We start from the raw sequence: 144,179 nt of genomic DNA, 5'->3' as shown, positions 1-144,179 counted from the left end.
CTGACGCACAGTTACTTACTGCGTCGGGAGGAGCCTCCTCTATGTCGCTGCGGGGCGGCTTTGACAGTGGCCCACATTTTGTTGGCCTGCCCCCTTTTAGCTGTGGTCAGGCAGGCATTTGCGGTGCCTGATACGCTCCCTGCCCTTTTAACCGATGACTCTGCCATGGCATGCTTAGTTTTACGTTTTATTCGGGCAGGGGGATTTTATCATTTAATTTGAGTGTTTGTTATGTCTTTTTTGTGTTGATTCGGGCCTTTGGCCTACGATTTTTAACTGAGTTTTTAATGTGTCTCTCGGTGGTTCGCTTCTCGTTTTTTTTTTGTTCCTATGGTCGGCCAACCACCGTCACACTCTGTGTGATTTTATTTCGTTTTGTCTGGTCTTTGTCTACGTTTCTGTTGTTCTGTGTCGTCTGTCTACTATTCTGTTGAACTTTTTTTTTGTTCTCTGTGGGCATTTTTAGTATTTGGAAAAAGGGACCGATGACCGTCGCAGTCTGCTCCCTCGAATCCCCGAAAACCAACCAACCGACCAAACAGCGAGGTCATCGGTCTCATCAGATTAGGGAAGGATGGGGAAGGAAGTCGGCCGTGCCTTTTCAAAGGAACCATCCCGGTATTTGCCTGAAGCGATTTAGGGAAATCACGGAAAACCTAAATCAGGATGGCCGGACGCGGATTTGAACCGTCGTCCTCCGGAATTCGAGTCCAGGGTGCTAACTACTGCGTCATCCTCGCTCGGTATGCAGTATTGTTAACGTGTGTGAGACCCATGCGAAACAGGGTTACCAAGAGATACGGAACGTGTAAAAAGATTACCTGACTCAACTCCTATGCCCCTAACGGCCCACCCATATATCTCTTTTGGCGTTTCCCTCAGTTCCGATCAGGACAAGCCAACTATCCTTGCTTCCTCTTCCACGTCTTCCTCCACGCACCTCTGGGCCTTTGCCTTTTTCCCTGAGGATTCCATTCAAATGCCTTCTCCCCGACTGATCCTTCTGAGTTTCTCAATGTGTGCCTCCAATCATCCTCACTTCCTCTCACGTACCTGGTCTTCCAAACGTATCTGTTTTTGTTTTACTTCAAAGTTTCTCATAAGTTATCTTTCCCTGGCCTTAAGATATTATTACCTTCGGTACACACACCATCAGATTATTTGACTTGTCGCTCTAACGAAGTAGGAGAGTGTCAGCAATATGTCTCGTGGTGTTATCGTGGCGTCTTTATCTTCTGCCGTTAGGTCAGACGATAGAAATGCCACTTGCAAGCTTAGAGTAGCAGATTGACGGTGACCAACTTTAAACAGAACTTTATTAATTTTCACACACATTTATTACAATAACAAGCATAAAAATAACTTAACTTGGTTCTGGATGCTATTTACAATTGACAATCTGAAGTTCCTTTGGTTTTTGTACGTTAATCTTATTCTCACATATCTCTGATACTTGAGAAAGTGTCTATTCATTTATCTTCATGGCTATGTACAGGAATATGGTAATCTTATTAGGCGCAGACTGAAACTTCACTATAAACTGGTACAGACAAATGCAGACTGGTGCAGACTAACTAATCGGAGGTCTGTACTGTAGTGGGTTGGCAGGAGAGACAACACCGGGTTACTAAAGGAAGCCGAAATGCACGCGTTTTAGCTCACGCAGGCTGGCGTGAGGTCTGGAACAGGACAAGGAAATTAGACTTTAGAAAAAACGGACGTAGCTGGTGGAATACTTAACTTTAATCCATTAATGGTGAACGTCGCTCTTGACGTGTTTTACAGTATCAAAAGTAACTGGTAATGGCGCCTTGCTAGGTCGTAGCAAATGACGTAGCTGAAGGCTATGCTAACTATCGTCTCGGCAACTGAGAGCGTATTTTGTCAGTGAACCATCGCTAGTAAAGTCGGTTGTCCCACTGGGGCGAGTGCTAGCAAGTCTCTCTACTAGACCTGCCGTGTGGCGGCGCTCGGTCTGCAATCACTGACAGTGGCGACACGCGGGTCCGTCGTATACTAACGGACCGCGGCCGATTGAAAGGCTACCACCTAGCAAGTGTGGTGTCTGGCGGTGACACCACATTCCTCCCCCGTAAATCGGCGCACGGTTGTGGCATAAGGCTTCCGCCCGACGTGGGGAGGACCCCATGTTGACGATGCGACGAGGTGGGGAGCCTAACAAGAGGCGAGGCTGTGCCACCTGCACCCTGCCATTCGGACCGCGGGTAGCTAGGAAACTCCTGAAAACCTGCTCCAGGGTGCACGCCAACATTTGGTGTTTGCGCTCGCAGAGAGACAGGAGGGGCCGAAGGGTCGACCTTAATCGGGCCGGGGCACCCGACGGGCGAAGATGACATATGGTCCGGAGGTGGCAAGAGTTCCATGTCAGAGGACAACTGGTCACGGGAAGCGATCGGCGGCGCGTGACCCAGGGAGGCGCCCGGCGGTTGCAGCGACGCGTCCACTGCGGGCGTCGCCGGCGGGAGAACAGGCGGCGGCGGCGGCGGCGGCGGCGGCGGCGGCGCGTCGCCATGGGGCAAAATGGAAGGCAGCGTCCAGCGGCACCGTCTGACTGTGCCGAAAACGGCGCGGGCGTCAGATGTTGAATACCATTGGCCTTGCAGAATGACTGAAATTCTGCGGACATGAATTGTGGGCCACTGTCGGAAACAATAGTGTGTGGAAGACCTTTAATGCAAAAGATAGCAGATAACGCTTGGATGGTGGCAGATGACGTCATAGAAGACATCCGGACAGCAAAAGGAAAATTACTGAATGAATCTACCACAACCAACCATCGAGCATTCCAGAATGGACCAGCAAAATCGATGTGTAAGCGTTGCCAAGGGGAAGTGGCTTTTGGCCATGCAAAGAATTTCCGCGGTGGTGCTGATTGTTGTTCGGCACACACCATGCAAGAAGAGCACATATTCGTAATCGCGGCATCGATTCCGCACCAAGTACAGTGCTGACGAGCAAGTTGTTTCGTTCTCACTATACCCCAATGTCCTTGGTGGAGAAGCCGTAAGACAAAGGTCTGTAACGAACGTGGGACCACGACCCTGGACTGATCATTATCAGAACGCAACAGCAAAACACCACGTCGTACAAAAAGTCTCACGTTGTGATCAAAAAATCGGCGAACCAACGAATCCCCGATCCGTGACTTTGACAAGGGCCATTGCGTAGCAACAAAACGCAGAACGGTAGCAAGGACAGCTGTGGCTGTAGCTACTCGACGAAAATCAATCGGAAACGATTCGACCACGTCATCGGTTTCCGAATCAATGAACGTGCAAGCAAGTTCGGAGGAATCGAATGCTCTATCCTCAGCAACAGGCAAACGGGACAACGCATGGGCGTTTCCGTGATTAGCAGTGGACCGATGCAAGATATCGTAGCGGTACTGCGAGAGGAAAATAGACCAGCGAATGAATTTCTGCGCTGTACGTGGAGGTACAGGCTTGGTCGGATGAAAAAGCGATGTTAAAGGTTTGTGGTCTGTGATGATGGTAAAGTGATGACCATACAAGAAAACATGAAACTTTGTAACACCAAATACGAGAGCCAATGCTTCTTTCTCGATCTGTGAATAATTTCGTTGCGCAGACGAGAGCAATTTGGACGCAAAGGCAATAGTGCGATCGTGCGAACCATCTTTGTGCGCAAGCACAGCACCGATCCCGAAATCCGATGCATCCACCATCAACAAAAGGGGCTTCCAGGGATCGAATGGCGTAAGGCAAGTATTGGAAAGCAACGCCGATTTCAACTGGAGAAAGGCGCGGTCGCATTCCGTCGTCCAGACGAACGGAACACCTTTACGGCGTAAGCGATGAAGCGGAGCTGAAATGGAAGAGGCGTGTGGGATATATTTATTATAGTAATTTACTTTTTCCCAGCACACGCTGTAGCTGCTTCAAATTCTGCGGCGAAGGCAAGTCTTGTATGGCACGGAGGTGCTCTGGACTGGGATGTACGCCTTGGGCATAGAGTACGTGTCCCAGATAGGGTAAGTCACGAGCAAAAAACACACATTTGTCCTTCCTCAAGCGAAGACCATTTTGTCGCAAAACCTGAAATAATGTTCTGAGATTGGCTAAATGTTCTTCTTCCGTCTGTCCGGAGATCACAATATCGTCCAGATAGTTTGCTGCAGTAGGGACCGACGCACAAACAGTTTGTAGATATTGCTGAAACAATGCAGGGGCGGATGCACACCCGAATGGCAGTCGTTTGAATCGATACAAACCAAGATGCGTGTTAACCACCAAAACGCGCTGGGATTCTGCGTCCACCGGTATTTGCAAGTACGCATCTGCTAGGTCCAACTTCGAAAAATATTTACCCGGGCACAGTTTGTCAAAACGATCTGCCGGGTGGGGTAAAGGAAAAGTTGCAGTCACTAGTTGTGGATTCACTGTTGCCTTGAAGTCCACACAAAGTCTCAATTTTCCGGAAGGTTTTGGCAAAATTACTAAGGGTGATTCCCAGAGAGAAGCCTGCACACGTTCAGTTACACCTTGTGATTCCAAATCGTGTAATGTTTTTGCGACCTCATCACGCAATGCGTGGGGAACATTGCGCGCTCTGAAAAATTTCGGTTGTGCGTTTACTTCCAGTTCCAATTGTGCTTTATAGTTCTTAGGGCAACAGAGGCCCGGTGCAAAAATGTCTGCAAATTCTTCACAGAGACGAGAATCGCTGTCTGAAGGCACAGTCTGGTTCACTGATAGGACCTGATTGACTATAGACAAGTTAAACAACTGAAATAAATCGAAACCAAACAAGTTCACTGCAGAAGAAGAACGTAGGACGTAAAATGACACAAGTTTTGTTTGTCCCTTGTATGTTGCAAGAGGCTGCACTGTCCTAACACAGGGAGCTCGTGACCTGAATAGGTAGTTAACTTAACAGTTGCGGCATGCAACGGAGGTGTGCCGAGCACTTTGTAAGTGCCTTGATTGATCAGTGAAACTGCAACCCCGGTATCGAGCTGGAGTGCTATCACTTTGCCGTTAATGTCCAAGTCCACAAAAAGTTTATTGTCCTGCTGACGACAAGAGCGACTGTCTCGTGCAACGTGATCTAACACTGGTACAAAATCACTTGCGATTTGACAGGAGTTCCTGCGATGTCGACGCACACTGTGTTTGGGACGAACACAGTCACTGTTAGAGAGAGTGGCACTGGGCGGAGTGGCATGAACTATATGAATTGCCATGAGCGAAGTGTTGTGAGCCTGAGTATCCTTGGTTTGATTCCGATTCCGGCGCGAAGCAAAGGGCCTGGAATGGTTTTGAGCTTCCGTTCTGAGCTTTTTATGGTAAACACTTTGAACATGTCCTTTTTTATTACAATAAAAGCAAATAGCTTGGCGTGACGGGCAATTCTCATGCGAATGTCTAGTAGCACACCGCGGGCATGATTTTAGCACTGCATTTGCTTGCCAGCGCGGTACATGTGGCTGAGAGCCTGGCGGCAGGGGCACGGTCGGGCGTGAGGACTGTTTACTGTTCCGTGCAGCTCGCCCGGCAGGCCGGTTAACCTGACATATGGGTGGCGAAGTTTCAAATGATTCCTGAGCAAAGTCAAGTGTGTCCTGCCGATCCAATATGTACATCACTTGTTGAAGGGAGGGATTGACTAGTTTCAAAATCTGTTCCCTTATACGAAAATCAGAAACGTTCTGTGCAATTGCATCACGTACCGTAGTATTTGAATAAGGGAGTCCACATTGACACTGAAAAGCACAATCCCTAGTAAGGTCTTGCATGCTTGCAACCCACTCCCGATTAGTCTGACCTGCCGTACGGTTTGTACGAAAGAAGGTATACCGTTTGGCAACGACATTGACTGATTCTTTGAAATATGCATCTAATGCAGACAAAATTTCGTCGTAGGACAGAGTTGCTACGTCGCGTCAGGGAAATAATTTGACTATCACACGGTTCGTGTGCACCCCGACGGAGGACAATAAAAAAGGCTGCTGCTCGTTACCTTGAATTCTGTAGGCGGCGAGATGGAATCCAAATTGGCGTGACCACTCCGTCCAGCTTTCCAGTGCAGCATCAAAAGGACAAAAAGTTGGTGCAACTGCATGTTGTGGCTGCGATAGCGGTGGAGCGACGGCTGCCGCATCGTTTTGCATTGCACGTTGGCCCTGGACAAGCTGACCAAGTGCATCCAGTAAGGCCTGCGTCTGCTGATTCTGTAAGTGATAAAATTCGGACAGTACATCTGGAGATGGTGGCGAAGCCATTACACAAGTAAATCAGGGCAGTATAGTTACGAACGTGGTGTTGCTTCGTCGCCAATGTTGTGGGTTGGCAGGAGAGCCAACACCGGGTTACTAGGGGAAGCTGAAAGGCACGCATTCTAGCTCACGCATGCTGGCGTGAGGTCTGCAACAGGACAAGGAAATTAGACTTTAGAAAAAACGGATGTAGCTGGTGGAATACTGAACTTTAATCCATTAATGGTGAATGTCGCTGTTGACGGTACATGTTTTACAGTATCAAAAGTAACTGGTAATGGCGCCATGCTAGGTCGTAGCAAATGACGTAGCTGAAGGCTATGCTAACTATCGTCTCGGCAACTGAGAGCGTATTTTGTCAGTGAACCATCGCTAGCAAAGTCGGTTGTACAACTGGGGCGAGTGCTAGGAAGTCTCTCTAGACCTGCCGTGTGGCGGCGCTCGGTCTGCAATCACTGATAGTGGCGACACGCGGGTCCGACGTATGCTAACGGACCGCGGCCGATTTAAAGGCTACCACCTAGCAAGTGTGGTGTCTGGCGGTGACTTGTTATAATACCTCGAGGTTCAGGTATCACTGCGCAAGTGTGATCGGCGAGGAGAAAAGGTTCTACGTTAGCAGCAATCTCATTGGCTGCGCTACATATTAATACGCGGATCGGCGGAAGCAAAATTTGGCCCGTCTCTAAGACAGCGCCATCTCGTAGTGCGGAGACGGACGAGCGGTGCGCCTGCGCTATTGTGCTTAGCGGGGCGCGCTCTATTGGGAAAGTTGTGTACGCGCTGACTACGCGGAACTATGTACACAACAGGAACATAACATTTGTAGCCATCACACAGATCTTTGATGATATTCAGGATTTTCTGCGGCATACCACACTTCCAAAACAACGCTTGATGTTTCAGAGAATCGATCGCATTTTCAAAATCAATAGAGTTAGTTTTTGTGCGCTCTCATTGATTTTGAACGAATACAGAGAAAAGCGTCGCAGAAGCTGACTGGTTTGCTGAAACAAACGTGAGAGCGTCACAGAGATGCTGAAAACCGGGACTGGCATATGCTCGAAGACAGACACCTATTATCCCACGAAAGGTGTTCTTCAGCCTCGGAGTATCTCTCCCTTAGTGAACGCGAAGACAAGGTTAGAGAACGCATTTTTCTCGCGCCCCATATGAGATTGGAACGGAGGAAACGCCTTAACGTGTGGTACAACGCCATGTACCCTCTGATACGCACTTCACGGTCTGTATGTTGACCCCACTCCTCCCAAGATACTTCTCTGCTTCCGAATCCTTGAACGCCAAGCGCTATATCTGGCATATCATATCTGCCTATCGCTTTTTACCTGTATCATGTACACTCTATTGAAGTTTCCACACCAATTCAATCTTAAAGCACACCTTCGCTTATGTTAAATCTCCCGCGACTCCCAATGTTACATTTATATATCTACATCATAGCCTGCAAGCCACGAAACGGTGTGTGGTGGAGGGCATTTCTCGTTCTGGAAACTGAACCGCACTTACCTGTTTCACCTGCTCAATCTTGAAACAAAATCGAGTCCCAACATTAGGTTTGCACATCTACATCATACTCTGCATGCCAATTTACAGTTTGTAGCGGAGGGAACTTCTGGTACCACTAACTGATCCAAACTTATGCGAACAGCGCCTGGGATGAATGATTGTCGGTAAGCTCTAAATTCACAAATCTTCTCGTCGTGGTCTTTTCACGAGTTGTTTCTGGGAGGAAGTAATATACTGTCCGAATTTTCCTGGAAAGAGATCTTCTGAAATTTCATTAGTAGGCCGCTCTCTTGTAACGTCTGCCAATGGTGTTTCTTGAGCATCTCTTGCCGACTAAACGATACGGTGACGAAAGATAGTGGTCTTCGTTGGAGCTTGTCTATCTCTTCTATCAGTACTACCTGGTCAGGATCCCATACTGATGAACAATACTCATTAATCGGTGAAACAAGCATCTTGTAAGCCACTTCCTTCGTGGATGTTACATTTCCTTAAGAATCTTCCTCTGAATCTCTGTGTAACATCTGCTTTTCCTACTGTTCGTTCTATGTTATCATTGCACTTCAGATCAGTCTATATGATTAATCCCACATATTTTACGGTAGATTTTGATTCCAGCAGTTTTTCATCAATAGTATATATGACTGATAGTGTGCTGCTTGACACAGGCAGCTAGATTAAATATCTAGGCGTAACGCTGCGAAGGGATACAAAATGAGACGATCGGGTAAGGCCTGTAGTAGTGAAGTCGAATGGTCGACTTTGGTTTACTCGGGGAATTTTAAGAAAGTGTAGCTCACCTCCACGAGGAGGTGGAAATCTCTTCTGAACAGCATGTTGCAAGGCATCCCTAATACTCTCAACAATGTTCATGTCTGGGGAGTTTGGAGGCCAGCGGAAGTGTTTAAGGTTACAAGAGAGTTGCTGGAGCCACTCTGTAGCAATTCTGGACGTGCATGGCGTCGTATTGTCCTGCTGGAATTGCCCAAGTCCTCTTTGAATCCATAATGGGCGTGAATGGATGCAGGTGATCGGGCAGGATGCTTACGTACGTGTCACCCACTAGAGTCGTATCTAGACATATCAGGGGGTCCCATTTCACTCCAATTGCACACTCCCCACACCAGTCCAGAGCCTTCACCAGCTTGAACAGTCCCATGCTGACATGCGGGGTCCATACCTTCCTGAGTTTATCTCTATGTCCGTACACGTCCATCCGCTTAATACAATTTGAAGAGTCTCGTCCGACCAGCCAACATGTTTCCAGTCATCACCAGTCCAATGTCAGTGATGACGGGCCCATGCGAGGCGTAAAGCCTTGTGTCGTGCAGTCATCAAGTGTACACGAATGGGTCTTCCGTTCCGAAAGGCCATTTCGATGTTTCGTTGAATGGTTCGCACGCTGACTCTTGTTGATGACCAAGCAGTGAAATCTGCAGCAATTTGTGGAAGGTTTGCACTTCTGTCACGTTGACCAATTCACTTCAGTCGTCGTTTGTCCCGTTCTTGCAGGATCTTTTTCCGGCTGCAGCGATGTCGGAGATTTGATGTTTTACCGGATTCCTGATATTCGGGGTACACTCGTGAAATGTTCGTACAGGTAAATCCTCACTTCATCGCTACCTCGGAGATGCTTTGTTCCATCGCTCATGCGCCGACTATAACACCACGTTATTGATAACGTGCCATTGTAGCAGCAGTAACCGACCTATCAACTGCGCCAGGCACTTGGTGTCTTATACAGGTGTTGCCGAACGCATTGCCGTATTCTGCCTGTTTACATATCTCTGTTTTTGACTACGGATGCCTACACCAGTTTATTCGCTGCTTCAGTGCCACATCGTATTAAACGAGTGATCGTTTGTGAACTACGTATTATATTTGCGAAGACGTGAAACATCAGATTACAAGCGGTCCGTGAATTGTTCTGAAGAGACGCGGATTTGCACCCAATAAGATGTGAATGAATGCTGCAAAAGTCTCGCTGTGCCAAAGGTGTTGCAGTAAAAAACTGTTGTAAGGAAGGGTTCAACTGCCTCTACGTTCAACGCTCTACGGCGCTATGTTCTGTATGTCAGAATACCAACGTTTTCCGTACTCCTATCTCTCTGTTCCATTCTGCTACTCTGGAAGACAGTTCCAAGTACGTCGTCTCATAATAAAGGTGCACAGATCACTTATTATCACTACATTTAACTACCCAATCTATTTGTTTTCACCTCATTATTATAATGAATAAATCAAGAGTTGTTTGGTTCTGCAGTCTTTAATTCAAACAATAAATAGCAATCGTCAGCAAGAATTTAATTGAAAGAGATAAAAGTTACGATTTTCGACTGAACTCTCACGTTGCGTGGAATCAATGCATGGCGGAAGATGATTCTGGTACGGTCGCAGGTTCGAATCCTGCCTCGGGCATGGATGTGTGTGATGTCCTGAGGTTGGTTAGGTTTAAGTAGTTCTAAGTCTAACCGACTGATGACCTCAGATGTTAAGTCCCATAGTGCTCAGAGCCATTTGAACCATTTGAAAATGCTTCGTGTAGCAGTGCCATGCCTCCCACATTATTATCCTGTTAGTGGAAGGATGACTGTCCATTAGCTCGAATTTAATTTCTCTGATTTTACTGTCGTTTCATTAGGAAGAGTAATCAGAGGGGGAAGCAGTATGATGCTAGACACTCTTGGGAAAGCGTCTTATGACTTTTAACGGTAATACTCTTTCCGATGGATGATACTTCTTATTTCTACCACTGGAGTCTTTATCATCACTTCACCTATCAAAATATTTGTTATCCTCTTAAAAGAGCACACTAGTTGCATTCCAGAGTTGTAGATGATACAGAAGTGGTAAAAGGTTGTCATTGGTCATTGCCCTCTTCCCCCCTCCCTCCGCCATCTCTGACAAGTCATGGTAGTGAATGTGTGTGTGTGTGTGTGTGTGTGTGTGTGTGTGTATTAGTTGTATGGAATCAGAGCAGTGATGTGCGTCAACGTAGAGACGTGACGGAATGGAAGAGAGCAGCTGTCGGATTTGCACTTGAGAATGACGACACAGTGAATGAAGTTGTCCAGTTCTCGTGTATCAATGCAGACAGCCCAATGTATCGAAAACGACGTGACAAGGCGTAAGAAGAGTTGCAGTAAAAACTTCCCATTCGCTAGTATTTGCTGCTGTTGTCGAATGCAGATCCATCGTAAATAGTCCCCCAGCATACACTGCAAAGGGAGCTGCCTGCAGTAGGCATTTATAGTCGGGTTACCGTGAACGTGAACTAGGATTTTTGTGTCAGCATCCTCGGTGACCAAGGGCTGCCCTTTCTTCTACATCTTCATGAAGAATATACTGAGGACACTCTAACAATGATATCATGGGCCTGCACACACATACACACACGTTCTTGGTTTGACGGATTATATCGCATCTGCACTGGCCACTAAATCACCTGGTATTAGACCCATAGAACATGTCAGAGACTGGTTGGGGCAGACAGGAGATCATAACAGTGAACATCCGCGCACTTCGGTAGTTCTATGGGATATAGTGATTAAGAAGTGGCTGGGCTGAAGAAGTGTCATAACCGAGGAAATTTGAGAACTCTTCCTCGCTGAACTGAGGCCGTTGTCAAGGTTAGAACATGGACAGTGTGAAAACTGGAATAAAAGAGAATGCTAGCATTTGAGATGTGATGCTACGGAAGAATGTTGAAAATTCGATGAACTGATGAGGTAAGGAATGGGGAGGTTCTCCGCAGTATCGGCGAGGAAAGGAATACGCGGAACACACTGACAAGAGGAAGGGACAGAGTGACTGGACGTCTTTTAAGACATCAGGGAATACGTAACTTCCATGGTACTAGAGGAAGCTCTTGGTTGGTTGGTTTGGGGGATGGGACCAAACAGCGAGGTCATCGGTAGCATCGTATTAGGGAAGTAGGAAATCGGGAGTGCCCTTTCCAAGGAATCGTCCTGGCATTTGCCTGAAGCGATTTAGGGTCATCACGGAAAACCTAAATCAGGATAGCCGGACGCGGGTTTGAACCGTCGTCTTCCCGGATGCGAGTCCAGTGTGCTAACCACAGCGCCAACTCCTTCGATGAGGGAGCTGTAGGGGCAAAAACCGCAGAGGAACGCAGGAACTGGAATATATCCAGCATATAATGGAAGATTGTTGCCAGCATCATATTTAAAGTACCAGGGAAGCAGGTTGCTAGCCTTACTTGCCCCTTCTGCAAGAAGGAAGTCAGTACCAAGACTAAGTTATCTGTGCACCGTTCAATCTTTCGACCAACTTTGTTGTATGGGAGCGAAAGCTGGGTGGATTCAGGTTACCTCATCAACAAGGTTGAGGTTACGGATATGAAAGTAGCTAGGATGATTGCAGGTACTAGTAGATGGGAACAATGGCAGGAGGGTGTCCACAATGAGGAAATCAAAGAAAAACTGGGAATGAACTCTATAGATGTAGCAGTCAGGGTGAACAGGCTTAGATGGTGGGGTCATGTTACATGCATGGGAGAAGCAAGGTTACCCAAGAGACTCATGGATTCAGCAGAAGAGGGTAGGAGGAGTCGGGGCGGACCGAGGAGAAGGTACCTGGATTCGGTTAAGAATGATTTTGAAGTTATAGGTTTAACATCAGAAGAGGCACCAATGTTAGCACTGAATAGGGGATCATGGAGGAACTGTATAAGGGAGGTTATGCTCCAGACTGAACGCTGAAAGGTATAATCAGTCTTAAATGATGATGATGATGATGATGATGATGATATAATGGAAGGCGTAGATTGTAAGTACTACTCTGAGATGAAAAAGTTAGCAGATGAGAGGATGTCGTGGCGGGTAACACCAAACCAGTCAGTTGGCTGAAGGGTAGTGATGATTCGCGGTATTAGCGAGTTATCTCCTGGGGATGACTTTTGTTTGTGTGCTTACCTCGGTAGTCTCTGTTCTACTGTAATCTCCAATTTCGTCCTCTGTTAATCCACATTGTCAGTCGCGGAAAGGTATCTTTGATACAGATTGCTCAGATAACCTGCGGTTAATTTTCCTACTTGTTTTTAAATTTATTCCCCCTACCAGAAACAAAGTGACAGTGTCTACCGACACAACAGCCGTCGTAATTTAGCGATTTGCACGACGCAGAACTGAAAGATTAGAGGAAAGAGTTCGTACAAAAGACTGAAGTTAAGTTACAAGGGAGTTCGCTAATGTATTTGCGTGTAAACAGACGTATAATTAATTTCATACCTTCACAAGATAAATTTGCAGAGGAGCGCGAGAGCTTCCTGTAAGCTATATGCAGGCAGAGAGGGAACAGATATGAAAGCACCTCCTTTTAATATCCGGAAGTTGATGGAATTCTTTCACGTTCAAATTAATGAACTGCTACAGCTTTGCACGCTACAGCTATACACTCGGTATTAAGTTTCACTCGCGACCGGAGAGCTGATCGGCTTTCCATATCGCCGGTCAGATGGGATGGCACGCGGATTTTCATTACGCGTTCGGTGTTTTATTGGAGGATCGCAGACTGCCGCCATTGGCTGGCTCGTCCACCCCGGCCGGCAAGTCAGAGCGGATCCGTATTAATCCGTCTCGCCCGGCCCGGCCCGGCCGCCGTCAACTGTTTACGGCCGCGGCAGTCAGCTGCGGCGGTCGCGCAGTCGGAAAAAAAAAAGAACGCTCGCTTAACCCACCTGCCCAGCACTCGCACATGATCCTGGCTAATTCAAGAGCTATCGGAAACAACAAATCGTTTACGTATTTACATCGAAGTTTGCGGTCTGTACGCTTTTGTACGACGTAGTAATTCAGCATATGCAAATTATTCTGCAAGTTAAGGTACTAGGCACTGCTAATACGCTGGGGCAAACACTGACATGTGATACTCAAATGTTTGACTGTTGGTAAGTTCAGACTCGAATGTGGTAACAGACATCAGTGATGTTCCAAAGCCGAACTAACGCAAGAGACTTCTCACCGCTTCATCGTACGTGATATGTAGAGAATGATACTTGTTTTTGAAAAATCTATGTAGTAAAAATGACTGTAGTAACATTAGAGAAAATAGTTCATGTGTTATCCACATCAGCAATACGAAGACGTGCTGGAAAGTAATGGCTCCGAGATTATTATTCTGCTCTCAGTACAGACTGAGGTGTTACACGTTGACTCTCCCACTTTGCTGACGTATGTTGCAAACCTCAGCGCTAGAGGGCTCCGAATTGTGGAGTGTAATATGGCGCTGTTAACGTAACTATGTTGCTGCGTTAGAAACAGCATGTTGTAATCAAGTTTCTAACCGTATAAAATTGAAAGCTCCATCTCGAAGAGTTCGCTACACATGGAGCATCCTGTCTTCCAGCACAAGAACGCCAGACCACATGTGAGCGCTGTGCACCTGCAACAATCCGACGCCTTTGGTTTAGTGTCGTCGATCATTCTCCACACAGTCCCGACTCGGCCCCATTCGGTTTTCATCTGCTTTCAGAACTTAAAGAACACCTTCGAGAACTTCAGTTTGATAGTGATGAAACAGTCCGAGCGTAGGCGACGTTGTGGCTCCGTCGACAAAGTCAAACCTGTCACAGTGAAGGTATCTACAAACTGGTCTCTCGTTGGACGAAATGTGTTGTGACTATGTTGCGAAATAAATACTTAGATATGAAGAACAAAGATGTAGAATGTTAATAAGGCGCGTTTTATTGAAAAAGCTTCAAGAGCTTTTATATAAAGATTTCGGAGGCATTACTTTTCCGCAGCCACTCGTGTTACTTACACGAGTGAGGCGTGTGGAGTGGAGATGTCCGACTGCCACCACGTATGGACTACTTACTCTGATATTGTTATAAAGATTTTTACTGCACAGATTTGTTAAAAACAAGTACAGTTGTGTAGTGAGTCTCATAATTCATCTACAAATCACGTACAATGAAACAGCGAGATGATTCTTACGTCATTATTTCAGCTCCTTTTTGAACACCACTGAAATTAACTACCAAATTAGAGTCAGAATTTACCAATGGCCAAGCGCTTGAGATTCACCCGGCATAGTATCAATGCCTAGCACCTGAACTTGCTGAATTATTGACATGCGATGAAAGCGTACAAAGACGAGTCCGGGATATATAAGTGTGATTGGTAGATAACCTACAATTTGCACGGAAACACGACGATAGATAAGAGTCCGAGGATATGAAGGGGAGGCAGTAACTGATAACGAAATGAGACAGGGTTGTAACCTAACCGTCATATTATTCAGCTAGTCTATTGAGCAAGCAGTTTATGAATCTAAGAAGGAATTTGGAAAATTGAAATTTTGTGGTAAGGATTATGGGACCGAACTGCTGAGGTCATCGGTCCCTAGGCTCACACACTAATTAAACTAACTTAAACTAAGGACAAAACACACACCCATGCCGGAGGGAGGACTCGAACCTCCAACGGGGGCACCCGCACGAAACGTGACATGTCGCCTAGACCGCACGGCTACCCTGCGCGGCAAGAAATTTGGAAGGGGGTTAAAGCTGGCGAAGAAGAAATAAAACCCGTTCAGTTTACCTGCTGCATTGTAATTCTGTCGTCGATTACCAAAGATCAGTTGAACGAAATGCACAGTGTCTTGAAAAGACGTTATAGGGCCAATATAAAGTAACGTTAAACAACGTTGCCCGAGGGTAATCGAAATAGGTCTAGTAATGATGGGGGAATCGGATTAGTAAATAATACAGTAGCAGAAGAATTTTGCAATTTGGGCTATAAAGTAGCTAACAGTAGGAGAAGAAATGGGGTATAAATTCTAATAATAATAATAATAATAGTCGTAAAGCCCTGCGCAAGCCTAATTGAAAGACATCGCGTAGGTGACTTGGAGAGTCTTTAACGTAGCCCAGTAGGCAAAGGGGAGCTACTGTGTATCGTTGAATCCGAACTACACGTGCTTCCTGACGAATCTCCACGTCACTGAGAGCTGAAGGCTAGGTTAAAGCCAGGCAGAGATACTCATTCGGTGGTGCGCTCGGGTTTCTGCACTAGGTCTGACGTATAAAAAATATGGCCTAGTAAGGAAAACTTTTCTGAAATAATGTTCACATCTAATATAAACGTAAGTGTTAGGTACTCAATTCTGAAACTAACGGGAATGTAGTTAAGTATGGGAGTGAAACTTGGAGGGTAAACAGTAATGAGAAGAAGGGAATATAGTATTTCCGAAACGCTGTGCTACAGAAGAATGGTGAAAATAAGAGTGGCAAGTGGGGTAAGCGTGAAATTACTTAACATTACTTCCTCTGTAATTGTAGGCGACCACCCAGGTAATGACAACCTGTCTGGGGAGTGCCCTCAGATCTCGGTGGTAAGTCTGACATAGCTTTTTGTAGGGAAGGCCGTTTGGGGTGACAATGGAAAACAGTGACTACCTTGTTTCCTTTCTGGGGTTGAGTTTTTACGCAAGCCCCGGCAGGGTGGCTCAGCCGTTTTTTGTCGGTATCCCGCGGCAGTCAACATGCAGCATCGCCGTGTCCATCGCAGAGGACTTCGTGGACAACCGCCAACCACCGTCAGCCTAACACGGCGAGACGTTACGGCCATCCGGGTAGGTAATACGCTATTATGCCCCACTTGTTGCTACACGTAGCTGGCATTTCTCTCTCTCGCTCGTCTCAACCTTATAGGGGCTTCATCGATTACGTTTTTGTGAGTTTTGTTTAATTGATGCTTAACGTGATACGAACTTGATACTGAAGACTTGTGTGCTCTTTCCTCAGCGATCTCAAATATTCAATGCTGCTGGTTTATAAATCTTCAATGTAGGATCTATCGCAATTAAGTAGTCGAACTCGGACTCTTCCCCAATATTATGACTGTGGTACTGCCCTTCCTGTTCACCTACATCCGCATGACTAACTTCGATTATTCCATGTTCAAAGTGAGTGCTCGATTCGCACATGCAAGCAGTGGTCCAAAACAAGCTAAGCAATTAGGGCTTAACGTCCAGTCGACAAAGATGTTATTACAGAGGGAGCGCAAGCTTCGTTTAATCAAGGGTGGGGAAGAAAATCGGCCGTGTTGTAAGGAAACGTCCTAGAATTTGCGTGGAACGATTTGGGTAAATCACAGAAAGCACAAATATGGATGGTCGGACAGGAATTTGAACCGTCGTCATCCCGAATGGGATCCCTGTGTGGTAAGCACGGCACACCTCGCTTGATAAGCAGTGGCCAGGCCAGGATAAGGACCACAGTGCGTTTTTTGATGAATACCCAGACAGAGTAGCACACTTCAACTGCGCCACTGAATCACCTAATTTTAATACTGCAGTAAACGTCTGAGACTATTTGGAACAGCAATATGGTAGCTCCACGTAATGTGATCGTCACTGAGTTACTTCAGTAGGGCATGACATGCACGACCAAGTTTGTGTACTCTCTTTCTCAGTAAATGGAGGCCTTTGTGATGGCTAGAGGCAGCATTACACTGTGCCAGTATAATGTTTCCAGGGTGGGGTTATGTCTTTGCTGGTTTACGCTGGATTCATGCTTGGGTGTAGTTGGGTTCAAAATGTCACCGACCATCCTCAGGTAAATGTTCGGGTATTGTCGTATCACTACTATTACACGTTGGGTTGGTTCTTCATGAGGCCACAGCCTTCCTTGCTTGCGCTGTTGTCTGTCACGATTCCGAAATCAGTGGAATGTAAACGGATAAAGCAAATTCCACGCTATTCATTTTCAAATATGCACAACGTGGAATGACTTGTTTCTTTAGTACGCAAAAACGAGTGAGGTGTTGCTCAGGACTCGCATTCGGGAGTGGTGTGGGTCAAGTCCCAGTACGGCTATCCATATTTGGGGTGTACATGATAACCTTGAATCGATTAAAGTTAATATCTGAATGGTTTCTTTGAAATGGTAGTCCGATTTCCTTCCTCATGCTTGTGCTTCGTATCTAATGATGTTGTCGTCGACGAGACTGTAATTCGTAATTTCCTAAACTGCATGAGCAAAATACTGTACATCCTCCCTGTTAACAATTACGCTCTAGAACCATACTTACCTTGTATTCAGGCAAACTATTTGCAAAAACAAGCTTATCGGGTTGCATGTAATTTATAGAACAATCAAACTCAAATTAAATACAGTAAAAAAGAACACAAATCATTTGTAAGACACTATCTCTTACGATAGTGCTATATGTAAGTTATAAATTGTGCAAATTACATCAGCCTTTGAACACAAGATTTTTTAAAATGTCCTTTTGGTTAGTAGTTTCGACAATTATGATTATTTTCAGTCGTTCTGCGTTAATAAATCGTTAGAAAAAAAACATTTTAGCCAAGAATTGCTGCACAGCTAGCCATTATCATCATCACCATTATCACCATCAGCTAATTCGATCACTTAGTGATGCAGCCTCTTTGAGTCGGCGTGCAACATGGGCTGCCTGCAGGCTCTTCCAATTTGGCCGATCTTGAGCTTCCAGTTGCCAGTTCGTTCTGGATGTCTTTTTTAAGTCTCTGTCCCATCTGTCCGGTGGTCTTTCCCTTGGTCTTTTTTGGTAAATTGGGCTCCGATATATTACTTATTTTGATCACGTGCCATCTTTTGTTCTAGCGACATGACTAGACCAGTGCCATTTTAAGGTATTTACCACTGTATCACCGACCTTTGTTGTCTGCCTGACATCAGCTGGTTTCTTTCTCTCTGTCTTTCTTTGTGTAGCCCAACATTGATCTTTCCATTCCTCTTTTGGCTGCTGTTAGTTTTTTGACAATGAACTCATTTAACGTCCATGTCACACGGCCAAGCTATTACTGGCAGTATACATTTGTAAAAACTGTTTCCTTCAGCGTGGCCGACATCTTGGACTTCAAAGCTTAGGAGTATGTTCCTTGAGCCTGCCATTCTAATTTAAAACGTCGAAATATTTCTGGTTTTAGGTTTCCTTTCATATTTAGCAAATGACCCTGGTAGATATATACACAAAAAAAGTTTTGCATCACCCCGGTTCCCAGAAATCCTGAAGATAGATGTTGACTGTCGATATTGTATCACAGACACAGTCCCTTTGACTGTTCAGAGATGTCAGTAAACCCGCCCAAAGATGTAAACAACCATGCATGAGCAGCGTCTATAAGACGGAGGGGGTCCGACAGTCGATCAGTTCCAGTCGTTCCACCAGGAAGGAGGTACACGGCTCATGTTGTAAGTAGTTCAACCATGCCTAGACGGTCAATACTGCGGTTCGTTCGCATTCGCATTGTTACTTTGTGTCAGGAAGGGCTCTCAACAGGGGAAGTGTACAGGCGTCTCGGAGTGAACCAAAGCGATGTGGAGAAGATACAGAGAAACAGGAACTGTCGACGACATGCCTCTCTCAAGCCGCCCAAGGACTATTACTGCAGTGGGTGACCGCTACCTACGGATTATGGTTCGGAGGAACCCTGACAGCAACGCCACCATGTTGAATAATGCTTTTCGTGCAGCCACAGGACGTCGTGTTACGACTCAAACCGCGCGCGATAGGCCGCGTGATGTGCAACTTCACTCCCGACGTCCATGGCGAGGTCCATGTTTGCAACCACGACACCATGCAGCACGGTACAGATGGGCCCAACAACATGTCGAATGGACCGCTCAGAATTGGCATCACGTTTTCTTCACCGATGAGTGTCGCATATGCCTTCAAACAGATAATCGTCGGAGACGTGTTTGGAGGCAAGCCGGTCAGGCTGAACTCCTTGGACACACTGTCCAGCAAGGTGGAGGTTCCCTGCTGTTTTGGGGTGGCATTATGTGGGGCCGACGTACGCCGCTGGTGGTCGTGGAAGGCGCCGTAAAGCCTGTACGATACGTGAATGCCATCCTCCAACCGATAGCACAACCATATCGGCAGCATACTGGCGAGGCATTCGTCTTCATGGACGACAATTCGCCATCGTGCACATCTTGTGGATGACTTCCTTCAGGATTACGACATCGCTCGACTAGAGTGGCCAGCATGTTTTCCAGACATGAACCCTATCCAACGTGCCTGCGATGAAAAGGGCTGTTTATGGACGACGCGACCCAGCAACCACTCTGAGGGATCTACGCCGAATCGCCTTTGAGGAGTGGGACTATTTGGACCAACAGTGCCTTAATGAACAGTGGAAAGTACGCCACGATGAATACAGGCATGCATCAATGCAGGAGGACGTGGTACTGAGTATTAGAGGTACCGGTATGTACAACAGTGTGGATCACCACCTCTCGAGGTCTCGCTGTATGGTGGCATAACATGCAATGTGTGGTTTTCATGACCAGTAGAAAGGGCGGAAATTATGTTTCTGTTGGTCTCTATTCCAATTTTCGGTACAGGTTCCGGAACTCTCGGAACCGAGGTGATGCAAAACTTTTTGGTGTGTGTGTCTGTGACCCTTTGAAGTTTTCTATTCCAACAGATATATTTGCCTCTGGTGTTTATTCATTCATTATGACCTTGGTTTTATCATCGTTCGTTTTTTCGCCAACTTCAGAGCAGACTGACTCAAGTTGAAGTTCTTCTATACTGTTTTCACATAGCACAGAGTCATCAGCGAACCTGTGGTTATTTAATCCCTTTCCCAGAATTCCCTTTGTTCTCCAATATAATTTAGACATCACTTTTTCGAGGACTGATGACAATAGTTTTGGAGATATACAGTCAGTCACCTTGTTTTACACCCTTTTCGACCGGTTTCTTCAGCTGTCTTCACAGACACTGTGGAGGTTTTGTGTATGTTGTATGAAACTTTAATGTAGGCCTGTTCAGTTGCTTGTTCTATTAGATCCTGAAGCACAGCTGGGTGACTGATCGAATGGAATGCCGTTTGAAGGCAAGGCAAAGAGGTAAATAATACTCGTTTGTTTCACTAATTGTTTCGCATAGAGAGCGAATATGATCAATAGTACTAATGTGTCCGCGGAATCCTGCTTGCTGAATAGGATAGGCAAGGTTAAGTACAGAGCGCAGTGTGGTAGTCAAAACTCTAGTAAAAGCTTTGTGCAATCTGGATAGGAGGGGATTGGGATATAGTTCTTTACAACCTTTCTTATGTTTTATAATTATTTTTGACTTTATCCGAATCTCTTCTTCATTTGCAATGCGCAAAAAATTCGAAAACATTTTAGCAAAATGCTTTTTAGATTCGTCATCCATCAACCTAAAAATGTAGACTGAGGGGTCATCACTACCTGGATCGGTTGCTTTTTTCATCTTGTCTATAGAATGTTTGACTTCTGAGGGAAGTGTTTCTGGGATTTGGGAAACAAAGGCATCCAATTGTTGTAGGATTAAGACATCAACATTGCTTTTACAGGAGAGGTTACTACATATATTCTCAATATATTCGAGTATTTCTTTCTTATTTGTAATTGAGCATTCTTCTGTGTCTAATGCTATTAACTGATTCTTTCCAATCATAGGCTTAAGCATGGCTATCTTTAAACTAGATTTATTTCCAAGACTGGCTTTCAGAGTATCTTCTTCATACTTCTTGATTTCATCTTTGATGCTCTTTCTCACAGCCTTGCACAGTTCTGCATATTTTATCTAATCTTGTCTGTTTCCACTTTCATTTTTCTTCTCTTGTTTATCGAACTTAAAGTTTAATTTGTCAAATTCTTTGGTTGGTTTTGAGATTTGCACAAACCATCTCCTTCGTCAGCAGTTGTGATCCGTATCTTTGGTATTGCTTCTGCTTCACATTCTTTTAATTTTCTGTTAATTCTTTCTTGAAATTCCTATTACCGTTCTTCGAGATTTTTGATATTTAAAGTCTTCCTTTTCCTTTAATTACTTTCAGTCTTTCACCTCCTGTATTCAGTTGAAATCTTGCTCCTATTAATCGATGATCGCTATTTGTATTGAACCTGTTCAGCGCAGACACATCTCCAACGCTTTGGGAACTGTTTGTAAGATTGAAGTCCATTTCATTTTTCATTTTAAAGTTAGAATGCCTCTAAGTCCATTTGTGATAGGATGCTTATTTGACAACGTATTCATAATAGGTGTTTTCACGCATTCCGCATTCTGCAAACTGAACCAGACTCTCACCTCTTTCATTTCTTTCATCTATTTCGTATTTACCATAAACGGAATAGTCTCCCTTGTACGTTCCAAATTTCGCATGAAAGTCGCCAATTATAAATTTAAAAATGCAATTGCTCCATTTTTCACAAATTTCTTTCAGGCACTTATAGGAGGTTCCTGTCTCCTCATCCGAGTGATTAGAAGTAGGTGCAATTGCTTGAACTGTTCGGATTTTATACCTTTTTGCTATTGTGGATATCAAACATGCAATTCTGCTTGAATTTGTTTCTAGTATTGCTTACGTAGCTAGTAATCAAATAAAATACACGACACGATTGCGATCAAATGGAAATAGAAATTATGCGACTTCAAACAGTGGATAGCTGAACCATTCGCTGTGACGACGCCACACTTCTTCACGAGTTTTGATTATGAACAGAACTTTTTCAAAACGCGCTCTTTTTAGTACTATCAAGGAATGGAACGGAAAACTGTCACTTGCAGATAAGTGTTAGGAAGGAGTTGGTGCAGGTAGATGGAAACACGAAAGATGCAAGAAACCCGAACAGTCAGCTGATACAGACAGACAGTCAATGTATTCTAAAAAAGTGATTCGAAACAAAAATAAATCATTTTATAGCAGGCAGAAGGTGAAGGTTGTGTGTGTGTGTTCCTAAGGGAGCAAACTGCTGAGGTCATTGGTCCCTAGACTCACATTCTGCTTAAACTACCTTATGCTAAAAACAACACACACACTGATGCCTCCGGCGGGACAGGCCGCGCCGTCCGTTTCATGGCGCCTCAAACCACGCGGCCACTCAGCGTGGCGGTGAAGGTTGTAACAGGCAAAAGGTTTTGCTAATCATAGAAGGCAATAAGGAGACCAGTTACAAATAAGGGTACTTAATAAGAAGACAGTTGCAAGTATTCTGATAAAAATTTTTCGACTTTCAAGCGAAATAATGGCAAGAAGACTCGCCAAGCAATAAGAGTAAGTGACGTGCGTGACTTTTCTCATAATTTTTCGCCAGGCAATCTTTGAACGTCATGTATTTTATAATGTGTTAACGCACATGTTAGGTGGCGGGTACAATTATTTGTTGTGATTATATTGGCCGTCTTTCTCATGCGAGCCTGGCAACTATTTTTGTGGTTGCCAGAAAGCGATGGAGAACATACTGACCATAGTTTTCAGTCTGCAAGTCCACATTCTGGTCCATCCCACTGAAAGAAATGTTTCTATTCTCTTTCTACTTATCGGGATCAGGACTATGGTTATAAATGCAGGTATAAACTTCTAGTTCACCCATTTATTGTGTGAAGTATCTCACGCACAACAATTTGAAAGCCACTCTGTTCAATTGACAGTAACTCTTTCTGTCCTAAACAGCACTAATATCAGTTCAGAGGCAACCTCTATAGGACGTCCCTACCAAATTGTCTTTCGCCCTGAATACTAATACTTACATAAATGTTCGAAATAAATGCTCGCCACAAAAGTGAAAATAATAGTCACCACTTTCCACGCCGATTTGAAGAATTCACGGACAGCACACAGATACTTTAGCACAAATCTAAGCGTTCCATGACGGTGTACAGTCCTCGGGAGTTCACTGTTTTCTAAACACGCGTTTCGTCACAGTCCATCTCTGATGCCATCCGAGGCAGAGCGCAATCCGGCGTTTGACAGAAGCGCATCTTACAGTGACCGAGTGCCAAGTGAACCTTTTTCCTGCCTCTCAGGCTGTATTTATATATGTGCCGCAGCGGACGGCCAAGGGAACACCAGCTGTCATCTGCCTTACGCACATGGCAACAGTCCCTGAACGGCCGCTTTCTCCGACACATGATCTTCAATTACAAAGTTATGAATTAATTTAGAATATTCTTAATTTTTACCTGCATTCAGGTAAGTTGGTTGAAATCACAGAAAAAGTTTCAGCTCTCTTGAATAAAAGATTTGCCTTCTAGAATTTGTTGAGTGGAACTGACGGTAGATCGTTACTTCTGAAGTATAAATTTAAAATACGTTGTATTGGTTGTTATCAATGTTACGGTTCTAAAATGAGTTACAGCTCTATTATTTGGTAGGTTTTATCATGTGCTGTAACCAAAATTTTGTAGCATTAAAATTGCTGGTACTTAATCATCTACAAATGGGTATGTTTTAGTTACAAATTTGGTTCTCATTGAATTACTAAAAAACTATTAGAGGTAGCTTAATGTGGTCTCTTAGTTACTGTTTTTAGGTTGAATTGAAGCATCATACAAATTTTTACATTTCTAAGTAAAATATTTAGTGCCTTCAATTTTTCTTAAAAACGTTGATTTTGACTATAATTTTTATTCTATTATGTTGAAACTTGCACCGTATACTTTTGACATACATTGGCACATGACCAAATTCTGACTTTCTATCTTTATTACTTAGCTCCTCTTATGTTTTCTTAAAACGATATTTTTATTAAAACTATTAAGGTATATGTTGACAAAGTTTGAAAAAGAAATTTTGACTTTTAATTTTATACTTAATTATGGTGGAATACTTGTGCTCTACGCGCAGACACATTAAGGTGACGTGGCGCTACTAGTAGTGAACTGGTTTAAGTCCCGGCACACTTGCTCTTCTCTGTATCTCACAAACGATACTGCGCTTGTTTCGCTTCAGCACGCTGCCACGCACAAATAGCAGACAGCCAGTCCGTGAAACGCGCACAACTAGCTGCCTGTTGCTCGCAGATGGACCAGCCTGCACGCAGCACATCCGAGCAGTATCCCACATATTGCCTGCCGACTCGGCGTCCATTATGCCGAATCAATTCGGCTTTCGCGACAATTGCCTCGCTGTTCACATATTGACTTCGTAGAGCTCGGTATCAAAAAAGAGATACGATAGATATCACCCATTCGTTCAGGCTGGCGAATATGATCGCTGTCTCCTAAACATTGATGTGTATTTCTCTTGTCTGATGCCATTCGTGCAAATTAGCAGCATTCCACTACGTACTAGTAATTTCCGAGAATGTACATTTGGAGCATAGCGATGTACAGATGTAAATCGTGGACTGTGGAAAAACCGGAAAGGAAGAGAATCGAAGCGTTTGAGATGGGGTGTCGCAGAAGAATGTCGGTTGACCGACCAGTTAAGAAATGAAGTGGTCCTCCGCAGAAAACACTGACAAGAAGACGGCACAGGATGATAGGATGTGTGTCAAAGGAGCAAGGAATAGCTTCCATGATACTGCATGCATGCATGAGTGCATGTCCACAGGTACACTGCACTGTAACTCTGAATAACACAGGTACTGCAACATCGTATTTATCCGCTGACACCGGGCAAGTGACTTTAAAGTGAAATGTCTCTCCTGTACGGGAATACACGGAATGGATGAAGGAGTACGGGCTGTAGACGCATGTTTGACGACATGTGGAAGTCTGAGTCTCGCCGTAAGTCGTGCACGATAAGGCAACCGCTTGCCATAAGCTGGAAATCCTGGTTCGAATCCCGGTGTGGCAAAAATCTGTACTGTCGTCATTCCAGTCTACAGCTGATGGATGTCCATATTCGCAGTGGCCTATACATTTAATGTATTTCGTAACTGTTGTAGTCGTCGCAGTGCCTGTTCCTTTGTACATGCAAGCATCGCAATTCTGAAAAACACAGGCACTGCATGTTGTACCGTATGCGTGAAGATAGTTTCTCCTCTGTCTCAACCTCCTCCAACAACTCTGTGGTCATCGATTCAGCGCCTACCCCCCTCGCTGTTCTCTTCCTAAAGCCACCTCCGTTTTTTCCTTTCAGGGAACTGCATAGTTCATTCGCACTACAGTTCTCCAACAATGCAGCCGGCCGAGGTGGCCGAGCGGCTCTAGGCGCTACAGTCTGGAACCTCGCGACCGCTACGGTCGCAGGTTCGAATCCTGCCTCGGGCATGGGTGTGTGTGATGTCATTAGGTTAGTTAGGTTTAAGTAGTTCTAAGTTCTAGGGGACTGATGACCTCAGAAGTTAAGTCTCATAGTGCTCAGAGCCATTTTGAACCACCAATGGATTTAATCTGAGACTTAACCTTTGCTCACACAAACTGTTCACATTATTTCTTTCTGTAGATGTATTCTATATTTTGGATCCTCTCTGTTTCAACTTTCAACATCCTCCTCCTTTAGTCCTATTTTATCTTGGTCTTAAACGGGAAAGCTATTTTTCAAATGACTAATATCATTTCATTTTCTATTTCAATCATCCTCTCTCTTCGCAGTATTACACAGACTGTAACTGATTTTTTTCTTATTTTGGCCCATACTACCTCCTCCCAAGATATGGAAAGCAGAGAGCTTACAGTAGAAGTGCTCGACTGTTAGAGGTATCAGAATGATATCCGCTTATAACTTTTCTCTCACCTGAAATTGAGACATTTACCCTTCTGCATGACTCCGGAAGTCTGTAAAATCATCAGGAAATCTCCCTGTATGTAATATGAGAAATGTCTGTCTCTCAAATATGTCATTTCAGTACGTTGCATCTTGATTAGATTTTATCCTCGTCAAGCATTGATTTAACTTCACAGAATCTCGTCCACCAACACCGTACCTCCGATGTTTCACGTAACCTATCGGGGAATCTCTCGCACCATCGAGAGAAGTAGATACACAATAGACTCCCATATAGGAGGGCGGCGGGTCAAAACCCTTTTCAGCATCTATTTGTAGGTTTTCTTTCTATTCCTGCATATTTTTTACAACAGTTTCTGACTGTTTTAGATGCGGACCGCCACGAATTCCTCCGATGTGCCAGCCTCTTCATCTCAGAGTAGGACTGCACGTAACTTCCTCCATTATTTCTTGGATGTATTCCAATCTCCATGTTCCCCTAAAATTACAACTCTCTCAAGTACAGTGGAAGTTATTTCCTGATGTTTTAACACATGTTATATCATGTATCTTTCCCATACGTTCCTCTCCTCGCCGATTCTGGGGGGAAACTCATTTTTTTTTAGCTCACAAGATATTCAAAATCCTTCTGTAGCACATCTCAGACATTTCATTTCTCTTCTTTTCTTTGTTTTTCCCACAACCCATGACTCACTTCTATACAATGCTGTGTTCCAAACACACATCCTGGGAAATTTCTATCTTAGATTAAGGCCGATGTCTGATTCGAGTAGACTTCTTTTCACCAGTGATCTCTCTGCGTGAGCTAGTCGGATTTTCATGTCCTCCTTGCTTCGTACGTCATGTATTAATTTGCTTCCAAGGTAGCAGAACTCCTTCACTTCATGTTGTGCATGGTTTCCAATTTTGATGTCAAGTTTATCGCTAATCTCATTTCTGCTACTTCTCAATTTTTCCTCATTCCTCTTTCTTTGGTTTATCGCCAGTCCATAGTGTTTGCTCATTAGACAAGTTCATTCCTTTTAACACGCCCTTCAATATCCTCACTTCCATTAAGGAAAGCAGTGTCTCCAGTGAATCTTTTCATCAATCTCCTTTGCTTCTGAATTTTAATTCCACTGTGACTCTTTCTTTCATTTTCGTTGTTACTTCTTCGGTGTAAAGGCTGAACAATAGGGATGAAAGACTACATTTATGTCTTACATCATTTCTATTTTCCCCTCTCGGTTCTTTTACATATTGTACGTTAACCGCCTTTCCCTATAACTTACATATATTTTCCACAGCAATACGAACATCTCGCACCATTTTCCATTGGAGAGAGCTTTTTCTAGGTCGACCGTGTCTTGATTTTTCTACAGTTTTGCTTCGACTATAGAGCGCAACGCCACAAATGTCTCTCTGGCGCCTTTATCTTCCGCAAAGCCAAACTGATAGGTATCCAATAGATCTAATTGATTCCTCAAATAGGATTAGGCGAATACTGGGAGATCTCTTTTAAAGAGGACATGACCGTTTTCTTTCCCCATATTTCGCCATTCGGAACTTGAGTTCTGCATTGTCATCAACGGGATGTTAAAACTTAATCTGTCACCCATACTTGTAGTAGTAGTGTTAGGAAATTGTAGATAGAAAGGTCAGTAACTATGAAGATTTGACATAAATCTGAATGTGTGCACAGGTAACCCAGTGGGTGGGTAAGACTACTGTTCGCGAAAATCAGGAAAAATCGGTTTCGAGGACCGTCTGCCACAAATTTTCTATAGAGTGGAGGTTCAGTACTTCTAACCGGGTTTCGCTGATATCATTTTGTCTGAGTGCGTCTTCATGGATTGTATATCCATCATCTATTGATTTCTGCGACCCATATTCAGTCGCTAGTCTCCGATGTGAAACTGATCTATCCGGTTTTCTCTTTGTTGCGACAATTTTCAGAAACTTTAATGTACCTGGAGAGAAGCACAACATTAAACACCTTTATTTTCTGAAATATACTGACACATCAAAACTGTATCTCAAAACGAAACTCAAACCTGGGAACTTTGTCTTTCGCGTGCAAATGTTCTTCCAATTTAGCTACGTAAGAACGACATAATCTTCTGTCAGGAAGTTTCAGTACAGCGCACACTCTGATGCAGAGAGAAAATTCATTTTGTAAACTTCTGCTTTGTGTCTAACAGAGCGTCAAGCCCGCAGGAACATAATCATAAAATTTTGAAATGTATTGATGTTATTCGACAATCAAGAGAAATGCAGAAACAACTTTAAATTTCTCAGTTATCTGATACTTCGGCGTTGCAAATAGTTTGACACGGGCCAAACATAATTAACAATTTCTTTAGGAGTAGTTTCACACGGATGGTTGACGATGAACGTATCAGGTCGGAGTGGTGTCCAGCAGCGGTTTACCTTCCATTTTACGTTTGATTTCTGGTATACCAGTTGTATTTGTGCAAAAAGAGACAGTGTTAAATAAATCACATCTCAGTACAGTTGCCTTCTTGGGTGAGTTCACTGACACCGTAAGGATTTAACTTCACAAAACAGTATTTGAATTGGTACAAATCTACTGTATCCTCTGCGAGATGTCAAAAAGAAAAAAAAAACCGCTACGAGACTGTTATCCTTGTCGCTTAAGCGGGAGAAGCTCATTCTTTTGGTCTGCACTTGGCGGAAATTTCCGTAGCGTCATTCTATTGTTACAAGTTCTTTCAGAGGTCAGTGTTCGGGTGCTGCTACATCGATTGCTAGTGTCTTCAGATTTTCGAGACGTCGTTACCGGAAAAAACTGTGCACTCAGAGGCACTGATTGTAATTCTTATGGCCTTCCTGTATGTTGCAATCATTTCTGTTGCTTAAAGAGCTGACATAGTTATGGAGAAATGTGATCTGTAATAGTTAACTATAATTTTATTTGTCTTCATCACAATGCAAAGACGTAGTTAGGCAACCGGTTTCAGATGTTGGACAACCATCTTCAGTTCGTTCCTCCGAATACAACTGGTATCATAAAGCATATTGTGAGACGTAATCAATAGAGGTGGATTTCAGACAGCAAACTGTCGAGGCGTTAAAATTTTCGAGATGTACTCTCGGCATTACAGATAGCCACGACGAGACTTTTAATGACACAGATAAAATAACAGTAACGGATGCATAGGATGATAGTATACGTGTGTTGATAGATCAGACGCCATTCAACAACTTTTAATATTATTTTTATGGTTAATATGGTAGCCAGTACCACACGTCCACAGTGCTTGTTTTATGTGTTGGCTAACGGTTTCCTTTTGTACGTAACGATTTCACGTCTTTTTTTAATTAATTATAGTTCTTGTAAAGAGATGAATACACTAAGCAGGTTCAGAAGGATGTAGGTTGCAGTAGGTACTCGGAGATGAAGAAGCTTGCACAGGATAGAGTAGCATGGAGAGCTGCATCAAACCAGTCTCAGGTCTGAAGACCACAACAATAACAACAACAACAACAGTTCTTGTAAGTCGTTATGGCAGTCTAATGTAAATAATGTGTGGAAATACAACAGCGCAGTTGTATTTCCGGATTTATCTGTAAGGCTTCTATGAAGGGCTAGGATACAAAGAAGTGTAAAAGTTTCAGTTAATTGTAGATGTTCTTAGGCAGCTACGGATATCTTTCAAAATGACATTCGAAAATACCTGTACATCTTGGAGCGTTGCATACGTCTTGAAAATACTTTATGTTGTTTATAAACACTAAATGTTTAATTTATACCTAAAAATATATTCCATTCCAACAACTACTCGGCAGTTCGTAAAAACTTAATTACTAATTAAATTAGTTTTCTTGTTGTTACTCCTCAGGAGTAGATCCGATGAAATAAATGGTTTTTCAATACTTTACGTAAAATGTAAGGGCCAGGGGGGTGGGCGGGGGGAGGTTCAGTATATAGTTATTACTCTTGTCAGGGCAGATCTGTGAGCGGTTAGGACGTTGCCCTGTCGTACTAACATTCATAGATTCAAACTCAGTCGAAGACGGTTTTACCTCCAAAGTCGAAAACCCACTGAAAGCAATGTTGCTTAGAGGTATAGCCTGTCAAAGAACGTTGGTGTCCATGTAATGTACTCCATAGAAATTTTGTTTGTGAGTGGGGATTCTTTTGTCTTTAATCTGTCAGAATGATGAAACTTCCTGGCAGATTGTGTGCCGGACCGAGTGAAAATCTCATTCTGGAAACATCCCCCAGGCTGTGGCTAAGCCATGTCTCCGCAGTATCTTTTCTTTCAGGAGTGCTAGTTCTGCAAGGTTCGCAGGAGAGCATCTGTAAAGTTTGGAAGGTAGGAGACGAGGTACCGGCAGAAGTAAAACTGTGAGGACGGGGCGCGAGTCGTGCTTGGGTAGCTCAGTTGGTAGAGCACTTACCCGCGAAAGGCAAAAGCCCCGAGTTCGAGTCTCGGTCCGGCACACAGTTTTAATCTGCCAGGAAGTTTCGTATCAGCGCACACCCCGCTTGAGAGTGAAAATCTCATTCTGGAAGTGTCAGAAAGATGTTTTTAGAACATTTCCTTCCGCTAATATGTGCGAGTGGATCAGCAGTATTACTCTTGGCGACCAGGCGACAGAATTTTCTTTTTTTTCAGAATCTCAACGTTATATTCAACAAGGTAAATTAGTTATTTTCTGTAACTTAAAACAGCTGGGACAACGGCCCGCAAGTCGTAGCTACCATGATCACCGTGTAGACGGTGAAGGTACGTCACTGTGACATGGCAGCAGGAAGTAGTTACGGGTGTTGCGTCCCCGTCTTTATTTTTTTTTTTTTTACCCAACCCCCCCCCCCCCCCCCCCCCTTTGCACGTGTCTTGTACGCTTAACGACGCAGAGAGCGGGGTTTTCCAGATCGCTATTAAGAAAGCGTTCAGGCAGGCGGCGCCTGCTTCCACCCAGAGGAGACAACCCTGACGTCATCAGCCTACGCCTGCTGCTCTCCTGTACGCAGAGACGCCCAGCGCTGCAAGGGCGCTGCGCACTGAGGCGCGCTGTCCCCAGCGTGCCGCCTGTAGTCCCCTGATCATTCCAATTGACATCACTCGGTCCCCGTTCTTTGCCACAAGACTGGTGGACATCATTAAAGTGTTATACACACTGTTTTGGATTTGGTACTGAATTTTCAGACCGCAGTTCTTGTGCAAATTCTGTCTGGTAGTTCCAGTGAGGACCTTGAGTACCACTACGGATGAGCAGCTCATCAGGGCAGCTACTACTGTCGTCACGAGCAGGAGGGCTTACGCTCGTCTCTACGCTCTAGAAATTTTAAAGCGTACTTCATCTGCCTGTGAAACTGAAACTTGTGGGCTCTCTCGTCCAAACTAACCTCCTCTATTGCGGGTAGTTTAACGCGGTACGAAGAAAGAAAATTCTGGACTGTGAACTCTTGTGATTCGTCGGCGTGGTATATTAATGGTGCGCCTTCGGGTATTCAGGTCGAAATGTTGATTCCGTCTTTCTGCTGTTTATATTTCGGTGACTGACCCAGACGTCTTCTTAATGCACTTAGAGCTATTTTTTGTTGGGGCGGGGGGGGGGGGGGGTGTACTCACTGCCTGCACTCCAACCAGGCTGTGAAATACCATTGCAGTCGCGTCGATATTTGTAGCCGAGTTCGTATCCCGGCACCCGCGACGCACTAAGCTGCTCATTATATTTTCTGGAACCATCAATGTTATTCAGTGAAACATACTTTCTCTCGGCGTTTTTCAGCTTTGATGAATGAAGTGGCCAGCTTAAATAGAAGCCTTCGTCTCGATTTATGTGTTTCGACATCTTTATTTCAGCAGATTATTTAGTTTCGCCACCCAAGAAACTTGGTGTTTGTACCAAGATTGTGGTCTCGTCGTATTTCATATGATTACACTTGAAGCAGTGAACACGACAGGTGATCTACTCGATTGTTTCAGTCAGATGTGTCGCTGGTGGTCTTCGAAAACGTCCCCGGGTATCCTAATAGTCTGTCCAACATACGCCATGCCACGTTCTCATGGAATGTGGAAGTAGCCGGCTTTCGTACCTCTACATCTTCATGAACATTACATAGAATTTTTTTTATCTTTGTTGACAATATACTGGATGCCGATTACTCAGTAGATACAGTTAGCGTAATGCAGATAAGATGTTAGCTTTTCTTTTCCTTTCTCAGTCTCATTCTCTTCGTTGAACGTCGTACATTTTGACTTCAATCTCTGTTCAGATAGTCGATCTAAGTTCTTTGTCCTTCGGAGCACTATTCTCAGGTGCTGTAGTTTTTCGTCACTCCTCTGAAAGCATTCTAGGCCTATGGACCACACAGTTCATCACATCTCTTTTTCTATATGCACTGGAGCTGGGCTCCATCTGTTGTAAGGCGTCGAGGAAAGGTAGCTGTCTTCCTCTCCTATCACGACTTTTATATTAGGATAGACAGAGTTTAAATATTCAAGGAAGTGTCCAGGTTTTCCACTCCATATGACCGGACGTGTCGTACATGTATTGACAGAAACAAGTCGGGGTGAACTTGAGGTAGGTCAGTGTGTTCGCTTCAAAGCACTCCATTTATAGATTGGTCATGACTGGCGATAACTGACCGTACATCGTCGCGGTTAAAACAATATATGATTGCTACTGTAAATTATGCCTGTTTTTCAGTCCCAGTACCTCATACGCCCTGCTAGGAAGTTACACCCAAGCAAGTTATATAAATAACGCAGACTGTGTTTACTTCACCGGTTTCTCAATCTGAACGCCTTCTTTTCTCCCTCCTCCACCTCCTCTTCTTCGCACCATAGATCGTATCAACAAACAAGATCCCATTTAGCTAGTATCCTCATAAAATCAGCTTATAAAGGAAAACCTTTCTCAGACCTCTTCGCCTCAGGGACAAGCTAATCAGCATCTTCCGCAGAAATGAAAACTCTCTTGTGCTTAAGAAAAAGTTCAAGCAGTTACATTTGATATTTTCATTTTCCCAGAAAATATCATGTATGTCAACTATTCTGTGTCAGTGTAATAAATGCTTACTCTTCTCCTAGTTAAGATTCTGTTTATATTGTTCAGGAAGTGTTTATAACCACCGTTGTATCGCCTTATTCGTTCACTGTCTGATGTCCAAATTCCCTGCACACTTTCGTTGCTGTCGATGTTGTGTTGTGTCCAACATCACTTTCGGATAGAAATAATAAATTTATTTAATTTTTTCGGTTGTGTGCACGCTATCATAAGCACTAAGCCGATATCGTCCTTAAAACGACTTCTTGTAAGCATTCCTCCTTAATATCGAAAAATGAAATACTTACCAAGTGTCGACATTTATTTATTGCAGCAGCTTATCGTACAGAATATAGCAAAAAACTGGTGGTAACTGCAACAACGATGTGATTAATTCATTTTGCCTAGTTAGTTTAATCTAGAAGTGAAATGGTGAGTTGGAAAAATAATAGTCAAGATGCATTGGACCAACTCTGATGTCTACTTCACTTTCTTGGAAATGTTAACCATTTACGAAATTTGAATGCGAATGAAATAATGGAACTTCACCTACACAGGTTTTTGCTGAGTTTGAAATGCTTCTCCTGTTTGGCGTTGTCTGGTCTTGTATGACCAATGATAATTATGTACTGGGTGGTCTCAAGCACACTTAGAACCCTCGCAACTATTCTGAACATATGTTGACGAACGCTCAAAGAAAAAAATGCTGTTTCACAAATGTTGTTAATTTCACATTTGGTTGGTTGTTTGACTGCCTGTGTTGGTAAAAGTCATTATTAGTTTTCAGACGACCTTCTGGAAATAAAATTCGGTTGCCTCATAAAAAGCAGACAGCTAAACAAGCCAGGAAGAGAGAGGGGGAGAGAGGGATAAGAATTGTAGAGCGGAGCCCCCTAGGGTTGAATACAACAAGCATTTTCAAATTGTATTGAATGGTAGTAGTCATCTACACCCATGCTCATAAATTAAGGATAATTGCTGAATGTGGTGCCACACAACGTGGCACTACACAAAACTGGCGCCAATAGCATAGGCACATAGGGAACACACACGACACAGATTTGTAAGTCCACGGTGTTGGTGATAAGTCGAGAAAACAATCCCGAAACATGTGCTACAAAACGCCACTGTTTCCTGTGCATGTACCCCGACATCAATATGGGATATGATCACCATGCACACGTAAACAGGTCGTACAACGGGTTGGCATACTCTGGATCAGGTGGTCGAGCAGCTGCCGGGGTATAGCCTCCCATTTTTGCACCAGTGCCTGTCGGAGCCCCTGAAGTGTCGTAGGGGTTTGAAGACGTGCAGCGCCGGCCGGGGTGGCCGAGCGGTTCTAGGCGCTACAGTCTGGAACCGCGCAATCGCTACGGTCGCAGGTTCGAATCCTGCCTCAGGCATGGATGTGTGTGATGTCCTTAGGTTAGTTAGGTTTAAGTAGTTCTAAGTTCTAGGGGACTGATGACCTCAGAAGTTAAGTCCCATAGTGCTCAGAGCCATTTGAACCATTTGTTTGAAGACGTGCAGCGATACGTCGACCGAGAGCATCCCAGACGTGCTCGGTGGGGTTTAGGTCTGGAGAACAGGCAGGCGACTCCATTCGCCTGATATCTTCGGTTTCAAGGTACTTCTCCACGATGGCAGCTCGGTGGGGCCGTGCGTTATCACCCATCAGGAGGAAGGTGGGACCCACTGCACCCCTGAAATGGCGGACATACTGGTGCAAAATGACGTCCCGATACACCTGACCTGTTACAGTTCCCCTGTCAAAGACATGCAGGGGTGTACGTGGACCAATCATAATCCCACCCTACTCTATCAAACCCTTTCAAGGACATAAGGGTTTGGTATCTGATTCCTGGTTCACCCGGGGAGAATCACTGTTCAGACTATACCTGGACTCGTCCGTGAACATAACATTCCAATGACCATGTACTGTGTTCTTGACACCAGGCTTTACGGGCTCTCCTGTGACCAGCGGTCAGTGGAATGCACCTTGTAGGTCTCCGGGCGAATAAAACATGTCTGTTCAGTCGTCTGTAGACTGTGTCTTTGGAGACAACTGTTCGAGTGGCAGCGGTAAGGTCCCGAACAAGGCAACCTGCAGTACACCGTGGCCGTCTGCGGGTACTGATGGTGAGATATCTGTCTTCTTGTGGTGTTGTACACTGTGGACGCGCCGTACTGTAGCGCCTGGACACGTTTCCTGTCTGCTGGAATCGTTGCCATAATCTTGAGATCACACTTTGTGGAACACGGAGGGCTCGTGCTACGACCTGCTGTGTTTGACCAGCCTCCAGTCGCCCTAGTGTTGTACTCCTCATAACGACATAAATATGTGTTCTTTGAGCCATTTTCAACACACAGTCACCTTTAGCACGTCTGAAAATGTCTGCACACTTACTCGCTGCACCGTACTCTGACATGCACCAACATACCTCTGCGTATGTGGGCTGCTGCCAGCGCCACCGTGTGACGACTGCAGGTCAAATGCACCGGATGGCCATACCCCGAGGTGATTTAAACCCACAAACCGCCCACCAGAGCGTGGTTTCACCATGTATCAGCATTATCGTTAATTTATGAGCATGAGTGTATACATGCAGACATTTGCACAGGATAGTCCATCGTATATAGCTGCACCGAAATGAAAGTCCTAGACTGTCTAACTACAATGACTGTGTTACACGGTAAAGCGCCACACCGATATATATTGAACTTTGTGTAGATGTTCATGACATAATGTATATTAAATGAGGAAACCTAATTTTTATTTTCAAATGATGTTCATCATAAACCTCAGTATGAGGAGAGGAAATGACCCTTACGGGCCCCAATACAAATTTGTATTCGTTGCGGCATAGACGCAAAAAGCTTCCGATAGTCATCTTGAGGAATTTCTTGCCATGCCTGAAGGACACACTCAGTTCACGAAGACCAATATGAAAGTATACCTTGTCCAGTCACATCCCAGACATGATCTGTGAAAGATAACTCGGGCGAAAGGACGGGGCAGTCAACGATACGTACATTCCTCAAGGAGATTGTGGTGTGAACTGCAGTGTGAACTCTTGCATTGTCCTGCTGAAATACGGCGTCTGGAACCCTCGGCCAACAGCAGGGTTTACCGTTGATGCCACATATTGGGGAAAATCCATAAATTAGTGCTTTTCCACAGTCAGTAGCTCCCCTACACCATGATCAGAAGTATGGATTTCGAGGATCGCTGCTTCCTGTGACCTTTCACCAGGTCGTCTACGGACACAATGGCGTCTTTGTGACTGCCAGAAACGGAAGCGAGGCTCATTACTGAACTACACATAATGCCAAAGTAAGCCTTAATATATACCATGCAAGCCGTTTTTGCCTGTGACATGTCAAAGATAAACGTCGCATATCAACCAGAGGTCTGAAACCGGCTTCCAGTAATCTGAGTCTGACAATTTGTAGTGAAGTCTGTCCGGATTCCACCTGTTGTCACTTGTCTATTAGTGAGGGCCAGTTAAAAATCCTCCGAACTTCTCGTGCTATAGTGTTTCTATAAGTATGAACCAGTATATACTATTTCTCCCTTTTCTTTCGTTAAATGCTGGTCTATTAATGGCCAGAACCCCCATGTGATATCTGAGCTGATCTGTTTTTCTGCTATACGAAATATTGTACAGCAAAAATTAAGGAGAGTATGGTCGGTTTCTGTTTCCGAACAATAACGCCCGGCAGCCGACTCACTGGTATAACAGAAAATGACTGAATAAACACGATGATGGACTCCACAAGGTAACCTGAGGTGTAAATACAGAAGCAAAGGACAGTTGTCGAGTGTTTATTACAGGAAATTATAAAAGATGCAGTCACATCGCGTACGTCACTGGATACAGGCAGGTTCAGAGTTTTGATACAGCTGCGGTGCTGTTCATTTGTAGCGACATGGCGACTAAACCACAGGAGAAATGCTTTTATTCGTTGGATTTCGAGCGAAATAAATCTGTTGTTCAAGTGTAACGTTCACTCCGCCGTCGATTCGGCAGAGAAGTCGCCTCTGCGCGAGCAGATTTATGACTGACACACAAAATTATTGGAGGTTGGTCGCACATGCAAAGGGAAAAGCACGTCTGGTTAGAATGTCGAGCCCATCCCAGATGCATTCACACGGAGTCCTCGGAAGTCCACAAGGCGGACACGCCAGGAACTTCAGCTTCATCAAACAACGGTGTGGCGTGTTCTGATACGACGCCTGACTACTAAGCATTAAAAGTTGCAGTTACTGCAGCAATTGCATCCCGGCGACCATAACAGAAGGCACGAATTTTGCATTAAGTCCTCCATAATATGGCGGACACTTTTTCCAAACGAATAATCTTCTCGGATGAATCGACATTTCATCTATCGGCTAAAGTAAACCGCCATAATGTAGGAATTTGAGGGTCACAAAATTCTGGTGTCGTCGTCGACCGTGAAAGAGACTCACCGAAACAGAATGGATTTTGTGCCGTTTCTGCTCACAAAGTTACGGACCTTTCTTTGTTGATGAGGACACCGTGATAAGAACGCCATACCTGGACATGCTCTAAATTAAGTTGTTTCCTCAACTTCACAAAGATCCCATTTGTTTAATTTTTGTACATGACGGCGGGCCGCCTCATATTCACCTTGAGGTGGGTCGTTATCTGTAAAACACTGTCCCACAACGCTGGTTTGGAAGAGGTGGACAACAAGATCTCGTTCATTGCTTTCGCGCTCCCAGGTCACCGAACCTCGCGATTTTTTTCTATGGGTGTCCGTAAGACGGACTGTTTGTCCCAGCTACACTTTAAGAGCTGAGACATCGGATTGTTGAAGCTGTCGATTCAGTAAACAACGGCCTCTCGATTCGTATACGGAGTGAAATGATCTGCGGTCTCGTTTTCTGGAGCAACGCACGATGCTCATTTTCAGTGTACTCTGTAGTGTCTGTGCGAACATTAAACTTTGAAACTTCCTCTATCCAGTGGCATGTGGAATGTATTTCTGTCTCTCATAGTTCGTCTGTAATAAATAACTGAAATCGGTTCTTCCGTTTTCAATTACCTCCTATTACAGAAACTTCAATATGGTGTAATGCAGCCTGGAATTTAAATATACAGTTGTCATATTCAAGTGGGTCGCCTTTATGTCGCGACTGTTACGCTATATAGAATTGCCATTTGCAGATAATTAAATTAAAGTCGCACCTTCGAGAAACACATTCTATTTATTATCTCGTGTCTGAGACAGGAGGTAACGCCACGAGGGCCCGTGCCTGCAGTCCTTGCCACACTGCTGCCCTCAGTTACCTCGCAGCAGTCAGTGCAGTGCAGCCAAGTTTGTGTGATCTGTCGGTATGGTGCTTACATGTTCCTAATGCCAATAATTGGACGTGTCTCAAAGTCCGAAAACTGATACTAAGCTGCACGTCCACGTCCTGAAGTCTTCGCCTGAGTAGATGTAGTAGCCACCAAGTACTCACATCACTGTTCATCTATAGGATCAATGTAACGAAAATAAAAATCGCATGAAGATGAAATTCTAAGCATCATCTCCCCCAGGTATGGAGACACTGGAGTATTACATCGGTCAGTTCGATATATGCAGGCTGAAGCGATGTCCGACAATTTGTGCCAAGCGGTGTCTCCCGCTGAGTAGGTGGAGGCCCTGACCGCTACGCTACTCCACGCTGGCACAGTGGCTCTGCAGAACTGCGTCGCCCACTCTAGCCCTCCTCCATCCTCAGTCCAAAATTCCCGTTCACGCTTCAGCCCAGTCGGTATTCTCCCTAAACAGTCGGAGTGTAGTGCCACTGTGCCAGGGTGGTGTAGTGGTTTATCTTATAGTGAAGTCGAAGTAGATGTTGTTGTTGTTGTTGTGGTCTTCAGTCCTGAGACTGGTTTGATGCAGCTCTCCATGCTACTCAATCCTGTGCAAGCTTCTTCATCTCCCAGTACCTACTGCGACCTACATCCTTCAGAATCTGCTTAGTGTATTCATCTCTTGGTCTCCCTCTACGATTTTTACCCTCCACGCTGCCCTCCAGTACCAAATTGGTGATCCCTTGATGCCTCAGAACATGTCCTACCAACCGATCCCTTCTTCTAGTCAAGTTGTGCCACAAACTTCTCTTCTCCCCAATCCTATTCAATACTTCCTCATTAGTTATGTGATCTACCCATCTAATCTTCAGCATTCTTCTGTAGCACCACATTTCGAAAGCTTCTATTCTCTTCTTGTCCAAACTATTTATCGTCCATGTTTCACTTCCATACATGGCTACACTCCATACAAATACTTTCAGAAATGACTTCCTGACACTTAAATCTATACTCGATGTTAACAAATTTCTCTTCTTCAGAAACGCTTTCCTTGCCATTGCCAGTCTACATTTTATATCTTCTCTACTTCGACCATCATCAGTTATTTTGCTCCCCAAATAGCAAAACTCCTTTACTACTTTAAGTGTCTCATTTCCTAATCTAATTCCCTCAGCATCACCCGACTTAATTCCACTACATTCCATTATCCTCGTTTTGCTTTTGTTGATGTTCATCTTATATCCTCCCTTCAAGACACTGTCCATTCCGTTCAACTGCTCTTCCAAGCCCTTTGCTGTCTCTGACAGAATTACAATGTCATCGGCAAACCTCAAAGTTTTTATTTCTTCTCCATGGATTTTAATACCAACTCCGAAATTTTCTTTTGTTTCCTTTACTGCTTGCTCAATATACAGATTGAATAACATCGGGGAGAGGCTACAACCCTGTCTTACTCCCTTCCCCACCGCTGCTTCCCTTTCATGTCCCTCGACTCTTATAACTGCCATCTGGTTTCTGTACGAATTGTAAATAGCCTTTCGCTCCCTGTATTTTACCCCTGCCACCTTTAGAACTTGAAGTAGATACTACGTGCGAATTGGTATGGGTGGAGGTTATACTTAACAGCCGAACTAAGTTCGTAATTGGCTCCTTCTACCGACCCCCAGACTCCAATGATATAGTTGCTGAACAGTTCAGAGAAAATTTGAGTCTCGTAACAAATAAATACCCCACTCATACGGTTATAGTTGGTGGGGACCACAACCTTCCCTCGATATGTTGGCAAATATACTTGTTCAAAACCGGTGGTAGGCAGAAAACATCTTCCGAGATTCTCCTAAATGCTTTCTCCGAAAATTATTTCGAGCAGTTAGTCCACGAACCCATGCGAATTGTAAATGGTTGCGAAAACACACTTGACCTCTTAGCCACAAACAATACAGAGCCAATAGAGAGCATCATGACGACCTACACTAGGTCGTTGTAGCTAGGCTCAATACCGTTTCTTCCAAATCCACCAGAAAATAACGCAAAATAATTTTATTTAAAAAGCGCATAAAGTGTCACTAGAAGCTTTCCTAAGAGAGAATCTCCATTCCTTCCGAACTGACTATGCAAATGTAGACGAGATTTGGTTCAAATTCAAAGATATAGTAGCAACAGCAATTGAGAGATTTATACCTCATAAATTGGCAAGAGATGGAACTGATCCCCCATGGTACACAAAACAGGTCCGAATGCTGTTGCAGAGGCAACAGAAAAAGCATGCGAAGTTCAGAAGAACGCGAAATCCCGAAGATTGGCTAAAATTTACAGACGCGCGAAATTTGCCACGGACTTAAATGCGAGATGCCTTTAATAGGTTCCACAACGAAACATTGTCTCGAAATTTGGTAGAAAATCCGAAGAAATTCTGGTCGTATGTAAAGTACACAAGCGGCAAGACGCAGTCAATACCTTCGCTGCGCAGTGCCGATGGTACTGTTACCGACGATTGTGCCGCTAAAGCGGAGTTATTGAACGCAGTTTTCCGAAATTCCTTCACCAGGGAAGACGAATGGAATATTCCAGAATTTGAAACACGAACAGCTTCTAGCATGAGTTTCTTACGGGTTGCGAAGCAACTCAAATCGCTTGATACGGGCAAGTCTTCAGGTCCAGATTGTATACCGACTAGGATCCTTTTAGATTACGCTGATACAATAGCTCCCTACTTAGCAATCATATGCAACCGCTCGCTCACCGATAGATCTGTACCTACAGATTGGAAAATTGCGCACGTCGCACCAGTGTTTAAGATGGGTAGTAGGAGTAATCCATCGAACTACAGACCTATATCATTGACGTCGGTTTGCAGTAGGGTTTTGGAGCATATACTGTATTCAAACATAGTGAATCACCTCGAGGGGAACGATCTATTGATACGTAATCAGCATGGTTTCAGGGAACATCGTTCTTCTGCAACGCAGCTAGCTCTTTATTCGCACGAAGTAATGGCCGCTATCGACAGGGGATCTCAAGTTGATTCCGTATTTCTAGATTTCCGGAAAGCTTTTGACACCGTTCCTCACAAGCGACTTCTAATCAAGCTCCGGGCCTGTGGGGTATCGTCTCAGTTGTGCTACTGGATTCGTGATTTCCTGTCAGGAAGATCGCAGTTCGTAGTAATAGACGGCAAATCATCGAGTAAAACTGAAGTGATATCAGGTGTTCCCTAGGGAAGCGTCCTGGGACCTCTGCTGTTCCTGATCTATACAAATGACCTGGGTGAAAATCTGAGCAGTTCTCTTAGGTTGTTCGCAGATGATGCTGTAATTTACCGTCTAGTTAAGTCATCCGAAGACCAGTATCAGCTGCAAAGCGATTTAGAAAAGATTGCTGTATGGTGTGGCAGGTGGCAGTTGTCGCTAAATAACGATAAGTGTGAGGTGATCCACATGAGTTCCAAAAGAAATCCGTTGGAATTCGATTACTCGATAAATAGTACAATTCTCATGGCTGTCAAATCAAGTAAGTACGAACAACTTCAGTTGGAAAGAGCACATAGATAATATTGTGGAGAGGCGAGCCGAAGGTTGCGTTTCATTAGCAGAACACTTAGAAGATGCAACAAGTCCACTAAAGAGACAGCTTACACTACACTCGTTCGTCCTCTGTTAGAATACTGCTGCGCGGTGCGGGATCCTTACCAGGTGGGATTGACCGAGGACATCGAAATGGTGCAAAAAAGGGCAACTCGTTTTGTATTATCGCGTAATAGGGGAGAGAGTGTGGCAGATATGTTACGCGAGTTGGGATGGAAGTCATTAAAGCAAAGACGTTCTTCGTCGCGGAGAGATCTATTTACGAAATTTCAGTCACCAACATTCTCTTCCGAATGCGAAAATATTTTGTTGGGTCCAACCTACATAGGTAGGAATGATCATCAAAATGCAATAAGAGAAATCAGAGCTCGAACAGAAAGGTTTAGGTGTTCGTTTTTCCCAAGCGCTGTTCGGGAGTGGAATGGTAGGGAGATAGTATGATTGTGGTTCGATGAACCCTCTGCCAAGCACTTAAATGTGAATTGCAGAGTAATCATGTAGATGTAGATGTAGATGTAGACGTCTACCTAGTGAGCAGGAGACCAAAGTTCGAATTCCCATCTTAGTACAAATTTTCATCCGTCGCTTCAGTCTGCATATGTACATACACTCCTGGAAATGGAAAAAAGAACACATTGACACCGGTGTGTCAGACCCACCATACTTGCTCCGGACACTGCGAGAGGGCTGTACAAGCAATGATCACACGCACGGCACAGCGGACACACCAGGAACCGCGGTGTTGGCCGTCGAATGGCGCTAGCTGCGCAGCATTTGTGCACCGCGCCGTCAGTGTCAGCCAGTTTGCCGTGGCATACGGAGCTCCATCGCAGTCTTTAACACTGGTAGCATGCCGCGACAGCGTGGACGTGAACCGTATGTGCAGTTGACGGACTTTGAGCGAGGGCGTATAGTGGGCATGCGGGAGGCCGGGTGGACGTACCGCCGAATTGCTCAACACGTGGGGCGTGAGGTCTCCACAGTACATCGATGTTGTCGCCAGTGGTTGGCGGAAGGTGCACGTGCCCGTCGACCTGGGACCGGACCGCAGCGACGCACGGATGCACGCCAAGACCGTAGGATCCTACGCAGTGCCGTAGGGGACCGCACCGCCACTTCCCAGCAAATTACTGTTGCTCCTGGGGTATCGGCGAGGACCATTCGCAACCGTCTCCATGAAGCTGGGCTACGGTCCCGCACACCGTTAGGCCGTCTTCCGCTCACGCCCCAACATCGTGCAGCCCGCCTCCAGTGGTGTCGCGACAGGCGTGAATGGAGGGACGAATGGAGACGTGTCGTCTTCAGCGATGAGAGTCGCTTCTGCCTTGGTGCCAATGATGGTCGTATGCGTGTTTGGCGCCGTGCAGGTGAGCGCCATAATCAGGACTGCATACGACCTAGGCACACAGGGCCAACACCCGGCATCATGGTGTGGGGAGCGATCTCCTACACTGGCCGTACACCACTGGTGATCGTCGAGGGGACACTGAATAGTGCACGGTACAACCAAACCGTCATCGACCCCATCGTTCTACCATTCCTAGACCGGCAAGGGAACTTGCTGTTCCAACAGGACAATGCACGTCCGCATGTATCCCGTGCCACCCAACGTGCTCTAGAAGGTGTAAGTCAACTACCCTGGCCAGCAAGATCTCCGGATCTGTCCCCCATTGAGCATGTTTGGGACTGGATGAAGCGTCGTCTCACGCGGTCTGCACGTCCAGCACGAACGCTGGTCCAACTGAGGCGCCAGGTGGAAATGGCATGGCAAGCCGTTCCACAGGACTACATCCAGCATCTCTACGATCGTCTCCATGGGAGAATAGCAGCCTGCATTGCTGCGAAAGGTTTATATACACTGTACTAGTGCCGACATTGTGCATTCTCTGTTGCCTGTGTCTAGTGCCTGTGGTTCTGTCAGTGTGATCATGTGATGTATCTGACCCCAGGAATGTGTCTATAAAGTTTCCCCTTCCTGGGACAATGAATTCACGGTGTTCTTATTTCAATTTCCAGGAGTGTATAACATATGTGTCAGACTTTAAAAGGTCTCTGGAACCATACAGTTTCATTCGGTCAATGTCTTTATTGTGTATCATTTTCCATTTCAGGCAGTGTTTTATAGACGGTGATATTTCCATACACTAGAGTTAATGAGGAGCTGGCGGCACATGTGAGGCCTGTCGCATCTGTGTGAACTGGAGTGGTAACTGGGAGAAAGAGAGGGGAAGTGGCGAGCACCGGGGTCACGGCTCCACCCTGACAGGCGTTTTGCTGCGCCGCTCCCCTCTTATTTACCGTCGCGTCAGGCCTGTCGGCAGATTATTTGCGGAAACGCTCAGCGCGCTGTCGGGAGGGTCTCGGAGCAGGGGTTGCTGAGGATTATCCCGTCTTACCGCCGCTAATGCTGTTACCGCCTGCCTTCCGGGGGTGCGCCGCTTTCTCAGCATTAGTCGTATTCTGCAAGAAAGCCTTCATTAAGGAAAGAATTCCGTGGGATAGCATAGAAGCATAGAAGCTTTCCGCAACAGAAACATCTTGTTGAAAACCCTGTGCTAGTCCGTCTGCCCTTGTCCTCATTAGGGTCGAAGTGCCCTGAATACAGGATGATGATACACAGTGAAGCGAAAATAGCGCAAGCTTTGGACGGCGCGAAACGGCAGAGAAGCGACGCAGAATGGGAGCGAATTTCCGGGAGTCTCCGCACAAAAACTCAGCAGCCCTAAAGAAACATGACTCTAACACAGTACTACACCACCTCTGACCTTGTTAATGAACTCAGTTTGGCGGAGAAGAGAGTCCACAAGCTTCTTCAGGCGTGCCAGTTAGTTAATTAGTTAATCGGTTAGTTACGTGTTGCATAAGTCGTATCCATGATAAACTTTGACGAAGTTCGTGTAACCATCACAATGTGCTTTTAGTGAACCTACGTCTACATTTAAAACCTCCATACGTACTCCTCATAACACCGTGACATCCGTTACGAGGGGGAGGGGAAGGGGCTGCCCAGTACCACCAACCAATGTTGTTTTCCTTTTTTGTTCCACTCGCCGATAGTGCGAGTCAAAAATGACTGAAGCGCCAGCCACATTGTTAGTGACGATCATAAAAGACGTTTGTCTCCATCAGAGGCATGCTCCCTACTACTTTCTCTCACAATATTCCAAAGAGTTTACAAAGCAAAAGAGTTGACAAACTTTCTTGACGAAAGAAGAATCTACAAGTTATATCATTGTTTTATAAATGGCCGGCCAGTGTGGCCGAGCTGTTCTAGGCGCTTCAGTCTGGAATCGCGCGACTGCTACGGTCGCCGGTTCGAATCCTGCCTTGGGCATAGTGCTGAGAGCAATTTGAGCCATTTTATAAATGAGTCAAGAAATAAATATTTTATAATTAGCATCAGATTGTGCAATTAGTAATATGAATTTTAAGTATGACGGACATTTCGAGATTTCAAATATTTCTAAAACAAGAATAATTTTTAACCATTAGTACATATCGATTCTAACAAATTAATTTCTACACTCCTGGAAATTGAAATAAGAACACCGTGAATTCATTGTCCCAGGAAGGGGAAACTTTATTGACACATTCCTGGGGTCAGATACATCACATGATCACACTGACAGAACCACAGGCACATAGACACAGGCAACAGAGCATGCACAATGTCGGCACTAGTACAGTGTATATCCACCTTTCGCAGCAATGCAGGCTGCTATTCTCCCATGGAGACGATCGTAGAGATGCTGGATGTAGTCCTGTGGAACGGCTTGCCATGCCATTTCCACCTGGCGCCTCAGTTGGACCAGCGTTCGTGCTGGACGTGCAGACCGCGTGAGACGACGCTTCATCCAGTCCCAAACATGCTCAATGGGGGACAGATCCGGAGATCTTGCTGGCCAGGGTAGTTGACTTACACCTTCTAGAGCACGTTGGGTGGCACGGGATACATGCGGACGTGCATTGTCCTGTTGGAACAGCAAGTTCCCTTGCCGGTCTAGGAATGGTAGAACGATGGGTTCGATGACGGTTTGGATGTACCGAGCACTATTCAGTGTCCCCTCGACGATCACCAGTGGTGTACGGCCAGTGTAGGAGATCGCTCCCCACACCATGATGCCAGGTGTTGGCCCTGTGTGCCTCGGTCGTATGCAGTTCTGATTGTGGCGCTCACCTGCACGGCGCCAAACACGCATACGACCATCATTGGCACCAAGGCAGAAGCGACTCTCATCGCTGAAGACGACACGTCTCCATTCGTCCCTCCATTCACGCCTGTCGCGACACCACTGGAGGCGGGCTGCACGATGTTGGGGCGTGAGCGGAAGACGGCCTAACGGTGTGCGGGACCGTAGCCCAGCTTCATGGAGACGGTTGCGAATGGTCCTCGCCGATACCCCAGGAGCAACAGTAATTTGCTGGGAAGTGGCGGTGCGGTCCCCTACGGCACTGCGTAGGATCCTACGGCCTTGGCGTGCATCCGTGCGTCGCTGCGGTCCGGTCCCAGGTCGACGGGCACGTGCACCTTCCGCCGACCACTGGCTACAACATCGATGTACTGTGGAGACCTCACGCCCCACGTGTTGAGCAATTCGGCGGTACGTCCATCCGGCCTCCCGCATGCCCACTATACGCCCTCGCTCAAAGTCCGTCAACTGCACATACGGTTCACGTCCACGCTGTCGCGGCATGCTACCAGTGTTAAAGACTGCGATGGAGCTCCGTATGCCACGGCAAACTGGCTGACACTGACGGCGCGGTGCACAAATGCTGCGCAGCTAGCGCCATTCGACGGCCAACACCGCGGTTCCTGGTGTGTCCGCTGTGCCGTGCGTGTGATCATTGCTTGTACAGCCCTCTCGCAGTGTCCGGAGCAAGTATGGTGGGTCTGACACACCGGTGTCAATGTGTTCTTTTTTCCATTTCCAGGAGTGTATTTATATATTTTTGCCTGACGTATAATACATCGTGTACAAAATCAAATGAAATTCTTTCACTGAAACAGCCGAGAGTGTCCACCTTTACAAGAATCTATAGTATGCATGGTATCGGTTATTTCTATAAAAGATAGGTAGTGTTAGAGAGGGATGTCCCATTACAGCATTCAAGACCGTTCTTAAAACGGGAAATCTATTTGCAGTTCCGAATATGAACCACCTTCGGTTGGATATTAGAAAGACAACAACGAAAATTTGTGCCGGATTGGGACTCGAGGCCGTATTCGCCGAAGCTTTACGCCAGCGGCCGCCTTACCGCTCCGGCTACCTGTGCACGAATCACGGCGAGACTCAGACTGACGTAGCTCGTCGCCGTTGTGTCACAGCCTGCGCTCGTGCGTCCAGGAAGGACATGTTCATCGTGAGTCGAGGACCTGGTACTGGCGAATAAATACGAAATAGCAGTGCCTTTGTTATTAAGAACTACACTCCATCGTACTTCTGAATAACGTAGGCACCGCTATTTCATATTTTTGGAACGTCCATCGTTAATATTCAACGTTCTACATACAACATCATTACACAAGTGTCTTATCATCCATGAAAAGACGATGTATAGGTATGCAAACAGTAGTTACTAATCAATTCAGTGTTATAGTCAAAACTCAGAGTTCTCAGTTTTGACACCTTGGCAACATGAACGTGGACTCGAAGCTGTGTAGAGTACGATGAAGAAGTTTCACTAGGAAGCCCTTACACATCTTTCATGCAGGGCCAATCTCTGCCCTTTCGATTTCTATCATGTTGGAGCCTTCCCGAAAGACATTCGTAACCGTCGATTTGCTTCGGACGAAGAGGTGCAGTTGTGTATACAGTTGTGCTTCCGTAGACAATCGGAAACATATTTCCATCAAGGCACTCCGTATTGTCTCACTGTGAAATAACTATCTCAGCAGTTCAAAAAATGGTTCAAATGGCTCTGAGCACTATGCGACTTAACTTCTGAGGTCATCAGTCGCCTAGAACTTAGAACTAATTAAACCTAACTAACCTAAGGACATCACACACATCCATACCCGAGGCAGGATTCGAACCTGCGACCGTAGCGGTCGCTCGGTTCCAGACTGTAGCGCCTAGAACCGCACGGCCACTCTGGCCGGCAATATCTCAACAGTTACGGCGAATACTTCTGGAATAATAAACAGTTTATTTACTGTTCCTCCATGTATCTAGTTTTCATTTGACTAATACTTTAACAGTAAGTTCTGAAGGATACTCACCTGCAAATAGCTGAAAGTACCATGAAGTTTTAACTGACACATCGAAAATATGAAGTTACATGATTAGTTTCTTGTTTGTTTGCAGGTTGATGTCTGCGGACCTTTTATACACCGAAAATCCCCGCGCCACAGTGCCGCAGTGCGCCTTATGGGAACGAAAACAAAGTAACACAGACCATTGTTAACGGGAGTATTGTGCGGTAATTCGTTTAGTATTCAAATCTCCATTCGAGGTTATAGGAAACATACTGACGAAGACGCGCTGTTACTCGCATGCAGTCGTATTACAGTGGAGCTGATAGGGAAGTATGTGGTTATCAGTTTTTAACATATTGCAAAATATATTTAACATGACGAACTTCGCCACTTGCTGGATTCTGTGACTGTTCAGTGATCCCGGCAGGCTATAAAAAAGAAACAACAGGAAAACTGTTATAGTTGCGTCTGCCCAATCTTAATGACATAAATAGTCGTTTAATCACATTGGACGAATGCTGGGTGTATTTCTATGACTCTGAGACAAAGCAAGAAGTACAAGCATGTAGATTCACCACCGGTGAAAAAAGTGTCCGGGTAAGGTGATTCTTAGTCTTTTTTTGGGTCCGTCGTTTTATGGTGCTAACAGATAATACTCGTAAGGGGGAAGCTATTACAGGAGAATACTACCGAAGTATCCTAAGTGTCGCAGGAAGCTGTCCAAAGAGGCATTTTTGTTCCACGATAAAGCTCCAGCTCATTCTGCGTAGGAATTAATCGTAAAAGTTGTCAAATTTTGCCTCCTTCCTTGATTCTCCTGATATGTCACCAAGTGATTTAGTGACTCCTTCCCCTTTCCTCGGATGAAGAAATTATTGCATACCAAGCATTTAAAGACTTACGATGAGGAGCCGCGCGGGATTAGCCGAGCGGTCTCAGGCACAGCAGTCATGGACTCTGCTGCTGATTCCGACGGAGGTTCGAGTTCTCTCTCGGGCATGGGTGTGTGTGTTTGTCCTTAGGATAATTTAGGTTAAGTAGTGTGTAAGCGTAGGGACTGATGACCCATACATTTCACACACATTTGAACTTTTTTTTTAATTACGATGAGGAGCGTCCCATGGAAAGCAAAACGCACACTTGTACAGGTCATTCATCAGTGGGAAATAGACGTCACATTGAAAAGCGGATTGGACAGTACAACAAGTTTCATGGTAGCGGCCTGGTTTTTTCTTGATGATAATCAACCCTTTATGACCAATCCTCGTAAAATCTTAAAATTTATGTGCTGTGCGTCGAGAAGGAAGCATCTGGTTAATTCTCAGGTTGACTGTAGGAAGGAAATATTCCTAGATAATTCGTTGTGTGATTACCTTAATAAGAGTTTATGGTCGCTTTGGCAGCAGTAAATTATATGTGGATTAATTTTACTGTAAAATTCTGAAAGCCAAAAAGGATATTTTGCAGCGTGACAGTATTTCTACGAATATGCGGCACTTGAGATTTTTCACTAGTTCTGCCGGACCCTGCCTGAGATCGAACTTTCAGCCTCAATTTTTCGAAAAAAAAAGTTTAGTCTGTAGTTGCAGTGAATTTATTGTGTCTTCTGGCTTTCGCTTTCGGTACACAGCACTGTCCTCCGGTTATCCCCTGATACGCAGCCGTCACCCTCGCTTTCCAAATATGTCAAATACTTTCCTATTCAGTGCGTCCTCAAATAGTTTCCTATGATACGTATAATACCACACACTTTAGGTTGGATCGTTGTAGACGAACTGTGAATGATAAAAATGTAGACTTTCGTAAATTAAATGACATTGCAGAGTATCTCGGCAGTGAACCTATGCGTTTAACTCGCCTTACCCACATACGAAGGTATTAGTTTTTCTTATTTTGTATCTTTTCGTATTTTTGTTATGTATAAAAAACTATTGCTTTCAGTTGTGACTAACTAATCTTGTAGATCAAGATTAATAACTGCTTTGTATTATTGAAATGAACTACTTTATATTTAGCGTCATTTGTCTGTCTTGATATCAATATAAAATTTTGAGACTGTATGACAAAATATTAATTTAGTTTTTTTGTTAACTACAATGATCATATCTCTGCTATCTATGAAATAGTCTGACGGGCGCAGTAAAACAGTAAAAATGTATGACCTGACAGTGACACACTAAGAATTTATATACCCTTTCAGACTACACTGAAAGCCACATAAGTGACTCAACAATTCTGACACATTTTTGTGAACACATATTTGACAGATCCTTATACATTATACATCATCAATGCAGCACAATGGGGTTTCAGATATTGGTGAGTACGTTCGCTATGTTAGATGCGTGCAGTATAAGATGATATTTGTGAGTACGTTCGCTATGTTAGATGCGTGCAGTATAGGATGATATAAAAGGACGGTTTTAAATAAGTCTAAGCAACGATTACTGTTCTGATTTAATCCTTACTCGCTAAAATTTGAAGAATTTATTTTATTTTAATTCGTTGGTCTTCGTATTTTGTTCATGTATACTGCACCAGAACGAAAAGCAGCGTCCAATACGCGTAGGAGTTTGAGGTAAATAGCCGTCACCCTGACACATGTAATACATTGAAATCAATGTAATTCTGGTTTTGACACATTTGTAAAGAGGAGAAGGCCAATCATAGCACGTGCGGTTGCAAAAATCTAGGCGTTCCTCAGCTGTTCTATTGCAAGGTCCGCAAAAACTGGACGGTCGCTTGCGCTTGCAGTGAGGTTATTATTATTGGAGACGAACTGAAAGGTAACACTCCCCTGTACATGTTTTCATAGAATGTGAAGCTTGCGTGATGTCGTGTGAATTCAGAGACTTAAAGATATTCTCCATCTTTTGTAGAGAAAATTTTATGGTTCTCTCGCTGATAATATTTAAAAAAATACATATTTTACAATTACAGATGACTTCTTTATTTGTTTATTCTGACACAATCAGTTTCGAGGCTAAAGCCTCATTTTCAGTGTTCATCGTCACAATCACCATCAAGCAGTCTTAACAATAGCAAAGGAACAAAAAATTAAAAATTAAGGTGTGGATTTCTTATGTTTGTCGAAATCAAACCGCAAATTGCTTTCGTATTAAACGCCATTGCTAGAAGTCAGGTCAAAATTCATCCCATATATGACTTCACGTCAGGGGCGACTACCCTTTAAACTTCGTGGCTTGGGCGAGTGGTAGCTGTTGTGTGTGGGAAAATCCAGTGCAGTGAAAGTTTGTTCTCGAAAAACTAATCGTATGACGTTCATTCTCAGAATGCGATAACATCGGTTGATTGCATGTCGGTTAAAACTTCTATATTGCGTGCGGTCAGCGGGGTATTTCCCGGTTGTCAGTGCTACATTCAACTGGTGTGAACCAAAAAAAGCTTGTGAGTCACTCTGAGTTATTGCGCGGCGTTCCGAAGTCACATGCCTATTGCAGCAAAGAACATGGCGTTGCCAGAAAACATAAAAAATACGGTACTGGAAATTACAGACCGCGAGTTGCAAGTGGTTCGAAGGACGAAGGAAATCGACAGCTGCTTCTTAAGAAACCAACTAAGAACCAACCTGTGTTTACAGTTGTTGAACAAATTTCGATCTACATTTTCACGTTTGTTCTGGAATTCACACTTTAGTGTTTGGCAGAAGAAGCTTAGAAACATTTTCAGACTATTTTTCCCACGTGTTATTCGAGAGCGGAAAGTTAAAGAAATGAAAACCGAAACCTTTGCGTGGGAGCTATGATTTCTCTAGTGATTTTTCCTTACGACTAAAATAGTTTGGCATATGAAGGAGAAAATTGGAGAAAAAAATTCATGAAAAGATCTCGCCATAGCACAAAACGACTCTGTTTTAATGATTGGCGCCCCAACTCGCTTATCATATATGTGACAGTCTCCTCCTTATTTGGATACAGTAAATAAACAGATGTCTTCTTTGAACTTTTACTATCTTTTCCATCCATGCTTTTTGGCGAGGATCCCATGCGCCGCAACAGTATTCCAGAAGAGGACAGACAAGCGTCGTGCATGGGTCTCTTCAGATGATTTGTTGCACCCTCTAACTGTTCCACCAATAAGACGCAGTCCTTCGTTCCCCTACCCCACAACATTTCCTATGTATGGTTGTAATTCGTTTATAATTTTAATCCCTACAACCTGTAACTGCATGTGATTTGTCGTGTAAACGAAATTTAACGGATTTTTTTTATATTCATGCTCAGGAGCTCTCACTCTCTACTGTCTACAGCCAATTATCAGTTTTTGCACCATGTAGATACCTTGTATAAAATATTTTGTGATTCGTTTTCGGCTTGTAACTACTTTATTAGACGATAAACGATAGTATCATCTGCAGACAGTCTAAAAGCGCTGCCCAGATTCTCTCCTAAACCGCCTTCGCATATTAAGAATAACAGAGGGTCTTTAATGATCCTTGAGTTCCCCAGATAAAATTACAATTTTACTAGATGGGTATCCGATAATTACTACGAATTGTGACCTTTATGACAGAAAATCACGAATCCAATCGCATAGCTGAGAGGGTACTCCATAGTCTCGCAGTTTGATAACAAACCGATTATGAAGGAAGGTAACTAAAACCGTCCGAAAATATAGTATTATGGAATCAAGTTCAGATACTCTAGCGGTAGCATTCGTTACTTTATGTAAATGAAGAGCCTGTTGAGTTTCGCAAGAATGATATTTTCTGTATCGTGTTGGCTGCGAGCAAATAGATCGTTGTCGCGGTGTTTTATAGCGTTGAAACATAGTATGTTTTCCAAAATCCTTCTACAAATCGGTCAGTGATAGGAGTCTTTATTGAGCAGATCACTTTTATTTCTTTTTCTGTGTATTGGTACAACCTTTGCAAGTTTCCTGTCTTCATACACGGATCGTTCGTCTTATTTAAACTGTATTCTGTATTTTTCCATGGTTCATGTTTTTGTTGTACCACTTGAGCAGTGGCCGACCAGTTACTGAATGCATGAAAAGTAAAGGCCAGCAATTAGATAAGAACGTAGGCAACCACACCGTGATTCTGCAGCAATGACTTACAAGGTCACTTAAAATGATCATTACGGCAGTCACACGGGAATTTGAATGCCGCTCTCCTGAACAAAATTGCATTAATCTCTACGTTTTCTCAGTCGATACACACGAAAATAGTGGCATAAAGGCTCCAAGTCACGAATCTAGTTGTAGCCTCTCGTTAATATATTTCGTGAAATTCCTATAATATGCACAAAATATGAAGAAAACTGAAGTAAAATAATTGGTGTAACAGATGGACTTAAATGCCAAACTTGCACAAGATGCTCTTTAACAGGTGGATGAGACCTCGAAAATAGATTCGATATTTAAGGACTGTGTATGGAACACATGCCTGCAGTGTCAGGAGGTACCTGGGTTTGGGCATCTGAAGCGACTTATTTTAAAAATAAAATTTCGTTTGAAAAATGTTTATCCTCGATTACAGAATAGAATTAGACGCCCCCAAGACAGACTGGGAGATTGTCGTGCAAGAACGTCGTTTTCGAAATGAAGAAGAAGTATGAAACAATCAGATGAGGGAGGAGAGGTTGCACGTCATTTCTAGTTGGAGACTGCAACAATAGGGAGGGTCCAAAGTTGGACGGATGCGCTAACTTCGTATTGAAGCGATCATGCTCTCTATTGGCTGTTGGAAAGCAGCGCATAGTGGGATATTGCTCAGCGCATTTTAAAGGAGCAAACATTTTTTCCTGAGGTGGCGATCCTACTCGGCATGTAGGCTGCAATGAATTGAACTCGACAACAAAAACGAAAATTTAGTGGTAGAAAATTTAAAAATAACACCAAAATTTGCAGTACTCCGTAGAGTGGTTAGGCGATCTGGACAGATTATAGCAATGACTACATTTTTATACCAAAAGCATTTCATTAATCCAAACTACACTCTAAGAACAGATAATACTCGTAAGGGGGAAGCTATTACAGGAGAATACTACCGAAGTATCCTGAGTGTCGCAGGAAGCTGTCCAAAGAGGCATTTTTGTTCCACGATAAATCTCCAGCTCATTCTGCGTAGGAATTAATCGTAAAAGTTGTCAAATTTTGCCTCCTTCCTTGATTCTCCTGATATGTCACCAAGTGATTTAGTGACTTCTTCCCCTTTCCTCGGATGAAGAAATTATTGCATACCAAGCATTTAAAGACTTACGATGAGGAGCCGCGCGGGATTAGCCGAGCGGTCTCAGGCGCAGCAGTCATGGACTCTGCGGCTGATTCTGACGGAGGTTCGAGTCCTCTCTCGTGCATGGGTGTGTGTGTTCGTCCTTAGGATAATTTAGGTTAAGTAGTGTGTAAGCGTAGGGACTGATGACCTTAGCAGTTAAGTCCCATAACATGTCACACACATTTGAACTTTTTTTTTTTTTAATTACGATGAGGAGCGTCCCATGGAAAGCAAAACGCACACTTGTACAGGTCATTCATCAGTGGGAAATAGACGTCACATTGAAAAGCGGATTGGACAGTACAACAAGTTTCATGGTAGCGGCCTGGTTTTTTCTTGATGATAATCAACCCTTTATGACCAATCCTCGTAAAATCTTAAAATTTATGTGCTGTGCGTCGAGAAGGAAGCATCTGGTTAATTCTCAGGTTGACTGTAGGAAGGAAATATTCCTAGATAATTCGTTGTGTGATTACCTTAATAAGAGTTTATGGTCGCTTTGGCAGCAGTAAATTATATGTGGATTAATTTTACTGTAAAATTCTGAAAGCCAAAAAGGATATTTTGCGACGTGACAGTATTTCTACGAATATGCGGCACTTGAGATTTTTCACTAGTTCTGCCGGACCCTGCCTGAGATCGAACTTTAAGCCTCAATTTTTCGAAAAAAAAAGTTTAGTCTGTAGTTGCAGTGAATTTATTGTGTCTTCTGGCTTTCGCTTTCGGTACACAGCACTGTCCTCCGGTTATCCCCTGATACGCAGCCGTCACCATCGCTTTCCAAATATGTCAAATACTTTCCTATTCAGTGCGTCCTCAAATAGTTTCCTATGATACGTATAATACCACACACTTTAGGTTGGATCGTTGTAGACGAACTGTGAATGATAAAAATGTAGACTGTCGTAAATTAAATGACATTGCAGAGTATCTCGGCAGTGAACCTATGCGTTTAACTCGCATTACCCACATACGAAGGTATTAGTTTTTCTTATTTTGTATCTTTTCGTATTTTTGTTATGTATAAAAAACTATTGCTTTCAGTTGTGACTAACTAATCTTGTAGATCAAGATTAATAACTGCTTTGTATTATTGAAATGAACTACTTTATATTTAGCGTCATTTGTCTGTCTTGATATCAATATAAAATTTTGAGACTGTACGACAAAATATTAATTTAGTTTTCTTGTTAACTACAATGATCATATCTCTGCTATCTATGAAATAGTCTGACGGGCGCAATAAAACAGTAAAAATGTATGACCTGACAGTGACACACTAAGAATTTATATACCCTTTCAGACTACACTGAAAGCCACATAAGTGACTCAACAATTCTGACACATTTTTGTGAACACATATTTGACAGATCCTTATACATTATACATCATCAATGCAGCACAATGGGGTTTCAGATATTTGTGAGTACGTTCGCTATGTTAGATGCGTGCAGTATAGGATGATATTTGTGAGTACGTTCGCTATGTTAGATGCGTGCAGTATAGGATGATATAAAAGGACGGTGTTAAATAAGTCTAAGCAACGATTACTGTTCTGATTTAATCCTTACTCGCTAAAATTTGAAGAATTTATTTTATTTTAATTCGTTGGTCTTCGTATTTTGTTCATGTATACTGCACCAGAACGAAAAGCAGCGTCCAATACGCGTAGGAGTTTGAGGTAAATAGCCGTCACCCTGACACATGTAATACATTGAAATCAATGTAATTCTGGTTTTGACACATTTGTAAAGAGGAGAAGGCCAATCATAGCACGTGCGGTTGCAAAAATCTAGGCGTTCCTCAGCTGTTCTATTGCAAGGTCCGCAGAAACTGGACGGTCGCTTGCCCTTTCAGTGAGGTTATTATTATTGGAGACGAACTGAAAGGTAACACTCCCCTGTACATGTTTTCATAGAATGTGAAGCTTGCGTGATGTCGTGTGAATTCAGAGACTTAAAGATATTCTCCATCTTTTGTAGAGAAAATTTTATGGTTCTCTCGCTGATAATATTTAAAAAAATACATATTTTACAATTACCTATGACTTCTTTATTTGTTTATTCTGACACAATCAGTTTCGAGGCTAAAGCCTCATTTTCAGTGTTCATCGTCATAATCATCATCAAGCAGTCTTAACAATAGTAAAGGAACAAAAAAATTAAAAATTAAGGTGTGGATTTCTTATGTTTGTCGAAATCAAACCGCAAATTGCTTTCGTATTAAACGCCATTGCTAGAAGTCAGGTCAAAATTCATCCCATATATGACTTCACGTCAGGGGCGACTACCCTTTAAACTTCGTGGCTTGGGCGAGTGGTAGCTGTTGTGTGTGGGAAAATCCAGTGCAGTGAAAGTTTGTTCTCGAAAAACTAATCGTATGACGTTCATTCTCAGAATGCGATAACATCGGTTGATTGCATGTCGGTTAAAACTTCTATATTGCGTGCGGTCAGCGGGGTATTTCCCGGTTGTCAGTGCTACATTCAACTGGTGTGAACCAAAAAAAGCTTGTGAGTCACTCTGAGTTATTGCGCGGCGTTCCGAAGTCACATGCCTATTGCAGCAAAGAACATGGCGTTGCCAGAAAACATAAAAAATACGGTACTGGAAATTACAGACCGCGAGTTGCAAGTGGTTCGAAGGACGAAGGAAATCGACAGCTGCTTCTTAAGAAACCAACTAAGAACCAACCTGTGTTTACAGTTGTTGAACAAATTTCGATCTACATTTTCACGTTTGTTCTGGAATTCACACTTTAGTGTTTGGCAGAAGAAGCTTAGAAACATTTTCAGACTATTTTTCCCACGTGTTATTCGAGAGCGGAAAGTTAAAGAAATGAAAACCGAAACCTTTGCGTGGGAGCTATGATTTCTCTAGTGATTTTTCCTTACGACTAAAATAGTTTGGCATATGAAGGAGAAAATTGGAGAAAAAAATTCATGAAAAGATCTCGCCATAGCACAAAACGACTCTGTTTTAATGATTGGCGCCCCAACTCGCTTATCATATATGTGACAGTCTCCTCCTTATTTGGATACAGTAAATAAACAGATGTCTTCTTTGAACTTTTACTATCTTTTCCATCCATGCTTTTTGGCGAGGATCCCATGCGCCGCAACAGTATTCCAGAAGAGGACAGACAAGCGTCGTGCATGGGTCTCTTCAGATGATTTGTTGCACCCTCTAACTGTTCCACCAATAAGACGCAGTCCTTCGTTCCCCTACCCCACAACATTTCCTATGTATGGTTGTAATTCGTTTATAATTTTAATCCCTACAACCTGTAACTGCATGTGATTTGTCGTGTAAACGAAATTTAACGGATTTTTTTTATATTCATGCTCAGGAGCTCTCACTCTCTACTGTCTACAGCCAATTATCAGTTTTTGCACCATGTAGATACCTTGTATAAAATATTTTGTGATTCGTTTTCGGCTTGTAACTACTTTATTAGACGATAAACGATAGTATCATCTGCAGACAGTCTAAAAGCGCTGCCCAGATTCTCTCCTAAACCGCCTTCGCATATTAAGAATAACAGAGGGTCTTTAATGATCCTTGAGTTCCCCAGATAAAATTACAATTTTACTAGATGGGTATCCGATAATTACTACGAATTGTGACCTTTATGACAGAAAATCACGAATCCAATCGCATAGCTGAGAGGGTACTCCATAGTCTCGCAGTTTGATAACAAACCGATTATGAAGGAAGGTAACTAAAACCGTCCGAAAATATAGTATTATGGAATCAAGTTCAGATACTCTAGCGGTAGCATTCGTTACTTTATGTAAATGAAGAGCCTGTTGAGTTTCGCAAGAATGATATTTTCTGTATCGTGTTGGCTGCGAGCAAATAGATCGTTGTCGCGGTGTTTTATAGCGTTGAAACATAGTATGTTTTCCAAAATCCTTCTACAAATCGGTCAGTGATAGGAGTCTTTATTGAGCAGATCACTTTTATTTCTTTTTCTGTGTATTGGTACAACCTTTGCAAGTTTCCTGTCTTCATACACGGATCGTTCGTCTTATTTAAACTGTATTCTGTATTTTTCCATGGTTCATGTTTTTGTTGTACCACTTGAGCAGTGGCCGACCAGTTACTGAATGCATGAAAAGTAAAGGCCAGCAATTAGATAAGAACGTAGGCAACCACACCGTGATTCTGCAGCAATGACTTACAAGGTCACTTAAAATGATCATTACGGCAGTCACACGGGAATTTGAATGCCGCTCTCCTGAACAAAATTGCATTAATCTCTACGTTTTCTCAGTCGATACACACGAAAATAGTGGCGTAAAGGCTCCAAGTCACGAATCTAGTTGTAGCCTCTCGTTAATATATTTCGTGAAATTCCTATAATATGCACAAAATATGAAGAAAACTGAAGTAAAATAATTGGTGTAACAGATGGACTTAAATGCCAAACTTGCACAAGATGCTCTTTAACAGGTGGATGAGACCTCGAAAATAGATTCGATATTTAAGGACTGTGTATGGAACACATGCCTGCAGTGTCAGGAGGTACCTGGGTTTGGGCATCTGAAGCGACTTATTTTAAAAATAAAATTTCGTTTGAAAAATGTTTATCCTCGATTACAGAATAGAATTAGACGCCCCCAAGACAGACTGGGAGATTGTCGTGCAAGAACGTCGTTTTCGAAATGAAGAAGAAGTATGAAACAATCAGATGAGGGAGGAGAGGTTGCACGTCATTTCTAGTTGGAGACTGCAACAATAGGGAGGGTCCAAAGTTGGACGGATGCGCTAACTTCGTATTGAAGCGATCATGCTCTCTATTGGCTGTTGGAAAGCAGCGCATAGTGGGATATTGCTCAGCGCATTTTAAAGGAGCAAACATTTTTTCCTGAGGTGGCGATCCTACTCGGCATGTAGGCTGCAATGAATTGAACTCGACAACAAAAACGAAAATTTAGTGGTAGAAAATTTAAAAATAACACCAAAATTTGCAGTACTCCGTAGAGTGGTTAGGCGATCTGGACAGATTATAGCAATGACTACATTTTTATACCAAAAGCATTTCATTAATCCAAACTACACTCTAAGAACAGATAATACTCGTAAGGGGGAAGCTATTACAGGAGAATACTACCGAAGTATCCTGAGTGTCGCAGGAAGCTGTCCAAAGAGGCATTTTTGTTCCACGATAAATCTCCAGCTCATTCTGCGTAGGAATTAATCGTAAAAGTTGTCAAATTTTGCCTCCTTCCTTGATTCTCCTGATATGTCACCAAGTGATTTAGTGACTTCTTCCCCTTTCCTCGGATGAAGAAATTATTGCATACCAAGCATTTAAAGACTTACGATGAGGAGCCGCGCGGGATTAGCCGAGCGGTCTCAGGCGCAGCAGTCATGGACTCTGCGGCTGATTCTGACGGAGGTTCGAGTCCTCTCTCGTGCATGGGTGTGTGTGTTCGTCCTTAGGATAATTTAGGTTAAGTAGTGTGTAAGCGTAGGGACTGATGACCTTAGCAGTTAAGTCCCATAACATGTCACACACATTTGAACTTTTTTTTTTTTTAATTACGATGAGGAGCGTCCCATGGAAAGCAAAACGCACACTTGTACAGGTCATTCATCAGTGGGAAATAGACGTCACATTGAAAAGCGGATTGGACAGTACAACAAGTTTCATGGTAGCGGCCTGGTTTTTTCTTGATGATAATCAACCCTTTATGACCAATCCTCGTAAAATCTTAAAATTTATGTGCTGTGCGTCGAGAAGGAAGCATCTGGTTAATTCTCAGGTTGACTGTAGGAAGGAAATATTCCTAGATAATTCGTTGTGTGATTACCTTAATAAGAGTTTATGGTCGCTTTGGCAGCAGTAAATTATACACTCCTGGAAATGGAAAAAAGAACACATTGACACCGGTGTGTCAGACCCACCATACTTGCTCCGGACACTGCGAGAGGGCTGTACAAGCAATGATCACACGCATGGCACAGCGGACACACCAGGAACCGCGGTGTTGGCCGTCGAATGGCGCTAGCTGCACAGCATTTGTGCACCGCCGCCGTCAGTGTCAGCCAGTTTGCCGTGGCATACGGAGCTCCATCGCAGTCTTTAACACTGGTAGCATGCCGCGACAGCGTGGACGTGAACCGTATGTGCACTTGACGGACTTTGAGCGAGGGCGTGTAGTGGGCATGCGGGAGGCCGGGTGGACGTACCGCCGAATTGCTCAACACGTGGGGCGTGAGGTCTCCACAGTACATCGATGTTGTCGCCAGTGGTCGGCGGAAGGTGCACGTGCCCGTCGACCTGGGACCGGACCGCAGCGACGCACGGATGCACGCCAAGACCGTAGGATCCTACGCAGTGCCGTAGGGGACCGCACCGCCACTTCCCAGCAAATTAGGGACACTGTTGCTCCTGGGGTATCGGCGAGGACCATTCGCAACCGTCTCCATGAAGCTGGGCTACGATCCCGCACACCGTTAGGCCGTCTTCCGCTCACGCCCCAACATCGTGCAGCCCGCCTCCAGTGGTGTCGCGACAGGCGTGAATGGAGGGACGAATGGAGACGTGTCGTCTTCAGCGATGAGAGTCGCTTCTGCCTTGGTGCCAAGGATGGTGGTATGCGTGTTTGGCGCCGTGCAGGTGAGCGCCACAATCAGGACTGCATACGACCGAGGCACACAGGGCCAACACCCGGCATCATGGTGTGGGGAGCGATCTCCTACACTGGCCGTACACCACTGGTGATCGTCGAGGGGACACTGAATAGTGCACGGTACATCCAAACCGTCATCAAACCCATCGTTCTACCATTCCTAGACCGGCAAGGGAACTTGCTGTTCCAACAGGACAATGCACGTCCGCATGTATCCCGTGCCACCCAACGTGCTCTAGAAGGTGTAAGTCAACTACCCTGGCCAGCAAGATCTCCGGATCTGTCCCCCATTGAGCATGTTTGGGACTGGATGAAGCGTCGTCTCACGCGGTCTACACGTCCAGCACGAACGCTGGTCCTACTGAGGCGCCAGGTGGAAATGGCATGGCAAGCCGTTCCACAGGACTACATCCAGCATCTCTACGATCGTCTCCATGGGAGAATAGCAGCCTGCATTGCTGCGAAAGGTGGATATACACTGTACTAGTGCCGACATTGTGCATGCTCTGTTGCCTGTGTCTATGTGCCTGTGGTTCTGTCAGTGTGATCATGTGATGTATCTGACCCCAGGAATGTGTCAATAAAGTTTCCCCTTCCTGGGACAATGAATTCACGGTGTTCTTATTTCAATTTCCAGGAGTGTATGTGGATTAATTTTACTGTAAAATTCTGAAAGCCAAAAAGGATATTTTGCGACGTGACAGTATTTCTACGAATATGCGGCACTTGAGATTTTTCACTAGTTCTGCCGGACCCTGCCTGAGATCGAACTTTAAGCCTCAATTTTTCGAAAAAAAAAGTTTAGTCTGTAGTTGCAGTGAATTTATTGTGTCTTCTGGCTTTCGCTTTCGGTACACAGCACTGTCCTCCGGTTATCCCCTGATACGCAGCCGTCACCATCGCTTTCCAAATATGTCAAATACTTTCCTATTCAGTGCGTCCTCAAATAGTTTCCTATGATACGTATAATACCACACACTTTAGGTTGGATCGTTGTAGACGAACTGTGAATGATAAAAATGTAGACTGTCGTAAATTAAATGACATTGCAGAGTATCTCGGCAGTGAACCTATGCGTTTAACTCGCCTTACCCACATACGAAGGTATTAGTTTTTCTTATTTTGTATCTTTTCGTATTTTTGTTATGTATAAAAAACTATTGCTTTCAGTTGTGACTAACTAATCTTGTAGATCAAGATTAATAACTGCTTTGTATTATTGAAATGAACTACTTTATATTTAGCGTCATTTGTCTGTCTTGATATCAATATAAAATTTTGAGACTGTACGACAAAATATTAATTTAGTTTTCTTGTTAACTACAATGATCATATCTCTGCTATCTATGAAATAGTCTGACGGGCGCAATAAAACAGTAAAAATGTATGACCTGACAGTGACACACTAAGAATTTATATACCCTTTCAGACTACACTGAAAGCCACATAAGTGACTCAACAATTCTGACACATTTTTGTGAACACATATTTGACAGATCCTTATACATTATACATCATCAATGCAGCACAATGGGGTTTCAGATATTTGTGAGTACGTTCGCTATGTTAGATGCGTGCAGTATAGGATGATATTTGTGAGTACGTTCGCTATGTTAGATGCGTGCAGTATAGGATGATATAAAAGGACGGTGTTAAATAAGTCTAAGCAACGATTACTGTTCTGATTTAATCCTTACTCGCTAAAATTTGAAGAATTTATTTTATTTTAATTCGTTGGTCTTCGTATTTTGTTCATGTATACTGCACCAGAACGAAAAGCAGCGTCCAATACGCGTAGGAGTTTGAGGTAAATAGCCGTCACCCTGACACATGTAATACATTGAAATCAATGTAATTCTGGTTTTGACACATTTGTAAAGAGGAGAAGGCCAATCATAGCACGTGCGGTTGCAAAAATCTAGGCGTTCCTCAGCTGTTCTATTGCAAGGTCCGCAGAAACTGGACGGTCGCTTGCCCTTTCAGTGAGGTTATTATTATTGGAGACGAACTGAAAGGTAACACTCCCCTGTACATGTTTTCATAGAATGTGAAGCTTGCGTGATGTCGTGTGAATTCAGAGACTTAAAGATATTCTCCATCTTTTGTAGAGAAAATTTTATGGTTCTCTCGCTGATAATATTTAAAAAAATAGTGGGATATTGCTCAGCGCATTTTAAAGGAGCAAACATTTTTTCCTGAGGTGGCGATCCTACTCGGCATGTAGGTACTGATTGATAGTGTTGTTGAATATCTTCCTGAGGAATATTGTGACAAATTCTGTCCAATTGGCGCTTTAGATCGTCAAATTCTCGAGCCGGTAGGACAGCCCTGCCCATAATGCTGCAAATGTTCTCAATCGCGGAAAGATCTGGCGACATTTCTGGCCGAAGACAAGCGGTAGAAACTCTCACCATGTACGGGAGGACATTATTTCTCTGAAATGACAGCACAGGACGGCTTTCCACGAATGGCAACAAAACACGATGTAAATATCGTCGACGTAGTGTTATGCTTTAAGGGTGCGACGGTTGAAAACCAAAGTGGTCCTTCTACGAAATCTTTCATGAGCCCCGCTTTGAATTGAGACCCTATGACCGACGAAGACGTGTCTAGAGACACGTCGGACAGCGGTGGGATACTATATGGCGCGACATCTGGGGTCCATTTCCTTTCATAGCAGCATCCCTTTGGTTATCTTCCGCGGAGCCCTTACGGCACAGAGCTACTCGACTTTATTCCATGACCCGATGTGTTTCCCTCGATGGTAAGCCATTCTGGGCATACATTCCAGCAAGATAATGCCCGCCCGCACACGGCGAGTTTCTGCTGATTGTCTTCGTGCTCTCCAAACCTTACTTTGGCCAGCAAGGTTGCCGAATCTCTCCCCAATTGAGAACGTTTGGAGTTTCACTGGCAGGGCCCTTCAACCAGCTGAGGATGTTGACGATATAACTTGACAAATGGACAAAATTTGGCACGCTGTCCCCTTGGAGAACTTCCAACAATTCTATCAATCAATGGCAAGCCGAGTAACTGCTTGAATCAAGGCCAGGGGTGGACTAGCGCGTTATTCAGTTGCTCAGTTTGTGAAGCTCTTTTTCTTCGAATAAATCATACAATTTTTCTGAAGGTATAAAAATTTGTTTGTTTGTACATTTCCATCACACCTCCCGATTTCCGTTCCATTCGGATAATTCGTTCGAGATGCGTCATATATTTGTCTTACAGTGAATAATAATACAATAATTGGAACACAGTGGATTATGAGTGCGAAAGGTGGACAATAGTAAATAAAAGAATGAAACAACCAGAAGCCTCGGAAATGTGGTTTTTCAGGATAGCATCAGTTAGACTGGTCGAGTAAAGAATGAGCACATCCTGAAATGAGTCAAAAACCACACGACGAGAAAAAAGTGTATTACTAATCGAAGAGACAGAGTTTGGGCTCATATTACAGACCTGAATCGTTGCTGAAAACTTAAGTTTTTGGTATAGGGGGAAAGAATGACTCGCGTGGGCACGTACAGATACGAATGTACAAGTCTGGCTACGTTGTGGGACGCTGAAGTTACGCTGAAATGAAGAAGACAGCTAGCAGGAACCATATCCACCAGCATTCCAGAAACAAATGTTGTTTCTCGTGCTATAATTTATTAGAAAACTCATTTTTACGTGATGTAGATCATGATAAATTATTTTAAAAAGTTATCATTAATTTAACTATGTTCTCAGAAGTGTTGGCAACTGCAGAAGGCTCTCTCACAGAACACATGCAGACGTTTTGTCAACAAAGCGAAAGATGGTGTTTTAGTTCCTGCAGGCTCTTCACAGTTTTGGGCTCACACTATGTCTACTTTTACTATTGGCATGTTGTATACACACACACACACACACACCTGTTTTCACCTTGTATTTGACCATGTTTCCATTACAGGTGGTTTTGCTATTTCTTTTAAATGTTGAATTGCTGAAGTCAACGAAGAAGGTGACTTCCTTAGCGCTGATGATCTGTGCTATAATAGGCTGACTGCTTCGGGTTAGTTTAAGCAGTTATTATCCTGCGTTTTCTGCTAATTTTCAATTTTGTCAATTTCTTTACTAATTAGAGGGCGCTATCTCTGTTGTGCGCGAAAATTTTTCACTGGTACTCCTGCCATAATTGCATACCACATGGGTTAGCGATGTATGTACAAATTTCGTCTCCACGACTACCTGGCTACATTTGATTTCTTAATGTACTGTGCAAGAGTACTTAAATGGCGTGAAATGTCTGGAATTTGAAGAAACACTAACAAACGCCTCCCAAACTGTGCCGAATGTAAGCAAACTCTTTTGACAGCCACATAGTCTCTACTCCAACTGGCAAGCTAGCCTCCCGCTTAGCAACGCAGGCTGCGCGGGGCAGCCTACTCGCTAGGTGGAGCCAGGCCGATAGGAATTTGAGCGCCCTGCATGAGAGGTCGCCAGCGGAGCAGGAACTACTTGGCACGCCAGCAGTCACAGGAACAAGTAGACTGCAGTTCAACATCACTGCGAAAATCAGAAAATGAGCTGCGCTCCACGGATTAACGGGCAGTTCCAGTTCCGTCCAGCTCAGCGGTCACATCGGCCGCCTTTCCGCCGAGGCGCATTGGTCTGTTTACCGGAGGAATCGCCACGCTTACTGACCACGAGTTCTGCGTGAAATCAAGCGCCCAGTAGCAAGGTAAGACATCGCCCAGGAGCTGTTTCTACACCAGGAAGACGACAGTCCTACTCTCCCATTTGGACATAGTCTCTGAACGGGACACTGGAACAGGCGAGGACTGTTTGTACAACGTATACCGGATCGCCTATTGCGCCATCTAGATCTGTTTTAATTCACAAGTACGCCGTCATTTTACCAGGAGTTTAATAAATATCACTGTTGAGAGGTCAGCCGTCTACAGGTAGAGGGAATCTTATACTGTTCAAAATGTTGCAGAAGTGTGTCATTCGTACGGTCCACGCCGTCCTCGATACGGCCGGCGGACTTCCCGCAGCTTGCCGTCCTACAGAGTGCGCTACGACATAGAGTTATATTACTAGAGCAGCCAAGGAGCTGAAGAAAATCAATGAAATTTGTTAATGATATTTGTAAATTCTGATTTGAATTGTACAAAGACAAGCTCTAAGTGTCACGTTAACGCCATTTCAACTAACTTGATTGAAACTGAACTTGACTTACGCGTAAACAGGGATGCAGCGGCAGTCATTGTATTATGATACAACAATACTAGCTGATAACCTGGCATTGCCCGGGTATTCATTTTATACTTATATACTAGAAACGCAAACAAAAAATGAATTGTGTTTGCAGTGTAATACAGAAAAAATTTCATTTCCATGTACTCCTGACAACAGTCGTGCAAAGAAAAAAAGTGTGTTAAATCTTATGGGACTTAACTACTTAACTGCTAAGGACATCAGTCCCTAAGCTTACACACTACTTAAGCTTAATTACCCTAATGACAAACACACAACCCACGCCCGAGGGAGGACTCGAACCTCCGCCGGGACCAGCCGTCGTGCAAAGAAATATGTATAATGTGCAGTTGTATAGGTGCAGTATCCAGATTAAGAAAAATAGCATTTCTGTACGCTGGGAACACCTGGTTCACGTGTCTACAACGCGATTTTGTAAACGTCTCTATACTGACGCCTCTTCATAGTCTATAGACAACTATTATTTTCGTCTCGGGCCGGGATTACCTTAAGTTGACTGGACTGTAGGCGCGTCTAACTAGCGAAGAATAACTGTCTTAAAGTTTCGTACATGTTGCGGCAGTCGCTCACTCTACTTATTGTATATGACGTGATATTTCCTCAACTATGGTAGATTGGCTTGTCTTACTCCAGGAGTGTGTGTGAATACCAATGGGACCAAACTGCTGAAGTCATCGGTTCCTAGACTTACACACTACTTAAACTAACTTATGCTAAGAACAACACACCGAGGAGGACTCGAACCTCCGGCGGGAGGGACCGCGCAATCCGTAACATGGCGCCTCGAACCAAGCGGCTTTCTAACCGCCGCAGCGATTGTTGTTTGTACCAATTTGGTTGAAATGGGTCCAGTGATTACGAGGCTATGTGAAACATATACTCACTCACACACTTACATACATACATACATACATACATACTTTTTATAATTTGTATGGGTATTACGTGAGTTACAGGAGAATGCCTTTAGTTAGACTTGTAGCCAAAAGTTGCACTATGGTTTTAGTGCTCTGGGATGATCGAAGAGAAAACAGTTTACGCGGGAGTTACGACAATGTTAAGAAAGAGTAAATACGTGATTATTATAGTGTATAATTATTCTGATTTTTTTATGTGAGTTCTATGGGTGTTAAACTTAGGGTAGGCGTGTGTAGGTGGTCTCTAAATATAAACCCCACACAGATACGAAGAGAGGTGTCAAGGGTTATCAACTATCATATACAGCATTATCAGAGGATTTAATTTAGGCCATGAACCATGGACCTTGCCGTTGGTGGGTAGGCTTGCGTGCCTCAGCGATACAGATGGCCGTACCGTAGGTGCAACCACAACGGAGGGGTATCTGTTGAGAGGCCAGACAAACGTGTGGGTCCTGAAGAGGGGCAGCAGCCCTTTCAGTAGTTGCAGGGGCAACAGTCTGGATGATTGACTGATCTGGCCTTGTAACACTAACCAAAACGGTCTTACTGTGTTGGTACTGCGAATGGCTGAAAGCAAAGGGAAACTACGGCCGTAATTTTTCCCGAGGGCATGCAGCTTTACTGTATGATTAAATGATGATGGCGTCCTCTTGGATAAAATATTCCGGAGGTAAAATAGTCCCCAATTCGGAACTCCGGGCGGGGACTACTCAAGAGGATGTCATTATCAGGAGAAAGAAAACTGGCGTTCTACGGATCGGAGCGTGGAAAGTCAGATCCCTTAATCGGGCAGGTAGGTTAGAAAATTTAAAAAGGGAAATGGATAGGTTAAAGTTAGATATAGTGGGAATTAGTGAAGTTCGGTGACAGGAGGAACAAGACTTCTGGTCAGGTGAATACAGGGCTATAAATGCAAAATCAAATATGGGTAATGCAGGAGTAGGTTTAATAATGAATAAAAAAATAGGAGTGAGGGTAAGCTACTACAAACAGCATAGTGGACGCATTATTGTGGCCAAGATAGACACGAAGCCCACGCCTACTACAGTAGTACAAGTTTATATGCCAACTAGCTCTGCAGATGATGAAGAAATTGATGAAATGTATGATGAGATAAAAGAAATTATTCAGGTAGTGAAGGGAGACGAAAATTTAATAGTCATGGGTGACTGGAATTCGAGAGTAGGAAAAGGGAGAGAAGGAAACATAGTGGGTGAATATGGATTGGGGGAGAGAAATGAAAGACGAAATCGTGTGGTAGAATTTTGCTCAGAGCATAACTTAATCATAGCTAACACTTGGTTCAAGAATCATAAAAGAAGGCTGTATACATGGAAGAATCCTGGAGATAGTAGAAGGTATCAGATAGATTATATAATGGTAAGACAGAGATTTAGGAACCAGGTTTTAAATTTTAAGACATTTCCAGGGGCAGATGTGGACTCTGACCACAATCTATTGGTTATGAACTGTAGATTAAAACTGAAGAAACTGCCAAAAAGGTGAGAATTTAAGAAGATGGGACCTGGATAAACTGGCTAAACCAGAGGTTGTACAGAGTTTCAGGGAGAGCATAAGGGAACAATTGACAGGAATGGGGGAAAGAAATACAGTAGAAGAAGAATGGGTAGCTCTGAGGGATGAAGTAATGAAGGCAGCAGAGGAGCAACTAGGTAAAAAGACAAGGACTAGTAGAAATCCTTGGGTACCAGAAGAAATATTGAATTTCATTTATGAAAGGAGAAAATATAAAAACGCAGTAAATGAAGCAGGCAAAAAGGAATACAAACGTCTCAAAAATGAGATCGATAGGAAGTGCAAAATGGCTAAGCATGGATGGCTAGAGGACGAATGTAAGGATGTAGAGGCTTATCTCACTAGGGGTAAGTTAGATACTGCCTACCGGAAAATTAAAGAGACCTTTGGAGAAAAGAGAACCGCTTGTATGAATATCAAGAGCTCAGATGGAAACCCAGTTCTAAGCAAAGAAGGGAAAGCAGAAAGGTGGAAGGAGTACATACAGGGTCAATACAAGGGCGATGTACTTGAGGACAATATTATGGAAGAGGAGATAGATGAAGATGAAATGGGAGATACGATTCTGCGTGAAGAGTTTGACAGAGCACTGAAAGACCTGAGTCGAATCTAGGCCCCGGGAGTAGAGAACATTCCATTAGAACTACTGACGGCCATGGGAGAGCCTACCTGACAAAACTCTACCATCTGGTGAGCAAGATGCATGAGATAGGCGAAATACCCTCAGACTTCAAGAAGAATATAATAATTCCAATCCCAAAGAAAGCAGGTGTTGACAGATGTGAAAATTACCGAACAATCAGTTTAATAAGTCACAGCTGCAAAATACTAACGCGAATTCTTTATAGCCGAATGGAAAAACTGGTAGAAGTCGACCTCGGGGAAGATCAGTTTGGATTCCGCAGAAATATTGGAACACGTGAGGCAATACTGACCCTACGACTTATCTTAGAAAATAGATTGAGGAAAGGCAAACCTACGTTTCTAGCATTTGTAGACTTACAGAAAGCTTTTGACAATGTTGACTCGAATACTTTCTTTCAAATTCTAAAGATGGCAGGGATAAAATACAAGGAGCGAAAGGCTATTTACAATTTGTACAGAAACCAGATGGCAGTTATAAGAATCGAGGGGCATAAAAGGGAAGCAGCCGTTGGGTAGGGAGTGAGACAGGGTTGTAGCCTGTCCCCGATGTTATTCAATCTGTATATTGAGCAAGTAGTAAAGGAAACAAAAGAAAAATTCGGAGTAGGTATTAAAATCCATGGAGAAGAAATAAAAGCTTTGAGGTTCGCCGATGACATTGTAATTCTGTCAGAGACAGCAAAGGAATTGGAAGAGCAGTTGAACGGAATGGACAGTGTCTTGAATGGAAGATATAAGATGAACATCAACAAAAGCAAAACGAGGATAATGGAATGTAGTCGAATTAAGTCGGGCGATGCTGAGGGAATTAGATTAGGAAATGAGACACTTAAAGTAGTAAAGGAGTTTTGCTATTTGGGGAGCAAAATAACTGATGATGGTTGAAGTAGAGAGGATATAAAATGTAGACTGGCAATGGCAACGAAAGCGTTTCTGAAGAAGAGAAATTTGTTAACATCGAGTATAGATTTAAGTGTCAGGAAGTCGTTTCTGAAAGTATTTGTATGGAGTGTAGCCATGTATGGAAGTGAAACATGGACGATAAATAGTTTGGAGAAGAAGAGAATAGAAGCTTTCGAAATGTGGTGCTACAGAAGAATGCTGAAGATTAGATGGGTAGATCACATAACTAATGAGGAGGTATTGAATAGAATTGGGGAGAAGAGGAGTTTGTGGCACAACTTGACAAGAAGAAGGGACCGGTTGGTAGGACATGTTCTGAGGCATGAAGGGATCACAAATTTAGCATTGGAGGGCAGCGTGGAGGGTAAAAATCGTAGAGGGAGAACAAGAGATGAATACACTAAGCAGATTCAGATGGATGCAGGTTGCAGTAAGTACTGGGAGATGAAGAAGCTCGCACAGGATAGAGTAGCATTGAGAGGGGCATCAAACCAGTCTCAGGACTGAAGACAACAACAACAACAACATCTTATGGTTGGTCTGCTACTTGTAGCTGTGCGGTTAAAGCCGCTGTGTTGCAACGACAGACTCAGCGTTTAGAGCAAAGGTATCGTACACCGTCACGCATAAGCTACCCACATTACATTGCGACTGAAATGCCAAACAATTCCGAATTTGTGACGTATACGCCGGCTGTTTCCAGCCATTAACAGCGATTACTGCCCAGTGTAAAACCGTCCGTTACCCTAGGCTGTCCCGTATTTACTCCTCCTTAATGTATTCAGCATAGCTCGTCTCAGCAGACTAACGCAGACGTGCGTCCGCGGCGGAACTGTGGGGCCCGGCGTGCCGGCCGGCGCAGCCCAGACGTGGACATTAGGCGCGCCATTCGCCGGCGGCACGCGGTCGTATTTCAGGCGCGACCTTTCCCGCTGTCGATCACGCTGACTTATGTCGCCACCCGTCACCGGCCGCACACGCCGTTTCGCTGCCACATGTGCAGCCCGACAGATTCCGCTGCACCCGCCAACTCACCTGCCGCCGAAAGCCGCTTCTCTGCATTCCGAGGATAACAATGGCCCACACTTGTAACACGTACAACACAGTGCTACACGTACTCACAGAACTACGAATTTTCTTGTTCTCTGATTTATGAAAAAATCATTGTATCTTTATTAAAACTGTCGCGTCTCTGTTTCTTAAAATCAATGACAGAATTTACTTAAAAATTGTTTAAGACCGCCTCCAATCACGAGAGCTACTAAGCGTATGTCAGTTTTATAATATTTTTCGGACGAATCTCCGGGAAAATTTAACTTGCCGGTATAAAAATGGTAACTGAGGCCGAAGATTTTGCAACTGATCGCTTTAAAAAAGTGTTTCGCCGCTACGGGCGCCGCTAACAAATCGGTTGAACATAGAATGTTAACTCCAGACGGAAATAAATGTCTCAACTTCTCTGAGCTATGTAATCCTTCCGTGGTTAAAATGTATTTTGCATATTTTCGAGAAATAAAAGGTAAATACTACACTTTCACTTCCAAAAAAATTTTAGCTGACCTATTTTGAATATCGGTGAAGTGGAATACATATGTTCCACGAACCGAACTGGATACATGTTCATGTTTTCACGTAAACCAAGGACTTTCTGAGTTAAATTTTTGATTTTAGATTCATTTCATGAGGATCACATCATTGGAGAAAAGTGTAACAAATCACTACCGAAGCACGTATTTTTCATTGTCTACTGATAATGAAAAATAGGAAATATCCCACACAGTTTTCAACATAATATTGGGAAATGGCTCTGACATTTCACACAAAAATTTTCTGAAGCATATACATCCCACTATATACAAGTTGTTGAGAAACCAACTGAGGAGTGTAGTAAAAAATGGTTCAAATGGCTCTGAGCACTATGGGACTTAACATCTATGGTCATCAGTCCCCTAGAACTTAGAACTACTTAAACCTAACTAACCTAAGGACAGCACACAACACCCAGCCATCACGAGGCAGAGAAAATCCCTGACCCCGCCGGGAATCGAACCCGAGAACCCGGGCGTGGGAAGCGAGAACGCTACCGCACGACCACGGGCTGCGGACGGAGTGTAGTAGTGTTTCCAAAAACAATATCTCTGGTGTGTAAGAAAACACAATTAGTTGCTTCAGACGTTCTCGGAATGGGGAAAAGGGTGATTTGATCTGATTTTCGTGGAACAGTTCAAATGGTTCAAATGGCCCTGAGTACTATGGGACTCAACTGCTGTGGTCATCAGTCCCCTAGAACTTAGAACTACTTAAACCTAACTAACCTAAGGACATCACACACATCCATGCCCGAGGCAGGATTCGAACCAGCGACCGTAGCAGCAGCACCGCTCCGGACTGGAGCGCCTAGAACCGTACGGCCAAGTGAAACAGTGAAACAGACACTGTAAACAGACGGTGCACCATTTGATCGCTCACAGCCTGCTGTCTATCTGCTACCTGGTCCGTAGAACTTTTCTCCAAGTTCCGAAACCATCTCCCTACATGCCAGCGCTAGGCAGATACGACATACTGATACTCCCACGCTCAAAACTGCGTATTACTTTCGTGGGTCATACGTAGCGCATCGACTGGGATATGGTAAAAAAACTGCACAATATAAAAAACTACTGAAAATAAATGTCTCGTTTTTCTTGTGCCTTTGTCCCGCGCCAGCGCGAGATCGGCATGGTTTTTCTTTAACGAATTTGGCATGATTAACAATTTAAGAGGTCGGCAGATGCCCTTCCTTGTGGCCACCCCATTGCCATCGCTCCCTCCCCCCTCCTGTGACGGACTGTATGAACCCAAGGGTCTGCATGTAGTACTATTTATGTGGAAGGGAGCGAAAGATGTTTGCGAATCCTTTAACTGACAAGGGACTTCCATACTACCTAGTTGGATGAGGGAAAGCGCATATACTGGCTCTAGTTGTTAATCCGCTGGGAAAACTGAATCTAGGATTAGCGCAATTCCTCGTTCCAGATGCGCAGCTTTAAGAAGGATGGTTATCCAGGCAGCTTAAATCAGACATCGACTACTGAATTAAAAACACAATGAGTTCTTCAATAACAGCGACTCGTAGAAATTGTGTTGTCACCGCCAGACACCACACTTGCTAGGTGGTAGCCTTTAAATCGGTCGCGGTCCGGTAGTATACGTCGGACCCGCGTGTCGCCACTGTCAGTGATTGGAGACCGAACGCCGCCACACAGCAGGTCTAGAGACACTTCCTAGCACTCTCCCCAGTTGTACAGCCGACTTTCCTAGCGATGCTACACTGACAAATACGCTCTCATTTGCCGAGACGATAGTTAGCATAGCCTTCACCTACGTCATTTGCTACGATCTAGCAAGGCGCCATTACCAGTTTATATTGAGATTGTAAAACATGTACCGTCAAGAGCGATGTACACCAATTATGGATTAAAGTTAAGTATTCCAGCAGCGATGTACCTTATTGGCTATATTAATTACATTGTCATTTTCCAGACCTCACGCCAGCCTGTGTGAGCTTAAAAGCGTGCATTTCGGCCTCCTCTAGCAACACGGTGTTGGCTCTTCTGCTAACACAATAGAAATAAGCTCCTAACAGTCATTAAAATATTACTGTAACTGCAATAATGATAGTGGTGCAAAGTAAGTATTTAATGGGGCCGAAGGGAGAAGATCATCTGTCTCCTATTCAGTCCAATGTGCTTGCGTATAGAGTTCATTATATAGTGTTCGAAATGTTTGCATATTTTATTTATTTATTTCTTAAGTAAAGATCTTCTGCCTGTTGTTGTATACCATGTCGTACATTGTGTGATTTTGCATGTTCTGTTATACAAATTCAGTTTTACTGCTAATACAGTTCCTCTTTTTTTTGTTATATATAGCCCGCCCGGCTAGCCGCGCGGCGGATTAGTGTCGAATTCCGTGGTGCCGACCAGCCTGTGGGTGGTTTTTAAGGCGGTTTTCCATCTGCTTCGGTGAATGCGGGCTGGTTCCCCTTATTCCGCCTCAGTTACACTACATTGGCGATTGCTGCGCAGAGACTGTCTCCACGTACGCGTACAACATAATTACTCTACCACGCAAACACTGGGGCTACACTCGTTTGGTATGAGACGTCTCCGGGGGTGGGGGGTGGGGTGGGGGGGGGGAAGCCTCTGCGTCGTTTCTGGGTCCGCAGTTTAATACACACGCACGCGCGGGCGCGTACACACACATACACACACACACAATAGGCTTGTAATATTTGCATAGCGTGTACACCTAGTGAGATGTGGAACCGGCTAAAACCACATGCAGGCTGGCCGGTACATTCACTCCTCTCCTTAATCCTCCGTCTGAATTCGATCCCGGATCGGTATACCTCCATGTCTCAGAAATGATTGCGTTAACACATGTTGATATCTGAGCGGATAAACTGCAATAGCCCTGGTGTAATTATAAATCTCTTTGTTCAGACTGAATACAGTACGACGACCGACTACTACAATGTCTTGCCTTTTCAGACATGTGGTTGTGTGGACGCTGTGTCTCTTACAGCACTATTCTACACCACCACTGAATTCACATCAGTCTCTTAGGAAGTACATATTCTCAGTGCAAAGCTGGTTGCCAGCCTGCACGTTCTTTGCAGTAACTATACAAGAAATTTTCAAAATTATTAATAAAAGGATTTTCCCACTTGTCGCTGTTTTCCTATCACTCAGCAACAGTTTGATATTCACATTTCAAATTAATATTATAAGGGGGAGGGGGGGGGGAATAAACATCTTAGGTAACAGGAACGCCCCAACTGTCAGTTGTTTTCTTTATTAAGTTCTGTTCTATGCACATTTGATGAAATTCATAATGACTGTTATTCCAAGGGTACAGAATTAGGACGTGATGACATTTGCATGTTCAGCAGTTATACACAAAGGTGGGTTCTGGGATGACATACCTTAGCTAGGGGGCGCGCCTTGGTCAGTGGAGCTGGCTGACACGGTGAGCCAGCTGAGCACGTGGAACTGGCAGAAACATCTGACTGACTGCACGTGGGGGGCAGAGTCAGTGTGCCACACAACTAAGCAGGTCTTCTGTAAAGTCTGTTGAGGAACTGACAGCATCCGTAATTAGGATGAAACTTGCTCAATAATATAGTAGCAATATTCAGTCTCCAGACATCTTGCATTACCAGTACCTGCTTATGACAGCAGCTCATCTTCGTTAGGCCAACGCAACGCCAAAGCATTATGACCAGTGACTACTGAAAGATTCTATACAGCGTAAGTCACCAACTATTACCACCAAGAATAACTCCGAAAGTATGATAGGAGCTGAAAAATTTGTGGGACAAAAGTTGTATGGCACAACGGGGGCCATAATATGACGTCGGTTTTTTGTTGCTATGTGGGGTCGCTTCAGAGATATGAAGGTCAACTTTGTTCTTTTTTTTTTTTTAAATGGGATGCTATAGTTTGGTACTTATTTTCTGATAGTGGCTATCGAGACGAATCCAGTGATTTGTAACAGAACAGAAGGTGTTCGAAGTGATGACCATTGGTATCAGTGCAGTGCTGCAATTTTCTTATCATGGATTGAGCTGTATTCCTTATCACATCGGCACTTATCGAAGCACATGTTCTGACAGTTCTCTTTCGCATGGCTTCAGGTGTAGTTGAAACGTCTTCATAAACAATGTCTTTCACGAATCCCCACAAGAAAAAATCCAGAGGCGTCAATTCTGGCGAACGAGTCGGCCGCAACACATCTCCTCCTCCTCCAATCCAACGATTTGGGAATTGTCTCTACAACTCATTTCTAGCCATCAGCGAAAAATGTGCCGGACACGAGTCGTGTTGATACCACATTCTGTTCCTTGTTCCTAACAGTATACTTCTTCCAAATTACAAACCTAATGTAGTGTACTTTCTACCATTAAGAGTTCCTTCGATAAAATAGGGGTCTATAATTCTGTCCTCCAGAATCACACGCCAAACATTCACCGACCACGCTTTTTGGTGTGCAACTCGCCGCTGCCAACATCGATTTTCATTTTCCGAATAATGCATGTTATGCAAATTAACATTTCCATGGTTCGTGAATGTAGCCTCGTCAGTAAATAAAATCAAATTAATAAATGAGTCATCCCACCTGCAGAATTCAGTGCGACGCATACAATCCGTACCGGTTAGTTCTTGGTGGAGACTGATATGTTAAGGATGATATTTATGGCGATGCATAACACGAACAACACTACTCTGGCGCATGCTAGATTCACTTGCGGTTTTACGCGAACTAACGCAGGGATCTCGAACGACAATGGCAAGAGTACCAATTTTCGTTTCCTTGTTAGTAACTTTACTTTGCCGGATATGTTCCCGATGTGTTAATGATCCAGTTGTTCTCAATTTATGATATACATATTTAAATGTAGGACGTGTAGGGTGAGTACGTCGAGAATATCTTTCAGCGTATAAGTCTCATGCTCCCACTGAATTTCGCTGGCATTCTCCATAAATAGAAGCATAGCGACTTGTTCTTGGAGGGAATAACTCATTCACATTCGCTTTATTCGACGAAACTAGTCTTATCGTTCCTATTAGTGTTGTCTTGCGAAATCGTCGAATGATGTTTACATGTCAATGTTAAGTTAGATGGACACGCCGTATTCGGCGAATATTTGCTATTTACACAATATACGAGAGAGAATTGTCAGAACAAGTGCTATGATAAGTGCCGAAGTGAGAAGGAATACCACTCAATCCCTGATAAGAAGATTGCTGCACTGCATTGACACCAATGGTCATCACTTCTAACACTTTCTGGAAATGGACGTTCATGACACCTTTGTGACCTTCGTTGACCTTCAAAGACATTACTGTTACACATCATTGGATTCGTGTCGATAGCCGCTATCAGAAAATAAGTACCAAACTATAGCATCCCATTTAAAAAACAAAGTTGACCTTCATATCTCTGACGCGATCCTACCAAGTAACAAGAAACCAACGTCATCTGATGACCCCCTTTGTCCCATGCAACATTTGTCCCACAAACGTTTCAGCTACTGACATACTTTCAGAGTTATTCTAGGTGGCAATAGTTAGTGAATCACCCTGTATATCCTGGAGAAGGCACGTGACACACTAAGAAAAATATGCAGTTATTCATAAGTACCTCTGAGGTTTCAGAACTTGACAGCACAAAAACTAAAAGACATACAAAAAAACATGCACTTATTAGGGGACACAGCAACACACTAAGTTTTTAACACACATTACAGGCGCTGAATACGGGCATCATTTATGATGTGGCAAACATCAACACATGTATACTCTTCATTGAAGTCACTGATGCTGCTGCTGCTGCTGCTGCTGTTGCTGCTGTTGAAAAGATAAGGACATTAGCTTCAGGTGCGAACTAATTTGATGCTACATGACGCAGTCTATACGTGGTGTAACAGGTATAACTGCAGCTTCTTCTATTAGTGACTGAGGACTGAGGACAGCGTCCTGAACAACATTACGTCAGTATTCAGATCATTTGCAGAATACTAATTATAGCCATCACGAGTCATATGTTTTTAGATTGGTTGGTACCTCGAAGTACATGTCACAAAAGCAATCTATTAATGCTTAGTTTCGCCTGCGTCAGCAGGTCAGGTGGTATGGATGCGTAGATGCAAAACGGTTAGCCAGTACCGAGATGCAGTCTACTTAGCGGTGTACCATGAATGAGCAGAAAACATCAGATCTCCAAGTTTGTAATGTGTTTGTGGGAAGACTGTTTGACACATAGGAAAAAGAACCAACGTCCTGATATGTGTACATATTAAAGTACCACATACAAAAATATCTGCAGTTATACCCATTAGATACTGTATGTTCTGAAAAACCCACCCTTTGTGGTGTGCTCCGAAAGTATACTACATCACGTACTGCGAATCGAAATCTACAGATGCTCTGTCTACTGTTTTGCTCAATGTCTAATAGTTTTTGCAGTCTTCTTCTCAAGCCCTGAATGTACTTACGAACATGTCTGTATCTGAGCAAAGTAGAGACGAAAGGGGAATAATCCTACCGATGATACAGGCTGAAAGTGGGAAAATGCACCAACAACAGAGGAGATTGTTATGGCCCATCTCCTGGGAATGAGCATCTAGAAAATAGCGAAGTGGTCGGTAATGGACGTGAGGCACACGTACGGACACTTCAGTTAAGTTCAACAACGACACCTGTGACTAGAAACGCGCACCAGATGTTTGGGCGGCACCAGGAGGACCGAAGCTCGCCCACACCTGGTTCCCTCTGCGACTGTAGCCTTATGTGAGACGTACTGACAAATGACGCGTATTTAAAAGAAGCAAAGAAGGAGAGATCTGTGTTCTCAGTCATTTAAGCACCACTGAGGACTGAAATTCTTCTTTACAGAGGTATCTGAAAATTCACAGTGTTTGCCGTGCCACCAAATAATAGGCGGCCAGCGCAAATTCACCACTAGAAAACACTTCATCTCATTTCATAAAGACAAGTGTAGTGTGCTGAACAGGGAATAACGGCATGCCAAATTAAGTACGCTTAAGAAAATGGATGAGGTACATAAACAGGTTCTTAACGTAAGTCATAATAATTGTTACCTCTTGAACTCTTCGATTCTTGTGTTACATTCGTATCTATCTTACTGTGCAATGTACTATTTTCAATTTTCCAGAACGAAAATCTGGTTACATGTTCACGTTGGGCAAGTTTAAAATTCCATTAAGAACAGCAAGATCCGGGAAACCACTATCCGAAGGGGAGTTTGTAAAGGACTGTCTCATTGATACTGTAGAACTTTTGTGTCCCCGAAGTTAGCATGTTTCAAGAAATCGGCATTTCCAAAAGAAAAGTTGGCACGACGAATAAGTGTGCACAGGCATTTAATTAATTACGCTAAGAACTTCGTTGCATTCTCTGTTGCGTTGGATGAAGCAACAGATCTTACAGGTACACCTCAGGTAGTGATAACGCTCTGCGTTTAACAAAGGACGTTTTGGACTTAGTGCCTCTGAAAGGAACTACGATAAGTGTACGCTTACTCCAAGCTGTAAGGCACGCGATTGATGGTGTCGGAATGGATTCGAATTCAGTGACCAGGGATTGAGCATAGGAAATGCGAGGCCATCAGACAGGATTCATAGCACTGATGCACAAAAAGCTAGGACGCACATAAGGACCGTTGGATGGAATTCACTGCATTCTACTTCGAGAGGCGCCTTGTGCAAAATAAGTAACGGTAGGAAACGTCATGCAAGTTGTTGTGCATACTACAAACCTTCTGAACACACATGGGCATACGCATTTCTTCGAGGAATTAAAAGAGGAGTATGGCGACATACCTCACGATACGTAAGAACGCTTTCAGTCTAGGTAAATTGTTTGATTTACGGTTGGCTCTAATACATTTATTACATGAGAAGGGAAAGAGTGAACCGAAATTAGAAGACGCTTGCTGGATATCAGACCTTGCGTTTCTCGTGGACGTAACGTCTCGTATGAACATCCTGAAAGTCAGTTTGTAAGGAGAAAATAATTTAATTTCTGACGTGATGGAACGAGTAAATGCTTTTGAAAGGAAGCTTACTCTCTGGGAGAGCCAACTGTTGTCTGAAAATGTTGCACCTTTCCCTACCCTTGGTTTGGTCCGCGAAAGGGCTATATTTCGAGAATACGTGTCAATAGTAAAAATTAAGGAGGAAATTTGAGCACAATTTGTAGATGTTATGAGCGTGTCTCCTATCATTTGTTGCTTTGCATAGCCGTTTTCAGCTTGAGCTGAATATGCTCCGAATCATCTGCAGATGGAACTGAGTGACCTGCAGGGCAATACACGGCTGAAGGACAAGTTCTTTGCAATACGAGGCACAAAAGAATTCTATGAAAACTCTCCGCCGGTCGCGGTGGCCGAGTGGTTCTAGGCGCTTCAGTCCGGAACCGCGCGACTGCTACGGTCGCAGGTTCGAGTCCTGCCTCGGGCACGAATGTGTGTGATGTCCTTAGTTAGGTTTTAGTAGTTCTAAGTTCTAGGGGGTTGATGACCTCAGATGTTAAGTTCCATAGTGCTCAGAGCCATTTGAACCAGTTTTGAACGTTGCCGTGTGTGGTACTGGCTGCTTGATTTTCCTTCTCTTCTGTGAAATCATCGTCTTTATAGTTCATTATGTGTGATACTGAAGAGCGATGGCCTACACTACATACACTAGAATTACGTTCGTTTTTCACATTTATGTTTTGACTACTTAGCTTCTGCCGTACTGCAGTGACCTCCACATCTTATCACAGCAGTGCATTGTGTACGTAATGGGTACGAAGATGCTGAGTCTGTGAGAACTACCAACACAATATTTTCGTACGTGTAGGGCATAATTGCGTTCCTCTTTCGGTGAACTGTCGGAAAAGACTGTGGCTGCTGGCGCTATCAGGCACCGCTTCCTGTCACGTACCGAATCTGAAAGAATAAACAAATCGCCACAGCGGCTTCAGATACTGCATGGTCTAACACTACACAAATTAATTAGCTACGACTGCCGTCGTTAGACAGGCAAAATACAATAATTTCATATTTGTTCCACTACTTTTTTTTGTCTCCAGAGACCTTTGCGATTTCAGTATAGTTCAGATCACTACTAATACGGCTTCAGCACTCTCACCAAACTGAAGTAAGCTTCTTTTGTAATTACTTGTAGTATTTTAATTTTTTTCCGCACTGAGTAGCTAAGAATCTGGATTTGGAAAGTTGTCCATCGTATTCTAATCTGCTGAGACCTGATTTCTCTTCGGAGTTACTAGCTGATTATTTGGAATCGTCAGCTTATTTCGCTATCGCAACCTTACGTTGGATAGGAAAGGGAATTAAATCTATTTCTAGTGTAAAATAAACTTACTTAAATCATATCTTTTCAAAACTATAAAAGCATTATATAAGTTGTAAAGTAAATCCTTTCACACTGTCGTCTCTTGACCCTACGCTAGAACAGCTGTGGTATCAAAGTCCCACCGTGCAGGGTTATTCATAAGTACCTGTGGGGTTTCAGAAGGCGCTCGCCAAGTTTCGATTCGTCATTCGCGTCGCGTCGTAGTTTCGCTTGGCAGCAGGCGTGTCGGAACATACTGACGAATCATCCGCTCCATGTTGTCGCAGTTACTGCAGCAATTGCGTCCAGTAGACCATAACAGGAAGTACAAAGTTTGCATTTCAGCTCTCCAGAATATGGCAGAGGACACTTTTCCCGAACGACTCACCTTTTCTGACGAATCGTTTCATCTATGAGGAAAAGTAAACTGCCATAGTGTAAGAATTTGGGTGTTATAAAATGTTGGCGTCGCGTCGAACATGAAAGAGATTCATCGAAAATGTATCTGTTTTATGCCGTTTCTGTTCACAAAGTTTATGGACCTTTCTTTTTTGCGGAGGAAACTGTGACAGGAATGTCATACCCGGACGTGCTGAAAAACTGGTTGTGTCCTCCACTTCACAAAGATTCCAACGATTTCATTTTTATGCATAACCGTGACCCACCTCACTTTCACCTTCTTGACACCATCCCACGACGATGGATTGGAAGAGGTGGACGAGATCTTGTTCACTGCTTTTGGTCTCTCAGATCACCAGACCTCATACTCTATTTTTTCTGTGGGTGTATATACAAGACAAAGTCTTTGTCCCATCTGTGGCAGTTATTCTTCAAAAGCTGAGAAATCGGACCTTTGAAGCTTTCTATTCAGTAAACGGCGACCTGTCGATGTGTGTGTGGAATGAAATGGACTATCGTTCTGGTGTTTCTCGAGCAACATATGATGTTCATGCTGAGTGTATGATATGTTGCGAAGAAAATCTTTCACAGTTTGTAAAAACAATAAAACCTGTTCTTACTTTTTGAATGGCCGTACACAAACACAAAGGTTGGCTATAACTGCTCAAAGTGTTCCAGAGTTACTCCTTTAATGTCAACCATTCCTAACTCCATTCCCACTACTATGGGTTTAATGTCATCAGAGCTGTGAGTAATTAACATGGCGACACTAAAACTACGGATTTCACACTAGTATCGCTCATTTGCTACTATTTTGACGCGTCACTTCACTCCATTGCAAAGAGCGCTAGGGCTGGTTTTTTAATCCAGCAATATACTTTCCTCATGTGTCAGACCTGGTGGAAACTGCTACAGACGTTCCTTTCTTGTGTTAACATGTAACAGACTTCCCACCCCCCACCATTCTGGCTAATGTGGTTGCTGAGGGGTGTATTATCCCCACGATAACTGTCCGGTGGCACGAAGTCATATATCTACCAAGTATTGTTAAAATTTCTGGAGGCAATACACAGCTGTGCTGGAAACACACACACACGCACAGTTGGGCTCTCTTTACCTGCGTTTACTTCGTCCGCTGTTTTCATTAAAGCAACTTTGTGTCCTGATGCCCACCTTGTCACCATAATTATCACTTGATAAGTCGTGTATCTATTGCAGGCTTCTATACTGCCTTACAGAAAAAAAATGGAGCCACCTAAATTGGGAGGAGGAAGCGAAATGAAACTTCATAGATTAAGAGTCTGTGCGACGTTGCTTCAGTGATTACAAAACCGAATTACATTTGCAAAGAAGTTGGCGGTTCCTGCTCACTTATCATTATGATCTTGCGTCCAATTTGGCATGGTGCATGCACATATTCGGTTGAGAGGGGTGTCATGAGGGTGTTGTATCATCTTCTATAGAAAGCAGGCTCACGTGTGTTGCAGCTGGTATTTCACAGAGTCTGAGTTGGATGCAGTGGCCGATGCCCAAAGACCAAATTTCGTCTAAAGCACTGGGCGCGTTTGTTTATTTGGTCGGCAGGGGAGTGTAACCTCCCCCTCACTTATCGACCTTAATGACAGTGAAAAATTAAACCGCGTGTACCTAATGGAAATTTGGGAAAAGCAATCGTCACCGAAGTTAACCTGTCGGTAAAGAGGGAGGAAAGGGTTACATCTGAATGAAAGGAAAAATGCAAATGAAACTGGTGGAGATTAATTTTGGAAAAGGGGTAAAGTTAATAAAGAAAGTAAATGTGCGGCCGTTACGTTAACAATCAACTAGCGGTAATTAGATATTTGAGATTTGGGGGAAATTACGGTCGCCAGTCCTAAGGACAATTACTATAGTAACTGAAAAAAAAGATTATTACACATATAATTAGCACTAGAAGCGTGGCAACTGAAGGTTGACACGTGCAGTGTGAAAACTGAAAGTTTGTCAGAAGTAATAAATTTCGCTACACTCTGACTTAATTTAGCAAAAGAATTAATAAAACAGGAAAATCGAGAGTTAATTTAGTGACTGAAGTTAATAGTGAGCTTTCTTTCTGAAGCACATCGAAATTCAGTAAAATACAGTTAGTCTTGGGCTACCTCAACAATCATTTTTAAAGCTACTTGAATCTACGCAATTTAGAAAGAAGAGATTTAACCTTGAACTTGAATTAAACGATTCTGAACAATTAACAATAGTAAATTTTAGTACGTATCAAGCTGAGCTGCAGTCACAGGTAAGCTAAAATACGGTAACAAAACTCGCACTCTTAATTTGTGCTTCTGCAATCTAAATACTGTAGCCAGCTATGAATACCTTAACTGAACTTTGAAATTAAAGCAGTGAAATAAAATGATGCTGGCGTTTGAATTTCAACGACACTCGGGTTCATTTCGGAAAAGGAAGGGACCCTGCTTGGTAATGCAACTGGGACAATGAGCAACAAAGGTTCATGCTAAGTTGCTGTAATTTTGCGAGGCAAATGGAACAATTTTAAAAGCTGAGGTCTGCCATACAGTTCTAAAACTTTACGTGCTTCCAGTCTTCCTTGTTGGTTGATTGAAGGTTTGAAGCCGTCGATCGAGGAGGTGGCGACTGTCACTCATTGTCGGCCGTCGCTGTTGCAGAAGCTGGATGTTGGCGCGCCTTCTTCTCGACACGGTCACCAGACGAAACGGGCTCTTGATGTGCGCCAGCTAATGCTTCCCGTCCGCGACACCGTGTCAGAAACTATCATAGCAAGTCGAGCGCAATTACATGCTGCCAAACCCCGAAAGCGCGGCAACTCGCGGGAGCGTCACACAACACACCTGCTCCACTCGCTACTCCAGCCAGACTCTCTCTGCCCGCGCTCCACGCGGCAGAGTTAACACTACCAAAGATCCTACACACTTTGATTCTTCACACGACCTACCGATGTAATCGTTCGATAGCAGTTTTCCCTAGGCAAGACCCAGCGTAAAAATACAAATAATATTTACGAAACAAACCAATTATACATCGACATAAATGCATAAATATATATATACAAATAGTAAAACAATTGCAATATACGAAGACACAGAAATGTTATATATTCAGGTAACAAAAATAAGGAAAACAAATTTATAGTACAATAGATGGAAATAGGAGGATACGCATTTCCGGCGTTACAGGAGGTCGAAATGTTTGCCTGCTCTTGGTTGGTCGGCGAGGACAGAACCGAGGTCCACACCATACCATCTTTCTCAAAAGGTTTTACAGAACTTGCGCATTAGTTGCAGCTTTGTATGTCAGCTTCATGATGACGTGCCCATGATTTCATTAATGTATATAGTTATTGTGATACCTGCATTTAAGAAAGCCCCTACTCGAAACTCGCGGGCTGCAGTGGCCGAGCGGTTCTAGGCGCTTGAGTCCGGAACCGTGCGACTGCTACGGGCGTAGGTTCGAACCCTACCTTGGGCGTGGATGTGTGTGATGTCCTTAGGTTGGTTAGGTTTTAGTAGTTCTAAGTTCTAGGGGACTGATGCCCTCAGATATTAAGCCCCGTAGTGCTCAGAGCCATTTGAACCATTTTTCGAAATTCGAAAAAATTTTGCAGTGAAAATTAGGGGTCACTATGATTTTGCGTTTTGTTCTCATTACGTAATACGTTGCTGCGTATGAAATTTATCTAACATATCGGATTTTCTTTAGACTGGGTCGGAGGTCTCTACCTTTCACCAACCTCGAAAAAATTAATTGGTGTGATGTAGCATACTCATTTGCGATCGCATGCGCGCCAGCAGTTTGAGATATCAAAATGAGATTTTTGAAAATGCTAAAGAGGGAAGTATTTTGCCATATCGTTATGTAAAACTTCGTTATCTGCGGTGTTATTTCACTAACTAAAAATATTTTCGACGAAAGAATGTAATCTTTAAGGAGCGTCGATAGCTGGTGAAATGACAAATGCTGTGTGTTTTGGATCAAAATTCGTGAAGAAATTACATGTTTTTTTTCGTGCCGAAGATGCGCTTTTTGATAAGCTATTGATCTTACTTTTCCTCTGTTCCTCATTTGATAAACAACAGTTTCAGTATTCTCACGCAACTGCGTGAGGTGGTATTTTGTAAACTCCGCTACTTTTGACAAAAAAGCAGATTTTAAAATGTCGAGAAGAGAAACGTAGTTTTTATTCAAAATTCTCCAGTCACGACGCTTCTCTGAAAGTTACAAACAAACCAGGCGGAAATATATCGCTGCTTTTGTTGCAGTTTCAGTGGAATTCTTTGTAGATACTAACCAAAACAGAGGTGAAAGTAGATCTTTTTGAACGGTCACCATGGAAGTTCGGGAATGGAGGGACTTCACTTAATATGTAGGAAAGGTACGAGGGCAGACATCAGTTTACAGCGGCGCTTCCCCTCCAGGCCTCAGTATTTTCCCTACATCGCCTGCCCACAACCCACACGGGTACCATGCCCGGACACGTTTTTCTGCACGCTCTCTACCTGGATACTGGCACAAGGCCGGGGCTGACGTACAAGACGGTCGCACATGTGTTCTGCTGAATCTTGCTGGCTACGAGAGTACCCCAGGATCACGCAGACACGTGACACGTGTAGTGCATCCTGTTGACGAATGGCTCCTCGATACTGCTGCATAGTAGGCAACGCGCGAGAACGAACGGCTTTGTGACGTACCATTTCCCTCAGTCACTACCAGCAGCGATCTAAAGCCATTCCCGTTGGATCACCACTCCATAACGCCAGGAGTTACATCGCTTCCAGTCCCCAAAACATTACAAGAAGTGGACTTACCCCCAGGTTGCCGCCATGCCGCCATCCGTGTTTGATCACTGAACACAATGCGACACCATCCACCAGTAGTCTGTGCTTCCCAGTTACGGCACCACTCCGATCACAGTCGTTTCTATTGAGGTGTTAACGGCAGCCAAAGTATATGGTAATTCTGTAGTCTGTCTGCTGATAGTCTGTAGTCAATGGCGTGGGATGGAAAAGTACGTTGCAGGGAGTCAATTACTTGTTCTCGGATGGCAAATGGCAGCTGTGAACGTGTTCCCATGTGCTTGGTGCACAATACGGCGATCCTCCTTTGTAATCGTCAGACGTGATCAAACAGAACCTTGATGCAGGGTATGCTTCTCCTCACGTTTCCGTGCAATTCAACACTGGGGCACTGTCACTTCCGAATGCCTCAGAAATACCGATATCGTACATTTCGATGAGGTGGCCAAATTGTCACCAGCAATGAGAACCTTTAAAAAATTTGTCAGGTGCTGAGAACGCTGTTTCACACGAATGCGCGGCCTCTCCTACCATTCAGAATGATTACCCAATTATAAAGCTGTTCAGACCTCTCGTACACCCTACCAAGCCTGGTAACAACACTAAACACGAAATGCACGATGCAATCTGGTAGACGTTGTACTTCTCATTGAGAATCACAACTGCCGGCCGCGGTGGTTTAGTGGTTCTAGGCGCGCAGTCCGGAACCGCGGGACTGTTACGGTCGCAGGTTCGAATCCTGCCTCGGGCATGGATGTGTGTGATGTCCTTAGGTTAGTTAGGTTTAATTAGTTCTAAGTTCTAGGGGACTGATGACCACAGAAGTGAAGTCCCATAGTGCTCAGAGCCATTTGAACCATTTTTTGAGAATCACAACTCTAAACATCTATGTACACGCCAGTGGAGTGTACACGCACAAAGTTACACTGACATCTGATGAAGTCTTCTGGGTGCTTCATTCTTTTCATCGGTTAAATGTATCTTTATCCGTATTGTAACTATCTGTTATCGCACTTTTGCCAAGGAGTTTTGATACCAACACAGCATTTGTCTAAACGAGCGTCGGAAACAATCTAAAATCACACATAGGTGAGCTGGTCAAGCAAACCAGTGGTAGTTACTGTGCATTTAGAAGCGTTTAACATAACGCTCGTCATTGCGAATGGGAACAGTCACATGTGGTTGGACGCACAACGAGCCAGCTGTCTGGCATCTGCTGCTAAAAATGTGAATTATGCTTGTTTCCTCTACCAGCGCTGCACTGAACTATAGGAGACGATGGAAACGGTCATCATGGCTGAATGAACAGACACGAGGAGAGAGAGTAAGCTTGATATTTCTTCGAAATGAATTTATTTTAGAGGACGAATATTTGTTTTGGAATTATTTGAGGACGAGTAGGGTTAGTTCCATTTCCTACTGGACCTTGTACAAGACAAATCATGACACTGTGGCGAGGAAAGCATTAGTAATCTCACAGTCACTGTCACACCTTAGAAGAAGATTGGCAGGGAACCCAAGAAAATTCTGGTTTTACGTAAAATCGCGAAGAGTTTCTATGGCTGCCATTCCGTCCCTTGTTGACCAGTCTAATGTGGCGTTTGAAGATAGCAAAACTAAAGCCGAAGTTTTAAATTTCACGTTCAAGAAATGGTTCAAACAGAAGAATCGTACGAACGTACCATCATCTGACCATCGGATAGAATCCCGTATGGACGACATAGTAATCAATGTCACCAGGTCCGGATGGAATCCCAATTACATTTTACAAAGAGTACTGCAAGGCATTGACACCTTACCTAGATTTCATTTATCGTGAAACTCCCGCCCAGCACAAAGTCCCAAGCGACTGGAAGAAAGAGCAGGTGACTGCAGTACATAAGAAGGGCAAAAGAACGGACCTGCAAAATTTCAGACCAATATCCCCAATTTCGGTTTGCTGCAGAATCCTTGAACATATTCTCAGTTCGAATATAATAAACTTTCTTGAGACCAAAAAGATTATGTCCACGAATCAGCATTGTTTGAGAAGGCATTGCTCTTGCGAAATTCGGCTTGCCCTTTTCTCACCTGATACACTGCGAAGTATGGATGAAGGGCAACAGACGGATCCTGTATTTCTAGTTATCCGGAAAGCACTCGACACGGTGCTCCATTGCAGGCCGGTAACGAAGGTGCGAGCACATGGAATAAGTTCACAGATACGTGAGTGGATCGAAGAATTCTTAAGTAATAGAACCCAGTATATTGTCCTCGACGGCAAAGGTTCATCAGGGACAAGGTTATCATGAGGAATGCCTCAGGGAAGTGTGATTGGACTGCTGCTATTCTTTATATACATAAATGATCTGGCGGAGAGGGTGGACAGCAATCTGCAGTTGTTTGTTGATGATGCTTTGGTATACGGTGAGGTGTCGAGTGACTCTAGAAAGATGCAAGACAATTCAAGACAAAATTTCTAGTAAGTGTGATGGATGGCAGATAGTTCTAAATGATGAAAGATGTATGCTGTTGAGTAGGAAGAACAACCCTGTAATGTTCGGTTACAGCATTGCCAGTGTCCTGATAGACACAATCAAGTCTTTTAAATATCTGAGCGTATAGTTGCAGAGTGATATGAAATGGAACGACCACGTGAGTATTCTGGTACGTAAGGCGAATGGTCGACTTCGGTTTATTGGGAGAATTTTAGGAAGTAGTGGTCCACCTGTAAAGGAGACCGCATATAGGACACTGGTGCGACCTATGCTTGAGTACTGCTGGAGTAATTGGGATCCGTACCAGATCGGATTGAAGGAAGACATCGAACCAATTCAGAGTCGGGCTGCTAGATCTGTTACAGGTAGACTCGAACAATACGCAAGTGCTACAGAGATGCTTCGGGAATCCAAGTGACAGTATCTGGATGGAAAGCGACGTTCTTTTCGAGAAACACTATTGAGAAAATGTAGAGAACCGGCATTTGAAGATGGCTTCTGAACGGTTCTATTGCCGCCAAAATACATTGCACGTGCTGAAGACGAAGATAACATTCGAGAAATTCTGGTTCATACGGAGGCTCTGTTTACGAGTGGAACAGGAAAGGGAATGACTAGTAGAGGTACAGGGTAGCCTCCGCCACGCACCGTACGGTGGCCTGCGAAGTATCTATGTAGATGCAGATCTATCGTTTCATTACGCTCCCTTAAACTCTCAGATTGGTCAATGTACAAAGATGAAACTGCTATTAGCGGGTTCTGAAAGAGCCGCTCTGTTTTTTTTTTTATTCGCGATAGAGAAATTCTGTGATGATATACGGAAAGCTTACGCAAATGTATTTCCTGTCGATTTAACAAATTTCCAACATGTGGGAAACTTTTTTGATAGTGAAATTAGGTGAACATACTACGTGAACAAAATTTTAAGTATAAATCATATTTTCATCTAACTCAAACGATAACGCTGGTAGAGATATATAACACTATATGCTTTGAGTTAAATGTTCCTCTCATTTGGGCATCGACAGCTAAGCGATGACCTATTTGATTTCTTCCCTACGAACAGATCGCTACGTTTATAATTAACCTGTTATTACCTTTTATGAATAGCCACACAGTTACATATTATTCCTTCAACAACATCTTACTACCAGAGAAATGTACATAGTGAGGGCCCAGCTTACGCAGAACACGAAATAACTATGTGCGACCACCTTGAAAATTACTTGCTTCCTTAAAGGTGATTACATATAATGGTAAGACAGAAATTTAGGAACCAGGTTTTAAACTGTAAGACATTTCCAGGGGCAGATGTGGACTCTGACGACAATCTATTGGTTATGCATTGTAGATTAAAACTGAAGAAGCTGCAAAAAGGTGGGAATTTAAGGAGATGGGACCTGGATAAACTGAAAGAACCAGAGGTTGTACAGAGTTTCATGGAGAGCATAAGGGAACAATTGACAAGAATGGGGGAAAGAAATACAGTAGAAGATAAAAAATGGGTAGCTCTGAGGGATGAAGTAGTCAAGGCAGCAGACGATCAAGTAGGTAAAAAGACGAGGGCTAGTAGATATCCTTGGGTAACAGAAGAAATATTGAATTTAATTGATGCAAGGAGAAAATATAAAAAGGCAGTAAAAGAAGCAGGCAAAAAGGAATACAAACGTCTCAAAAATTATATCGACAGGAAGTGCAAAATGGCTAAGCAGGGATGGCTAGATGACAAATGTAAGGATGTGCTTATCTCACTAGGGGTAAGATAGATACTGCCTACAGGAAAATTAAAGAGACCTTTGGAGAAAGGAGAACCACTTGCATGAATATCAAGAGCTTTGATGGAAACCCAGTTCTAAGCAAAGAAAAGAAAACAGAAAGGTGGAAGGAGTATATAGAGGGTCTATACAAGGGCGATGTACTTGAGGACAATATTATGGAAGAGGAGGTAGATGAAGATGAAATGGGAGATACGATACTGCGTGAAGAGTTTGACAGAGCACTGAAAGACCTGAGTCGAAACTAGGCCCCGGGAGTAGAGAACATTCCATTAGAACTACTGACGGCGTAGGGAGAGCCAGTCCTCACAAAACTCTACCATCTGGTGAGCAAGATGCATGAGACGGGCGAAATACCCTCAGACTTCAAGAAGAATATAATAATTCCAATCCCAAAGAAAGCAGGTATTGACAGATGTGAAAATTACCGAACTATCAATTTAATAAGTCACAGCTGCGAAATACTAACGCGAATTCCCCGACCTCGGGGAAGATCAGTTTGGATTCCGTAGAAATGTTGAAACACGCGAGGCAATACTGACCCTACAACTTATCTTAGAAGAAAGATTAAGGAAAGGCTAACCTACGTTTCTAGCATTTGTAGACTTAGAGAGAGCTTTTGACAATGTTGACTGGAATAATCTCTTTCATATTTTGAAGGTTGCAGGGGTAAAATACAGGGAGCGAAAAACTATTTACAATTTGTACAGAAAGCAGATGGCAGTTATAAGAGTCGAGGGGTATGAAAGGGAAGCAGTGGTTGGGAAGGGAGTGAGACAGGGTTGTAGGCTATCACCGATGGGTGATGCTGAGGGAATTAGATTAGCAAATGAGACACTTAAAGTGGTAAAGGAGTTTTGCTATTTGGGGTCACAATAAGTGGTGACGGTCGGAGTAGAGAGGATATAAAATGTAGACTGGCAATGGCAAGGAAAGCGTTTCTGAAGAAGAAAAATTTGATACATCGGGTATAGATTTAAATGTCAGGAAGTCGCTTCTGAAGGTATTTGTATGGAGAATAGCCATGTATGGAAGTGATACGTGGACGATAAATAGTTTAGACAAGAAGAGAATAGAAGCTTTCGAAATGTGGTGCTACAGAAGAATGCTGAAGATTAGATGGGTAGATCACATCACTAATGAGGAGGTATTGAATAGAATTGGTGAGAAGAGGAGTTTGTGGCACAACTTGACTAGAAGAAGGGATTGGTTGGTAGGACATGTTCTGAGACATCGAGGGATCACCAATTTACTATTCGAGTTCAGCGTGGAGGGTAAAAATCGTAGAGGGAGACCAAGAGATGAATACACTAAGCAGATTCAGAAGGATGTAGGTTGCAGTAGGTACTGGGAGATGAAGAAGCTTGCACAGGATAGAGTAGCATGGACAGGTACATCAAACCAGTCTCAGGACTGAAGACCACAACAACAACAATATTGTGATATGTGTCAGGAGTTACTTTCTGCAATGTGATCAGAAACAGGACGAGATATTGCATCATCAGCAAATAAGTTTGGTGTTCCGATTATCCACACAGAATTTATCCCAGTTTTTTCATCTTCGATATTTTTTCCACTTTCCTCTGCTTACTTGTACATTGCCTTGCCAATATGTAGTCAAAGCAGTAGCAGTTCCCGTTAAATTAAATCAGTGGGTTACCATTAAGTTTCTAATTCAGGCAATGTCCACGTTACGTGCAACTACAGGGTGCTATAAAATCTTTCCCTGATTACAAAAATTTATTTCTATCGAAATATGTGAGATACAGCAGTGCGCTTTGTTACAAATGGCAGCTTAAATCGTTACGTTTTTTATTGATACACTGCGACATATGTTCCGTGTGTTTCCGTACAACGTCTAGGCGATGTGAATCTCTCTCCACGTCTTTGCCATCATCCCTTCCGTCTCCCTCTCTACAGCATGTCGTATTCGTCCCGTAACAGTTTGGATATCAGAAACTGGGGAACCGAATACTTATCCTAAACGTAACCACATGACGAAAATCATGAGGGGTAATATGTGGTAAACGTAGAGGCCATGAAGGTGGACCGTCTACACCGCAGAGGTTGTTGAAACAGTGTTTGTGTGGAAACATGACAAGTTGAATTCCGTGCACTGCACTGACATCCTGCGTGCAGGGTATCTACGGTGTCGTGACTGGCACCAGGTCTCCCGCTTCTTGCCTTGTCACCAACACTACCAGTCTTACCATTCTTTCATGCCGCCCCGGTAGCTGAGTGGTCAGCGTGACAGACTGTCAATCACAAGGGCCCGGGTTCGATTCCCGGCTGGGTCGGAGATTTTCTCCGCTCAGGGACTGGGTGTTGTGTTGTCCTAATCATCACCATTTTCATCCCCATCGACGCGCAGGTCGCCGAAGTGGCGTCAAATCGAAAGACCTGCACCAGGCGAACGGTCTACCCGACGGGAGGCCCTAGCCACACGACATTTCCATTTCCATGCTCTTCATAACTGGCGAATCCCAGCCCTACGTACTTTGGAAATGTCATTGGCGATCGTCTTTTATGAAACTGCAGAACACACTGCGCTTTCTGATGCACAGACGTCATTGTGACGGCATCACCTCGGAATTACTGTACCTGTAACAAAAGGGTGAGGGAAGAAAGCAGATGCTGTTAGAGCGCGTATAGAAGTTTGTCCATAATAACTACCATTTCCAAAAAAATGGCATACACATTTGAAAGGGCATCCATAAAAACTTTGTAAAATAATCTACCATTTGATACAAACCTCATAGCTGTATGTATTATAATTCTTAAGAAGTAAGTGTGTGTTCAGGAAAAGACTTTATGTTCGATTTCTCTCGACTAGCCTCGTACAGCAATCGCCTGCCGAAAAGAGCGATGTCGAAAGCGTCTGCCGGCCGGTGTGGCCGAGCGGTTCTAGGGGCTTCAGTCTGGTTCTAGGGGCTTCAGTCTGCCTCGCGCATGGATGTTTGTGATGTCCTTCGGTTAGTTAGGTTTACGTAGTTCTAAGTTCTAGGGGACTGATGACCTCAGATGTTAAGTCCCATAGTGCTCAGAGCCCATTTTCGAAAGCGTCTGTTCATAACATTTGACTTGCTTCTGACGTTGTTCAGCATTATATGTCACAGAACAAACAAAAAAGAAAAACATAATTCTGCCAACCATAACAAATAAAAACAAACAAAATCACAGTGCAATCACAGAAAAGCAAGCTGCCTGAAGTTGAACCGTGGTGGAGGCGACTGGCGTCATAGTGGAGGGGGTGAAGGTTTGGAAACGGCGGGTGGGGGCTGACGCTACAGGTCTCGTGGGATTGACTGAATGCGTGCCATTGCTCTCACGTGAAAATAACCCCACTACTGTGGGTGGGGTGCCTTCCGCCAGATGCTGGGTCAAGGTGGGACCGAGGGACGGGGGTAGTTCTCGAATTCAGCTGCCTCCACCAGCCCCGGGCATCCCTCTTTAACTCTGTCTTTAGACGCTATAGGTTCTTTTTCTACAACACTAAGTTTTAATTTTTAGGAGTTCGCCTTCACATAGCACTAGAGGGGAGACGAGACGTTTACAATTCCTCTTTGTTTATACAGCGATGTGTCAGAAGTGATGGGATAGCGGTATACAGATGCCGTAGTATCGCATACACGATGTACAAAGGAGCAATGCATTGGTGGAGCTGTCATTTACACTCAACTGTTTCATTTGAAAAGATTACGTGCGTGATTATGGCCACAGGATGGGAACAACAGATTTCGAATGTGGAATGGTACTGGAGCTAGATACACAGGAGATTTCGTTTCGGAAATTCAGTATTCCAAGATCCAAGATTCACAGTGACGAAAATACCAAATTTCAGGCATTACCGCTCACCACAGACAACATATTGGCCGACGGCCTGCACTTAATGATGGAGAGCAACGGCGTCTGCGTAGAATTGTTAGTGCTAACAGACAGGCAACATTGCGTGAAAAAACAGCCGAAATCAATTTGGGATGTACGTTAGGACAGTGCGGCGAAATGTAGGGGTAATTTGCTATGCAGCAGACAACTGATGTGAGCGCCTTTGTTAACAGCACGACACACCTGCAGTGCCTCTCTTGGGCTCGTGACCACATCTGCTGGTCCCTTGATAATTGGAAAACCATAGCCTGGTCAGAAGAGTCCCGAGTTTGGTTGGTAGCAGCTGATAGCAGGGTTCGAGGGTGGCATACATCCCACGAAGCCGTGTACCCGAGTTGTCAACGAGGCACTGTGCGAGCTGCTGGTGGCTCCATAATGGCGACGGTTGTGTTTACGTGGACTGGACTGGCTCCTCTGGTCCAACTAAAACGATCATCTACTGGAAATGGTTACGTTTGGCTACCTGAGACAATCTGCAGCCATTTTATGTTCCCGAACAACGATAGAATTTTTATGGCTGACAATGCACTTTGTTATATGGCCCCAGTTGTTCGCAATTAGTATGAAGAACATTCTGGACAATTTGAGCGAATGATAGGGCCACCCAGACTGAACAACGTCAATCCCTTCGAACATTTATGGCGCATAATCGATAGGTCTGTTTTTGTACAAACTCCTTCAATGGCAACATTTTGGCAGTAATGGCGCAAAATTTCTGCAGGGGACTTCCAACCGCTTTTTGAGTCCGCACCATGTCGCGTTGCTGCACTGCGCCGGGGAAAATGAGGTCCAACTAAAACGTCCCCTTTCAACAATTATACAAGACTGTGCTTAACCTGACAGGCTGTGCTTAACCTGACAGACTGTGCTTAACCTGACACACAATATTTTTAGCGCAACGCAATCTGACTTCCAATAATCCCTACAAAAGAATGGCCCTGACTAACATTAACCTATACCTTTGACAAATCACTTACCTCACAAAAATCTTCGTTACTGGAACTACTGCAAAACAGCGAGCGCCACTACTGCCAGCTAAATAAAAGATTCAAACTACGAAAGGCACTAACTACTGATAGGCATAGTTAGCAAATGACAGATTTTAATAGAGAACAAACAATGTATTTACCTTAATATCATCAAAAGTCATAATATATGTAATTTCAAAACTCCGCCATTTCCTTCCACACATCCACCACTGCTGGCGGCTCACCTCTAACTGCGCAACGCTACGCGCTGTTCACATCCAGCTGCCGCTGCCCAACACTACAATGGCAGACAACAATGCAAACTAGTCACAGACTGCACACAGCACAGCCAGTGTTTTTCATACAGAGCGCTACGTAACGTTGCCAATAAGAAAACATAAACAGCCTACTTACACAACGTGATATTAGCAGGTATCCCCTGAGTGTACTAGGGAACGACGATAGAACAATTGAATAAGTTTTTGTGTTTCCACTTAACTCTTCCCTCCGCATGCTGAGAATCAGGGGACCCTCAACCACACCCACCCACAAGCAGTCCTGGTTACTTCTCTCACCTCTGGTCCTACTAGTGATCACTACACACGTCTCCTCTCTGCCCAGCTGAAAGGACTCATTTGTTGGATTGCTGCCTCACCCCTGCATCACGTTGTCGAGACATGGGGGAGGTGTCTCTCTCCACAGATCAGCCCGTGCCATTATTTTTCATCTCTGCTCTTACTCACACGATTTTACCTTTCATATCTACTAGCACAATTTGACTCGACTTGTGACTCTAACTCAAGATGGAGAACAGCGTTATCAAGGGACTGATGTCCTCGCTCTTTTAGCCCTTATAGTGGTCATGTTAATAGGGAGTACTCGATGAGTGATACCTAAGATTACGCAATGTTGGGCAGTATGTTACCACTAGATTGTGAGTGAGCCGTGGTAAAAACTGCTGCAGCGCGTAGTGCGAAGCAGTCGCCCTCCGTTTCTGGCGGTGGCGCCGCTGTGGCAATCGCAGCTTTGATGCCTCCCTCTGGTGGGAAAGGGGAAAGGTTGCCCGTGCACGTGCCTTTAAGGGGCGCTATGAGCTCGACAGTGGGGCAGTCTGGGTCAGTCTCTCGTCCCCAGCTTGCTAGTCTGTCTCTCGTCCGCATTTGTTAGGAAGGTAGTATCTGTCTGTCGTTCGGAGTGCTAGTATGTCTGTCGTTCGGATCAACCTTTAAATCCGGCAAAATGAGAGTCTTTCCATTCCGCCAGTAAGAGAACTCTGCGGGTGGTCGCCCAGTCGGGGCTTAGTTCTTGCATCTGAGTCTGCGCGTTAGGCCGCCAGTCTGCTCGAGTTTGCTCAGGCAATGGTCATTGGCGGTTGGATCGATCGGTTGGTCGGTCGGGCACTGAGACACAAGATGACTTGTCCGTCTTGAGCATCTTGAGCGTCGGCGCATGTGAGGTCGCCCCGTGAGTCCAGTGGGCCGCGGCGTATAGCAAGGGGTAGTGACTTCGGGGTCGACACGAGAGCAACAGAAGTCAACCCACGACATCAGTCTGGCCGGTGCGACTCCGTGAGACGGGAGATCGGCGGCCTTCCTGCGTCCGTTGAAGCTGGTGGCAGCGGACGGTTCGGGAGTGCGATTTCAGGGTGCTGCGTCAGGTCTTCTCGAGAAATCGCTGTTTATTAGAAGTGATTGGTGATATGTTGTTTGATTTACTGTTGTTAAATTCTACTTGTTTTCTTGGTGAGGTCACCACCAGCCGTCCCACCATTCTTCTCCGTTTGCCCACCCGCTGGAAGGTGGTTGTTTATAAATTGGGTGGTCCGTTTTTCCTTTGTGGAGTTGGGAAGGTTCAAATGTCTCTGAGCACTATGGGACTTAACATCTATGGTCATCAGTCCCCTAGAACTTAGAACTACTTAAACCTAACTAACCTAAGGACATCACACAACACCCAGTCATCACTAGGCAGAGAAAGGAGTTGGGGAGGGTTAGAGCAATCTGTGGTTCGGGGTGTTCAGTAATCCCCCTGTCAATCTGCCATACGCTAATAGCTGCCTCTGACATGTTTGTCGGATTCGGTGTTAACGAATTTATTGCTTGGAGTTTAACGGCCTAATACCTGAAATATGTTTTGATCTTTGGAAACTTTGATATTATTGCCTATGATCTTGAGAGGCGGTATCTGCATCTTAACTATTGTTTGGCCATCCTTGTAGAATTTTTATATATGATTTCATTTCATGGGCTTTTATTTAAGTGATCATTTTAGTATATAAAGTTACCACCCTTTCACCGTAAGACTTTTCTTAGAAGGTAAAATCAAGTTGCACCTTCGGTGGCAAGGTTAATATTTTAATTGTTAGTGTTTTGTAGCATTTCCATCCCTCCTATGGGGGTACATAGTTTGTGTGCTTGTGTAAATTGTTAAAAATCTTAGTTTAAAGTTATCTGGTGTGTTGCAGATTTGCACCAGTGTAGTCTTTCAGAGGCTGTTGAGAGCGATCGTAACTACGGCCGTGTCAAAAGGGAGCGGCAAGGTTCTCTGCCCGAAAGCTCATACAGTCGAAACTTGTTTCTTTATGCCTCTGAATAAATTGTAACTTTTGTATTTAGAGGGTGCTTTAAATCTGTTTCTTTTAAAAAATGCTTTTAGGCGCTATTAAAGTGAATAAAATTCCCATTTGTTAATAGGAATTTGGTTATCATTTCATCAGTTACTTCCTGGCAACTTATTCCGTGCTTACATAGTGTGATTAAATGTGTTAATGTTCTTGATGAATCGCTAGTAAATAAAATAAATTCTTAAGAATATTCTTTGAAAATAAATCACGATTCAGTGTGAGAGGGTAAATAAACTGTAGGCACACAGCATCCTGTGTAGCGTCCCTAGTGACGCGGTATTACATCAGCCACACGACAAAACGTCCATTGGTCGACTTGAGAAGGCAACATATACGTAACTTGGCGTTCTGATTGGCGCAGAGCACAACGAAGCACTTTCCTGCCCTGTGTCAATCTAACGAAGCGGCAGTCGGGAAGCAACAGCGGAGGGGAGCGTTTGCGTTTCGGGTTCAGATCCCGCTGACCACGGTAAAATACGCCTTCTCACTTAAATTGTGGCACTGTTTAGAGTTTACATACGGCGCAGATGGACGATAAGTGAGTGTGTAAACTTGTTTTACACAACGCCGCAGAAGAAGTTACTACGTGCGGGCTGTTATTCGACGACTGACCCCTGCCAGACTTCATTCTACACGTTCACAGCCGTCCACCCAGATCCCGAGTCTGTGCAGAGGGGACGTTATCATTTGGAAGACGCGTGTCAGTGCCCTAGCGAGACATGGCGGATGTGCACGTCTCCACCAGCAACCTCCCCGAGTTCAAACGATGTGTCACCAACAGGTTCTGTGACCGGCCTTGCTAACAGAAGGGGAGCGTCGAACACTTAAAACCGCGCGACCGCTATAGTCGCAGGTTCGACTCTTGCCTCGGGCACGGATGTGTGTGATGTCCTTAGGTTAGTTAGGTTTAAGTAGTTCTAAGTTCTTGGGGACTGATGACCTCAGATGTTAAATCCCATAGTGCTCAGAGACATTTGAACACTTAACACCCAAGCAGTCAACTAATCCCACGGTATTACACAAAAATGGTTCAAATGGCTCTGAGCACTATGGGACCTAACATCTATGATCATCAGTCCCCTAGAACTTAGAAAATCCTAACTAACATAAGGACATCAAACACATCCATGCCCGAGGCAGAATTCGAACCTGCGACCGTAGCGGTCACACGGTTCCAGACTGAAGCGCCTAGAACCGCACGGCAACACCGGGCGGCGGTACTACTTCCTTCGTGCTTGTCAGAATCAAACAGAGCAGCACTAGCAGTAGTGGTTCCTGTTCGCTGGCCGCTGTGTGCGGGCAGCCCGGCGCGCCCCCCTGCAGACTGTGCGCCGAGCCGCCGCCTAACGAGGTGGCCGCTGCGCCAGGGGCCGGCCTCGCGTCAGCGGCGTGGTTGCCATGGAAACGGCGTCAGCGGCACGGCGCGGCGGGCTCTGCGTCGCGGTTTGACCATGTCGAACCGCTTCCGCTGCCGCGTGCCGCGCCCCAGGTGTGCGCCGCCAATCACAGAACGCGCTGAGCGTGACGTCAGGTACAGAACCCCGGGCCACACGAACTTTAATCGCCGAACCGCTGGCGCTGACACGGCGGCAGCTATGAAATACTTATCATCCGATTCCAAGGAAACTATTCGGTAGAAAAATTTGATTCTTGGGTATGTTACAAAGTAACAAACGTTTTTTTCTGTATCCAGTGTACTTTATTGGTTCAAGATGTGTTTCGCCTTTTACTTTAACGCATCTTCGGTGGAATCTAGAATGATTCAGTTTTGTTTTGATATGTGATACTTGCAGATTATAAAACAGTTCACATCTTTTTTTAAGTGAATAACTGATTACTTACAGTGAATCGAGTTTTTGGCGGACATCTGCGTTTCCCCTCACCTGGTCACATGCTGGAGGTTGAACTAAAACTTAGATTATGGAACATAAGCACATTTTCATGTTTTTTTTTTCTTCCGTCACTAGCTGTAGACATTTTACCGAAAACTCTGATTTGAAGTCGTAACTACAGTGTGTTCACCTCATGTCCCTTCCTGTTTGGTTTGTTTATGTACATGTTGCCAACCTAAAGAATTACATGCTGAAAACTAATGTTTGTTTGTTTCTGTTCTCCTTATATCTGTATGTGTGTGGGGCTAGCCAGTGATATTATAGAAAGTTGAAAGTGAATGCAGTAGTTGTCAGACAGTGGTTGAAAGATTTAGTGTTCAGCTGATGTCAGTTTTGGTTTAAATGTTTTGTGGGGAGTGCATGGAAGAGTAAATTCACTGCTTCCATTAATAGATAAAATAGTAGAATAGCATTTCAGCAGATGATTATTATCAGAATACTATCACCCAACCCATTTGTCCTCACTCTTTGACGCCTCATAATATGTCCTGTCAAGTTACCCCTATTGTAGTCAAAGTTGTGCCATAATTTCCTCTTCCTCCTCTATTTAATTCCGTACCTCTTCTTTAGTTACACGATCCTGATATCTAATCTTCAGCATTCTTATTGATCACCACGTTTTGAAAGCGTCCATTGTCTCCTTGACAGAACTGTTCATCGCCCACGTTTCACTTACAAGGCTGCACTCCACACAAATACATTTGTAAAATAGTACTCAGTCATTAGAATTTATATTCGATGTGAACAAATTTTCTTTTTCAGAACGCTTTTGTTGCTATTCACAGTCTTCATTTTATATCCTCTCTACTTGTGCCTTCTCAGTTACTGCTTCCCTTTCAAGTCATTGAAGTCTTAGAAATGCAGTTTGGTTTCTGTACAAGTTGTAGATAATCTTGTGGCCCTGTGTTTTATCGATGACATCTCCAGAGCTTCAAAGAATGTTTTAATTAAGATTGTCAAAACCTTTCTCTAAACATGCAAATGCTATAAACACAGTTTCGCAGTTCTTCAGTGTGTCTACTTAGCTAAGTGGTAGGATCAGTATTGCCTTGCGTGTTCAGACATCTCACAGGAATCTAACATTGTGCTTATGTTAGTTTGTACAACCCCTCCCCCTCTCCTCTCTACATATTCCTTCCACTTTCTAGCCTTCTCTCATTTGCTTAGTTCTGGCTTTGCCAAATGATTTCTTGACAGTTGCTTCTCCTTTGAGCAAAGTTTTCTTTGTTCTTTCTCATTTTCATTCCCCTATGTTTTCCAAGAGCAAAACCGCATTGCAATTTTGGACTTTCTGTTAACGTCACGTTTAGACATTTATATTTCCGATGGCCTACTTTATTTGCTATATTTTTATATTTTTCCCTCGTGTCAAATTTAATATATCACGTTTTATCTAACGATTTCTACTGTACCTTCTACCCGTTCACGTACTCTGCTGCATTCACCACTTCTTCTCTCAAAGATATCCATTATTATTCTAGCGAATTCCTTCCTCTCTTTCTTTCAGTCGTTCTATTACGGTAACTTTAAGGTTATCGAAAAACTGTGGGTCTTGACTTATTCAAGTTCGATTTCCTTAATTTGCTACCGTTTACTGTCTCTTTAGTTTTAAACCGCAGCTCGTAACCAATAAATTATTGTAGGTTTGCGTCTGCACCAGGAAATGTCTTATAATTTAAAATCTGGTTTCGAAAACTTTGTTCCAAAAATGTATTATTCTTTCGTGATTCTTAAGCAAGGTGCTGGCGATGATTACATTATGCTCTGTGGGAAATTCTATCAGGTGGATTCCCCTTTCATCCCTTCCACCTAGCCTTTGTGTTCTTACTGTTTTCGTGTACCTGCTACCGTATCACATTTTAAATTTTTGTCTCGCTTAACTATCTGAGTAATCTCTTTTATCGTACATTGTTTCCATGTGTTAGGAGATAGTGAACAATCATGAACGGTGGTCATGAAATCTGTATATGTTGAAATGAGAAAACATGAATAATGAAATATGTGAAAGAGTACATTGTACAAAAATGAAAAATTGGCATGTCTTCACCCAACTTCGTCTTTCCTTCATGCAGGTGTAAGATATAGTTATTCAAACACACCGGTCGTTTCGGTAGGTTCCACCCCGTACCTCAGTGGCTGTCCGTCATTGGCTACCGCTAGCGTCTGCCGCTTCCAGATGGGAACGCCAATTCCGCGAGCCGCCTCGTCAACGCGGGAAACGCTTGCCGCTGCCGCTGCCGCTGCCGTTGCCGCACGCCGCGCTGCCGCGCTCTAGTGGGAACCGGCCTTCACACGCGGACTCGGCCGCCGCCGCTGTTGGCCGCACCGCGCCACGCCACTTCGCGCCTTTACCTCTGCTCATCTGCGGCGTACAGGGAGGCCGAAGCCTTTAGCGTCAAAATTATGTACACGACAGCGGCTGCTAAACAAACCACGAGTCACGTTCAGGAATTACACGTGTCAGGAATGGAAAAGCATTCTTTTATTTCAGTTTCCATCGTTGCTTTCTGTACGAGATGAACTAATATAAAGCTCTCGGTTTCCAGCCGGCCGAGTTCGTCCAAATGGCGCGAATTTTCAATGACTGTCACCTCCGCCAGCTTTTGGTGAAGTCAGGAGGTGATTGCAGCGACACAAAAACTTCACACCATTTCCACGTATTCATTCACTCGGAAGCAAACCCGAGAACTTAATACAGGGTGTTTTAAAAAGTACTTCACAACTTTCAAAATCCGTATAGATTAATTCATAATACCTACAGAGGTGATCGTAGTGTAGATTCGTGGGGAAATACAGGGTGTTACAAAAAGGTACGGCCAAACTTTCAGGAAACATTCCTCATACACAAATAAAGAAAAGATATTATGTGGACATGTGTCCGGAAACGCTTAATTTCCATGTTAGAGCTCATTTTAGTTTCGTCAGTATGTTCTTCCACCTACGCTCAATGGAGCACGTTGTCATGATTTCATACGGGATACCCTACCTGTGCTGCTAGAACACGTGCCTTTACAAGTACGACACAACATGTGGTTCATGCACGATGGAGCTCCTGCACATTTCAGTCGAAGTGTCCGTACGCTTCTGAACAACAGATTCGGTGACCGATGGCTTGGTAGAGGCCGACCAATTCCATGGCCTCCACGCTCTCCTGAGGGTAACTCTTGACTTTCATTTATGGGGGCATTTGAAAGCTCTTGTCTACGCAACCCCGGTACCAAATGTAGAGACTCTTCGTGCTCGTATTGTGGACGGCTGTGATACAATACGCCATTCTCCAGGGCTGCATCAGCGCATCAGGGATTCCATGCGACGGAGGGTGGATGCATCTATCTTCGCTAACGGAGGACATTTTGAACATTTCCTGTAACAAAGTGTTTGAAGTCACGCAGTTACGTTCTGTTGCTGTGTGTTTCCATTCCATGATTAATGTGATTTGAAGAGAAGTAATAAAATGAGCTCTAACATGGAAAGTAAGCGTTTCCGGACACATGTCCACATAACATATTTTCTTTCTTTGTGTGTGAGGAATGTTTCCTGAAAGTTTGGCCGTACTTTTTTGTAACACCCTGTATATCGAGTTTTGACTCGCGTAGCTCGCTAGTGCCGAATCGCACCGTAAGGAGCGCTAGCGGCAATTGCATTAAAGGTCGACCTGAGCGTCCTAGCTGCCTGTTTCGTAATTTCCGAAACAAGTACTCTTAAGATCTTCCTAGTACGCCGACGATTTATGAATCGTATAAATGTTTCGTAGAAGCCGGGTCCTCGGTGACACACAGGAAATCGTGCGGTCGTCCGACAACATCTGACAACGTCGTTGAGAGAGTGAGACAACGTTTTGTCAACAGCCCTACAAAATCGACCCCGCGTGCATTTCGATGAGGATGAGCAAAAACGAAATTTTTACGTCGTGCAAGATGGTGCACCACCCCACTACCCAGCTGACGTCCGGAATTTTCTCAGTAACCACTTTACAGGTCAATGGATTGGCCGCGATGCGCCAATTGCGTGGCTCCCACGTCCCCCAGACCTGACACGATAAGATTTTTTAAAATGGGCCTTCATCGAGGACATCGTGTTTGTACCTCCTGTGTCGGCTTCTTTACCTGAACTCACAGCAAGAATTTACGCCGCCACTAAGCAAATTACTCCTGAAATGCTGCAGCGAGTTTGGGACAGAATTGACTTCCGATAGGATGTGTGCAGGATAACCAACGGAAGCCACATATAACATCTTTACTTTAAGGTAATAAACTTGACATGTTTCCTTACAAAATAAGACTAAACCCAGCTCTGTATCTTCTTTCAATAAATTTATATGAATTATTAAAGATGTAAACTCCTTTTTGTAACACCCTATATTACATAATTAATAAAGGTGATAAGAATCCTGTATATAGGTTAAAAATTATAAGAAACACAGATAACACGAGAGCATAAAAATCTCAGTAAATAAACGAGGACAACAAGGATGCCCAATATCACAACATGTTTTTAATATGTGTGATAATTACATTATCCTAAATTGTGGGCAACATGTACAAAAAGGTATTAAAATTTCAAAAGACTCCATGTTAAATGCTTTACTGTATGCTGATGATGTCCTGATATTGCAAGAAAAGGAAGACAACTTACAACGTGCACTGAACAACCTGAATTACCTTTGTAAGCAATACGATATTGTGAGTTCTAAAACCAAGCCTAACGTGATGGCTATCTGCAAAGACATGGTCCGATCCACAGTAATTGCGAATTTTGTAATTTTAGAACAAGCGTCCTCGTTCAGTTATATTTGTTATCAAATTAGTCACTATGGTAATAAAAATCTAGTTGTGAATTTGTCTAGGTTTGGAAATATAAGTGCAACATTCATAATGTACTTAAAAATAGAGTCAGACAAGAAACGAGAGTAGTATTTTACGAATCTATGGCACTTCCAGCATTTATTCATGACAGTGAATGCTGAGTACGTACAAAGAGGACATTAGGTAAAATACAACATCCACAAATGAAATTTCTAAGAACGACAGAAGGTTTAGTCAAGAACAGATCTTATGAAAAACGAAAGAGTGCCACAAGAACTAAAAGTAGAGCCAAATGAAAGCAGAATAATCCAACACCGCAACACCTGGTGCAAGCAATTACAAAGAATGTGCAGTAAACGACTTGCCGAACTAGCTTATCTTCAAACCGGCAGAGAGGAGACGTGATGGAAGATGAACACGAAATTTGTGAAGACGGCACTGGCCCAATGCCTAATCCATGATGTATAAAAATAAGAAGAAAAAGGGGAAGAAGAAGAAGAAGAAGAAGAAGAAGAAGAAGAAGAGCAACAGAAAGAAAGAGATAATTTGACTTTCGCAATACAGAAACTTTCATTAATATTCGGTGGCTTCCCTATTTCTAATAATGTGTGTTTATTTTCACATGCTTAACACAAAAGTGTTTCCTAGAGAAATGTAAACTACGGCTTTTAATTTCTTAGATAAAATGCTAAGGCAATATTTTCTTAAACAATCTATAACAGATTAATCGTTCTGATACCTGGCACAGTGGAATAGATGTACCAGTACTGTTGTTGCTGTGATTGTATGTTCAGAGGTGACAGTATGGAGTCTTTTAAACACGGGCTCTACAGTGCATACCTTAAGAGCTATTAGCAGTTGTTCTATAGAGGAAATGTGTTTCGCGCTCACTCCTCTTTAGGTATGCAGTTTAGAGACCATCTCTACCAAACATTTTTCTCTTGTTTCAGTCCATACTACCATACTGCCTTAGAATGATAGTACCCGTATGTGCATTCCACTGTCAGATGTATTAGAACGGCATTTGCTTATAACTTTCGACTTTATCGTTTCCAGACCAAGATCGCGTACCTCAAGTAGATCCATTTACCCTTCTCCATCATCCCGAAAGTTTGTAACATCACCGCGTAATGACACTGCATATAAAATCGTGGAAAACGCAGCGGAACAGTGCTAAGAAAAGTAAAAAATAAATAAACAAAACAAAACAAACGTAAACAGAACAAAATGTGAACATACAAAAACTAAACATAACGAATACACACACTAAACGCCAAAAAATAGATATAAACTAGATGTAAGAAAAAATTTGCAAAGTAATGTGGTAGGAGCGAACAAATACGTAAGTCATATTGCAAACCAATACAGCAAAAACAAACAAAAACTGTAATTTTAGCCTACATCTACATCTACATCATTACTCTGCAATTCACATTTAAGTGCGTGGCAGAGGGTTCATAGAAACACAATCATACTATCTCCCTACCATTTCACTCCCGAACAGCGCGCGGGAAAAACGAACACCTAAATCTTTCTGTTCGATCTCTGATTTCGCTTATTTCATTTTGATGATCATTCCTACCTATGTAGGTTGGGCTCAACAAAATATTTTCGCATTCGGAAGAGAAAGTTGGTGACTGAAATTTCGTAAATAGATCTCGCCGCGACGAAAAACGCCTTTGCTTTAATGACTTCCATCCCAACTCGCGTATCATATCTGCCACACTCTCTCCCCTATTACTTGATAATACAAAACGAGCTGCCCTTTTTTGCACCCTTTCGATGTCCTCCGTTAATCCCACCTGGTAAGGATCCCACACCGCGCAACAATATTCTAACAGAGGACGAACAAGTGTAGTGTAAGCTGTCTCTTTAGTGGACTAGTTGCATCTTCTAAGTGTCCTGCGAATGAAACGCAACCTTTGGCTCGCCTTCCCCACAATATTATCTATGTGGTCTTTCCAACTGAAGTTGTTCGTGATTTTAACACCCAGGTACTTAGTTGAATCGACAGCCTTGAGAAATGTACTATTTATCGAGTAATCGAATTCCAACGGATTTCTTTTGGAACTCATGTGGATCACCTCACACTTTTACTTATTTAGCGTCAACTGCCACCTGCCACACCATACAGCAATCTTTTCTAAATCGCTTTGCAACTGATACTGGTCTTCGAATGACCTTACTAGACGGTAAATTACAGCATCATCTGCGAAAAACCTAAGAGAACTGCTCAGATTGTCACCCAGGTCATTTATATAGATCAGGAACAGCAGAGGTCCCAGGACGCTTCCCTGGGGAACACCTGATATCACTTCAGTTTTAATCGATGATTTGCCGTCTATTACTACGAACTGCGATCTTCCTGATAGGAAATCACGAATCCAGTCGCACAACTGAGACGATACCCCATAGGCCCACAGCTTGTTTAGAAGTCGCTTGTGAGGAACGGTGTCAAAAGCTTTCCGGAAATCTAGAAATACGGAATCAACTTGAGATCCCCTGTCGATAGCGGCCATTACTTCGTGCGAATAAAGAGCTAGCTGCGTTGCAGAAGAACGATGTTTCCTGAAACCATGCTGATTACATATCAATAGATCGTTCCCCTCGAGGTGATTCATTATGTTTGAATACAGTATATCCTCCAAAACCCTACTGCAAACCGACGTCAATGATATAGGTCTGTAGTTCGATGGATTACTCCTACTACCCTTCTTAAACACTGGTGCGACCTGCGCAATTTTCCAATCTGTAGGTACCATGGGGGATCAGTTCCATCTCTTACCAATTTATGAGGTATGAATCTCTCAGTTGCTGTTGGTACTATATCTTTGAATTTGAGCCACATCTCTTCTACATTTGCATAGTCAGTTCGGAAGGAATGGAGATTGTCTCTTAGGAAGGCTTCTAGTGACACTTTATCCGCTTTTTTAAATAAAATTATTTTGCGTTTGTTTCTGGTGGATTTGGAAGAAACGGTATTGAGCCTAGCTACAACGACCTAGTGATCAATAATCCCTGTATCAGTCATGATGCTCTCTATTAGCTCTGTATTGTTTGTGGCTAAGAGGTCAAGTGTGTTTTCGCAACCATTTACAATCCGCATGGGTTCGTGGACTAACTGCTCGAAATAATTTTCGGAGAAAGCATTTAGGACAATCTCGGAAGATGTTTTCTGCCTACCACCGGTTTTGAACAAGTATATTTGCCAACATATCGAGGGAAGGTTGTGGTCCCCACCAACTATAACCGTATGAGTGGGGTATTTATTTGTTACGAGACTCAAATTTTCTCTGAACTGTTCAGCAACTATATCATCGAAGTCTGGGGGTCGGTAGAAGGAGCCAATTATTAACTTAGTTCGGCTGTTAAGTATAACCTCCACCCATACCAATTCACACGGAGTATCTACTTCGACTTCACTACAAGATAAACCACTACTGACAGACACAAACACTCCACCACCAATTCTGCCTAATCTATCTTTCCTGAACACCGTCTGAGACTTTGTAAAAATTTCTGCAGAGCTTATTTCAGGCTTTAGCCAGCTTTCTGTACCTATAACGATTTCAGCTTCTGAAGGAAAGTTGGGAATATGCCGGGATCGAAAAGAATTTCAAAATAAAGAAAGTAAATACGAGTAAAACCGTTAATCACTGCCTCAACAGAGTTAAGAACCTGTCAGCGGTCCGGCTAATCTCCTCAAGAAAGCTTTTGTCTTTCAAAATGCCTCTGAGCGACTTAACTTCTGAGGTCATCAGTCGCCTAGAACTTAGAACTAAGTAAACCTAACTAACTTAAGGACATCGCACACATCCATGCCCGAGGCAGGATTCGAACCTGTGACCGTAGCTGTCGCTCGGCTCCAGACTGTAGCGCCTAGAACCGCACGGTCACTCCGGCCGGCTTTGTCTTTCATTTAGCTTCCTCGGCTGTCCTTTTTGAGGGACATATTCTCTTTGGTCCTCCTCCACAAACGTCCTTCAATATCCCCAACTGTACTGTTTGGTGTATATAGCAAACTGGTGATATTTCTATTACCGTGATCTTTCGAAACAATGAAGCTTAACAAGTTGTCACTGTTCGAACGTCGCATTAGTTCCCTTGCGTCCACACAGTCCACACATTAGGACTGTAGACCAAACAGTAGGACGGGATAGTAAGTGAGCGGACAGGAAGAAACAGGTTGGGTCATATTACTCACATGCGTAGTCATACAAGACCTCAAGGCATTCTCTTATGTGGCCAGGTATTACATATTCAGCCTTTTGCGAGACTTCCAGTATCATTACTTCAAAAATACTCTCTCTCTCTCTCTCTCTCTTTCCGTCCAAACGGGAAACCCACGGGCACTGACCGACCGCCGTGCCATCCTCATCGAATAGGCGTCACCGAAGGATATAGAGGGAAGTGGTCAGCACAACGCTCTCCCGCTCGTTGTCAGTTTTCGTGACCAGAGCCTTTACTTCCCAGTAGAGTAGCTCCTCAATTTGCCTCACTAGGGCTGAGTGCATCACGCTTGCCAACAGCGCTCGTCAGGCCAGATGGTCACCCATCCACGTGTTAGCCAAGCCCGACAACGGCTGAAATTCAGTGATCTGACGGGAACCCGTGTTACTGCCGCGGCGACGCCGTTGGCTTAAAAAACACTGTTTGATACAAAATACTATCCAGGCAACCCTAAGGAACTCACAATTGACCAGTAGATGTCGCGAGGGAAGGACCGGCCAATATGAAAGAAGGCAAAGAGTACTGTATAACTATGTAGGAAAGCAAACAATGGAAAATCCAGGATGGAATGTAACAATACCAGAGAAGGAAAGTTGCTACTCACCATATAGCGAAGTTGCTGAGTCGCGATAGGCACAATAAAATAGTTCAGCTCTCTGAGACTGCAGACGTGTGTGCAAGTTGCATTTTGCGTGAGTGTGTGTGGGCGTATGTGTATGTGTGTCTACTGCTGAAAAAGGCTTAATGGCCGAAAGCTATGAGTGTGTGAATCTTTTTATTGTGCATATCGCGACTCAGCAGCTCCGCTATATGGTGAGTAGCAACTTTCCTTCTCTGGTATTGTTATATAGGAATGGATCGCTCAGTTATTGAACGTCAGGTGAATATTAGATCCATCAGGGACGTTTCAGCCCTTCCAAATCTGCCTTAATCGACTTTAATTATGGTGAGGACTGAACTGGAGAACCGTTGGGATTTCGTCACATACGGTGTATGCCTTCGAAAAGTCTCTGTGTTACAAATTTACGATGATTTATTGAAAGAGGTTTTGTAAGGCGTAACTGGAGTATGGAGATCCTGCATGGCAACAGAGATCAATGTTCACTTGCACATAGGTGTCTTCGAACTCTGATACATACCTCGATCCAATGAACACTGACTAACGTCACTTCTAAAATATTCGCTTCCGCTCTTCTTGGCTGCGACTGTACACGAATCCAGAGGCAGTGTCTTCAGATACTGTCTTCAAAAACTGTGTAGCAAATAGCTGAGTGGAGCCGTGTGTTTAGTTATAGCCACATTTGGAGGATGGATGTTCGTTTGGGAACTATTTGTGTGACTTAAGGCGTGAGTGTTCTCACTAGGGTTCCACGCTGACTAAATTGCGCTTGAGTCATAGGCAGCCGCGCGCTCTTCTAGAGGTATGTTTGCTGTCTCCACTGTGTCGCAGAGGACACAGAGCTTTATGGAGCTTCCCTCGCAATGTTTTTGTGTGTATTTAAGAATTTTGTTTTGTTTTCTGATGCTTGGACCCCTTCCTTTTTTCAACTTTATACACGCTCTTGTGGTTATCCTGCGCACCCTGGCTCCAAATTTGTACGTTCAGCTGGTGATTCGACTTTTTATTATGGAAGTCCACGCCACAAACTGTCATCCGACACCTGTACAGCACACAGCATGCATGTTTGCAAGCTTGCATTGAACATTCTGGTCGGTTATTAATGTTCCAGCATCTCACATTTGCAATGTCGCATCTCGTGCTAACACTAGCCTGTGATCTTGCAACGTTAATCACACAAATATGTTACCTAGAGAAATGCACTAGTATTCCCGAAATTTCATTACCCTACATTGATTGTTTTTTGGTTTTGCGATTTTTTACCGTCAGTTTACTATACTTAACCTCTTCCCTATCCCTGTTTGGCTCTGTGACGAGAGTGTATAGTTGCTGTATGCAACCAGTCAGCGTCAATAACACCAACTACTTTCACTTTCAGTGACAGGGTCTCCTCTTCCTGCCATACTTATGTCGGGCTCCAAGACTAATTGGTGAATACGACAGTTTACAGAATGAGTTATTAATTTTGAAACGTTCTGGGCTTTTCTAAAGCTTCGAGACCAGTTTGCAGTTGTGTTCTGTGCCGAAATTACCTAGAAAGGCCAACGTTCCCCCTTCGAGTCCCAGTCTGGTGCACTATATTCACATGCCAGGAAGTTAGCGAAAAGCAGAGTCTCTGGATTATGCATTGTTTTATCTAAACTATTCTTTCCAACATCGAGCTTAAACAAGTCGCTTGCAAATACGTACCTAAACGCACTCGTCAATCAGCACGAACTGAAGATCTAGACAAGAACGCTCGAGAAACAAGGAGAGACAGTATGTTTATAATCTGAACGCTGTCACTCTCTGCGCTTCTGCATGCCTGTGCATTGCACAGCAAAAGAGTGGCACATATGTTTGACGGTAATGCTTACTCATTACCACGTTGCGAGCATTTATTCACAGCGTAATATGGATGAATCCACATTCCGTCTAAATAAATAACTGGGTACTTTACTACCTATGCTTCATGTTCCTAATGCAGTCTTTATAACTGTGTCGTCTCATGATTAGACCTTTACTTTGACATCTCTAGAAACCAGAACCCACATACAGAATAATTTTTCTCAGAATTTCTTTACTGACTGTCATCCTTAACTACATTCACGGTGTAATTTCTTACCCCACGTGTCATTCTTTTGTTTATAATTCCGTTCCTTTTGCAAAGTTGCCACTCCGCTTCTATGTAATCTTACGAAGCCTGTGCTTTTGCATTTTGCAAGTGCGAGCTAACCAGCGATCATTATTTCTCTAGGTACGTTCCAGTTGATGTCGAAATCTACCCCACAATGCTATGAACGTTACTCTTATAACTTTCCCTCACAAATTGTTGATTTTTTTTAACAGAATGGACTATGGAGTGAAGTTTGAATGACGATCAAATTTTGGAGCTATTGGTAGCTAGACAATATTGCTGACCAATTGGATACACCAGATTCTTTGCAACATGCCGCACAGTTTAGTGACAATGAAAGAAAATTATTTGATCATGAAACTGGCAGTGAAATAAAGGACAATGAAAACGTGGAAAAAGAGTGTTCACCCAGAAATAGTAAGACAATCAGGCCATTTTTAAGGAAAAAAGCACTATAAATAAGAATAACAAGATAATGCATTGAGATTTTATAACAACTCGGCATGGAATTGATCAAAGCAAACATCAAAGACAAGAAACTAAATTCCAAAAAGTTTTCCAGGGTCTTGGAGATTGGAATGGACGAAGTTCTTTCCCAAAATTGTGAAAATGGTAGCAGGTTGGACGACTGCAGTACAAGTCGAAGTGGGACCGAGTCAGCCCAAAGGGTCAAACGTGTCACGATGCCACACACTGGCCGTGCCTTAAGAAAACCGAAACGTATTCTGAACGCCGAAATACGTGTAGAAGACGCATCCCATTGACAAAAAGATGTGTTCTGACTGTGAGGAGTTAAAATAAGTGCTTAATTGTTTCGTTCATGTTCCCACTGTCATTTTTTTAATCGAAATTGTTGAATTTTTTTCTTTTTAGTTTACTTAATCGATCATTATTTGATATAAAAACATCTTTCTGGAAATTTTTGGCGTAATTTTCTTTGTTTTTTGAGTAAGTTAAAAAGACGTTTAAGAAGCCACTGTTGATATAAGAGGCTTAATTCTTGGTGAGATTTTTAATAAAGAGTGATTTTTCATAAATGGAACCCTTTCTTTTATCGATTCTTTTACAACAGTTTCGAGAACCACAAACATAAATAATTTTCACATGGGTTATATTTCTGGAGTCGAAAGATACCCCATGAAGACAATAACATCAGTCTAGACAGCGAGTATAGTTGTGTTATAATCAGTGTGCGATTTGCAGGGGGGGATGGGGGGGGGATTTACCCCCCTCTGCATCAGACCATCCCCTCCTCAGGTTTTAGTTTATGCGCCGCATCCTGGGATGTTTATTTCCCACGCACTGGAGTAAAACTTTACATATAATTTAAATTTGTGGAGCCGAAGACTGAAAGTTTTTAGTAAGTCTTACTATTAATACTATTTATTAATATGTTTCAGTTTTCTATCATCAGAATAAGTACAGCTTTTCACAAATGTGCCTCTACTTTTTGAATTCCCCTCGTATACCTGTATGTAGATGATTTTGTAAATAAGCTTTACCTATAATGTACAAGGGATGGCTTTTCTGATAGTGCATACGCGTGAATAGTGAGTTTCCTCATTAACATCTATTCATAAATAGCTATTTAACCATGCGTAACACCACGGTCCAAGCTAGTAACATATATAATTCTAATAACCCCCTAAGACATCCCCCCACTGGTAAAAGCACAAATCGCACCCTGGTTATAATAAAGATCATTGTGGGACAAAAATTGTGAAGTTGAAAGTTAATGTTCATTGCATTGTTCCTAATTTTGTAAAACTGATGACTAATAACACATTTATACAAATCGTCAATAAATTTAAGGACATACACAGGAAGCGATCACGGCTGTCTGCGATATCACTCTCGAGTATCTCGAAAACCGCGAAGCTAATCGAGTGTTCACATGCTACTGTCATGAGCATCTACGGAAATAGATAGGAGGACAGTGAAACTATAACTAGTCGCTAGGTGGTTGGACGTCTACGAGTCTTCACAGAACGTCGGTGTCGGAGGCTTGATAGACGGTGATCTGTGGCATCCGTGTTGAAAGAGCGCTATTCTGGTGCACGCACAAGTGTTTCGGAGCACACCGTCCATCTTGTGTTGTTGAAAAAGCATGTAGCTCCGCAGGAGACCACGCCTACTTGTTCACGTGTCGACCCAACGACATCGTCAGTTACAATAGTAGTGGCCAGGGGACCACCCGCATTCGACTGTCGACCAATGGAAACGTGTCGGCTCTTCGGCTGAATCACATTTTTGCTACGCCAGGTCGCTGGTCGTCATCGAGGTGAACGGCGGCTCGAAACGTGCAGCGCGCCACAAACGCTGGCTGGTGGGAGGAGTACTGACAAGGGAACATCCCCATCGCACCCCCCTCAGATTTAGTTATAAGTTGGCACAATGGATAGGCCTTGAAAAACTGAACACAGATCAATCGAGAAAACAGGAAGAAGTTGTGTGGAACTATGAAAAAATAAGCAAAATATACAAACTGGGTCGTCCATGCGTAAGATAGGCAATATTAAGGGCAATCTGAGGCGAGGAGTGCCGTGGTCCCGTGGTGAGCGTGAACAGCTGCGGAACGAGAGGTCCTCGGTTCAAATCTGCCCTCCACTGAAAATTTTGCTTTCTTTATTTTCGCAAAGTTATGATCTGTCCGTTCGTTCATTGACGTCTCTGTTCACTGTAATAAGTTTAGTGTCTGTGTTTTGCGACCGCACCGCAAAACCGTGTGATTAGTTGACGAAAGGACGTGCCTCTCCAATGGGAACCGAAAACATTTGATCGCAAGATCATGGGTCAACCGATTCCTCCACAGGAAAACACGTCTGATATTTTGTATACGACACTGGTGACAGCATGTGCGTCACATGACAGGAATATGTTGTCGACCCACCTAACTTGGCGAATGGGTAAAAAGATTCTTCTACCTTGCCCGATTTAGGTTTTCTTGTGGATGCAATTATCACTCCAAAAAAAGTGATGAAAACAAGAGTTTTTCACATAAACTGAATATAAAAAGTTAAAATTTTCGGTTGAGGGAAGATTTGAACCAAGGACCTCTCGTTCCGCAGCTATTCACGCTAACCACGGGACCACGGAGCTCCTCGCCTCACACTACCCTTAATATTGCCTATCTTACGCATGGACGACCCAGTTTGTATATTTTGCTTATTTTTTCATAGTTCCACACAACTTCTTCCTGTTTTCTCGATCTATCTGTGTTCAGTTTTTCAAGGCCTATGCACTGTGCCAACTTATAACTAAATCTGAGGGGGGTGCGATGGGGATGTTCCCTTGTGAGTTATGGGAGTCATTCTCCTGCGCTTGCATGCAATCTGTGGTAGTAATCGAAGACACAATGACAGACGCGAACCACCTGCGTGCCTTCATGCTTGATGTCTTTTACCCGACGGCCATTTCATCTTTCAGCAGTATAATTGTCCGTGGTCGGAACCAGAATCGTGCTACAGTGGTTTCAGGAGCATTACTGTGAACTCCAGTTGATATCTCGGCAACCGAATTCGCCTGATGTAAATCCTGTGGAACACATCTGGGTAGCTATCGGGGGTCATCACCTCGTACGCAAATCAGCGGCCCGTTCGTTATTTACGGGAATTACACGACCTGTGCGTGGACATCTAGTGCCGCATACCTACAAAAACCTACGAAAAAACTGTCGGATCCTTGATATGCAGAACCCGTGATGTATTCCGTTGCAGAGACGGACAAACGAGCCATTAAGCTGGTAATCGTGATGTTTTGGTTCATCAGTGTTGGTCAGTTGGCGTCAGGTGATCCCTAAAAGTTGCAGTGGGCTGTGTGTGACAACTTCGCGCGACTACCTCAACCATCAGCGTGAAAAGATTTTCTAAACGTCTCTATGACAACGCCTCAGTGTGGTCACAGCTCTGTAGACGGCTACCGTTTCCGCCTGCAGAGGTTACAACTTCGCAGCTGAAAGGGGCGCAGCCCCGAATCCTCCCGAAACCAGGTAGGTAAGCGGGTAACAGGATCGAATCCTCCCAAACTGACACTTTGTCTGTTGTATTATAGACAGTAATATAATTATCTCTTCCAGGTTCCTTACCTCCTTCCCCCACCTCTCCCATGTTGTAAACAGAAAATATTGATTCACTTACGCACGCTTTGCGCGTGCCCTTGAGCTGGCGCTGCGCCCGCTGGACTTTATCTCAATAACGTAAAACACAAAACTTTTAAACACACTCACAATACACGCGTAAAATTTTTACATCTTCCACTGTAACTTCGTATGCTTTCCTTTGCCTGCTTGGAGTATTCATAACGTTTAGAACTGCTGCCTGCTTCAAACGGGAGGATTCGGTGCCATCGTTTTGCAGAACCTTGCGGGCTTGGGAGGATTCGGTACGATTTTTCTGACTGCGGGAGGACTCGGGGCTGCGCCCTCTGAAAGTTGGCAACAGTGCAGCGAGTTATTAGGGAACTTCTTATGCCTTCTCGACCATAGTTGCGTCATCAAATTGATTGTCACTATGGCCGGATATCCGGGTGTTTCGGATTGTCGAGTAAGAGTCTTTCTCGACTATTGGTTCCTCATCTCAAAATAATTTAGGGTACCCTTTCATCTACATAGCTGCGGCCTTCAATGTTTGGAACACTTTGTCTATTAGTAAAAAATATACAGAATGTACTGCGTAGGTTTTTCTCCTCAAATAATAATTATGATCTGCTTCACCTAGACAAACAATGACAAGGGCTCCACGAAACAAAGAACAAGCACTTTGCAGCGACGTTATTCACAGAAACATTGGCGTTAGTTTTCTTTCCAACCGAACTGTGGCATTTTTGAGGCCGAATGTTACTTTTGTTCGACAGTAATTGGATGATATAAATCTTTGCCACGCCTGAAGAAAATTACTGCGAAAAAAATTGAATATGGAGATTTTTATTCTTTTTTGCTGTAGTATGAATGTTGCCGTACCTCAAATGTGTACTCTGCTCACGGTCTAGGCTTAAACATAAAGTATGGCTTGCCATGGTGGCGTCATTTTCCATGTAGAGTGGAGTAAAAAATGTATGGAAACCGCCAATCAAAAGTGGTGAAAATGGTAGGGCCTCACCGTGTGCAGGATCAGGGCCTGCGCTATCGCACGAACATTGCTTTTCATGGTTCGCTCGTTTGGCATATATTTTCTTCCGTAAATCATCTTGAGCAACGCGTCGTATACCGATGTATTCCAGGGCTAACTAAAGAAGTTAAACGAAGTACGTTGTTCCGCTTAATGAAATTCTATTAGCTATAGTATTTCGGTAGATAAAAACTGACCACCTTTGATCACACAGCAAAATTCTTAATCACTGAATGGTATTTATCTCTGAGATCGTTTAGCCTTACTTTCGACAGTACATGAAAAATTGGTACTAAGAAGCCGGAAACTGAAACTGTAATATCAGGAAAGATAGCAGATAACGAAATTATACTTGTCGTGCGCATACAGTATAGGAGGTAGAAGGCACGATTAAATTTGTAGGTGACCTGCTGTTTCGAACTGTAGTACATTCCTCCTCCGGCAGCAACTATGACTCGAACTTGGCTAGATAACGAGTAGAACAGAGTCCGGACGACGGTTAAGCGCACGTCATTCCGTGCGGCTTCAATTCTGTGCCACAATTCTGTGCCATAAGTCGTCAATGGTACTGGCTGCGGAATGGTGCCATGCTATGGTCAGACGTTTTCAATAGGTGAAAAGTCTTGGAGATCATTCTTGCCAGGACAACAGAAGAATACCCTCTGGATCTGTACGGACATTCATTGTCGAAGAGACCTTGAAAATAGGGCACGACCATCGGGCTTAACACGACAGCAATTTAACGGCTGCTGTCCTCATAACGAGATGTACGAACCAGAGGTGGTCGTTTTGAGTACTCAGTGGCGCAACATACGGAGCTTGGACCTCGTAACGACGACGAATGCAATACACCAACGTACGTCCTCCTCCTGAGCTTCAGCGCACTGATGCGTCCATCATGCAGTACACAGAACGGTGACTCTTCTGGAAAGATTATGTGGTGACATTCCTGTACCCTCCGTAGGGCGCAGCACTTTATCTTTTGCTCCACCAAGGGAATTCACCGCAGTGGTTGCTGCACTGACCGACTGTAGGGCTGCAGACGTTGTTGCACTGACCGCATCGATACTTGGTTTTGTGCAAACAGATTCATTTCATGACTCGAGGTACATGACGATTACTCACAGCGGAGCGAACAATTTATACGTCCCCTCGGGCGCTATTCGCAGGGAGCGTACGAATTCCAGCACGCGTTGAGTGTGGTCCTCTTGAATCCGTCGACTTAGTACTCGTACGACAGCCGTGGGCTCTGGACCGTCTCGCTCTGCAATGTCGCTCAGCTTCCGTCTTCATACTCCACGAAGCCTTTGCTGTCGAATTCCGACACGTGCTGGTAGACCTTCTTACGACCGACCAACATTCAAATGCCATTTCTAGATAAGAACCCGCTGTGTCTTTACTTATATTCACAATATGTATAACATTACTCATACCTGCTTTGTGCGGTTGCAGTGAAACGCTAACAATTCGTATACAACTAAGCATGTAGTACACTTTATCCCTTTTTCAAGTTTGTTGCATGCCTCCTTCACCGTACTCAAATTTTACGGTCGATCAGTGTAAATTATAAACAGTTTGGTTCTGTTATACATGACTTTACACCAACCCGCAATTCACTTCTGTCAGTGAAGTATTGTGTACTCAGCGCAGCGTGTTACGTGTTGCCTGACAGCAGTGAAGAACTTGGTAAAGTGGTTAAGGCAACTTCATATAAGAAGAGAAGGCCTCTGATCTACTCCACACAAACGCGATTCAGTTTTTTATCTGCTCTCCTGAAGAATTAAGAACGAATGTTCGGACAATTCTTTGATAGGGTCAAAGCAATCTCTTTTTCCCAGATGGTCAAGCGTCTAATCTACATTGACCACATTGTGTACGAGACGTTGAGTTCTAACACCTCGACCTCCTTTCCGACTTACAAACCCACGTGGAAGCGAAGCAATAGACGGCGCAGAATTTCGGGAAAGAAAGCTTTTCGAAAGCCAAGAACCACGGAACTGATCAGATTGTTTGTCTGTCTCAAGAACCTACGAAATCAAACACAGACTGCTTGTATCTTGAGTGTATTCCAGTGTACCTGATGCCGTAGAAAATGTTTCGCACGAACAAGTCGAGACATATCGTTTCTTATCCACAAGTGCCATTCAGAAAAGTTACCTTTTGCGGAAAGCCACTTTACACATTATGTCAGTAGTGTAACGTCCATGTTGAACGTTTGGGAGCTGCAGCGCGTTGATAGCTGTAAGTGTAAACATGGCGGTGTCTGCGTCATGCGTTGCGCTCACTGTAATACTTCTCGTAAATCGAGTCTTCACTGCGAGTGCGAAACTGCGTGTGAAATTAACTTCTGACTCGGGGCCTCGGGTGTAGTGCCGGGGAAGGGTTCCCCATAACGCCAACGCCAAACTGTGCATACCGTATTTACTCGAATCTAAGCCGCACCTGAAAAATGAGACTCGAAATAAAGGAAAAAAAAATTCCCGAATCTAAGCCGCACCTAAAATTTGAGACTCGAAATTCTACATCTACATCTACATCTATACTCCGCGAGCCACCTTACGGTGTGTGGCGAAGGGTACTTATTGTACCACTATCTGATCCCCCCTTCCCTGTTCCATTCACGAATTGTGCGTGGGAAGAACGACTGCTTGTAAGTCTCCGTATTTGCTCTAATTTCTCGGATCTTTTCGTTGTGATCATTACGCGAGATATATGTGGGCGGTAGTAATATGTTGCCCATCTCTTCCCGGAATGTGCTCTCTCGTAATTTCGATAATAAACCTCTTCGTATTGCGTAACGCCTTTCTTGAAGTGTCCGCCACTGGAGCTTGTTCAGCATCTCCGTAACGCTCTCGCGCTGACTAAATGTCCCCATGACGAATCGCGCTGCTTTTCGCTGGATCATGTCTATCTCTTCTATTAATCCAACCTGGTAAGGGTCCAATACTGATGAGCAATACTCAAGAATCGGACGAACAAGCGTTTTGTAAGCTACTTCTTTCGTCGATGAGTCACATTTTATTAGAATTCTTCCTATGAATCTCAACCTGGCGCCTGCTTTTCCCATTATTTGTTTTATGTGATCATTCCACTTCAGATCGCTCCGGATAGTAACTCCTAAGTATTTTACGGTCGTTACCGCTTCCAATGATTTACCACCTATGGCATAATCGTACTGGAATGGATTTCTGCCCCTATGTATGCGCATTATATTACATTTATCTACGTTTAGGGAAAGCTGCCAGCTGTCGCACCATGCATTAATCCTCTGCAGGTCTTCCTGGAGTACGTACGAGTCTTCTGATGTTGCTACTTTCTTGTAGACAACCGTGTCATCTGCAAATAGCCTCACGGAGCTACCGATGTTGTCAACTAAGTCATTTATGTATATTGTAAACAATAAAGGTCCTATCACGCTTCCTTGCGGTACTCCCGAAATTACCTCTACATCTGCAGATTTTGAACCGTTAAGAATGACATGTTGTGTTCTTTCTTCTAGGAAATCCTGAATCCAATCACAAACCTGGTCCGATATTCCGTAAGCTCGTATTTTTTTCACTAAACGTAAGTGCGGAACCGTATCAAATGCCTTCCTGAAGTCCAGGAATACGGCATCAATCTGCTCGCCAGTGTCTACGGCACTGTGAATTTCTTGGGCAAATAGGGCGAGCTGAGTTTCACATGATCTCTGTTTGCGGAATCCATGTTGGTTATGATGAAGGAGATTTGTATTATCTAAGAACGTCATAATACGAGAACACAAAGGGGGAGAGAAAAGTTTTAGGCCGCACCTCCAAATCGAAACAAAGTTTGTCCATTGTAATATGAGACACAATTTAGGTCTAATGAATGACGATACAGCTACAGTAGTTTGGTTCGAGTCTAAGCTTAGCAGTTAAGCTTTACCACGTAGCCATTGCTATTCGTCAGGCGCTCCGTCCGTATTTATACGGGTGCCCTTCCTTTTTCACGTGCTTCGTCTGTTTTGAATCGATTGCTATTTTGCTTTGATCTGATAAGTGCCGTTTTCTATGTTATAGGTGTTTACGTCAGTCACTCTAAGCTGAAAATGCATTACTATACTGTGTCACGCATTGTTTGTCGCATTCCGATAGTGCGTGTTTACGGCCTGTCGCTGCTCGCGGCACGGCTTGCTTTTGTGCGCGCTACCGCCGCGTACAATTAAAAAAAAAAAGAGGAGTCGTCTCATTAGCGAAACAATGGCAAGAGACCGCAATTTGTTGTTACTTACACTGCTGCTTTCTTTGATAATGATCAACAAGAATCAAATAATAGACTGCGTATGATAGAACATGTTCTGAACGAAAGTTAGGCGAAAATTTTTCTCCGTTAGAAAATCTTTGCGGTCGCTTCTTTATTACGTCAAAGTCTGCACAGAAATTAGAGTCATTTTAGATTTAAAAATCTAGTCACTTGCCGTGCTTCATTTCTGACTGTATCACTATTAGGCATAAGAATAATAGGAATGTAAACATGACACGATACGTATATTCTTCCGCGTTTGCTGTTGTCTCACTCTAGTTTCGTAGTTTATTAGGCAGACAGGATTTAAATGAGATAGCAGCAAACACGAAAGAATACTTGGCAAAATGTTTATATTCGTATAATTCTTATGGTGAAGAGAATACTGTATATGATTCAAATTTCATCAGGTTCCTATTAGCAACCATCTCTTCTCACAGATAGGAAAAAATTCAGAACGTACTAACGTAGAGTTGGCCATATTGACAAACATCCCAAACAGTCTTACCAGTCAGATTTTCGTAGTACACTGAAATTGTGCTACATTCGAAGATGAACAATACGGAATTTGTATTTACTTCGTTGGATAATGTATGAAAATGCAGTGGTCGAAACTCGCGGCGGAGAAAAAAAAGCTCGTCTTCCACTTTTTTTTTAAATTTATTTACTGACGCTGAGATTTTGGCGCCAGTATTTATCCTTGTGCCTACAAAACATGCCTGCGTAGCGCTACATATATTCGGCGGCAGAAGTTAGTTGTGGCGGCATGTACCGACATTTTTCATAACTTCTGCTTGCTTTGCACTCGATTCTAAGCCGCAGGCGGTTTTTTGGATTACGAAAACCGGAAAAAAAGTACGGCTTAGATTCGAGTAAATACGGTAACCTTTCTGCGACCTAATGTCGTTACACAGCCCTACAAGGCGCGCGAGCTGAAGGAAATCCGATAACAAACGTCTGTGGTCTTTTATGACGCAGTTAGCGACTATCTGAATGAAGCAAAGTACAGATTTAATAGACCGAACTGGAAATTTCGTCCGAATTATAGTAGTACAGCTTACAGAATGCTTTCAAAAATTTTATGAAACTCGAGTAAGGAAGGTATTAATTTATTGTCACTTCCCCGAGGTCGACATATTAGCAAACATTTACGGAGTAAATTATGAGTTACATCCATTATGGAGTATTAAAACGCATTTTAACTGTGCGTCAGTCACCAGTGTTTACTTAATGCACTGCGCGTTGCGACCCTCAACCGACTGGAAGGGATATTCCCGGAGAGCTGTTCTTAGCGCCTAGCATCGACGGTGTCGTGCTGCACCATGTGGGGCCGAAAGGTTAGGTTGCGACTTGCACTGTATGTAACTTACAGATGTGACGTAGAAAATGGTCCCGGGTTCGATTCCCGGCGGGGTCAGGGATTTTCTCTGCCTCGTGATGGCTGGGTGTTGTGTGCTGTCCTTAGGTTAGTTAGGTTTAAGTAGTTCTAAGTTCTAGGGGACTTACGACCACAGCAGTTGAGTCCCATAGTGCTCAGAGCCATTTGAACCATTTTTTTGTAGAAAATGGTTTGATGATATAGAATACTTTAAATAACACATTCATAGGTAACAGAAGATTGTTGGGACATGCGAACACACGTATTGTATTACTCTAACCTAGCGACAATGAAAATTATTTTGTAAATAGTACTTTTAGTAAAAATATGCACGGATTAAGCGACTTCTGAATGTCGCACAGTTTCTGAGTACTACACATTTGGCACACAGGGAGGCTTCGTTGCGTGTCAAATACCTCGAGTTGGGTGAGTCTCCGAGGTACTTCTGCAATTACTGAAAGAGCCTGCAACGAAAGAACTTGGATCTTTTCTCGAAGTCATTAGTCCTACTTGGTTAGAATCCCACATTGACGAGTGGTATTCAAGTATCTGTCGAACGAGGGTTTCGTAAGCTACGTCCTGAAGATTCTTCCTGCAAATCTCATTGTGGCATTTGCATTATATTTTATATGGTCGTTCCACCTGAAATTGCTTCGTATGCAGACTCCTGGGTATCTTGTGGCTGTGACTGCTTCCAGTGATTTTTCTGCAATCGTGTAATCAATCAGTAGCGGGTCTTTGTGTCTATTTACACTGATAAGCCAGAACATTATGACCACCGAACTACTACAGATACAGACACGTTCAGGTGATAGTAGCGTCGCCTGGCGAGGAATTACTGCTAGTCAGAGACACACACGGTGCATTTAGCATCATTGTAGTTTGACTCGTGACAGACTGTGAAAGCCTACAGGCTCGACACGAGCATTTCGGACACTGCACGTCTTATCGGGTCTCTTCAACACGTGGTGAAATAAAGTTGCAAACCTTGGGCGGCCACCACCTCATAACAGACATTGTAGGTCGTAGGCTGGGCAGGCGGCGAACTGTTCTGGAACTAACATCAGACCTTAGTAAGTACAGGTGTGTCTGAACACACAGTGGACAGAACACTGCTGACGATGGGCCACCGCAGCCGCGGCCGGCGACCGTGCATGTGCTGACGTTAGCACGATGACGTCGGCAGCTGCAACTGAAGTGGGCACGTGGCTATCGGCGCTGGGCGCAGTGGCAGAGCGTGGCACGGTCTGACGAATCCAGATACCTTCTTCATCACGCTGACAGGAGCGCTCGAATCCGTCGTCCTCCAGGGAAACACTTGTTTGACACCTGTACCGCGGGACAGATGCAAGTTGGCAGCGGCTCCAGTATGCTCTGGGAAACATTCGTGTGGGCATCCACGGAACCAGTGGAGCTCGTGCGAGGCACCGTGGCGGCCAAGGATCATCGTAACTGGTTGCAGACCATTTTTCATGACGATCCTGTATCCCGACGGCAGTAGTATTTTTCAACGAGACAATGCGCCATTTGCGAAGGCCAGGAGTGTGATGCAGTGGTTCGAGGAACACAGTGGCGAGTTCCAGTTGATGCGCTGGCCTTCTAACTCGTCAGACCTGAACCCAATCGATCATATCTGGGATGTGGCATCAGAGCTCATCGCTCTCGTCCCCTCCCTGGTACTCACGTGAATTAGGTGACTTGTGTGTGCGGATGTGGTGCGACCTACCGACGCCTCATTGCTTCCGAGCCGTTATTCGCGCCTAGGGTGGACATACCTGCTGTTAGGTAGGTTGTCATAATGTTCCGGTTCCCCAGTACAACGCATTACATTTGTTTATGTTGATGATCAGTCCCTGCACCAAACGTTGTTCCTTTGCAGTTCTCCCTACATTTCACTACCATTTTCTAGCGTTGCGACTTCTGTCTAGATAACAGCATCATCCGTGGACAGCCTTACGGAGCTTATTATATCTCTTAAAAAAATAATGTAACTATTTATTTAGAGGAAACACTCTCCTAGTAAATTTGTTTGTCCTTTGATTTATCGTGATCTGTTACTGATTTTTAGTGGAATTAGTTTTTACTTTTAGCTTTAAAAAAATTCAAAAGAGATATAATAAGCAAAATAATGAATTTCGTAGGTTGCCAATTACGTATTATATCTTGTTTTATCGAGCGCCAGGCTCCCTACAAATTACTGTAAATGCAATAGCGTAGTATTACTCAGCTCCAGTTCACTATCATAGAAAATAGACAAGTTTTAATAAAATTATTTCACTGGATTACTTCAATTAATCTCACTGAATATTTTTACATAATTTCTTCCGCTCCGGCTATCAGACATTGTGCTGTGAAAAAATATTTTTAAACGCACCGCGTAATGGCGGCTAATTGTTAACAATCAGAGACCACTGTTACTCGCTCCGCAGCAGCAGGAAACGTGCTAAATAATTTTCATTACATATTCCTTTCATAAGATAAATTTGGCGTAGGTTCTTGAAATAACACACGGAGATCACTTTATATTAATATATTCTTACTAGGACACAGTTTACACCATTAAATATTTGCAATTACGTTACGACAGAAACAAATGCTAGCGCAGCACAATAGCTTGCGTACCTTATTCCAGCTAACACCAGAACGAACAGAACATAACAGACTAGACCAGACGAATGAACATTGCATTGTGTTTTATACTCTTACAGAGATGATAATACTTCTTTTAATTACTTACACATTATAATCTCATACACTAAAAATAATGTCTTTTCTGCATCTATCGATCTATATTGTATACTTTTACAGTTAGTATTATTACCTTTCGCAGATAAATCGATGTTTGCAATTCATTTTCGGTCACATACAGTCATTTTTATTTATGTTTCACCTCGATAAGGGTGAATATAGCAAAAGGGACACTACAAGCTTCCGATATTTTCTACTTGATCATTTACACATACACTAGCTAAGAAACCCAGCGGCGCTCGAGTATTTATTTCTGGATCTGCCCGAGACTTCGTATGTGAGGAATTTATTTTTGACTTATAAAAACTGATACGTTATTCCTTAGTCGTACCACACTTGCACAGCATGTCTTAAATACCATAAAAGAGGAAGCGGGATGGAATCGTGGTCGGTAGTCACACTTTATAATTAAGACACTTTATTGGCATTACACCTTTAAAAAAATTATTTGAGAATTACAGATTGTGGACAAGCCACTAGATAAAACTTTGAAAATACAATTAGAAACCCAATATACTGAGTACTCTGACAAACAATTCCATATTGAGAGCCGGCCGGGGTGGCCGAGCGGTTCTAGGCGCTTCAGTCTGGAACCGCGTGACCGCTACGGTCGCAGGTTCGAATCCTGCCTCGGGCATGGATGTGTGTGATGTCCTTAGGTTAGTTAGGTTTAAGTAGTTCTAAGTTCTAGGAGACTAATGACCTCAGAAGTTAAGTCGCATAGTGCTCAGAGCCATTTGAACCAAATTAATAAAAGGGGGTTACTGACAAACTTGAGAACTTCAAACTCCCATATAGGACTTTCCTCAAAATAGAGATAATGAAACAATTACAGGTAAAGGGTGACTTAATAACACGTGAACACTAGTGCCAAACTAAGATGCCATTACATAACGTGATACAATCAATTAAAAAAACTTCAACAGAGACAGTGATCTTAAAAAAAATAAATGTTTACGTACTCAGACGTGTTAATAAAAAATGACTACGTAAAGCTGCACAAGGATCTCAGCAGATGCTATGTAGTTTAAGGTTTAGCCAGTTTCCAGTCCGTAATATTTCAGAAAACAAGTTAATATACAAATGGTTCAAATGGCTCTGAGCACTATGGGACTTAACATCTGAGGTCATCAGAGGCAACATACAAAATATATATATCTACCAGCTTAACCTGCTTTGACGGAAGGAAGATAGATACTAAACTTTGGAAGGGGATACGTGACCATCTCCGGTAGTGGCTAGGTTCTTAAACACAGCCAGCCCTAGACCTCGAATGAAATTTCACTCCTCGCCAAGGCGCTGGCACAATTAAAAGTTTCTGCCCGAATCACAAAGCTATTCCTATAACTCTGAAAAATAGAAACACTGGCCAGAACCTTTGCCTCACACGTAGACAACTGTATTAAGAGTGCAGGCTTTAAAAACAGCAACATAAAATAATTTGAGTGCAAGAGACGCACAAAAATTATGAGAAAACTTTCAAATAATGGCCACCATTTACGAGGCCAAGTAAGTCTTCCATAATAATAATAATAAAGTATAAAATCTCCGAGTACGTCGGTGAACAAACAATTACGCCGACTTACTCCACATAAGGTACACAATACGAGGGAGCGGGTTCCACAGCTTCACCGCTTCCCTTCAGGTTTTGTTCCCAGCGAAGTCACAGGACTTGTATCTCCAAGCTGCCCATGTCGGCAAAACGCCCAACCAATTTCACACCACAGCGTGTAACGGTCATCACACTCGTTCGGCAACCGTTGACACTCGTCTCTCCCGCGAATGACACGAGATCTCGAGGGTTACCCACTAGCTTCGCCTGCGAAGCCGCAAGATAAGACGCGCGAAAAGCAAAGGTAGCTTACCTCAACCACAATCGATCTCAATGATAAATGAACAAAATAAGACTGGCGCCAGCCCACCACGGCTCAAAGTATTTTGGATAGAACGTTTGAAGTAGTGTAATTGGGGACATGAACGAAGTGCTTCTTCGGTTCATTAACGTGGAAGAGATGCGTTCAGAGTTGGCCGTGTCAAAAGCAACTTACACTAAGATCCACTACCACAACAGACAGCGTGTGACCTTGTGCTGTGGTTACGGTGGTGGCATAACATAAGCCACCGGGAATTGTGCACGTTTACAGTGGAATAGTAAACTGTTAGGAATAAATGGAGTTCTGGGTGTAAAATATCATTCGCCTGCGCCACGTCTTATCAATTTCAGCTTCCATGACGTTAAGTTGCAGAGAAATGACTTGGAGTCTGTGCAAAGGAAAGATTCTGAAGACCAGAATAATACATGACATCGTCCTTCACTTTTGGAAGGAGTTTCCAAACAGTGAACCTGGTGCTCTCGAGTCGCAACATGTCTCGCCTCACGAGCTTGATTGGATTCTCGAGATACCGTAGTTCTCAGGGTTTTAACTGTTCTGATTTATTCAGAAAGACTCGACCTCTAACTAGTAACTTTTATTCATAAACAAAATTAAGTCTAAACGTAATGAGTAGGCGCCCGAATTACAAAGCAAACTTCGTTTTTCCTAGCAAGGAATTTGAATAAAATCTATCGAAATAAGCAATGCAATGTCATTTACTTTTTAGTACACTAACTGAAATCATTAATATGTATTTCTTTGCCAAGTAAATTCTATGTTAGTTTGTATTCGTAAAGATAGGGTTGTGTTGCTGAATTCTGTCATCGCCGCAAATTTCGGAAATTTGTCACTGGGTTAAAAAGCTATCAACGCCATCTATTGGCTCTTCAGTGTACCATGAAACTAACTGCTGCATCTGTTGTTTCTTTGGTGTAATACGCTATGATGGTGAAACATCCGACGTACGAAACTGAGCAGATAGATAAAACACTGTCGTGATCCGATTGTGATGGAACTAAGCTTATAAGTTGCCTCATGCTATGCCCAAGTTACCTGTGAAAAGCAGACAAACACAGTCGCAACGGTTCCACAGCTTTATTATTAGTACAGAAGATACAGATCGTGAACTATTATCATCTTACAACATTCCCTTGAGGTTATGCCCGAAGTTACTTTTATGTCTCAATATTTCTCTTCGTTACGAGTGACATGTTATGTTCTGTATGGTATTTAAAATTCGTTGCAATAAACTTCTAGGGGTGATAGATCCTATCATGGAAACAACGTTTATTGGAGACAAAATGTTCGAACAACTACAGATCTGTTAAAACAAGACGAAAAGTTTCGTCTTACATAACAAATCGGAAACACACATAAAAGCTATATAAAAATGAACATTTGTTTGTTCGTCTTTTAAGAACTCGTATAACATTCATCCGATTACCAAGAAACTTAAGTGAGTTCTTGTGGTCACACCTGTGAAGTTTCCTGGAGAATGACCACTGCAACGAGCCCTCTTGTGTTCATACCTTTTGTATGAAATGCTAAGCTGACTATTTAGGGAAAACATCTTCCTAGTTCAGGGCTTCACAACATACGTGCTCGCGGAGCAAGCTGTGAGCAGCAAGGCGCGAGCACGGAGCAGTGCGAGCACGTACCCCCACTACCGGACCAGAGCGGAGAGTGGGGAGAGTCACGTGGGGCACACAACAGCTGCCGCCAGTCAATGTAAATCCGCGGCCACATGCAGAGATATCACTCACGAATTATTACTGCGAGAAATTAAACAAATAAAGGAGAATGTACACGTGCCACATAATTTTATTAGCTTAGTATATGCCTCTACATTCGTATTAATTTGTGAACTGTTACACAATAAAAGGTGTCACTGAAGTATGGGATTCTCGGTTATCTTGTACTTTTTGCCCTTTACAATTGCGTCTATGATCGGTGTAATTGTTCTTGTGCATTGTAGGCGCAGCGTGCAGTTTAAATTTCGATCAGACAATGCGTTTCTCAGGCGCGTCTTGTTACATTTCATTGCAGAGAACAGTTGTTCACAAACATACGTGGAACCGAACATTCATATTATTGTAGCCGTCAGTTTGTGCAAACGAGGAAATCTATCCTGAGGGAAGTGTCTGTAGAGTTCCAAAATGTTTTTCTTGTTCTGAAAATTGTATTCTCTGTCACACTGCAGGTCAATAATTTCTAGTTACAGCTCAGGACGAATCTCTTCAATATTCGCTGAATATGGAGAGGAGAACAGATCACCACTGTCTAGTGCTGTCAGATCTTGAAAGCGTTGATCAAATTCTTCCTTAAGGGCAACTAAACTATGTGAATAGCGTTCACAGTCTTCGTGAACATCTTGCATGGATGATAGTTTAAGAAAATGAGCTAGATTTCCTGTTTCCAGCAACATCTTGCATGGATGATAATTTAAGAAAATGAGCTAGATTTCCTGTTTCCAGCTGACTCACCCAAAGTGTCAGTTTCATTATAAAAGCTCGCATTCGATCTATGAAATGAGTAATTAGCAGATCTTTACCTTGTAGTGAAATATTCAAAGCATTCAGATGGCTAGTTAAATCTGCTAAGAACGCGAGATCACATTTCCATGAAGGCTCTTTCAATTCAGGAACACACATTTATTTCCATGAACATATTTATCTCATCTAATAGGCAAAAAAATCGATCTAATAATTCGCCACGACTAAGCCAGCGGACCTCGCTGTAATAAGGCAGGCTACCATACTGGCTTTCTACATCCTCAAGAAAGCTTTTAAATTGCCTGTGTGTAGCCCATGCTTCCTTATATAATTGGTTGTACGAACAACAACACTCATCACATTTTTTAGAGTGATACTCTTTGCACATAAGTTTTCCTGGTGGATCACACAGTGAACGCCCCTTATTTCATTCGGCGCGGTCAGTTTTTGCATTTTCTCCTTCAACAGCGCAACGAAATATGGTTTTTTCCCTGTCATCGCTGGTGCACCGTCTGTAGACACTGAAACTAAAGAATTCCACGACTATCCTATATTTTCAACACTTTCTTCGACACTACTTAAAATATCACCTCCGGTTGTTAGTGTTCTTCATGTCTACTACATCGAGGAGCTCGTCCCTCACCTGAAGATCTCTATTAACACCTCTAATAAATATGGCAAGCTGAGCTGTTCCAGTGATATCAACACTTTCGTCCAGAGCTAGAGAATACACCATAAAATCTTTACAGATATTTGCAAGCTGGCTCTGGACGTCGTCTGCCATGTCCTTATGCGACGCATAATGGTCATGTTAGATAATGTCACAATCCGAAACTGTTCAACTTGAGATGGACACAAATGTTCCGCTGCAACTACCAAACATTCTTTTATTAAATCGCCATCAGTGAAAGAGCGCAGGGATTTCGCTAAAAGCAAAGCAATTTTGTACCTCACTCTGAAAGCTGTCTCAGTTGATTTTTCTTCGTCGTCCAGATCTTCTTCGGATAGCTTCCTTTTAATTTTAATAACTTCCTGTGCACGATCTGGTCCATCACATTTTCCACTTCCGTAGTCTTTCGCGTGGTACGACATATAATGTCGCTGCAAATTAAATTCCTAAAAGAATTAAGCGTTTTGTGACATACTAAACATTTTGCAACACCATCTTTTTCTGTAAACAGATACGATTCCTCCCAATGGGGGTTGAACTGCGAAAGCATGGTTGGGGTTACACAACGGCGACTTGACATGATTCTTAACCAGCGAAGTGACTCGAGCTGATCGTAGTACTTTAAACGTGACACAGTCGGCGCGAACTCAATAGGTAAGCTGCGGCCCTATTCAAACGTGCGCGCACATTTCCCCTCCCTCCCCTCCTTCCCTACTCCGCGACCTTGCACCTGCTCGCGAGCACGGGCCTGAGCAGATGCGAGTACTCGCGCTCAAAACCGGCCAGTTGTTAAGCCCTGTCCTAGTTCTTGTGATACGTTTCACCTATACTTAATAGTTATATACACCGTATTCTTGGTATGTACGGTTTTGTTTCTCAGATGTTTTTGCATTTTATTTTTAATTATTTTGTGCAGTTTGTTTATGTTACCCCATTGAAAGAAATTTGCCACTACTGCTTTCCTGGGGGAGTCTAATTCACGCTGTTTTTAGTAAAGGGCGGTGTAAAAGTGCATTGATAGGCCATAACTCTCCTAAAAGCCCTTTCATGTTGTATGGAGTGGCAGGAATTCTAGCTTACAATGTTACCCGAACACGATATATTTTGACATGTGACTTCCATTTCTTTTAGACGTGGTCATGTGTAAATAGTTTTTATTTTCCTTTTATTAATGTTCAACTGTAAAGCTGATTTTCTCTTGTTTTTCGTTGAATTTTCTCGGTGTTAGATGTCCTATTTTCCTCCTTGCAATAATATGATGAAGTCGTCGTTGTGTCTTTGCTAAAACGTACACCTTCGGCCTGTGACATGTGGGTGATTGGCGAGGAATTTATTTTTGAGCTGTGTGATAAAAATATCAGCCAACAAACGTGAAAGACTGAGTCCCATCACTAAACAATCTTACTGTCTATAATATTTGAGTTGAAAGCAAGAAAGAAAAAGTGGATACAATTTTTTACGTATTTTACCAAGACTTAGTTTTTTCTTTGTAATATCCAGTTTTGACAGTTAGATATATAACGTCCCAGGAAACGAAATTCGCACCAGGTGATATCATTACCAAATTGTATGCTGTTGTTCATAGAATGTGTATTCTGAAATATGTAAATTTGTTTCAATTTTTGTATAAAGCTTCATTCAAGCCTATATGAGATGCTTCTTGCAAACTGAAAGTTGTCCCAATTTTTTTTGTGTGCAATTTTATTTGACCTCTTGCTACGGATCTCCTATGACCCTAAAATATTTATAAAGCGGCACTTTTCGGTTACCTGAAATGAACCTCTTAGTTTCTGTATATACTCTTGTTCATCTACAGTTGCTAATGCGTTACCTTTATTTTTCAGTGGCTGTGAGGTTTCCTTTTATTTATTTCATTGATAATGTGTATTCGCCATTGTTCTGAAAGTTTGTGAGATTTTATTCTGTTACACTTTCTTTGCTGTTTGGCTGCAGTCAGTTTTTGGTATTTGGACAGTTTCATTTGTCTGCATGTTGCTTTTATTTCTGTGCTTGTATATTTCATGTCCTACTTCTTTAAAGGGGCATCAGGAATATATTGAAACCCTTTGTTTAGAATTTGTTTCTCTTTTCATGAAAATATATTTTGGTGAGGTTGATTACCGTATCATTGAAACTATGTCTAAGAATTATTCTTGTATTTTTATTCATAGCCTTCAGAGTTTTGCTTGAAGTTGTATAGCTTTATGTTGTGTTGTTTTAGGGATTAAGTTCCATTCTACTTGAATTCTAATATCACCTTCTTTGGTGATCACCTGGAATCACGATGAGGAGAGTGCAAATCCTAATTCCAAGTATTGGTTAAACACTATTCTGTGCACTTTTGTTTAGGTTCGTAGACCTCTTTTATTTCGTGCCTTATCCACATTATTTTTGCTTTAGTTTTCTTATCTGAACAGTCTTTTTTGAATTCTTAATTTTAAGCGTTTCTTCTGTGTGAATTACTTGTAGCTGACGACACATTTCATTCAATCGAATTTTCGTGTTTGCTTTCATCAATCAGGTTTGGTTTTGAAATATTGGTTTACATTTCATATGAAACAACGTAACCCAAAATTATGAAAGCTTCACATGGTATCAGGTTGTAACGCTACCTCCCCGTCGGACGTGCGTTAGCTCTATAAAGCCTATACTGTATTAAGTTCACGGGCTTCACCTTGTAAACAAGGATTTTAGTACATAATTTGACCGCGTGTACCTAATGGAAGCAAGATCGGACCTATACTCAGTCAGTAACTACAGCGATGCGTCAAGCAAATGTAAAGTATAATTACGCATTCGCATGGACAAGAAGTACACAAAGTAGATACTACCAATGATTAATAATACGGTCGCCAGCCTAATTAGGCATTGAGTGAGTTTTTCTTTGTACAAGTGGGTGCATGTACAAGCATAATGACACGTAGTAATTTTGCGTTTTATGGCAAAATTTGGAACCAGAAAGAATCTACTGAACTAAGGTTTTCTTCTTTTGTACTAATTTGGACGAGCTAAAATTACACAACACCACACAGCAATGATTACTACGAACTGCATTTTGTATATTGATCAGACTGAAATCGGGCATAGATTACCCTAGAATTAGCAATTTTGAAAGCATACATACAATGTCACTATTAAAATTGGAAAAAAACACTAATACACTTAGGTTTGATATAGAAATTAACTTTACTGTTCAAATCTGATCAGTACACTTCACTTCAAGATGTGAAATAATGGACAAGAGAAGGGGGGGGGGGGCCTGAAACTGTTATGGTCGTTATACTGAGACTATTGAGTCCTGAAGGTAAATTAACACTCAAAATTATCAATCTATGGATAACTACTCTTTTCTCTTATTTCTGAATTATTTGACTGTCTCACATTAATTAAATAACATTGCTAACTCATTTCGCCCGCATCTCGTGGTCGTGCGGTAGCGTTCTCGCTTCCCACGCCCGGGTTCCCGGGTTCGATTCCCGGCGGGGTCAGGGATTTTCTCTGCCTCGTGATGGCTGGGTGTTGTGTGCTGTCCTTAGGTTAGTTAGGTTTAAGTAGTTCTAAGTTCTAGGGGACTGATGACCATAGATGTTAAGTCCCATAGTGCTCAGAGCCATTTGAACCATTTTTTGCTAACTCATTTCAAAAAAACTCTCTTTCAATATAGTCATATTTTTGTTCTTTATCAACATTTACAATAACACACATAAATTTTAAACTTCTTTATAGCATAGCTTTGTCTACTGATAATTCTCGTTAATACTATCTTTAAACTTTCAGTTCGGGATACTCGGGTTGCACAATGTGTGGTAAGGACCCTGCCTAGGTCAATGATAAGGATAAGTAATGGCTAAGGCAATTCTGGTAAAAGTCACGTTATTATTGAACAGTTAGAAACAGTTTCGACACTGGTCCACACAGATACACTTCTAAAGATGAAATAAATGTTTGACCTGTGCACGTCGGTGCGGCGGATGGCGGGCAGCGAGATAGCGAGAAGCACAGCACACATGCAAGCACGGCTAAGGCTCTCACTGCATCGGCACTTTCCTTCTTCTTAGCGTCGTAATCTTTCCAATTTTGTGCCTAAGAATATAGCCATGCCAAGTAGTCGTCGGAATCGGCACATCCGAGGCTCAATGGAATTCACTTTTCCTGGATAGCCTCCTCGGTACAGTACATGTTCCTCCGACCGATGCCCAACTCCGACTATCTTATACTGAGCCTGTTGTGCCGAACCGCGCCAGTGTGCGTTTTCCCGCGCTCGCCTACCTCCACCTTTTTCCGCTCCCCTACAGGTAGGGTATTCACCACAGGTTTTCTACTACACATATCCTAATGCATTACCTACGTATGGACCAAGTGTATAAATTACAATTTTCACATCTTACAATAGTTTTAACATTAAATACACTTCCCTTTGATCACAATTACTGCTTGAAATCTAACATAAATAATAACATTCATTTTCAAAAGTTGCTTACAGTTTCTTTAACATGACACGAAAAGAAAAGAAATTCAAAACATTGCTTACATTAATTTATCTAAATTCATAAAGAAAAAAATTTATCATATGTACAGTTGTTGTTGTTACAAGGTGGAGGTATATACATGTGACAACTGATTAGTATTTAATATTATGTTTATTATGATTTATTGTCGATTTTGTCTTAAGAAGGACTACCGGTTTTATTCGTATGAAACATCGTCACCTTTGTTAAAACAGCTAAAATACTTGCTAAGTTTCATCTTACACAATTCTGAAACACACATAAAAGGCTTGTGATACCAACGGCAGGTGCTGCACTCAGTTTCCATAAGCCGCTAATGTACGTAAGAGTACATTACAAAGACAGGAATTACAAAGCAGTGTGCTCGAACATGTTAAGAGGTGACCTCGCTGTATGTGACCCATCAAGATGACAAAGTCGTTGTTTTAAGACAAAACAGCTACAAAGAAAAAGTAAAATTATACCAGTGTTTAAAAATAAAACTAGAATGCAGAGAATCTGAAAATACACATCTCTAACACATTTTGAGAAGGTAGTATCGATTTCTTTATCATAATTATTTTTTCAAAGAACCTACTGTGTACAGAGGTATTCATTACAGCGGTAGCGCTTGTTTTACGGTAAGAGAACTCGATTTGTATCCTTTAGGATGAATGTTTCCCCTCAATAATATCGGAGTTGCCATCATGTTCGTAACTCGCACTATTTATTTTCCCTTTGTAGGAAACTCTCGTAATCAAAACTGACTGTTTTATTTACCTTTAGAAAACTAAGGACGTGGCATTATAGGTGCCGTGTTATTTACTGTGCCAGTTTACTACGGCACTGGTTGTATTTGATATTCTCTGCTCGCTAGTCTCTTGACCTCTGCATAGCTACAACGATATCTGGATGAGGGCTCGATGCAACTACATGTGTGAAATGGCTGGTGACTGTACGACGTTTCACAAGCGTTTAGAGCGGTCCACACCTTGCTGCTAAGCGCGAGGTGTGCTGCGCCGGCCGCCGCTGGAGCCCCAGCGGTCGTAAAGAGCAGCCAGACGCCGCAGATTGGCGGCGTGCGCGCTGCCGCCGACTCCGCCCTCACCTGTTGTGCTCCTCTGCGACCGAATGCCTGCGAGCCACTACTACTGCCCGTCAGTCTATTCCTTCTGCATTGCTGCTTACATTCTAGCTGACATAAGCTCACACTGCATTATACACTCCTGGAAATGGAAAAAAGAACACATAGACACCGGTGTGTCAGACCCACCATACTTGCTCCGGACACTGCGAGAGGGCTCTACAAGCAATGATCACACGCACGGCACAGCGGACACACCAGGAACCGCGGTGTTGGCCGTCGAATGGCGCTAGCTGCGCAGCATTTGTGCACCGCCGCCGTCAGTGTCAGCCTGTTTGCCGTGGCATACGGAGCTCCATCGCAGTCTTTAACACTGGTAGCATGCCGCGACAGCGTGGACGTGAACCGTATGTGCAGTTGACGGACTTTGAGCGAGGGCGTATAGTGGGCATGCGGGAGGCCGGGTGGACGTACCGCCGAATTGCTTAACACGTGGGGCGTGAGGTCTCCACAGTACATCGATGTTGTCGCCAGTGGTCGGCGGAAGGTGCACGTGCCCGTCGACCTGGGACCGGACAGCAGCGACGCACGGATGCACGCCAAGACCGTAGGATCCTACGCAGTGCCGTAGGGGACCGCACCGCCACTTCCCAGCAAATTAGGGACACTGTTGCTCCTGGGGTATCGGCGAGGACCATTCGCAACCGTCTCCATGAAGCTGGGCTACGGTCCCGCACACCGTTACGCCGTCTTCCGCTCACGCCCCAACATCGTGCAGCCCGCCTCCAGTGGTGTCGCGACAGGCGTGAATGGAGGGACGAATGGAGACGTGTCGTCTTCAGCGATGAGAGTCGCTTCTGCCTTGGTGCCAATGATGGTCGTATGCGTGTTTGGCGCCGTGCAGGTGAGCGCCACAATCAGGACTGCATACGACCGAGGCACACAGGGCCAACACCCGGCATCATGGTGTGGGGGACACTGAATAGTGCACGGTACATCCAAACCGTCATCGAACCCATCGTTCTACCATTCCTAGACCGGCAAGGGAACTTGCTGTTCCAACAGGACAATGCACGTCCGCATGTATCCCGTGCCACCCAACGTGCTCTAGAAGGTGTAAGTCAACTACCCTGGCCAGCAAGATCTCCGGATCTGTCCCCCATTGAGCATGTTTGGGACTGGATGAAGCGTCGTCTCACGCGGTCTGCACGTCCAGCACGAACGCTGGTCCAACTGAGGCGCCAGATGGAAATGGCATGGCAAGCCGTTCCACAGGACTACATCCAGCATCTCTACGATCGTCTCCATGGGAGAATAGCAGCCTGCATTGCTGCGAAAGGTGGATATACACTGTACTAGTGCCGACATTGTGCATGCTCTGTTGCCTGTGTCTATGTGCCTGTGGTTCTGTCAGTGTGATCATGTGATGTATCTGACCCCAGGAATGTGTCAATAAAGTTTCCCCTTCCTGGGACAATGAATTCACGGTGTTCTTATTTCAATTTCCAGGAGTGTATTAGTCTCCTTCCTCGTAGCAAGGTTTAGGCCTTAGGACCTATTCTGGCTTCATAGGATTTATTCCCATCTCGTTTTGGTCTTTTCGCACTTCTTTCGTCTGGTCTTTACCGACCTGCCGCTTTTGGTACTCTTTCCACTTTCGTTATCGTTGAGGTTCTTAACAGGATGCCCCAAAATTCCTCTTACAAGCTTCTAAGATTTGTAGGGGGAAATAATAGACAATATTCTGAATTGAAACCCATGTTTATGCTACAGCCGTTTGAAAGCATATTTGCTAGGTAGGTGTGCGACAGGGTGGCCACGGCGAGGGGCGCTTCGTCGGATCGGCTGATGTAATTTGAGGTGGGTCCTACCTCCCTGATCTGGTTCCAGCTCCATTCACGTGTCCGTGAGTGTTAGAGCAACACGGCTGAGTACACGTGTGTAGAATACACCGACAGTACTTCTGTACGGCAAATCTCACGGTAACTGAAGCGCTACTTGTCGCCTTTTTAACGTTCGACTCTGTTGCATTCCTTTTTCGCCGCAATTACGTTACGGCTTCGAGGAAAGGCTACCTTCACCGTCAGCAGGCGTGACTGTGGTGCTCCCGTACCACACATTTCTTTTTCTGATGTGTCGCTTGGCCGTGTGTTCGGCTCTGTTATACTTCTAATGTAACTTGCGGATTACGCATCGCTTCTCAGAACACTCTCCAGGTGTTGCATTTCGCGTCTGAGGTGCTGCGGCTCACATATCCGTCCTGCGCTCTTTACAAGTCTATTAATCGTGCCTCTTTTCTGGCTCGGGGGGTGGTTTGATAAATTGTGCGTGTTTCGGTCCGTATGTGTCGGTTTTCGCTCCTGCTAGCGACTTTGTTTGCATGTCGTTGAGTCGTGAGGTACAAAACTTGGCCCGACATCTCACTCTTCCGGTAACACCACAATGTAGTGATGAAACGAAACAGTGAACACTCCGGAATTTGCTAGCTTAAAGGGATCTAGACGTGAGTGGTTCAGCTGGATATCGCATACTTTTAGAAACTTGTGTACCCTCTTCTGCAGAATTAAGGCTAAGTCAAGGCTACAAGCTGTAATACGTAGTATTAGTATGATGTTTCCTAGGAGCTGAATACTTTTTCTCCTATTTGCTTACATTGCGACAGATTAGTGCTAGATGCACGTTGCTTTTTGGCAATCAAAAGAAAGGTAGCAGAAATTCAGCTGTCACTTACTGGGAGGAACAAAAAAAAAAAAAAAGTCAGGAACGAAATGGATGTAAGTATGCAATGAAAATGAAATGGAGATGGGCACTACACACAATAAGGCAAATGAATGGAAGATAAAGGAAGTTATTTTCCGGCTCGAGACAAGAGGCCTATAGAATAACGAAATTTGTGGTGGGTAGATGACGCTAGAATGTACAGTAGCGAGGATGCGTTCAACTGGAGGTTCAAATGGTTCAAATGGCTCTGAGCACTATGGGACTTAACTTTTGAGGTCATCAGTCCCCTAGAACTTAGAACTACTGAAACCTAACCAAGCTAAGGACAACACACACACACCCATGCCCGATGCAGGATTCGAACCTGCGACCGTAGCGGTCGCGCGGTTCCAGACTGTAGCGCCTAAAACCGCTCGGCCACACCGGCCGGCTTTACTGGAGACCGTAATACATGACGCATCTGCAACAGGCCTTTACTTGATATTTAATGTCAAATGGTTTCAGTCGAAGGGGTGCAAAAATTGTCTCTCGCATGCTTTTTTTTATTGGATGAAAAGAAGACTGCTGTTCCTTAACAAAAGCACACCTTTCGTTGGAGTTTTGTCAGAATATCTATGAATACGACAACTTGCCGACGTATCAAAATTGCGTGCCAGGTCGAGAGTCGAATCCACAACCCTGCGCACTAGTTTTACCGACTGAGCTGCCAAGTCATGGATCAACGACCCCTCGTCACAGCTGCTGGTGTGTCGGTCGGACGTCAGCCATGCCTGGATAGCTCTACCACTTAAAGCATTGCTCCAGAAATGAAGGGCTCCACGTTCGATTTCCTCCATCCCATCGCACAGTCAACATGTCGAGAAGTTTCAAAACTAAAAATTCCCTGCTGCTGAATGAAGAATTCTTTCTATATGATTACTGCTCAGCAGTGATTGTAAATAATTGTTAAGGAAATAGTGAATGAGCATTACTACTCAGCATATTCCCACGTCGAGTAATACAAAACACAGTTGTACTTATGGGAGGTAATTGCGGTATAAACTGGATCACTACGTAATTTTTCTAATTTTTTTGTGCATTTCTGAATTACACACCATTTTTTTCACACATAGGAGAGTCGCTTAAGCAAATGTAAAAGTATAGCTCTGGATAGGCTACATAAATTTTTCTTGTTATTTTTTATTCATACTTTATCTAAGCTGAATTTTTATTTTTTAGTTTTTGAACAGTTTTATTGACCTCATTCTCTGTGGTTGTAAGTAACATCATTGTGTTTAGTGTAACATTATTTACAGGTGCTATATTTGTTATGGGGAATTTTTGCTGTACCTTCTCCGCAATACTTCAAAAATGCCAGTGTACATAGTTTGCTAAGTGTTGTGCATCATTTATTATCTTATCCCCCTCCCTTAGCAGTATGTTATTCTGCATTTGTTTGCCTCTCCCTGTTTCCTTTTTTATAACATCCCAGACTGCTTTGGTTTTATTCTCTGCATTACAAATTATTTTGTGATTAAATGCAGAATAACATACTGCTAAGGGAGGGGGATAAGATAATAAATGATGCACAACACTTAGCAAACTATGTACACTGGCATTTTTGAAGTATTGCAGAGAAGGTACAGCAAAAATTCCCCATAACAAATATAGCACCTGTAAATGATGTTACACTAAACACAATGATGTTACTTACAACCACAGAGAATGAGGTCAATAAAACTGTTCAAAAACTAAAAAATAAAAATTCAGCTTAGATAAAGTATGAATAAAAAATAACAAAAATTGATGTAGCCTATCCAGAGCTATACTTTTACATTTGCTTAAGCGACTCTCCTATGTGTGAAAAAAATGGGGTGTAATTCAGAAATGCACAAAAAAATTAGAAAAATTACGTAGTGATCCAGTTTATACCGCAATTACCTCCCATAAGTACAACTGCGTTTTGTATTACTAGACGTGGGAATATGCTGAGTAGTAATGCTCATTCACTATTTCCTTAACAATTATTTACAATCACTGCTGAGCAGTAATCATATAGAAAGAATTCTTCATTCAGCAGCAGGAAATTTTTAGTTTTGAAACTTCTCGACATGTTGACTGTGCGATGGGATGGAGGAAATCGAACGTGGAGCCCTTCATTTCCGGAGCAATGCTTTAAGTGGTAGAGCTATCCAGGCATGGCTGACGTCCGACCGACACACCAGCAGCTGTGACGAGGGGTCGTTGATCCATGACTTGGCAGCTCAGTCGGTAAAACTAGTGCGCAGGGTTGTGGATTCGACTCTCGACCTGGCACGCAATTTTGATACGTCGGTAAGTTGTCGTATTCACAGATATTGTGACAAAACTCCAACGAAAGGTGTGCTTTTGTTAAGGAACAGCAGTCTTCTTTCCATCCAATAGAAAAAAGCATGCGAGAGACAATTTTTGCACCTCTTCGACTGAACCCATTTGACATCAAATATCAAGTAAAGGCCTGTTGCAGATGCGTCATGTATTACGGTCTCCAGTAAAGCCGGCCGGTGTGGCCGAGCGGTTCTAGGCGCTACAGTCTTGAACCGCGCGACCGCTACGGTCGCAGGTTCGAATCCTGTTTCGGGCATGGATGTGTGTGCTGTTCTTAGGTTAGTTAGGTTTAAGTAGTTCTAAGTTCTAGGGGACTGATGACCTGAGATGTTAAGTCCCATAGTGCTCAGAGCCATTTGAACCATACTTCCTTCCTGCTGGATTGACTGGAAGTGATCGGCTGTCGGACTCCCTCCGTCTAATAGGCGCTGCTCATTCATGGTTGTTTACATCTTTGGGCGGATTTAATGATATCTCTGAACAGTCAAAGGGATTGTGTCTGCTCCGCGGTGATGCAAAACTGTTTTTGATGTGTGTATGAAATTATTAGTTCACTTTATTACATGAATGATAAAATGATTTTCTTAATTTGATGCAATCCTTTGCCACAAAAGTGCTTGATAATTTACAACAATCATTGACTATTTAAGCTTCACCTGTTGCACTAATTAACAAACCATTCCTTCAATATTTAAAACAGTATATTTCATCTGAGACTTGAATAGCTCTTAACTCCTACTCGATGATGTTGACTGCTTCAGCTACAATCACGCACTGGAGCCGAGAGCTTCCATTCTTGCTTCTACACTGAAGCACCAAAGAAAGTTGTATAGGCATACGTTTTCAAATACAGAGATATGTAAACCGACAGAATACGGCGCTACGGCCGGCAACGCCTATATAAGACAATCAAGTGTCCGGCACAGATGTTAGATCGGTTACTGCTGCTACAATGGCACGTTATGAACATTTAAGTGAGTCTGAACGTCCGAGGTAGCTATGAAGTGGGGATTTCCCGCACAACCATTTCACGAGTGTACCGTGAATATCAGAAATCCGGTAAAACATCAAATCTCCGACATCACTGCGGCCGGAGGAAGATCCTGCAAGAACGGGACCAACGACGACTGAAGAGAATCCTTCAACGTGACAGAAGTGCAAACTTTTCGCAAATTGATGCAGATTGCAGTGCTGGGCCATCAACAAGTGTCAGTGTGCGAACCATTCAAGGAAACACAATGGATATGGGCTTTCAGAGCCAAGGCACACTCGTGTATGCTGCATGACTGCACCACGACACGAAGCTTTACGGCTCGCCTTTGCCCGTCAACACTAACATTGGTCTCTTGATGACCGGAAACGTGTTGTATGGTCGGACGAGACTCGTTTCAAATTGTATCGAGCGGATGGACGTGTACTGGTATGGAGACCATGGACCCTGCATGTCACCAGGGGCCTGTTCAAGCTGGTGATGGCTCTGTAATGGTGTTGGGCGGGTGCCGTTGGAGTAATACAGGACCCCTCATATGTCTCGTGTCATCTGTCTCTGACAGGTGACACGTACGGAAGCATCCTGTCGTACTACCAGCATCCATTCATGTGGGCAATTCTAGCAGGACAATACGACACCCCATACGTCCAGAATTGCTACATAGTGGCTCAAGGAACACTCTCCTGAGATTAAACTTGGCCACCAAACTCCCCCAGACATGAAAATTATTGGGCATATCAGGGATGCCTTGCAACGAGCTGTTCAGAAGATATCTCCACCCCGTCGTACTCTTACGGTATCAGTTCCCTCCAGCACTGCTTCAGACATCAGTCGAGTCTACGCCAAGTCGTGATGCGGCTCGCGGGGGCCGTTACGAGGCATGTGTACCAGTTTCTTTGGCTCTTCAGTGTGTGTTGATCTTCATGCGAGGGCGCAGCGTTGCATAGAGAGAGCCTCCTGTTCGTGTTTCTGAATTGCAGCGAGATCCGATAATATCTGTGGCATCGATGTGCGTTGCCGACTGGGATGCGACACAGCTGTCTCTGGACGATACCACAGTTAAAGTGTTGCTCACATGACTAAGAGGTAGCAGATGCACATCATCCACAACGCTCCGAAGTGACCGGTATGCTCCTGTAAAACGATGACTAATATTTTGTCCTGCGAGTTCACATATAGAGTAGGCCATATTGTGACTACATGGATCGCGAAATTAATTCGATTGCACTGTTTCTGAATCGTTGATCACAAAGTTGTTGAGCTAATCAAGCTATGCACCTGGGATTCAGCTCCACTGTGTAGTGTGGATCCATTTTGTGCCTGAAGTGCAGGAGCCGTCCGCATACTTTGTAATTTCGCTCCTTAATTATCGCGTGCTACACATTTGCGGATGGTACCTGCCCAAATACCGCAAAAAATGTGAAGTTTCCAAGCACAGCCAGATCTACCTGTGGTCGCATCGGTGACGTCTATCAGAGCTACTTGAGTCTACGTGTACCTATAGGTGTCAGTTCTCCGGAGGTTGTCTATTTCTTAGTAATTCTGGACTCGACAATAAAGTGCTGATGTATGATGCAGAAGCAGTTAATGAATGTAGGAAATACATCGTGGAAACGTAGACACTGCTATATGTGCGACTAGGAGGGAGACGAGAAAATGAGTGAGGCGCGAAATATAGAAGTAAATGGTTCTTGTTTGCAATGACGACGCTGCTCTCCGTTCAGGTTGGTGAGGTGTTTCAGATGCTTGTGAATGTGTTTCATCAGTGTTTGACACGGTACCAATCATTAGGTAACACAGAGATGTGGCACACTGGGCAGTCACAGTAGCAGCAGTACTACAAGCGTCTTCAGGAAATACATCTGATCGGAAACATACAAATCTTGGAATATTTCCGACCTACAGATGTTCTGTGAAATAGTTCGAGGCCTAAGAAAGCATTACAAAGGCTCATGTCTAGTTCTGAGCACTGATATGTGGCCATTCCTAGCGCACAACAGAAGACGATTTATTTATATCGCAACCTTACGGTACCTAACATCTCAGGCAGCAGGAACCGAA

This window comes from Schistocerca cancellata, chromosome 8, assembly GCF_023864275.1.
Source record: "Schistocerca cancellata isolate TAMUIC-IGC-003103 chromosome 8, iqSchCanc2.1, whole genome shotgun sequence".
In the NCBI taxonomy this organism is placed as follows: Eukaryota; Metazoa; Arthropoda; class Insecta; order Orthoptera; family Acrididae; genus Schistocerca; species Schistocerca cancellata.
This window is presented reverse-complemented; position numbering follows the sequence as displayed.